The sequence below is a fragment of the Macaca nemestrina genome, chromosome 18 (assembly GCF_043159975.1).
Source record: "Macaca nemestrina isolate mMacNem1 chromosome 18, mMacNem.hap1, whole genome shotgun sequence".
In the NCBI taxonomy this organism is placed as follows: Eukaryota; Metazoa; Chordata; class Mammalia; order Primates; family Cercopithecidae; genus Macaca; species Macaca nemestrina.
The window spans coordinates 45,041,693-45,185,871 of record NC_092142.1 but is presented as its reverse complement, the minus strand read 5'-3'; the positions used below and the strand labels follow the sequence as shown (position 1 = coordinate 45,185,871).

At 42.3% G+C, this 144,179-nt stretch overlaps 1 protein-coding gene and 1 pseudogene across 1 annotated transcript; both read right to left on the bottom strand.

The window, feature by feature from the left end:
• Window positions 1–49,192: 49,192 nt before the first annotated feature.
• On the bottom strand, window positions 49,193–76,805 carry LOC105466800 (cyclin-Y-like protein 1B). The gene is made up of 10 exons (XM_011715885.3): window positions 76,131–76,805; window positions 74,762–74,821; window positions 72,376–72,407; window positions 66,676–66,776; window positions 63,653–63,688; window positions 61,682–61,733; window positions 60,966–61,085; window positions 56,753–56,919; window positions 51,911–52,073; window positions 49,193–50,369 (listed from the first exon to the last, which is right to left on the bottom strand). Exons 1-10 carry the CDS (start codon window positions 76,486–76,488, stop codon window positions 50,256–50,258), a joined length of 1,203 nt encoding a protein of 400 aa, XP_011714187.2. The 5' UTR covers window positions 76,489–76,805; the 3' UTR covers window positions 49,193–50,255.
• Window positions 76,806–79,068: 2,263 nt separating this feature from the next.
• On the bottom strand, window positions 79,069–88,838 carry LOC139359761 (putative uncharacterized protein MGC34800; annotated as a pseudogene).
• Between the last annotated feature and the right edge of the window lie 55,341 nt (window positions 88,839–144,179).

Sequence of the window (144,179 nt, the reverse complement as noted above, 5' to 3'; positions counted from 1 at the left end):
ATACTGGAGAGAAACCCTACAAATATGAAGAATGCAGCAGAGGCTTTAGAAGATTCTCAGACTTTACCAGACATAAGAGAATTCATACTGGGGAGTGACCTTACAAATGTGAAGATTGTGGCAAAGGCTTCAGTCGCTCCTCAACCCTGCCTCAGCCTCCCTAGTAGCTGGGACTAGAGGCATTCGCAACCAGGCCCAGTTAATTTTTGTATTTTTGGTAGAGATTGAGTTTCACCATTTTGGCCAGAATGGTTTTGATCTTTTGACCTCGTGATCCACCCGCCTTGGCCTCCCAAACTGCTGGGATTATAGTCACAAGCCACCGCACCCGGCCGAGTCTATGTCTCTTGAAAGCCTCTAAGAACTTGCGTTATAAATCCGGGTGCCTTTGTGTTGGGTGTGTATATATGTAGCATAGTTAGCCCTTTACCGTTCTGTAATCCCCTTTTTATATTTTCATAATCTTTGTTGATTTAAAGTCTGGTTTGTCTGAAACAAACTTTGCAACCCTTGCTTTTTCCTGTCTTTTTATATGCTTGGTAGGTTTTTCTGCATTCCTGTGTTTTCAGCCTGTGTGACATAAGTCTGGAAGGCAATACACCAGTGGGTCTTGATCCTTTATGTAGCTTGCCACTTTGTTTTCTTTGGGGCATTTAGCCCATTTACATTTAAGCTTAGTTTTGATAAGTGTAGATTTGAATCTATCATTATGATCATAGCCAGTTATTTTGCAGACTTCTTTATCGTATAAAACTAGTGATTTTGTTTTGCGGTTGCTTTATAGTGTCAGTGGTTTGTGTATTTCAATGTGTTTTTGTAGTGGCTGGTAATGGTCTTTCTTTTTTCTTATTTAGTGCTTTCGTTAGCAGTTCTTATAAGGCCAACCTGGTGGTAACAGGTTTCCTCAGCATCTGCTTATCTTAAAAGGATCTTATCTCTTTTCTACTTTTGAAGCTTAATTTGGTCGGATATGAAATTTTGGCTAGAATTTTTTTAAAGAATGTTGAATATTGGCATCTAATCTCTTGGCAAATAGGATTTCTGCTGAAAGATTCATTGTTAGTCTGATGAGCCTCCCATTTGAAGCTATGTGCGGGGTCCCTGGATCTGTGCTGTTTTACCCTGCTTCATTGTCAGCAAACAGGGTTGTCTGATTTTCGAAGAGGCTACTCACATCTACCATGTACCAGAAAGCAATGGTGAATATTTGTGGATTAAAATCTCAGGGCTTGGTTTTTAAAAAGTGCAGTGTTATGGTCATTTTGGATCTGCTGGGTCTGGTGTTATCTTGCAGGGATCACAAGAGATGTGAATACATCTCTACCTGCAGCCCAAGAGATGATGGACACTGCATATCTCTTAGAGCAGGCAGCCATTAGCTAATCACACTTCTTGATTATGACCAGAAATGAAAGTGAGACTCAGAAAGAGAAGATAAAGTGCTTCAGAACAACACTGAACTCTGATTCTCATGGAGAGCAGCTGTCATTTTTCTGTGCACTGGAACATGAATTAAAATGAAGAATTTTACAAAGCAAAAGTTAATTCAAACCACATTTTTATTAGACTCCCTAAAGTTCAATTTTATAAGTAATTCAACATTAACTACCTTTTTCTGTATGTTTTTCAAAGTTTTTTTGATCTTTTCAAAAATTAAAATTCCTATCTTATTTGAGAATAATTTATTTTTGAATATTTTTATTTGATTTATTTATTTTTTGAGACAGAGTTTTGCTTTCTTGCCGAGGCTGGAGTGCAGTGACGTGATGCTGGCTCACTGCAACCTCCGCCTTCCAGTTTCAAGCAATTCTCCTGCCTCAGCCTCCCAAGTAGTTGGAATTACAGGCACCCATGACCTCGCCTGGCTAATTTTTGTATTTTAGTAGAGATAGGGTTTCATGATGTTGGCCAGGCTGGTCTCGAACTGCTAACCTTGTGATCCGCCTGCCTCAGCCTCCCAAAGTGCTGGGATTAGAAGTGTAAGCCACTGGGCCTGACCTATTTTTAATTCTTATGGATACATAACAATTGTACATATATTCAGGGTACATGTAATATTTTGATAAGAGCATACAATCTGTTATAAAGTTAGTAATTGGGATATTCATCAGCTCAAATATTTTTTTGAAATTTTCTCTTTTAGCCATTTTGTAACATATAATGAATTATTGTTAACTGTTGACTCTATTGTGTTACCAAACCCTAGATCTTATTTCTTTTAACTGGTTTTTGCTTGTTTGTTTGTTTGTTTCTGTTCTCTTCTTTTGAGACAGTTTTACTCTCTCACCTAGGCTGGAGTGTAATAGTATGATCTTGACTCATTGCAACCTGTACCTCCTGGGTTTGAAAGATTCTCGTCTGTCAGCCTTATGAGTAGCTGGGATTACAGGCACACACTACCATGCCAGCTAATTTTTTTATTTTTAGTAAAAACAGAATTTTATGATGTTGGCAAGGCTGTTCTCAAACTCTTGGCCTCAGGTGATACACTCATCTCGGCTTCTCAGCATGAGCCACCATGCCCAGCCAACTGTATAATTCTTAATGCTTAATTCATATTTTTGCTAGTAGTTGACTTGACATTTCTTAGGAAAAAAGAGGCAGAAATATGAAGCAACATAGATATCTTCTGTTTTTTAAATCCTAAATATGTTTCCCAATACATAAGCACATGAAGAATAATCAGGGATCTCAAATACATTATGGTAAGTGAAAGAAACCAGATTGAAATATGGCAGAATGTACCACTGCATAGAGAGAAAATGTTAATTTTACTACAAGAATATAGTTTTTAAAAAAGAATATTCATAAAATGCACATGAATAGAGACAGAAAGTAGATTCATGATGGTCTATTGTCGAAAGTGGAAATAGTTTATTCTTTTGTGGCTTTTATAATGATAAACATACTAGAAATATTGAATGTGATATTATGCAAAGTTTAAAATAATGGCTTTTAAAAATAAGAATTCCATAGGATAAGATTGCTAAATTATTTTCTGAAAAACAGTTTACAAAATCTGAAAACCACATTAATTTCTTTTTGAAGAAATGTAAAATAGAGTTCTTGTATTTGACTGCTAGGTGTATTTGGTATATTTAGGTCAACAAATCTGTATAACTTGCTACTTCCGTCATTAACTGTCTTTTTTGTTTCATATGTTGGGATCTTTTTTAGGTGTATATATATTTATAATTGTTATGTCTTATTCATAGGTTTACATTTCTTCAAAATATAATGTCCTCATTTGTCACTTGTAACACTTTTGTCTTAATATTTATTTTGCTGAAGTATAGTCACCCTAGCTCTTTTAGTTACTATTTGTATAAAGTATCTTTAGGAATTCTTTTACTTACAACCTACAGAGAAGTCTAATGAGAGTCTCTTGTAGATAACAAAGTTGAATTATATTTATGTTTTTTAAACCATTCTGTCAATGTTTGCATTGTAATTGTACAGTTTATTTCTATTTAAAGTATTTACAAAAGATGGAATTCTACCATTTTGCTACTTATTTTTCTGTCATTTCCTTTTCAAATTTAGTCTATTTATTACTGACATTTTTATTCTATTGATATTTTTCAAGTCTACAGTTTTTATTCCCTTTTCAATTCCCTTTTGACTTTTTAAAGTTATTGTTTTCGTGATTAAGGATTGTAACTAATCTTATGAATGTATGACCATGTATAATAAATGAATACCACTTGAAATCTGGTTTTATTACAACAGTTCATTCCACACAGATTTGTTTCTCCAACTATATGTGCTTCCAGCTTATATAATTATGTATTGCCTGAAATTAACATAGTTTTATAACTAATTCTGTGCATTAGTCTACTGAATCATATATTTAAAAATTTTTAAAGATGAAACAAGTTATGAAATGAAAATGTTTTCATAGTGGCATTTTTATTTTTGCATATATTTACTTTTACTGGTGTTACTTGTTCTCTTAATATGGCATTAAGTTATTTTATAGTGTGTCCTTTTATTTCAGCCAAAAAGATAGCCTTTATCATGCATTGCAGAGTGGACCTATTAGTAAGAAACTCTGTATAGTTTTTTAAAAAATATAAAAATGTCTTGATATCTCATTTATCTTTGAAGAATAGTTTGTGGAAAATAGAGTTCTTTGTTGACTTTTTTTTTCTTTTATCACTTTAAATATGTCATCCTGCTGTCTCATAACTTTATGGTTTCTAGCAAGAAATTAGTTCTTAATTTTACTATGAAACTTTGTATATGATGGGTCTTTATTACTGTTTTAAAGATTATTTTTTTCTGTAGGTTTTGAAAGTTTGTAATGTGTCTTTTGTGGAAGTCTTTGAGCGTATACAATTTTGAGCTCAGTTCTATTTTTGAATGTGTAGATTCATGAGTTTTATCATGTTTAGAAATTTATCTGCCATTATTCCTTTAATTTTTTTCTTCTGATTCTTTTACACTCCCCCTCTTCTTTTTGGATTTTCTATAATCCTTGTGAAGGCAATGTAATGATTTCTCATTAGTATCTTAGGGCCTTCTAATTTTTCTTAATTCTCTTTTGCCTAGTAGGTCTAAATAATTAAAATTGAGCAGACTTAAAACCTTGCTAATCCTTTTTTTCTTTCTTTTTTCTACTCATATCTGCTGTAGAGGCTTTCTGGTAAATTTTTTTCTTTCAGTGATTTTAACTTTTGACTTCAGATGTTTTTGTTTATTTTATAATTGCTGTCTCTATTGATACTTTCTATTTGATGACACATCATTTTCCCAATTTTTTTTCTTTTTTATGGTTTACTCTCTTTTTCAGCATGTTTAAGTCCATTGATTTAAAGACTTTTAAATCTCTTTCAATGTCTAGGGTATCTCTAGGACTGTTTCTATTAATTTGTTATCATGTTAATGAGTGATTTTTTTGCCTGCCTTTTGCTGTTTTTGAAAACTGTACATTTTGATATTATAATATAATAACTTTGAAATCATATTATTTTTAATCCTTTGGATTTTTGTTTTTCATGATTATTTATATTTGTTTAATGAGTTTTCAAAGGTATTTTTGTAAATATTCTTTGTTGTGTATGGAATAAAAGTCTCTGTTTCATTATCTTATGAGCTAGTAATTTGACAGAGATTTTCTCAAATGCTTGCTCACCCAAAACATTTTAATTATTGCAGCTCAGCTTACAAACCAGGAAGATAACATCTTCACCTTTTTTTTTTTCCTGTTTGTGCTGAGTTTGAGTATTACTTTGTTCTTACACTGCCATAAAGGAGTGCCTGAGACTGGGTAATTCATAAAAGAAATAGGTTTAATTGAGTCACGGTTCTGTATGACTGCAGTGGCCTCAGGAAATTTACAATCATGGCAGAAAGTGGAGGAGAAGCAAGTACCTTCTTCACAAGGTGGCAGGAGTGAGAGAACAGAAAAAGCTACCATTTATAAAACCAGCAGATCTCGTGAGCTCACTGTCCTGAGAACAGCATGGGGGAAACTGCACCCATAATCCAATCACATCTTTCCCTCAACATGTGGGGATTGTAATTCGAGATGAGATTTGAGTTGGGTCACAGAGCCAAACCATATTAGAGGGTAAAGCAATCATGACTGATAACGTCTTCTTAGAGCTTTTCTGAACACTGACCTTACCCATGCCTAGTCCTGAGCAGGCATATGGGCTTCTAGATTCTCAGAAATATGTGGACAGTTTTCAGAGCCCTTATCCCCAGGGATTTTATTTTCCAGTCTTCCTATTCTACATGACTCTTGTATTTTCCAACTGATATTTTTCCTCCAGGTTTGATGTGTAGTTAATTTGCCTTTGCATGTTTGTGCCAAATATTAGTTGATTGGTTGTAAGTTATGGTGGTTCATTTTTAATATAGGTGTTTACTGCTATAAATATATCTGAGCAGGTTTTTGCTGTGTCTCATATGTTTTGATATGTTGCTTTATTATTTATCTGAAAATATTATCCAATTATTTTGACATGATGGCTATTTAGTGTGTTGTTCGATTTCCAGATATATGTAATTTTCCCAAATTTTCTGCATTGACTTCAATTTACTTTTTTTTTTTTTTTTTGAGACGGAGTCTGTTACCCAGGCTGGTGTGCAGTGGCGTGATCTCCACTCACTGCAACCTCTGCCTCCCGGGTTCACGCCATTCTCCTGCCTCAGCCTCCCATGTAGCTGGGACTACAGGCGCCCACCACCACGCCCGGCTAATTTTTGTATTTTTAGTAGAGACGGGGTTTCACCATGTTAGCCAGGATGGTCTCGATCTCCTGACCTCGTGATCCGCCCGTCTCGACCTCCCAAAGTGCTGGGATTTCAGGCATGAGCCACCACACCCAGCCTTTTCTTTTGATAGAGATTGGGTCTTGCTGTGTTACCCAGGCTGGATGAATTCAACTTAAAAAACAATTCTGCATATAAATGAAGTCATGTGGTATTTGCCTTTCTGTGTTTGGCTTATTTCACTTAGAATAATTTCCTCCAGATTAATCCCTGTTATCATAAATGGCAAGATTTTCTCCATTTCTGTAGCTGAATATTATTCTACTATGTAGAGAATATGTGTGTAGATACATACATATATATACACCTATATATGTACACACACACATTTACACAACACAATGTCTTTATTCATCTGTTGATGGACACTAAGGTTGTTTCCATATCTCAGCCATTGTGAATAATGCTGCAGTGAACATGGGAGTGCAGGTATCTCTTTGAGATACTGATTTCCTTTCCTTTGAATACATAACCAGATGTGGGACTGCAGGGTCACATGGTAGTTCTAGTTTCAGTTTTTTGAGGAACCTCCATACCGTTTTCCATAATGGCTATACTAATTTATATTCTCAATAATACACAGGGTTCCCATTTCTCTACATCCTTGCCAACACTTGATTTTCTGTCCTTTTGGTAACAGTTATTCTGACAGATGTGAGGTAATGTCTCACAGTGGTTTTGATTTGCATTTTCCTGATAAATGACGTTGAACCTCTGTTCATGTACCAGTTGGCCACCTGTATGTCTTCTTTGGAATAATGTCTATTCAGATCCTTTGCTCATTTTTAAACCAAGTTATTCATTTTCTTGCTATTGAGTTGCCTTCCATACATATTTTGGATACTGATCACTTTTCAGATGTACAGTTTGCAAATATTCTTCCCCATCCCTTTGGCTGTCTCTTCACTCTGCTGATTATTTCCTTTGTTGTTCAGAAGCTTTTTATTTTAATAGTGTCTCACTTGTTTATTTTTGCTTTTGTTGCCTAGGTTTTTGGTTTCATATCCAAAAAATCATTGACCAATGACACGGAGGTTTTTCCCTGTGTTTTCTTCTAGGAGCTTTATGGTTTCAGGTCTTTAATCCATTTTGAGTTCATTATTATATATGGTATAAGATGAGAGTCCAAGTCCATTCTTTTGCATGTGGATATCCAACCTTCCCAATACTATTTATTGAAGAGACCATCCTTCTCCTCATTGTGTATTCTTGGTGTCCTTATCAAAGATTAGTTTATTGCATATGTTTGGGTTTATTTCTAGACTCTATTCTGTTCCATTGGTCTATGTGTCTGTTTTTATGCCAGTACCATATTGTCGTACTGTTGGAATTCCTATGGCTCTGTAACATAGGCTGGTTGCTATTTTTATTGTTATATTCACAGATTCCTATCCATAAATGCTGGTAAAGAGTGAATGATAAGCTGGCCTAATAAAAATTGGCCAAAAGCTGCTGTTTCATGCTGGTAGGTCTACGGAATACATCTTTTTTCTCTGTTATGAGAAAATTAAGTCCCCACTGAGGCCTGGTATGGGGGCTCACACCTACAATCCTAGCACTTTGGGAGGCTGAGGCAGGAGGATCACTTGAGGCCACGAGTTCGAGACCAGCTGGTCAACGTGGCAAGACACTCTCTCTACTAAAACTACAAAAATTAGCTGAGCGTGGTGGTGCACACCTGTAAACCCAGCTACTTAGGAGGCTGACACACGAGAATTGCTTGAATGCAGGAGGTAGAGGTTGTAGTGAGCCAAGACTGAGCCACTGCACTGCAGCCTGGGTGACAGAATGAGACCCTATCTCAAAACAAACAAACAAACAAACAAACAAAAGTAAGTTACTGAGATTGTTCGTTATCATAAACCTGACTTTCAACTTTCAGGTACATAAGCTTGATGTATTTTCTTCAAAACTACACCATGAAGACTCAAGCCATGCTTCTGGTTTGAGGAAGAAGAAAGCTCATAAAAAGTTGCCCACTTTTTATTCAACTCAGGATATTATTCAATTATATGCTTTTAGAGAGAAATGACTGCAATGCTAGGCCCTCTCCTTAGATTTTAAAGCTAACCTGAATTAGAACTTAGGAAAGAGTTTCAGCATAAATTCACACTGCTTAGTCTTGCATTTCTAAGTGCTTTTGATGTGATCCCTCAGTTAGTATGTGATCCCCCAACATCACTGTTAGGAACACTTAGCACAGGATAAGTAACAAATAGAGTTACTGAAAGTGGGATTTTATTATATCATTGTCTATTTTTGTATGTTTGAAATTTTTTATAATATAAAACACACACACACTCAGAGTGATTAAAAAAGGAAAAAAGTACTTAAATACTTAAAGTAAACTCACCACTTTAGAATTCTCTTTGTATCAGAAAGCTTGCTGGTAAGCTGCAAATACCAAAGGTGGCAGTGTGAAATGAATCCGCTGATTGCCAGCAGCTCCAAAATGTTTTCGTGCTGTATTCAAAATCTGACCCAAAAGCATTAAAGAAAAAAAAATTTCCAAACTATGATTAATCATTTGTGAAATAAATGTGGGCTCCAATCATCATTGCTAACATTTTGTGAACATATACAATGTACCATACTTTATGGTAGGCAATTTACATATATCTTATCTCCTCAAGTTGTCACAACAACCCAGAGACAGATACAATCCCATTTCACAAATGGGGAAGTGTGAGTTTCAAAGAGGTTGTATAACCTGCCCAAGGTAGCAAGTTAGAAGCAAAGATATGTTTAAATATATTTTCATGTGATAGTTTGCTAAGAATGATGGTTTCCAGCTGCATCCATATCCCTACAAAGGACACAAACTCATCCTTTTTTATGGCTGCATAGTATTCCATGGTGTATATGTGCCACATTTTCTTAATCCAGTCTGTCACTGATGGACATTTGGGTTGATTCCAAGTCTTTGCTATTGTGAATAGTGCCGCAATAAACATACGTGTGCATGTGTCTTTATAGCAGCATGATTTATAATCCTTTGGGTATATCCCCAGTAATGGGATGGCTGGGTCATATTAGCAAACTATCACAAGAACAGAAAAGCAAACACTGCATGTTCTCACTCATAAGTGGGAACTGAACAATGAGATCACTTGGACTCGGGAAGGGGAACATCACACACCGGGGCCTATCATGGGGAGGGGGGAGGGATTGCATTGGGAGTTATACCTGATGTAAATGACGAGTCGATGGGTGCTGATGAGTTGATGGGTGCAGCACAGCAACATGGCACAAGTATACATATGTAACAAACCTGCATGTTATGCACATGTACCCTAGAACTTAAAGTATAATAATAATAAAAAATAATAAAAAAAATATATATATATATTTTCATACACACATGTGCAAAGTATGCTGCATTGATAAAGAATGTAGGCTCTGGCCCAGGTGTGGTGACTCACATCTGTAATCCCAGCACTTTGGGAGGCCAAAAGTGGACAGATCAGTTGAGGTCTGGAGTTTGAGACCAGCCTGGCCAACATAGGGACACCCTGTCTCTACTGAAAATACAAAACTTAGCTGTGCGTGGTGGCACACACCTGTAATCTCAGCTACTCTGGAAGCTGAGGCAGTAGAATTGCTTGAACCCAGGAGACGGAGGTTGCAGTAAACTGGGATCATGCCACTGCACTCCAGCCTGGGTGACAGAGCAAGATTCCATCTCAACAAAAAAGAAATGAAACGAAAAGAAAGCTGTGAAGATAGACTCACAGACTCACATTTAAAAGTAGATGCTAATACTACATGTGTGGCCTTGGGCAAATTATTTACCTTCTCTTAGCCACAAGTTTCTGTAAACTCCTAGTGTTGTTGGGAAGATCAAACGACGCATGTGAAGTCTCACCACTACTTAGCACAAGGCATGTGCTCAGTAATATTAAATATTACTATGATACAAAACAACTATATGCATATTACTGGTACAACACATCTCCTCATTCAAAAAATAATAAGATCGTTTAAATCAAGGAAAATGCTAATATACTTTGAAAGAGCCACTTGTGAAATATTCTATGAATTCTGTGTTTTTGTTGGATTTTTTTCTGAAATGGCACAATGTATAGCCAATTCAGAAAAATTACAAGGAAAACAGAGAGTTCATAAAATATTTTTAATATGTGTGACACAATGACATTCAGGTTTTGTGAAATTCAATGATATGGTAGATGAATAAGAGAATACATTTCCCCTAGGGGTAGTCAGAGCTAATGACCCTATCATTAAAGATCTCTATACATGGGAATAACCAATCAGCCACATGCAGAAGGCATACTTTCTTTCTTTCTTTTTTTTTTTTTTTTTTTGAGACAGTTTCACTCTTGTTGCCCAGGCTGGAGTGCAATGGTGTGATAGCCACTCACTGTAACCTCCACCTCCCAGGTTCAAGTGATTCTCCTGCCTCAGTCTTCCAAGCAGCTGGGATTACAGGCACCCACCACCATGCCCGGCAAACTTTTTGCATTTTTAGTAGAGATGGGGTTTCACCATGTTGGCCATGCTGGTCTCAAACTCCTGATCTCAGGTAATCCACCCACCTCAGCTTCCCAAAGTGTTGGGATTACAGGCGTGAGCCACCACGCCCAACCAAAAGGTATACTTTCTAACTACTACATTTGGTATGCAATAGAAAATGTAAACATACACACACACACAGTCTCACACAGAAACATAAGGGAATCAGTTAACATACTCAGACAGTCACTCTGTACAGATCACATAGCTCACAGTGCACAACACCACAGTCCTGGAATGTTTGTCACTAAGCCAAGACAAAGACCATCACACTACCAATAGCAGTCAGCCTCTTATTTCACACTGATTATGAAGAAGTACAGGAGTGTCAATTACAATGAAGGAAGTCAACAGAATGAGATGAGACAGGACGTCCTCAAGCAAATGTCTTTTTCATCATAGCAGCCTAACAGCCTTATGCATCCAAGAATGGTTAAACTACTTTGCCCAAACAATAATTAAGCAGCCAACCATGCTAACCCTTCACTAAAATAAATTACCTAGTATCGGTCACTGATACCCCTACTCAGACAACATGTTTTATCCATTTCATGAAGATTTCCTGTGGACTAATAATAAAGAGAGAATCTCATGTGATTGTTCTTTATCAGAAAAAAAAGTTAAGAAAAAGGTAAAATGAATTTTTAAATCTTTCATCAAAAAACAAAAACTCAATATGACAAATATACTTGCAAATTTGGAAAAGTAAAATTAAATATGAGAATTGTATTTCTTATAAAGTTTATTATAAGCAATACACAGTTCAGAAAAAAATGAACATGGAATAATTATGGGCACTCAGGTAAAAGAAGACAGAGTTTTTGTAATTCTCAGTCTTCAAAAGAAATTGGAGCAACTGAATTGTTATTCACATGCTCCAGAAGTTTACAAACAATTATGTGTTTATATATAAAGTAAAAGCTCATGGATGCCATGAATCTTTTCTTTTTATTTTTCATGTTATTGTTATTATGTTTTGAGATGGAGTCTCGCTCTGTTGCCCAGGCTGGAGTGCAGTGGCACAATCTCAGCTCACTGCAACCTCCGTTCTCCTGGTTCAAGTGAATCTTTAATTCAGTCGCAATTCCTTCAAAACCATTTAAGACCAGAAGGTGAATTAAACCATTTTAAGCACTTCAACATGTGATTTCACGAGGAGCTGATACAGGGTTATAGTAAGAGTAAACTCATACCAAGTCCTGCTGGTCAGGGTCGTCAGAGCGCCGCAGATGAATGAAGCGGCCCACAAGGCTCTGCTCATCAGCAAAGTCTCCTGGATCAGGGTCCTCTACAAGCTGATCTGGCTGATCTTGAATCAACGTGGATACCCAATTCATGATGGAATCCACCTGTAACATGCGAGGCACAAGAAACCCACTGATGGGAAACCATTGGCATATAAAGCCACTGTCAAAAATGTTACCACTTATAAAATTACAATACAATATCAACAAGATATTCATTTTTTGGATAGAAAGTCGATACACATGTATGTCATACACACATATACAGACAAAAGTCTGGACAGATATGTACGAAATGTTAATTTACAGTGGTTATTCTCTATCTGGTGGAATTATAAATGTTTTATAATTCTTTATACATCTCCCATTTTCTAATTTATATAATGAATAAGTTACTTGTAAATTTTCTTTAGTATTGAATTACCCTCCCCTCCCATCTCAGGTATCTAGGTCCATAGTCTAAAATTGTAACACTGTTTCCCTAAAATAGCATGTAGGTATTCTCTTACCTGGTCTTGAGAGACAATTTCTGTGTTATAATCCAGAACATTACTAAGCACATAACAACTCATGCTCTTTCTGGACTCATAGTCAAAGTACTCAAAGAGTGGATGAAAATGTTTTAATTTCAAGACTGTTAAAATATTATTGTAAGTGTCAACTGGCATTTTCAAAAGTCTGGTGAGTTCCTTTGAAACTGCACTGCTGGTAGCAACACTACAAAAAGAAAAACAGAAGTGTTAATGAATAAAATTAACTTTCTCTATGCACAAATAGCACTTGTTCCATAAGAATTTGAAATTTTTCATTACACATTAAAGGAAATGGGTCAAGTGAATCATACCACCAGCAGAGTATAACAACCTCCTTTCAAGAGGATAAAAATGCTTATCTAATCACAAATATATGTTCATCTATTATTTTTCTGTTGATACAAAACTAGATACAGTTTCCAACTCATGAACAGATGGTATAGCTGGAGTTAAGATGACTGTCTAGACTTCGATGACATTTCTAAGGGAAGTATTTTAACTGGTAGTTTGGTTCCCAGGGGGCAGCCAACAAGTATTGTATATTCACGATGAAAACAAGTAGGAAGAAAATCCATGCAAAACCAGCAATTCGACACAATAGAAAAATATATAAACTATTTCTTCTGCATCAGATGTTGGTGATTAAGGAAAAGCAGGCTGACTGACTTTTAGGTAGTGGTTAGTAAAATCATTCTGTAGATATTGAGGCATGTTGGGACATTTATTACAACCTCATTAGAGGTAGTTATTTCTAATTATTTTCTCTATTTTTATTTTAAAATTCACTTGGGTGGAAAGACATAAATACATCACTTAGTTTTTTTAATTTAAAATTTTTTAATTTTTAATTTTATGTTTTATTAGAGATGGGGTCTTGCTATGTTGCCCAAGCTGTTCACAAACTCCTGGGCTCAAGTGATTCTCCTAACCCAGTCTCCTGAATAGCTGGGATTACAGGTGCAAACCACCACACCTGGCACATCATTTAATTTTCTCTCACACTTATTCCGTATCTGGACTTGTTTTCAGTTCACACACACATAAAACCAAAAATGACTGAGAGAAAAAAGGTAATACAAAGCGGGGGAAAAAAGAAGAAATTTTCTTGATGCAGGTAAACCACTACAAAGGAGATAGAAAGGAGGGAGATTACATGATGTAAAATTCTGTAGAATATGGGCGGGGGAGGCGGGCCTGGCTTAACCCAAGTCCAGAGAAATGGGGAATGGGACAGGAAGGGAACTGCTGGGGAGGGGAACAGGATCAGAGCTGCCCACAGTGGCCACTAGAGGACGCCATAGGCCTAGGATAGAACAGCTGAGGAGGTTTCAAGTTGGAAACAGTACTGTTGATAGGTTCTTTGAAGGTATCAAAATCAAAGCTCAAAATAGAAAAGATATTTAAACAAATTTAATTCTGCACCTTTAATATACATACGCCCCTCATTTTTCACCATGTATTCATTCATAGGAAAACACCAATTATGGAAATAAATACTATCTGACAAAGTTTCCTTACCAGTTTAAGAACCAACTCATTCATAAGAACTCATTTCATCCTCAATACAGCAAGCTTGTCCAACCCGCGGTCCACAGGCCGCATGCAGCCCAGCATGGCTTTGAATGTGGCCCAACACAATTTTGTAAACTTTCTTAAAACATTATGAGTTTTTTTGTGATTTTTTTTAAAGCTCATCAGCTATTGCTAGTGTTAGTGTATTTTACGTGTGGCCCAAGAAAATGCTTCTACCAATGCACCCCAGGGAAGCCAAAAGATTGGATGCCCCTGATACACAGAAAGAGATCCAAATTGGAGTCACTGGTCCCTGAAGACTTCATATGGTCCATAGGTACCACAATTTCATTAATATACACAACCAAGTAATTGGTCACTACTTTCTGCCCCTAGTAGTGCTAAGCATGACAATCTTAATGCATGATTAAAACAAGACCAACGCCAGCAGTTCAAAAAACAATTGAGAAAGAAAAGCAAATCTAGGACAAAAATGTCTTTATGAGGATTTTTACAAAAATGTAACTTACTGTTCAAGGTTGAGCTTATTGAATATCTCCACTGTTGTTTCTAGAACTTTATCAACATAGTCCACACGATCAGGGTAATATTTCATGGCAAGATTAATGAGAGAGACACGTAAAGATACAACATCCTCTGAAGGCATGTCTTGTCTAGACCGGAATGTTTAGAAAACCATACAATTTATTTTAAACAATCGTAAAAGGAAGGCAGAGAAGTTTCAAAGTTTTGAGAACTTAGGAGAAACCTACAGAAACCTGTATCACTGTAGCCCCCTGCTGTGAAAATACATCAAAAAGTTTAATATCCCCTTGGATTCCAGGTCTATCTTCACAGTGGGCAAATAAAGCTAATCTAAAAAAACCCAAAAACCCATTATTTTAAAAGATACAGGGTTTGGATAGTGAGATCATGGATGACATCTTATTCTTTATTACTTTTCTTTATTTCGTATGAGCCCAAAAGATTTTTAAGTCGATCATTCCCTCAATGTTTTGAGACAAAGTCTCCCTCTCTCGCCCAGGCTGGAGTGCAGTCATGCACTCTCCTCTCAAGGAAACCTTCACCCGCTGGACTCAAGCTATCCTCCCACCTCAGCATCCTGAGTAGCTGGGGCTAACAGCATGTGCCACCACGCCCAGCTAATTTTTGTGTTTTCTGTAGTGATGGCATTTTGCCACGTTGCCCAGCATAGTATTGAACTGGACTCCAGCAAGCCTCCCTCCTTGGCCTCCGAAAGTGCTGGGATTACAGATGTGAGCCACTGCACCCAGCCTCCTCAATTCATTTTTAACTAAACAGTTTTGCCAATGAAACGTTTTTACATCAGCATTCGTATTTCATACCATACTAAGTAGATTTTCAACAAGATAATTCTCTCAAACTCCTTGAAGCATAATTAAGTAGATATGGACAGAAATGCATTAAAGTGACAAATATATTCAACAACCATGATTTAAATAAATAATCTTTAAAAAATAAGAGCACATAGACTATTTTAAGATACTGCATAAGTCTAAAATTCATAAAATTAACTTTTATTTCCCACATCTTAAATTACTCAAAATAATGTTTGTTTCATTATCATTATCTGTTTGTCACAGTCACAACTACATCCACATTTTGTTACGCCCAGAAGCATCACTACTGACAGAGATGGGTAAGTGACATTACAGGCAACACAGGAAAATCCAGTTACTAGCTTCCTTTAAGAGGGGGCCCAATCAGTATGGGATTTTTGCTGCCCAGGATTGAGCTGATAATTTGGAAAATTTTGTAATCTAAATTCTCAGACTTTAAACCTAATTACTTAGTTTTTTAAAAAACGTACAAAATGTGTCTGCAGAGACAAATCTTCACTTAGGTTTCTGGTTTCATGACAATGCTTACAAGTAGTGGGACAGACATTCTGTACTACTACACAACACAGCTGCAAAAAAGTCACCCATTGACCAAGCGCGGTAGCTCACGTCTGCAATCCCAGCACTTTGGGAAGCTGAGGCAGGCGGATCATTTGAGCTCAGGAGTTTGAGATCAGCCTGGCCAACCTGGCAAAACCCCGTCTCTGCTAAAAATACAAAAATTAGCCAGGCATGGTGGTGCATGTCTGTAATCCCAGTTACTCGGGAGGCTGAGACACTAGAATCACTTGAACCCTGGAGTCGGAGGTTACAGTGAGCCCAGATAGCGCCACTGCACTCTAGCTTGGGTGACAGAGTCAGGCTCTGTCTGAAAAAGAAAAATCTAAGAAAATAAAATTTAAAGTGGATGTACTAAACTTATTTGATACTTAAAATTTTTTCTTTAAGAAAATGTGATGATAGAGTGATTACTTGAACATTTTCAATCATCTGTATCTTATGGCTACTCTAAATCAAATGAGTTCCCACTGCAAGATATGGTAAAAAACAAAATTTTGTTCTTCAATATGATCTTTGGATGTGTACAATTTAAACAATAAGTCTGTACAATGTCTTTAAATGTCAATTAAATGCACAGAATAAATATGTTGATTATCTTCATGTCTCCTGCACATTTCAGTTAAGCCTCTTTTATGTCTAACCGAGGCATGTACCTAGTACTCATACTCACAAAGCTACATTATTTATAGTATAATTAAATTAAGATCATTGGTATGGTAAAGATGTAACAGAAACAAATAATTCAAAAAATGTTTCAAATTCATTATTCCCAAGTCCGAGCATGTGTCCTCCAGTGCCGGAAGGTCTTACGTATCAATTAAAGCAATGATTATGTTTTTCACGTTTACATTCTGGTGTAACTCAGCACAGGCCCAAAGTAAAGGATTCTAAGTCTGGAGGTGAAATTCATCAGGGAAAACCTGAGAATCAAGTGATCAATACAAGTAAAAGTATTTCACATAATATTCTGAACTCACATATGGTAAAGTTCACATTTGTGGGGAAAAAACACTGTAATCTTATACAACTAATAATAATAATCTTATACACATTACTTCTGAACCTCTCTACTAAACACAAGCTCAGACAGAAATACTCCAATAAACAAAGTGCACCTACAATTAAACTAAAGCTACAGAGACCGAGAAAACTCAGATGACTCATTCCTACAGTTTGGAGGAAAACAAACCACATTGATACAAAGACCAAGTTATAAGTCAGAAACAGAAAATCTTGTTTTTAAATTATTTTTAGAAGAAGCAAGATTACATAAAAAAAGAAGCATTAAAAAATGATTTCAATTTTTTATAGAAATGGCATCTTGCTATGTTGCCCAGGCTGGTTTTGAACTCCTGGCCTCAAGAGATCCTCCCACCTTCAACTCCCAAAGTGCTGGGATTACAAGTGTGAGTCACCACACCCAGCAAGGAAAGTTCTTTATTCAGGAAAGCTTATTTCCTATTCCTTCAAAATGTTTTCAAAACAATTAAATTTAATGAAAGATAAAAAAGGTCCTTTAAAAAAATGAAATAAATGTTCCCACCTACCTGAATAATACACTCCATGAGATATTCTTTAGCCAGAGCATCCCTACAGTTTACAACTTCTCCAATATGCCAGTCAAAACAATATAAAAGAGAAAAAAAACACATGTAAGAGTTAAAATCTGTTTTCAAAATCTTAAACTAGCAACACATTTGAACTACTAACTTGAACATTGTATTTGAGATTTTTCTCACCAAGACTTCACTTCTAAACTTTAAAAGCTATTTCCTTTTTGAGACAAGGTCTTGTTCTGTTGCCCAGGCTGGAGTGCAGCAGGACACTCTCCACTTAATGCAATGTCCACCTCCTGGGCTCAAGCCATCCTGCCACCTCAAGCCTCCTGAGTAGCTGGGACTACAGGTACATTCCACCATGCCCAGCTAATTTTGGTAATTTTTGTAGAGATGGGGTCTTCCTATGGTGCCCAGGCTTGTCTCAAACTCCTAGACTCAAGTGATCCATCTGCCTTGGCCTCTCAAAAGTGAGTTTTTTTCTCCATGGCTTGTGCTTTTTTGTGTATCCTCAGAAATCTTTGTCTAATCCTAGGTCATAAAGATTTCCTCTGTGTTTTCTTCTAACAGTTTTAGGTTCTATATTTAGGTCTCTGATCGATTATTGTGTTTTTTCTATACGGTATGAGGGATGGGTCAAGGTTCAGGATTTTGTGTTTGTTTGCATATAAACATCCAATTGTTCCAGAATCATTTGCTGAAAAGGTTGCCTGTGTACTTTTATAAAAAATAACTGATCATAAATATCTGGGTCTATTATGGATTGTCTAGTCAGAGATGTGTAAACTGAGCTGCTGCTTGTTTTTACAAATAAAGTTTTACTGGAACACAGCCATGCCCATTCACTTCCATATTGTCTGTGGCTGCTTTTGCACCATATCTGTAGTGTTAGTAGTTGTAGACCAGGGTTGTCCAATCGTTTGGCTTGAAGAAGAATTAGAAGAATTGTCTTGGACCACACATAAAATACACTAATAATAACTGATGAGCTTTTAAGACAAAAAAGCAAAAAATCTCATGTTTTAAAGTTTTCAAACTTGTGTTGGGCCACGTTCCAAGCTGCCCTAGGCCGCAGGTTGGACAAGCTTGTTGTACAGCGTAAGTCTTGCAAAGTAAAAAACCATTTATTATCTGGTCCCTCACAGGTAAAGTTTGCCATTCCCTGTTTTATTCCCCTCCACTGATTTGTGTGTCTATCCTTTTCACCAATACCACACAGGCTCTCACTGTAGCTTTAAATCATGAATTCGGGTTGTTTGGATCTTTTAACTTTGTTCTTCCTTTTCAAATTTTTGTAGCTGTTCCAGGTTCTTTATTTCTTCATGAGTCTGCTGGGATTTTGACTGAGATTACATTGACTGAGATCAATTTTTTTAAAAATGCTATCTTGACAATATTCCATCTTCCAATCCACAAACATTGCATATATATCTTTCTGTTTATTTAAATCTTCTTCAGTAAAAGCCATTTTAAGATTTTTTTCAATGTAGTATTATATAACAAAAATATTCTGATTTTAAAAAATCAGATTTCATTTTATCTCAGAACATAAGAAGAGGTAACAAAAAGATATAAACCTGTTTGTAACGTTGCACATTTACAGCTTCCAACTGACTGAGGCGCACCACATTTGTTCCCACTAAAATTCTCAGTTCTTGTCTTTCTCGTTCTCTTTTTTCTCTATCTCGGCTATGTCCCTGATGCTGCATTCGCACCCAGAGCTTGTTCATTTCTGCAAAGTTAAGCAGTACAAACTCCATGGAATCACTGATATCGCCAGTTGTTTCTTCGCTGGAAAGAAACAGAAAAGTCTTTACACAGTATTTACGGAACCAACTTACTACTATCCCTCTCCTTTGTGCATTTCCTACTTATCTCTGTAGTACACCAATGCTTTATGAAAAACCACTTTCAACTTCACGGGCTTAGTGTTAAATTTCAAAGTGAACAGACTCTAGGGAAAAAAGTACCTGGAGAGGACAGTATAAATTTAAAGGACGAATTACTTTCCCCAACTCCCTATCCTGGGCCAACTGGACTTGCTCTTGTAGCAGTTTCCTTAATTCAAAAAGGCTAGAAGGATGGGCATGGTGGCTCATGTCTGTAATCCCAATGCTTTGGGAGGCCAAGGCAGGAAGATCACTTTAGGCCGGGAGTTTAAAATGGCCTGGGCAACATAATGAGACCCCATCCCTACAAACCAAAAGCAAAAACAAAAGGCTAAAAAAATTAAACCTTAGGATGTACTGCTAACTGCATCATTTTACTGTTGAATAATTTGTTTTTAATTGGAATGTAAGCTTTGTGAGGGAAGAGACTATGGATTTCCCGCTTTATTTTTCCACATCTCCTAGGATGGAGACGTCAGTAGCTTCCAAACATTTTTATTGATTGCCTAATTAAATGCTCAAAATGGACAGTCAAAATGTAATACAGGAAATAACTTCATCAATTTCTCTACATAGTTAAATTTTTTATCTTTTCTGTACTGTTTAAAAAAATTAATGCAGATATATTAAAAACCATTGAATTGTACATCTTAGGAATAAATGAAAATATTAAGAAGAAAAAACCAAAATCTGTTGGGGCAAACTGAAAAAGGATTAAAAATCAAAGAAAATAAATGAATAAACTCTTTTAAAAAGGAATGAAGTTCTTTAATTTGGGGACCCGTCATGAAAACAGCTCACCCACTGAGGACCACAATTGGCTGACCACCTGCCCCTGCTGTGGGATTAAAGAACAGTAGACTTTGATGCTAGAATACTGATTACACAAGAGACAGGAGTATCTCTGAATGGCTTTTATTTTTTCTTTTCTGGAGGTAATAGCTAACTTGTAACAGATAATTCAAATCACTTATATTCCAAGGTAACTAGCAGTCTATAAATTATAAAAACTGATAGACATTAAAGGAATAATTATGAAATCCAGCTGGCTCACAATTATATCATTACAAACTCAATTTCCAAATATAACCCCCTTCCAAAAGTTGTATTTTCAAAGAATATTTAATGTAGTGGAAAAATGCTCAATTACATTACATTAAAAAGCAGATCCTAATAATCCAAAGATAAAATTGGCATGAGTACAATTTAGATCATACCACATATACTGAGGAGTTCTATATTACAAAGGAAATCTCTATGCAAATGCTACCTAAATGCTGACTGGGTGGAAGAATTATTCATACTTTATTTCTGTACATGTTTCCACACTTTTATATATTCTATAATGAAATAAATATTGCAAAAAAATCAAGAAAGAAAATCACTTATTCTGTTGGCTCTCCTTCATCAGGGAAGATATTTCTGGTACACTGAAGAAGGTAATTTCGAAGAATCAGACCCCTCAAGGGATGCTGCACACCATGGCACATTTCTACCCAATCTTTCAAAATGTCCTTCCTGGACTGAGGAAATGACTTGACATATACAACTCCACCTGTGACCAAAAGGTAACTATGAGAAGTATGAAGAAATGCTGATTAGAAATAAAATATTCAAATTAAGAATTTGATTATTTCCAAACACATTGAAGAAAACATTAAATAAGACAGGAACCATGTTGTTTTCTCCTGCATGATAAGGAAAACATGTGATTTAAAAGATAACCACTGACTGACCTCTATAAAAACTATATACATACACACATGCACACACACACACAGACATATACTGTATATATGCAAGATAGATATTACCTTTAAACATATTAGGAAGAGAATAATTGTCGTATTAATTTTTCTAACAGTCAGGACGTTAAACAAAATAGCAAGCACGTCCATTTTTCTATTTCCAAAATTCCTCAAATATCTCCAAAAACGTAAATCTAGTTACTCTAAAACAAATAAGAGAGTACCTACCAAAATGTTGGTCCTAATTTGTTAAGAAATTACCCTTAAAACATTTTTTAAACTGATAATCATAAAGGACATAACATAAAGTGGGAAGTACAGACACAAAAGTCCTCAGATTTGTAATTACTCACAGGCTTGGGATAAGGTTTCCAGCATATTGTACAAGTTAACAGAGATCTGCCACTTTCCTTCCTTTAGCAAACTCATCTGTCAGGCAGACCTCCAAGTAGCGCAGTTCATCAGAAATGGTCATATCTTTTAATTATGATTAAGGACTAAAAATAAAGATAAGTCAACTTAAGCAAAACTTTGAAACTTGTTGGAGTCATTATTAGCTATTGGGCAGATATCTTAAGTTTTAGTCCTTTAAGAGAGTATTCAAGTGAAGACAGAATTTTAGCTAGACTTTTCTTACTTTAAGTATTTTAAAGCATGTGTGGTGAAACAAAGCAGTAAATACAATGGTTACCTGTCAGACTGTGAATAGGTTTTGAAATGGCAAATGGTTAAATTCCTGTCCATTTGAGGCTGCTGCGTAACAACATCTAAGTATTAAAGAACCAACTGCGTCATAGCCTGAATATCCTCACGAAGGGTCTGAAAATTGAGATGCACCGACAACACACTTAAAGACGCTGAAGCATAGGAAAGGAGTACTCTCAAAGTGTTTTTCTCACTTAGCACATCTGCGTGGAGAAGGAGTGCCATGTGACTCAGATAAAGAATAAGATAACTCCAGACAAACTTCATACAGAACAAACAAAATTAGCCTTATCAAGAAAAAGGTATGGTCCAAATGTTTGCTCTTCAACATTCAAAAGATACAAAGTTGATAGTAGCTCTTTGGTGATAACAGAGAAGTCCAGAGTTCACCAAGCACATTAGAAGCATGTTTCAGAGCATCCATAAGCTTGTTTTTGTCCTACAGAAATACCAAGAGAATAGATGATAATGCTTAATTTAAATAAACATTTATCATGGTTGTACAAACTCTTTACATCAAGGACTTGTTACATAGTTTTAAAAGTATACAGCACTTACATGATTTTAACCACATTAAAAAAAAATCAACTTTAGATCATTTCACCTTGCCGTCTCTACTAAAAAGAAAAAGATCCATGACTCTTAGTAAGACTTACATAGCTAGGACTGCAAGCTTCTTAATACAAGGCTCATCTGTTCAGCCTATAGAGACTAGTAAACTAGCTCCTTTCATCACGTTTTACCTGCAATCAAGAGAACTGGCATACTGATTCAGGTGAGGCAAGATACTATCCTGACATGGCTTTGTCATGGGGTAAAGACTCTTCAGAGCTGTCTGAAATGACTATCCATGTAAGTTTGCTTTCCTCTTGCATTTTTCAAACCTTCACAATGCCCGTATGTTCCACTTAACTCAGAAATGCAAGCAATTCAGTGAGACAGAGGAAACACTATCCATATACAGGAAGAGAAAGAAGCAAGCAATAGCAAACCCATCTTCTCCATTCCAAGACATTTATTTTTCATTCCCAATTTGTTGGGAATGAAACCAATAAAAGACACCAGAGCATATCATTATGGTTTAGAAAACATAGGAAGACATTTTACAAAGATAAGACAGCATCATCTTCATCACAGTAATTTATAGCTTAAAGTACCAACCAATTTGGCTCAATTCCTTACATTTTAATCCAGAGAATCTACAGTATCTACACAGATTATCGCTTACTTTATCCTTTAGAATATGAAAATATATAAATAAGTTTTAAGTATAATTTTTAAGCTAGCTTCTACAATAAAAATATCTATTCAGGAAAGAAAGTTTTCAAGATATTTAGAAAAAAGCTGAATAATTCAATTGCAAAGCATTTAAATCCATTCATTCAACAAATATTTACAGAGTACCTATTATATGCTAAGTACTCCTCAGGTCTGAGCTATAGAACCAAGGAGGCTAGTAATTCTGGTCAGACACTGGTGTGGTAATATTACAGTAATGCGTAAATAAAAGGAAGGGTCTCTTGCTCTTATGAGCATGTATTCTAGTAGGGAAGACAGACAATCCCAAACCATAAATATACATGTGAGTAAACAGGGCTCTTTGTTGAAATTGCTCCACACAGTGCTTGAGGGACATGAGACTGAAGATACACACTGGTGGACAGTGAAGATTAGATTTACCAGAAATAGTGGTGCCACCTAACTCTAGAAAACACTGCACATGCTTCCTTAGGAACACACGAACTGCAACCGTGCCTCCCACATTTCCATTCTTACCAGGCATCACTTCATTTGGAATGACTGGACCTTCACAGCCTGTATGGCTTCATCCAAGAGCTTCTCCGGCTTATCCTGAGGGGACTGCTGCATTGTAGGCTGAAAAAATAAAAAATGCCACTGACGTCTCAAGCACATTCTTGTAGCAAATATGTTATTTCTATAGTTCTAGCCATAGTCCTTCTCCAAGACTGTCACAGAAGGATCAATCCAGCTCTATACCTCAGACCCATTTACCAATTATTAACAGCTGCTGCACGCAGAGCCTTGCCCCACCACTGAAGTTAACAGAGTAAGACTGACAAAGGAGAACAGTATGTGTACAAAGAATTGCCTCTCTCTCAGAAACGGACTCAACATTGTTGTAGTAGGCTGGCATCAAAGAAATTTGCAGTGGTAGTTCATGGCTGTGTTCTGCTAATACACTCTGAATCCAGCCCAGACAAAGCCATCTGACCAATCGAAATCTTGTGATAGGTATAGCTGAAACCAGTCTCTAAAGCCTCTCTTTTCCCCTAGACTACTTATCATCTGCATTTCAATCTATTCTTAGACAAACTAAGGAACTAGTTTATGAGATCACTGACCATTAATATGTACTATTTACTATGACATTTACATCCTCATTACTATAATTTATTCCCAAGTAAAGATCTTTTACTTTAGAGAGTCATTGTGTGTTTGTTGTTTAGATTTACACATATGGTGTCGTAAATTGGACCTGAAAAATTTGCTATGGGAAGGAATTGGTGATTCTCGGAGCACGTATGCAGTCCTCACTTTGCACCGCTGAGTGCTCTGCTCCTGTAAGTCACCATTTCTGCCCTGGTGAGTCTTCCCTCAGGTTAAGGGTCTGTTACTTTGATACAGGATTTTTGACATTGTTGGGATCTGGTTTGAATAAGGCTACTTTAATAAACGGCCGTCTATCCCTCCTAGCATAATAAAAGGGCTTTTGTCTATTCTGGTAAGTCCTTTCTGCTGTCAAGATAAATATCTTTCTGGATTAAGCACTCTCGTTTTGTGCCAGACTTACCTTCTGTCTGTGAAGCATTTATTTTCTGGTTTGCACGCCTAGTTTAATAGTTTGCTTGATTTACATATTTTTGTGAACATTTTAATCCTGGTTTCCTGTGAATTGGTTTGACTTTTTCCCCTTGCTTGTTTCAAAAAAATGGCACTAGTAAAGTAGTTGCCACTATTGAAAACACTAGTCTAAACTCCTGGTATTTTCTTACAAGATTTATAGGATTTTCTTTGCTCTCTAGCTATTAATAAGAAACAGAATGTGATTCTCAATCATTAAGGCATAGAAGGTTTTTCTGAACTCCTGATGATTACATATTATGATGCATTCTTTGGCACTTTTTAAAATTAATAGGCAAAATTACATCAGAAAAAAATGTAGGTCTAAATGGTCGTTATTTTTAAAACTCACAACTATAGAGTTAACATATGGAGTCCTCTAGGTTGTCTGTCTCTCTAATGTTTCCTGCCGGCTCTGTATCTGTTTACTTTTCTACTGAGATAAAACTCACTGCATATGGTATTCCAACCAAGATTTTTTTAAACTTTATTTCCATGTTTATTACATGTTTACAACTTGTGTTAAGTACATATTAGAATAGACTTAACACACAACTTGGGAGAAAAGCTGACATTCTCCACTGAATGGATTGAAAAGGAATGTAAAACTACAAAATCCTTAAGTGTGATTTTCAAATTATAGCAAACAGAACAATGAATACCTTGTCATTTTTAAAATTTTCCAACATTAATTTCATTATAAAAATTGATAATTTAAGAAGGGAAAATAAGGGATACTCACAAAAGCCATTTTACTTTAGTTATAGGGCACAAATAAGAGTCTTAACACAGAAATCCTACCTCCAATTTAAAATGTAAATACTTGATGATATAATGAATCAAGGAGGATTAATTAATGTGAATTGAAAATCTAATGACTTAAATCCATAAATGCCATTTGTTTTTGTCTGAAAGAGTTAGGCTGATTTAAGGGTGACACACAGCAGAGTTCTATTTGACATTCGTGTTAACCATTTGGTGCTCAGAATGAAGATGGCCAAATACCAAGTGCTTAGTGACAGAAAGTCAGAATTAATCCGTTCCAAGTGACTGAGAGCCAGTAGAATTAATCTCCATCTCCTGACTTATGGTGAACAAATGGATAGCTTTTTTCACTGCAAGTTTCAAAATGAAACTCTGTTCTGTAGCTGGTGAAATTCACAGAACATAGAGAATACTCTCTGTAGTATAATTTCAATGTTTAAATGGTTTAAATACAAAATTATGGGTGATTATCAAAACTATTATTGGTAATAGTTTATTTTGATTCTGTACACACCCCTTAGCACATTTTGTGAAGAAATGTGTTTTTTAAAATACTACTTATGTTTACTCAAATACATTAAAAATCATTTTAAAATTATTTTCTACCACGGATTGCAGAAGACTCTTACTAAAAGTGAATAACGCTTATTGTTCTCACTGTTTATAGAGAATCATCTGAAAAACATATTCTTTCTAATACCACTTAGAAAAAACATTTAATGAAGATAACTCACTTCTAATTACATTATTCTAGCGATAAAACATTTCTTCATGTAGCTATTTGCAACACATGATTTATGGGTTTTCAATTTTTAAATTTCTCATTTAATGTCATGTTAAAACGTTTCTAAATCAGTGTTCCAGTATCAGATGCTTAAATGAGAAAAAAAGGACAAAAGAGAAAATTCCGTATCAATTATTTAGCCTCCTCCCTTCCCTAGAAAACATTTCCCTTTAAATGCAAGGCACACTCCATTTCTTAGAACAGAGATCAGGAAAATTTTGTGTGATTGTTTGTAAAGGGCCAGATAATAAACATTTTGGTCTTTGTGAATCTCATTCGGCTTCTATTGCAGCCGTTTACCTTTGGCTGGTGTAGTGGGAAAGCAGCTGTAGACAGACTGCACTTATTAAAAAAAAAAAAAATCCAAATTTGACCTTCGGGCCAACTGCTGCCTCAGAAGAACAGATCTGCATATATAAAAGAATCTTTGAAAGAAACTGGTCTCTAGTCAGATGCGATGTCTGATTCAGATTCAGAATCTAGTAGCTAATCACTCTAGAACATTTTATTTTTTTTTATTTTTTATTTTTTAATTTATTTATTATTATTATACTTTAAGTTGTAGGGTACATGTGCATAACGTGCAGGTTTGTTACATATGTATACTTGTGCCATGTTGGTGTGCTGCACCCATCAACTTGTCATTTACATCAGGTATAACTCCCAATGCAATCCCTCCCCCTCCCCCCTCCCCATGACAGGCCCCTGTGTGTGATGTTCCCCTTCCTGAGTCCAAGTGATCTCATTGTTCAGTTCCCACCTATGAGTGAGAACATGCGGTGTTTGGTTTTCTGTTCTTGTGATAGATTGCTAAGAATGATGGTTTCCAGCTGCATCCATGTCGCTACAAAGGACACAAACTCATCCTTTTGGATGGCTGCATAGTATTCCATGGTGTATATGTGCCACATTTTCTTAATCCAATCTGTCACTGATGGACATTTGGGTTGATTCCAAGTCTTTGCTATTGTGAATAGTGCTGCAATAAACATACGAGTGCATGTGTCTTTATAGCAGCATAATTTATAATCCTTTGGGTATATACCCAGTAATGGGATGGCTGGGTCATATGGTACATCTAGTTCTAGATCCTTGAGGAATCGCCATACTGTTTTCCATAATGGTTGAACTAGTTTACAATCCCACCAACAGTGTAAAAGTGTTCCTATTTCTCCACATCCTCTCCAGCACCTGTTGTTTCCTGACTTTTTAATGATCGCCATTCTAACTGGTGTGAGATGGTATCTCATTGTGGTTTTGATTTGCATTTCTCTGATGGCCAGTGATGATGAGCATTTTTTCATGTGTCTGTTGGCTGTATGCATGTCTTCTTTTGAGAAATGTCTGTTCATATCCTTTGCCCACTTTTTGATGGGGTTGTTTGTTTTTTTCTTGTAAATTTGTTTGAGTTCTTTGTAGGTTCTGGATATTAGCCCTTTGTCAGATGAGTAGATTGCAAACATTTTCTCCCATTCTGTAGGTTGCCTATTCACTCTGATGGTAGTTTCTTTTGCTGTGCAGAAGCTCTTTAGTTTAATGAGATCCCATTTGTCAATTTTGGCTTTTGCTGCCGTTGCTTTTGGTGTTTTAGACATGAAGTCTTTTCCCATGCCTATGTCCTGAATGGTACTACCTAGGTTTTCCTCTAGGATTTTTATGGTATTAGGTCTAACATTTAAGTCTCTAATCCATCTTGAATTAATTTTCGTATAAGGAGTAAGGAAAGGATCCAGTTTTAGCTTTCTACTTATGGCTAGCCAATTTTCCCAGCACCATTTATTAAATAGGGAATCCTTTCCCCATTTCTTGTTTCTCTCAGGTTTGTCGAAGATCAGATGGCTGTAGATGTGTGGTATTATTTCTGAGGACTCTGTTCTGTTCCATTGGTCTATATGTCTGTTTTGGTACCAGTACCATGCTGTTTTGGTTACTGTAGCCTTGTAGTATAGTTTGAAGTCAGGTAGCGTGATGCCTCCAGCTTTGTTCTTTTGACTTAGGATTGTCTTGGAGATGCGGGCTCTTTTTTGGTTCCATATGAACTTTAAAGCAGTTTTTTCCAATTCTGTGAAAAAACTCATTGGTAGCTTGATGGAGATGGCATTGAATCTATAAATTACCTTGGGCAGTATGGCCATTTTCACGATATTGATTCTTCCTATCCATGAGCATGGTATGTTCTTCCATTTGTTTGTGTCCTCTTTTATTTCACTGAGCAGTGGTTTGTAGTTCTCCTTGAAGAGGTCCTTTACATCCCTTGTAAGTTGGATTCCTAGGTATTTTATTCTCTTTGAAGCAATTGTGAATGGAAGTTCATTCCTGATTTGGCTTTCTGTTTGTCTGTTACTGGTGTATAAGAATGCTTGTGATTTTTGCACATTAATTTTGTATCCTGAGACTTTGCTGAAGTTGCTTATCAGTTTAAGGAGATTTTGGGCTGAGACAATGGGGTTTTCTAAATATACAATCATGTCATCTGCAAACAGGGACAGTTTGACTTCTTCTTTTCCTAACTGAATACCCTTGATTTCTTTCTTTTGCCTAATTGCCCTAGCCAGAACTTCCAACACTATGTTGAATAGGAGTGGTGAGAGAGGGCATCCCTGTCGTGTGCCAGTTTTCAAAGGGAATTTTTCCAGTTTTTGCCCATTCAGTATGATATTGGCTGTGGGTTTGTCATAAATAGCTCTTATTATTTTGAGGTACGTTCCATCAATACCGAATTTATTGAGAGTTTTTAGCATGAAGGGCTGTTGAATTTTGTCAAAAGCCTTTTCTGCATCTATTGAGATAATCATGTGGTTCTTGTCTTTGGTTCTGTTTATATGCTGGATTATGTTTATTGATTTGCGAATGTTGAACCAGCCTTGCATCCCAGGGATGAAGCCCACTTGATCATGGTGGATAAGCTTTTTGATGTGTTGCTGAATCCGGTTTGCCAGTATTTTATTGAGGATTTTTGCATCGATGTTCATCAGGGATATTGGTCTAAAATTCTCTTTTTTTGTTGTGTCTCTGCCAGGCTTTGGTATCAGGATGATGTTGGCCTCATAAAATGAGTTAGGGAGGATTCCCTCTTTTTCTATTAATTGGAATAGTTTCAGAAGGAATGGTACCAACTCCTCCTTGTACCTCTGGTAGAATTCAGCTGTGAATCCATCTGGTCCTGGACTTTTTTTGGTTGGTAGGCTATTAATTATTGCCTCAATTTCAGAGCCTGCTATTGGTCTATTCAGGGATTCAACTTCTTCCTGGTTTAGTCTTGGAAGAGTGTAAGTGTCCAGGAAATTATCCATTTCTTCTAGATTTTCCAGTTTATTTGCGTAGAGGTGTTTATAGTATTCTCTGATGGTAGTTTGTATTTCTGTGGGGTCGGTGGTGATATCCCCTTTATCATTTTTAATTGTGTCGATTTGATTCTTCTCTCTTTTCTTCTTTATTAGTCTTGCTAGCGGTCTGTCAATTTTGTTGATCTTTTCAAAAAACCAACTCCTGGATTCATTGATTTTTTGGAGAGTTTTTTGTGTCTGTATCTCCTTCAGTTCTGCTCTGATCTTAGTTATTTCTAGCCTTCTGCTAGCTTTCGAATGTGTTTGCTCTTGCTTCTCTAGTTCTTTTAATTGCGATGTTAGAGTGTCAATTTTAGATCTTTCCTGCTTTCTCTTGTGGGCATTTAGTGCTATAAATTTCCCTCTAGACACTGCTTTAAATGTGTCCCAGAGATTCTGGTATGTTGTATCTTTGTTCTCATTGGTTTCAAAGAACATCTTTATTTCTGCCTTCATTTCGTTATGTACCCAGTAGTCATTCAGGAGCAGGTTGTTCAGTTTCCATGTAGTTGAGCGGTTTTGATTGAGTTTCTTAGTCCTGAGTTCTAGTTTGATTGCACTGTGGTCTGAGAGACAGTTTGTTATAATTTCTGTTCTTGTACATTTGCTGAGGAGTGCTTTACTTCCAATTACGTGGTCAATTTTGGAGTAAGTACGATGTGGTGCTGAGAAGAATGTATATTCTGTTGATTTGGGGTGGAGAGTTCTATAGATGTCTATTAGGTCTGCTTGCTGCAGAGATGAGTTCAATTCCTGGATATCCTTGTTAACTTTCTGTCTCGTTGATCTGTCTAATGTGGACAGTGGAGTGTTGAAGTCTCCCATTATTATTGTATGGGAGTCTAAGTCTCTTTGTAAGTCTCTAAGGACTTGCTTTATGAATCTGGGTGCTCCTGTATTGGGTGCATATATATTTAGGATAGTTAGCTCTTCCTGTTGAATTGATCCCTTTACCATTATGTAATGGCCTTCTTTGTCTCTTTTGATCTTTGATGGTTTAATGTCTGTTTTATCAGAGACTAGTATTGCAACCCCCGCTTTTTTTTGTTCTCCATTTGCTTGGTAAATCTTCCTCCATCCCTTTATTTTGAGCCTATGTATGTCTCTGCGTGTGAGATGGGTCTCCTGAATACAGCAGACTGATGGGTCTTGACTCTTGATCCAGTTTGCCAGTCTGTGTCTTTTAATTGGAGCATTTAGTCCATTTACATTTAAGGTTAAGATTGTTATGTGTGAACTTGATCCTGCCATTATGATATTAACTGGTTATTTTGCTCGTTAGTTGATGCAGTTTCTTCCTAGCCTCGATGGTCTTTACATTTTGGCATGTTTTTGCAATGGCTGGTACCGGTTGTTCCTTTCCATGTTTAGTGCTTCCTTCAGGGTCTCTTGTAAGGCAGGCCTAGTGGTGACAAAATCTCTAAGCATTTGCTTATCTGTAAAGGATTTTATTTCTCCTTCACTTATGAAACTTAGTTTGGCTGGATATGAAATTCTGGGTTTAAAATTCTTTTCTTTAAGAATGTTGAATATTGGCCCCCACTCTCTTGTGGCTTGGAGAGTTTCTGCCGAGAGATCTGCTGTGAGTCTGATGGGCTTCCCTTTGTGGGTAACCCGACCTTTCTCTCTGGCTGCCCTTAAGATTTTTTCCTTCATTTCAACTTTGGTGAATCTGGCAATTATGTGTCTTGGAGTTGCTCTTCTCGAGGAGTATCTTTGTGGCGTTCTCTGTATTTCCTGGATTTGAATGTTGGCCTGCCCTACTAGGTTGGGGAAGTTCTCCTGGATGATATCCTGAAGAGTGTTTTCCAACTTGGTTCCATTTTCCCCCTCACTTTCAGGCACCCCAATCAGACGTAGATTTGGTCTTTTTACATAATCCCATACTTCTTGCAGGCTTTGTTCATTTCTTTTTCTTCTTTGTTCTTTTGGTTTCTCTTCTCGCTTCATTTCATTCATTTGATCCTCAATCGCTGATACTCTTTCTTCCAGTTGATCGAGTCGGTTACTGAAGCTTGTGCATTTGTCACGTATTTCTCGTGTCATGGTTTTCATCTCTTTCATTTCGTTTATGACCTTCTCTGCATTAATTACTCTAGCCATCAATTCTTCCACTTTTTTTTCAAGATTTTTAGTTTCTTTGCGCTGGGTACATAATTCCTCCTTTAGCTCTGAGAAATTTGATGGACTGAAGCCTTCTTCTCTCATCTCGTCAAAGTCATTCTCCGTCCAGCTTTGATCCGTTGCTGGTGATGAGCTGCGCTCCTTTGCCGGGGGAGATGCCTCTTATTTTTTGAATTTCCAGCTTTTCTGCCCTGCTTTTTCCCCATCTTTGTGGTTTTATCTGCCTCTGGTCTTTGATGATGGTGATGTACTGATGGGGTTTTGGTGTAGGTGTCCTTCCTGTTTGATAGTTTTCCTTCTAACAGTCAGGACCCTCAGCTGTAGGTCTGTTGGAGATTGCTTGAGGTCCACTCCAGACCCTGTTTGCCTGGGTATCAGCAGCAGAGGCTGCAGAAGATAGAATATTTCTGAACAGCGAGTGTACCTGTCTGATTCTTGCTTTGGAAGCTTCCTCTCAGGGGTGTACTCCACCCTGTGAGGTGTGGGGTGTCAGACTGCCCCTAGTGGGGGATGTCTCCCAGTTAGGCTACTCAGGGGTCAGGGACCCACTTGAGCAGGGAGTCTGTCCCTTCTCAGATCTCAACCTCCGTGTTGGGAGATCCACTGCTCTCTTCAAAGCTGTCAGACAGAGTCGTTTGCGTCTGCAGAGGTTTGGGCTGTGTTTGTTATTGCCCTGTCCCCAGAGGTGGAGTCTACAGAGACAGGCAGGTTTCCTTGAGCTGCTGTGAGCTCCACCCAGTTCGAGCTTCCCAGCAGCTTTGTTTACCTACTTAAGCCTCAGCAATGGCAGGCGCCCCTCCCCCAGCCTTGCTGCTGCCTTGCCGGTAGATCACAGACTGCTGTGCTAGCAATGAGGGAGGCTCCGTGGGTGTGGGACCCTCCGGGCCAGGTGTGGGATATGATCTCCTGGTGTGCCTGTTTGCTTAAAGCGCAGTATTGGGGTGGGAGTTACCCGATTTTCCAGGTGTTGTGTGTCTCAGTTCCCCTGGCTAGGAAAAGGGATTCCCTTCCCCCTTGCGCTTCCCAGGTGAGGCAATGCCTCGCCCTGCTTCAGCTCTCGCTGGTCGGGCTGCAGCAGCTGACCAGCACCGAAGTCCGGCACTCCCCAGTGACATGAACCCAGTACCTCAGTTTAAAATGCAGAAATCACTGGTCTTGTGTGTCACTCGCGCTGGGAGTTGGAGACTGGAGCTGTTCCTATTTGGCCATCTTGCTCCGCCCCCACTCTAGAACATTTTGATGTCAAGCACTTTGAATTTAGCCAATTTTCTGTTTTAGTTAAGATTCTTCTATTGAAACACATGTCATGCTTTTCAGTGGAGATAATTTATCTTTATTTAAGAATGTGCTTAGGTATTATTTATTGAGGGGATTCTGTTTAAAATTAATAAATAGTGTCCATACAATTTAATATCCAATTTAATTTTTAAAGATAATAAAAATATAATAGAATCAAAACATTTAAAATAAGTACACTCAGTACCCACTCTGATAATTCATTTAAGTCACACCAACTATAGAATATGAAAAATAGGTCGGGCGCGGTGGCTCACGCCTGTAATCCCAGCACTTTGGGAGGCCGAGGTGGGCGGATCACGAGGTCAGGAGATTGAGACCATCCTGGCTAAGACGGTGAAACCCTGTCTCTACTAAAAATACAAAAAATTAGCTGGGCGTGGTGGCGAGTGCCTGTAATCCCAGCTTCTCAGGAGGCTGAGGCAGGAGAATGGTGTGAACCCAGGAGGCGGAGCTTGCAGTGAGCAGAGATCGCGCCACTGCACTGCAGCCTGGGTGAGAGCGAGACTCCGTCTCAAAAAATAAAAAAATAAAAAAAGGAATATGAAAAATGAATTCAGAAGTGTAATTACTTTAAAGTACACTACTTCCACTTTTGTCAGTATTTTACATTTATGTATATATTCTATAGTGGAAGCAGAAATTCTCTCTAAACACATTATCTCCTAAAAATCTTGAGGTGCTATTAGAGCCACAGGCAATCTCTGACATACAAAATTGCAGTACAGGCCTTTCAAACTTGGCATTTCACTGATACAATACAACCACCAAGATATTTAATCACTGTAAAGTGCCTAGACATTCCAGTAAGAATCATTATTTTCTTTAATGTGGCATGATTAATATGTATTCCACAAGGGCCACTGCTGTTAGTAATTCTATAGGGTATGTCCTGATATAATTTTCAAATTGTACAATAACATAAACAACTTTGTTAAGGCCATGTTTTATTTGCTGATTAATGGACAAAAGGCAATGTAATTTATTTTCAACTATTTTCTTGAAAGTCTGTGCTCATAAAAATCATGAAATGTTGGAAGGACAGTTAAATTACTAAAACTTTAAATATATCTTACACAATCTTGTTTGTACAAAAATACAAGTTAAATATAAACAAAGCAATCATGAAAATTTTATGCAAATCTGTTTTATGTGAAACAGTTAAATATAAAAGTTATATATGTCAGTTATATATAAAAGTTTCTCAGTTCTGTTATTTGTGAAAAGATCAATACCAGATTGAATGACTATCTATTGGCAAAGGGCCCTAAAAAGCTTACTTTAGCACTAATCTTTTACATAGTTAAGGGCATTTCCTAATTTGAGATCACCTAAACATTGGGGAAAAAAATGAAAGGGCAGTATGTCCATAAACCAACAGATAATTTGGCTGGAGTGTATCATAAAACACAAAGAAACCCCACACATCTGTACAATAAACATGTATTACACACACACACACGCAACACGCACCCAGTCATAAAACAAAGCCTAATGAGATGCTGCTTCCAGTTCCGTATTCACCTGTGCATTTTTTTTTTCATCAGTTGAGTAGCCTTTTGTCACCTTGCCATTCTTGAAGACAGTGTGGAGATCATGACCATATTCCTCACGGTCTCCTTTTCTTTCCTCCAGTGTAGCAAAATTCTCTGCTGGCATCCTATGTAAAGATAACTGTCCCTTTGGGACTTTTGTTGGAATTCCACTCGCAGGAGCCTCAGGCTGTATCTACCTGGCCAAGTTCACCTCGATGGTGGAGGCAACCAGGCCTGCCTTGGGAACCCAGGGACCTTAGCCTCAGTCTCTTCATATTTAGAAAAGGACTTTTCATATTTTGAAAAAACTGAACACAAGGAGACAGCAGCCCTTAGTGATGAATGAGGGCTGGAGCAGGTTTGGGGTGCAGCAGCTGTGTGCCAGGTGGGCGTGGGCAGGAACCTCTCAGACTCAGTTTCCTCATCCCTGAGTAACAACAAAAACAGTAACAATAAAAGTGTTGACATTTACAAGGTGTTCAAAAGATTATAGAATATTATGTGTAGAAATCAGCTGCACCATCCCTGATAAAGTCAGAACCCAAGAAATTCCAGCTCCTACTTCTTCCATCATCATCTCTAGGAAGTAAGGTTATGAGAGTTTTACTGAGCAACACTTTTTCCTCATTTCTCTTAGCAACATCACTAGTAACTTTTAAACACCAGCAAGCCAAATGTCCGATGCAAATGAAATCCTGCGCTTAAAGAACCATGGCTGGGTAGATGGGCCCAGGTGTGGGCTCCATGATGGTCAGCGGAGGGCAGGAGGCTGGATGGCCCTGGGCACTCTGCCCGGTGGGAAATTGAGCCCTCTCCTCCCAGAGACTCAGACAGGCCAGAAGAAGGCACTGAGGTGGCCTTCCAGGAAGCAGAAGGCTAGAAGGCCTTGCAGGGGACCCTGACTAGCCTTCAGGGCAGCTGAGAGGGCTGGGCCTGTGCCAGCTTCCCTCACTTCCCCCTCTCCACAGGAGAACCTGGCAGCAGGTGGCAGTTGGGTCTGAGGCTGCCAGTCACTCACCAGAGGCTGTGGGTACCTTCAATATGGCCTGTTTTGAAGAAGTGGCTCAAGTAGGAGCTTGCAGTGAGCCGAAATCACGCCACTGCACTGCAGCCTGGGTGAGAGCGAGACTCCGTCTCAAAAAATGAAAAAATAAAAAAAGGAATATGAAAAATGAATTCAGAAGTGTAATTACTTTAAAGTACACTACTTCCACTTTTGTCAGTATTTTACATTTATGTATATATTCTATAGTGGGGAGCAACTTTCTCATTATCTGGAACGTCTCACTCCAGGCCCAGGTGTGGAGGGGAGTGACAGAGGGAGACACGGGCTTGCCTGTGCTTGGGACCTCATCTGTGATGTGTTTTCTTCCACCTCCCCATGGACAGGCCCAGATGCCCTAACGATCAGCCCAGTATGGAGCCTACAGGAGTGTGAACAGAACCATCTGGCACCCAGGAAGGAAGCGGGTGCCTGGTGAACACAGGGCCAGGCCCCAGTCCCCTGTCCAGAAATGTGCTCCTTGCGGCCCAGTCTCGAGGTGGAGGTGTCTTGTGTGCACACGCAGTCCATGGTGTGTTCTCCCTGGGGGTCATCCAGCTGCACATCTAGGACAAGGTGGCCATTACTCTGGACACTGTGACAGGCAGGGGATGGGGAGATGGGGTAGCCCACGAAGCTCAGTGCCCTGCCTTGGGCCCCTTCTGCTCCGAGGCCTCCCTACTCTGGGTTCTCTGCACCCTGAGACACTGCCCTGAAGTCAGACAGAAGCAAATGAGCTCCTCTGCCAAGGCTGCCCTCTCCCATGCTGACTGATGACTCCCTAGAGGGAGACTCAGGCACCAGGGGCTGGGGACAGTTTCTTTGGGTGGATGCCCTGGAGTTCAGGCTGGCCGGTGCATCCCATTCCTCCATGTGCATGAGACAAGGCACGGCAGAAATGACACAGGCACCACCTTTTCTTCTGCATTCCTGTAAAGTGGTTTCTGCAGGTCCTGCTGATACGGTTAAGTAGCTCCACTAGGGAAGGGCTTTGGAAGCGGTGCTGGTAGGTTTGGGGTTGCGGTGAGAGGAACTACAAGGTGTCCAAAAGGTACAAGGTGTCCTACAAGTTTCCAGGGTACACCATGGAACTACAAGGAGAGGGTGGTCACTGAGCAGATGGCTGGGTGTCTGCCTACAGACCCAGAACCGATGACTTATCAGGGAGTCATGGCTGGCTGGCAGGGACTCACTGATTCAGGTGAAAGCCCGGTGTGTATGCGGTGATGCAGCCTTGCAGGTCCTCAGCCATGATCACAAACAAGCAGGTGAGGTTTCCGTGCCTCCTGCAATCTTCAGAAGGTGGGTTTTGGCTGCTTATGGTGAGCACTTTCAAGCACTGCAAGGGATGCAGAAATGGCCCAGGGCGAATGCACCAGGAGTCCTAGAGTGTGGCCCTCCACCCCACCAAAGAGCCTCTTTCTTGCTCCCCCTGGCAGTCCTACATTCCAGTCACAGTTCTGGGACTGCAGGGGACACCATGGCTGCTCCTGGCTCTGTGGATGGATGGATGTACTCAGGTGGTGTGCCACTGAGGGGCTCCATCTTCAAGCCCTTCTGAGGGCCCCAAGGGCACTGTTCAGCACAAGATAAGGACATTCAGGGCCAGCTGTCTTTCTCCCCAAATGTGGTCCTGGACTTGGTACCTCCCCACACCACTCCAGTGGGAAGCCCTGGTCCTCAGCCCCTTCGTCAGTCCCTGGCCTCCATGCTCCCTGCTCTTCTGTCCAATTCCCAGCCCCAGTGCCTCGTTCACCTCCCATGTCACCCCCAGTGAAAATGCTCAGGAAGGACAAAAAGCTACCCTCAGCCCTGTTGGAGGCATCAGATGGGTCCACGTTTGTGCTCTTGTGCAGGTCTCCACCCTGGTCCACTTGGAGGTGGGCCTCACACAGAGTGTTGGGCTCTGTCGGGAAGTGGGGGGTTCCCAGGGCCCTGCACTCTGGAACAACCACCTAGCACAGAGCAGAGTGTTCAGGTGTGTTATCATGTGTGCTTCAATTTTCAGCTTTAGGCTTTCATTTTCACATTCCACCATGAACACTGAAATCCTGCTTTACACACACACACACACACACACACACACACACACCCCTGCCTGTAGGTGAGCAGGGATGTTCTATCAAATGCCTTCGGAGGACACCCAGGCCTTGGGAAGCCCACAAGGCCACCTCCTCTGTGTGGGCCCGTGTCTCAGGTGGGCAGGGCCATCAGAGCTTCAGGCCTCCACACCCTCGCCCTGCTCTCCTGGGGCAGCCCCCCATGCAGCGGTGGCCTGAAGACTTCCCAGGGTCCCCAGCTTGAGCACTGCCCCTGCATGTGTTTTGTGGGAATTGGAATGGCAGTTATTTAGGGGGAGGAGAGAGGATCTATGATCAATTGTGTGTGCCGTGGAACTACAGACCTTTTCCACAATTGCTGTTAACAAGCAGAGAGAACCTGGGATCCTGAGTGGCTTCTTCCTGAAAAACCTGACTCCAGTAAGAGCAGAGTTTACAACCAATGCAGTCTCACCAAACCCGCTGACGGTGCTGGATCAGGCTGACTTCTGCGCCAGGAGCTGCGGGGCTTTTTGGTTTTCTTAGGTGACTTGTCATTTGTCTTTACAGAATTCCATCGGGCTGATTTCCAGCCTGGCTTGGTACTCCCTGATATTTTTAGCATCAGGACTGTTTTTTAACCCGTGGGCCATGAATTTGGAAGGGGCAGGTGTGATGGCCTGAGAGGCAGAGCTGTGCTCCAATCCTGCCCCCACGTGCTCATCTGTGACACAGAGACCCCAGCAGGGCGGGGACCTCCAGGAGCCCTCCCCTGAGCAGGCCACCCAACTTCCAGACCAACCGCCACCTTGCACAGCACTGAGCCCTCCTGCAGCTCCTGGACACTGTGCGGAACTGAGAAGTGCTCCAGTGTGTTGTCTTCTGGGTGCAGCAAGAAGCAGGTGTAATGACACGGGACTCCGTGGCCCATGAACGCCTGGTGGATCTCCTGCTTCATCTCCTGGGGGAAGACTTCTGCCAGTGATAAGGCCCCTAGTACCTTGAGGAAGAGGCCATGTGGCAGGGAGAAAGGACGTGCTCCCTTGTCCCCAGCCCAAAATACCCAGATCCCAAGAATCAATGCCCACCATACTCAGTTTCCCACTTTTTGGCTTACATTCCAGGTCCTGGAGGTTCACACCATGCCCACCTGCTCGTGTGTGTGTGCTGGATGGAGCCTGGCCCAGCTGGCTATTCCTGAGGCCAAGTGTAACCTCTGAGCAGAGTAGGGGGACATGGAAGAACAAAGGGAGGGAAAAGAACAGCCTTATCTCCTCCCTAGCCCAGTACTCATGGCCCCAGGCAAAATGGCTTTCACCTTCCATTAGAGGAGCTCCAAGGCCCACCCCTGGAGACACAGAGGATATGAGAGGTCTTTGTCTAGTTCCCCTTTGAGTTAAAAGCATGCAAGACCTCTGGGCTGGCTCTGCCCTTGAAGACCACCCAACACCACCTCCCCTCTGGCAGATGGTGAAGTCATGGCCCAGAGAAAGGTGACTTCCCTGAAGGCAAAGAGCAAGAGTCTGGGGAGTCCTGGGACCCCTATCCCACCAGCCAGCCACTCCCACTCCTTTCCCCAAACAGGCCTGGCAGGTCCAGATGGTAGCTGTCCTCTAGCAGTGGGGCAGTGACTTAAGTCTGGACCCCATTCCCAGGTCCAGCACACTGGCTGAATGACCCTGGGCAAGGCACAGGACTCTCAGTTTCCTGCCTTTGATATGGGGTCAGAAGGATCATGGGTAAGACTGGGTATTTTAGCCTCATCCTCCCCAGCAGACTCAGGCCTGGTCTCCAGCATCCCTTCCTCCACCTCACTTGTGAGAGAAGGGCTGTATCCTGAAGGCCAGGGTCTTCACAGAAAAACCCATGTTCTTAATGACAGTGACTTCCTGTCCTGGGGTCTTATCTCCCAACTTGACCTCATCCAGTCTACCTTTTCTGAGTGACTTGGCTGCCCCAGCCTCCTTCTTTGAGTTCTCTGGGCAGTCCCTGTTCAAAAGCATGACTGATGGTGGCTCTGGGGGTGACAGGGATAGAGCTGAGTCAGATGGGCTTAGTTGGTGAGGGAAGGCAGTCCACCTGTCTCCCCCTCGGGGGGCATGTGCTTTATGGAACAGTGTCTGCATGCCCTCCTGAGTCTCTGCCCCAGAGTCCCACCCCACCCTTCACACCCCTGCAGTCCACTGCCTCCTCCCACATCCTGAGCCCTCCCTTCCCATCTGCTTCTCCTCCGCGCACCACAGCATGGCTGCCACCTCAGCACACTGCCCAAAGCACTCTCCCCAGGGTCACCAATGCCAGTGTTAGGGCCCAGCCCAAAGCTCTTCTCCAGCCCTGATGTGTGTGACTTCTCAGCAGCACCCCACGCCACTGCACACTCCCTCCTCCTCTTTCCTGACCAATGCAACACCCCTGTCCCTCCCTCTCCGGTTCCATCTCCTTACACCAGTCCTGAGCAGGGGATGGAAGGAGACAGCTGCCTCCCAGGCATCACATGTGGCTGGCATTTACGCATCACTGAAGACTCATCTTGTGGGGATGGGATTTACCTTCCTCCACAAACTGGCCGCTGCTCTGTGTGGGTCCCCCTTCCCTGTTGAATCACTCACCCTAAATCTCCCAAATGACTGATGGGCACCAACCTCTGTGGCCACAGCCCTGGGATGGGCATTTCTCCTGTTTTAAGAGTGCCGCTTGGAACCCCTCTAATAAGCCAACTGCTCTCTAGGTCAAGCTTGTTAAGCCAGCACTCTCAGGCACCAACCTAAAGCCAGCCTCAGTTCCTACCTGCTTCCCACCTAGCTTTAGATGCACCAAAGCACAGAAACCTGAGGACCCTGCCCCTGCCCTCCCACCTCTGTACTTCTGTCCAGGCTGCCCCTTATGTCCCATTCTTTCAGGCACACACACTCATCCTTCTAGGCCTATGGGAAATACTCCCTCTTCTCAAAAGTCCACCCGTATGACCACTGATGGCAGAATTACACCTCATCCCCCAACTTATAGACTGTGAGGAGAACTGGGAGTAGGTGACAAAGCCTTCCAATCTTACCTAGGCACCAGGGGAACAATGACAGCCCCTCCATGCCCTTGGGACTGGGACCTCCTCTCAGAAACCCTCCAGCAAACACAGGCCTGCCTGAATGCCCACTGGGCAAATGGGGACCTGAGCCCCAGGCTGTGCCCGTCAGTCAGGCAGGCCTGCTTGGCTCGGCTGGGAGCTTAAAGTTCCGAGCTCTGAGCAGGGTCCGGGCTTCCTTCCAGACAGAACAGCTCACCTAGCTCCACCCATCCCAGCCAGCCCCACCTCCTCTTCCCTACCCAGCTCTCAGCAGTGGGGTTAGGGTGCTCTTCCCAGAACTGTGTGGGCCCAAACCAGACCCATTGGAAGCATGGAGCAGGAGCCTCGGACAAGGGATTCGCCAGTACAGAAAGGCACACCAGGGACTTGAAGAGAAGCCACTCTCCCTCCGCTGTATCCCATGACATAGAAGAACTAGGACCTCCAGGAGCTCAGATATGGTCCCCTCCCCTCCTCCTCACTCCATAAAAGCGTATTTGAGGCCCAGAAAGGTTCAGAGCCTGGCCCAAGGTCACCGGGCAGAAGAAACCCCAGATTCCCCCCCACAGCCACACCCCCACACTGCTGCACTGCCGGAAACCCTGGCCACTGCGGACCTTCAATAACTGCATCTGCTGTCACCCCTCCATGAAACTCCCAAGAACCAGGAGGATGCACAAGGGACTTCCTCTCCCTTCCGGCGACCGGACAGCCCCAGGCAGGGTAACCCCAAGCTCTTGGCAAGTGAGCAGCCCTGGCCAACAGTGAAAACCTGCCTGACTCTAATGACTGAGCAGACAGGAGGAGAAGGGGCAGCGACAGAACAGACGGGAGGAGGAGGGGCAGCCACAGAGCAGGCGGGAGGAGGAGGGGCAGCGACAGGTCAGACGGGAGGAGGAGGGGCAGCGACAGAGCAGACCGGCGGAGGAGGGGCAGTGACAGGGCAGACGGGAGGAGGAGGGGCAGAGACAGGGCAGACGGGAGGAGGAGGGGCAGCGACAGGGCAGACGGAGGAGGAGGGGCAGCGACAGGGCAGACGGGAGGAGGAGGGGCAGCGACAGGGCAGACGGGAGGAGGAGGGGCAGCGACAGGGCAGACGGGAGGAGGAGGGGCAGAGACAGGGCAGACGGGAGGAGGAGGGGCTGTGATAGGGCAGACGGGAGGAGGAGGGGCTGTGATAGGGCAGACGGGAGGAGGAGGGGCTGTGATAGGGCAGACGGGAGGAGGAGGGGCTGTGATAGGGCAGACACCAGGAGGAGGGGCAGAGACAGGGCAGACGGGAGGAGGAGGGGCAGTGACAGGGCAGACACCAGGAGGAGGGGCAGAGATCGGTTGGCTTTCAAGAAGCAGCAAGAAGAAGGGTAGATAGGAGGAGGAACTTCCCCTACCGGGTCCCCGAGAAAGGCTGCCTGACTGGCACACCCCTGGAACAAAGGGAGAAGCAGGAAGGGCCCCTGTCCATTGTGCAGCAGCGGTTTTGAGCTCTGAGATCCCGGAAGTAGGGAGGCAGAGACCTGGCCCTAGAGAAGCAGCCTGTGCTCCTTGGCCTGTCTAAAATGGGAGGCACAGAGGAGGGGAGGGAAGACAAGGCCAGGTGGCCACAGGCTCCATCCTCCCTCCCCAGGCCTGGGATCCTACCACCTGCAGAGGGCATCCATCCCCTGATCAGATTTCAGAGGCTTCCTTTTGCCCATGAGGGTCTGTGCCGCCTGTCCTCCTTCCTTGGAGAGCCCTGAAGGTCTCCTCATCTCTGGGTGAAGGCCTGCGGACCTCCTCAGTGAGAGAGTAGCCAACTTGTTCAGGAGGCCTCCACTGCTCACCTGGTAGGACCCTCTCCTGGGCCCTGGGGTCTCAGGATGGCCATAGTAGCAAAGTAGCCAGCTCTGTGGCCCAGGACTGGTACCACCTGTGTTCCTCACTACTGTCTCTGCTGCTACCCTTGCCCTAATGCAGCTAGTGGGCCTGGGCTGGAGCTCGATCTGGCTTTATGCTTCAGTGGGATCCCACCTGCCAGGACAGCCCCAGGAAGGGTGCACTCCCCTTGCCTTGCATCCAGCTCTAGGTTGGCTAGAAGGATGGCTGTGGGCCAGGAGGCCACAGTGGCTCCAGGATACCAGGAAGGACAGCTATCTGCATTCGGGCCCATCTCCCTATACCCCCAGAAAGGAGCCACTGCTGGCAAGGCCACTGGGGAACAGGAGAACCCAGCGTTTGTGGTACCTGGACCCCTCAAGATTGAGGCCTAGGAGACTGATTGACAGGGCAGGTCCCAGTAGTGGGGTCTTCTGCTCAGCTTCCACCCCAGAGGGTCGGGCAGAACTGCTTTGGCAACAGTTCATGCAGACTGCGGCTCAGGCCCTGAGGGGCTGCCCCAGTCTGCCAGTCACAGGCACTGAGCATCTCCTCTGCCTTATAGGCCTAGTGGCTGGCTGGGGCCTCTGGTTCCTGCTGCCTCCTGCAGGTGCCCTGACAGTCACCTCCTTCCTGAGAGTCACTGGTGCTGGTGAGAGGGAGGGGGATGGAACCCCCCATCCCTGTCTCCCAGAGGACAACTGCACTGGTCCCCCAGGCCACTGAGCTCCAACTGAGAAGCTGGTGGCTCCACCTTCCCATCTTCGCAGCCCCTTCCCCACCAGGAGGGAACCAAGTCTCTCCCAGGGGGACCACAGCTGGTAACAAGAGACCAAGGGCAGCTCAGCTGTAGAGAGGGAGCATGCCCAGCTCACCAGGGTGCCTCGCCTGTCCCTCTACTGTGCTGCCAAGCCCCCATCAGGACAGCTCTGGCATTCATCCTAACCAGGTGAAGTGGGAGCCAGGCTCTCCCTCCATCCCTGCCCCTCCAGGCCCAGGGACCCAGGGTCCTCTCTACAGCCCCCACCAAGGGTTCTGGGCCTCATACAATGACCAGATGGGAAGAAGGGCCAGGCCTAGGCAGAACCCCTCTCCTACCCCTTCCCCAGATTGAAAAAGAAATAGGTCATTTCACATGTCATAATTTTGTATAAATATGTGTAAGAAATTTATTGAAAACCCATATGAATTAATAAGTTAATCAGATACAATCAGATACAACATCAAGATACAAAGTTAAATTGTACTACTGCATAAAATCAGTTATTCTAAACATTAAATGAAGACAAAATTTCCATTGATAAAAGCATCGGAAAGGAAGAAATACTCAGAAATAAATGTAGCAAAATAAATGCAATGACTTTATGGTGAAAAATTATTCCAAAATGCTAAAAGTAATCAAAGAACTGAATATGTTGAGTGACATCAATATTCAAGAATAACAATACTTACTATTAACATCAAAATACTAAAAGCTGCTTCTATAGATTCAATGCAAATTCCCTAGTTTTGTCAATAAAAATTGTAAAGCTCTTCCTAAAATGCATGTGGATATGCAACCAAAATAAAATAAATGCAATTTTTAAAAAAAGAAAACAAAATTTAATGACTTGCCCTGCCAATATCTTTTTATTTTTGTTTTTTAGCAACAGGGTCTTGCTCTGTCACCTTGACTGGAGTTCAGTGGCACAATCACAGCTCACTGCATCCTGGAACTCCTGGGCTCAAGCGAGCTTCCCACCTCAGCCTCAGGAGTAGCTGGGACTACAAGTGCATGCCACTCATTCTGCTAACGTTGTTTTTTCTTGTAGAGATGGGGTCTTGGTGTGTTGCCCAGGCTAGTCTCAAACTCCTGGGATCAAGCAATTATCCTGCTTCGGCCTCGCAAAATGCTTGGATTACAAGTGTGAGCCACCATGCCTACACAACCAATATCAATCTTTATTGTAGTGTTATAGTCTGGTACTAACATGAGTATAGATTCATGTAGGCGAATAGGACAGAAGGGCAACTAATAAACATTAATTTATGATAAATTGATTGTGTCACAGATGCCAAGAAATTGTAATAGGAAAATAAATATAATTTCAAAAAATTTTGCTGGGAAAACTAAATATTCACTTTGCAATAAGATAAGGTGGACCCCTAACTCAAACCGCAGCTGCCCAAAAATACTCAAAAAGGATAATCTATCAAAATGTAAGAGGTAAAACACAAAATTCTTTGGAGAAATCATACAGTTAATATTTGTATTCTTGGATTACATAAATATGTCTAAGATATTATACCAAAGACACATTTTTTTTAAAAAAGATGAATTATACTTTATTGAATGGGAAACTTTTGTTCTTAGAACATCAAAAAGAAGATGAAAAGCTATGCTGCTTAATGGGAGAAAATATTTTAAATTGTATATGTGATTTGGGTATATTAGAGTTTATAAAGAATATTTTTAATACATATATATAATCTCATTTGTATATGGAATCTTTTTTTTTTTTTTTTTGAGACGGAGTCTCGCTCTGTCGCCCAGGCTGGAGTGCAGTGGCGCGATCTCGGCTCACTGCAAGCTCCGCCTCCTGGGTTTATGCCATTCTCCTGCCTCAGCCTCCTGAGTAGCTGGGACTACAGGCGCCTGCCACCGCGCCCGGCTAATTTTTTGTATTTTTAGTAGAGACGGGGTTTCACTGTGGTCTCGATCTCCTGACCTTGTGATCCGCCCGCCTCGGCCTCCCAAAGTGCTGGGATTACAGGCGTGAGCCACCGCGCCCGGCCTATATATGGAATCTTAAAAACTAAACCCAGAGAAGCTAGTGTGTCGAGTATATAAAAAACTCTTATTAGTCAACAATGAAACAACTATTGACCAACTAAAAATGGACAAAATATTTGAATAGACATTTTCCATAGAAGATACACAATTTGCCAATTTGCTCTATTTCATGAATTGCTAAAAAAAATACAAGTCATAGCACAATTAATACTAATTGGGACCCACTAGACAGGCTATAGCAAAGATACAATGACAAATGTTAGAAAAGAAGTGGAGAACATGGAACTCACATATGCTCTAAATAGGAATATAAAATATTCTGCCACCTTGAAAACAAAACAATATGAAATGAAATTGTGGCTATCCCTCAAAATGTTGCACATGAAATCACTATGGGACACAGAAATTCTAACCCAAAGTAAGTGTGCAAAGCAAATGAAATTCGTATAATCATACAAAGACTCTTATATGAATGCTCATAACATGTGGTTATGTCCATGCAATAGAACGCTACTTGCCATCCAAGAAGAATGATATGATGCAAGCTACAACAGAAGTGAAACCCAAAAATATTAGGCTAAGTGAAGGAAACCAGACCCAAAAGACCACATAATTCATGATCCTGGCTATTAGAAACTCTGATAATAGGCTCATCTATAGAGACATAAAATTGATTGTTGTCTAGATCTGACACAGCAAAGGTGAATGCAAATAGGATGCATTTTCCTCTTAAAAGATACAAATATTCTAAACTTAGGTGGTAATTAAGCTCGCATGGCTCTATAAGTATACTAAACAGCTTGGAGTTGTACTTAAAATATGTGATCATATTATATAAAATGTACCTCAGTAAAGCGTTTTAAAAAATCAACACTAAGGTTGTTTTAGACTTTCAGAAACCCCAATCACAGATTGTGAAAATGAAATCTCTTTCTTGTCCATTTCAAAGCATAATAAAAGGGAGGCAGCAAGCTAACACGCAAAGGTTTGGTCACCGATGCAGGGGTATTAATGGGCAGGAACCATGTGATTCGTTTAACCAGGTCAGAGAAGCAAAATAAATGATAGTAATTTAATGAAGACCACTCTGACTCGCAGATTGTTAGCAATGTAAAAGCTGTACTCATAGGGCTGGGCATATTTCTTATCAAACACAGCTCAAAAGAGCCTTCTCACAGAAAGGTTATCAACGACTCTCCTCTCCGCAGGTGCCTGGAGTTTTACAGTTGTCTACCGCCAGTCCTAAAACTGCATCTAGTCATTCATTCGAAACCCAATGTAACACTCAAATCCAACACCAAACCCCACATTTCATGACTATCACATTCAATAATTTGCCTCTTTTTTTCTTCAATTTTTTGCCAGCCCTCTGCATTCCCTCTGTTTGTAGCCCTACCTGGCGCCGCTGGTTCTGGAGCAAAATTGTCCACCTCGGGAGCTCTGGCTGCTGGTCCGTGTTCTGCACCGGGCGCCCTCGTTGGCCCGCGCAGGAGCTGTGGGGCTGGCTTGGCCCTCGCAGGGACCTCGCAGGGATGGTCCCTGACAGTCCCAGGAGCCCACGGTCGCGCCCCAGGGGCTCGGATCTGCGCGGAAACTGCGCTTGGCAGAGAAGGAGGAGGGGGACGCCCATCCCACCCTCCGCTCTGCACTGTCGGCCAAGAAAACCCAATTCCAATTCCGAAATAAAAGGATGCAGAGGTGTGCCACTAGCTCTGTCCCTTCCTGCTGCAGGCCCTAAAGGGGTGGCCCCGCTATCCCCAAGGCTCTAGGAGCTTCCCCACCCAGGAGTCCCGAGACTCCCCCAAACTGCATTTGCCAAGCTCCAGGTGAGGCAGGCGGGAGCCCAGGCCTCCTGGCCGAGTGGAGCATGGCGGTGGAGAGCGGGGAGCCGGTTTCATTTCCTTCCTCCGGGACCCAGGAAGGTCTGGCGCCAGGAGAATACCCGGCCCCGGGGTAGAGGCGACCTCAGGAGCTCCAAGCATCTGTCTCCCAGAAGCCCTACAGAAGGGCCCTGCAAGACCTGACCTGCTGAGGTCCCTTCCTTCCACCCTTTACCCTTCGGGGGACCCGTTATTCCCCCGCGAGCCCCACTAGGTTATTCCTGGGCACCCCGCATTGGCCTCCGGCCTTAGAGCACCCTCGAGTTTTCCCAGCCCAGAACGTGGGGACTCCACAATTATTCCCCTCCAAAGACTCCTCCCATACCTGTCTCCTGGCATCAGCGACGCTGACACACCACGGAGACCGCCCAGGCTGCCCCCTTCCCGGCCCCAGCCACCTCGGAGTCTCCACAATGACTTCCCCAGGTCAAGGACTGTGCTGAGACCCTGCACAGCGACCCCGACGCAGAGGATAACCCTCCAGCACTCCCTCAGACATCCCGCCCACCCTACAGGGGAGACCAGGCCCCACCCTCCACTCAGGCGATGGCTTCCCCCAACCACCCCTACAAAAATGCTTTTCCGGAGACCCCGCACAGGGCGGGTCACACAGGGGCGACCCTATGAATCCCTCCCCAGACATCCTCGGGCCCTCTCCACAGGGAGACCGCACAAGCGGAGAACTCCCCTGGAGAGGATCCCCAGACACCGTCCTCACAGCCACCACAACCAGAAAGACCCAAGGGAGAATCGTGGCCACCAAACCCGTGTCCACACACGCACTCCTCAAGGCCGCCATCTCCAGGACCCCCACTCATGGCCACCTCACCCCATGGTGACCTCAAAATGCTCTCCCTGCATTGCAGGGAAAAGAAAGGGAGAGTCCAGCCAAACTTCTCAAAGGAGAATCTATTTTCCTTTCATTTGTTATGCGCTGGAGCTCAAGTGCAGAGCAAGAAGGGTTTCATAGAAAATTTCAAGTTCTTATGTATAGGTTTGCATGGAAATTTAAACATTTAATGATAGGGATAATAGATAATAAACCCATCCTAAACACTTCAGTAATTCTTATTTTGCCATTTATTTTCAACTATCAACTCCAAATATCCTAGCAGTACTTTAAATCATATCATTAATTTTGGAAGAATTAAAGTAAGTATATCTAACAGGTGAAGATAAGCAAGAAAATATCATTATCACATCTAATACAATTTTTAACAGATCAATTTGTGTATTCACCAAAGAGTAGACTCTACAATCACTGAAGGCTTTGCATGAAGTGTTTTCATAGGTTTAGTCTAATATTTCATCTTCAGAGACAAAATGTCAATATATGAAAATATTCAATTACATATAAAGGGCCATAGATTATGGTTGGAAGAGGAAGTCACAAATCGATAGTGGGATATTCCAAACCACTGCACTGTGAAAGTAAACACAAGAAAGAAAATAAGGATTCCTATTGTTCCTGATAAAAGGAAAGGAAAGGTAACTCCCAGAGAGCCACTCCCTCACTTTGCCATATTCAAAAGTCTAGAACAAGCCACAGGTTTGGCCGTACCCAAGGAAAGATGAGGATTCAGGGTGTAACAAAAGACAGCAGGGATCATGGGGCATCTCAGATTTCTGCCCCCAACATCCACCCTTGCACTAAAACTTGATCTAACATCTCACATTGGTGGGGATCTGGTGTTCTTGTAAGAAAAAAAAATAGTCTCAGAAAGTGTTTCCCTTGTAGTCTCTGAGGCAGTTGATCCTCAGCACTTTCTATTTTGGAAGCCAGAAAATTCTTTCTTGATTGAAAAGGGGGGCAGTCCTTTGCACCACAGGATTCCCATGGTGGACTGCATGTCAGTGGGTGCCACCAGTTATTACAACCAATGTCTGGGCAAACTTCCTCAGGATGCAGAAGCCACTCCCATGAGAACCGCTGCTCCTCTCCATATTTGAACTGACTGACAGATGCAGGCAGCACCAGCAATCTCTTGAACCACTGCGGTGCACTGGAAAATGTGAGTTGTGGTGTTTCCCTGTGTTAAAATTATTGAGGGGCTTTTGTTTTGTTGACAAGTGCTGAGACCATACAATGCACCAGGGCAAGATTAGCTGGGAAAATGATCTTCTGATAACATTTTGAACCCAGATGCTCCTCCTCCTTTGTTGTTTTCCTGGAACTGGGTAAATTCAGTTTTCACTTCCGTAGCTCCCCTAACAATCCCAAGGTCAGGTCTTCTGCTGCTTCCCTAGGTGGTGTGACCATTATCGGCCTGGGGGAAGACGAGCTGATTTCATCTCTTCCTTCATAACCATGATATGGGGGCCTCATTTCACACACACAGATTCCCTCCAAAGACTAGATGAGCAGGCCTGAGCTACCCTGGTGCTTGGCATAATGAGAGCCTTGCCCCGATGCCACTCTCTCTTCTCACAATTGTTGACTTTTGGGCCCTCATGCATTCAGTGCCTCAGTGGACAGAGAACCAAACCCAGGTACTTTCACAAACCTGGAGCCAATTCTAAAGTTTTTTGAGCTCCAGCTCAGCTCAGACCACTGACACCTGCTTGAGACTGTGGGTGACTGTGGACACCACTGGCACCTGCTTAAGACTGTGGGTGACTGTAGACTCTGAGCTGGGATGTGCTGTGTCCATGTGACACTCTTCCTCCCCAAGAGTTGTTCAGGAAGGTGGTGCCCTAGGAATGCCATCTGGAACCAGTGGAAGAGGAAGGGCAGGAAGCACCTGGCACCCACTGTTCATACCACCATGACCCATCCACACTGTGGTAACTGAGAGATGTTTCCTCTTGATGGAAGATGTTTCCTCTTGATGAAAATCCTAAACACTAACAATAACAACAAAAAACAAAAAAGAAAAAAAATAAAATCCTAATTTTTTTTTTTTTTCTGGCAGGACAAGTATTTTCTCGTCTTTATAGTTGAGAAGTTCAGGATCTTATAAGGCTAATTTCTCTCTTTAAGATAAGATGGCATTAGGGCACCGAATACCAATGAAATTCATGCTGACAGCCCTTTTCATAGCAGCGGCATCTTGATGTAAGTCTTTGTATTCACATGGCCGTGACATAGCCTAGGAAAGTCATTCAAAGAGAAAACAGGTACAATGTTAAAAAGGGTTCCAACATGTTTTAAAAGGCATTGCTGATGAGAAGCCACACATACAGATTTCTTTAGATGCTTCCTTCACAGCTGCTTTGGCTGAGGTTTACACTGCCAGGTCCTGAGGATGCTACTCCCTGCCCATTCACTAAGGTGAGCTCCTTTAAGGGCTATGAATAGATTGCCAGAACCAAGAGGAATTTATTTTATTAAGTTATTTTAAAATTGTGCTCATCGCTTGATGACACTGTCACAAAAAAATAAAATAGGACTCCCAAAGATTTCAAGAGTATTGTGACAAGCACCTAACAACAATATCTTCTGTTACCTGTGCACTTGTTCCTTCGACATAATAAACATGCACTTGTGCCAAAACATCCATTTACTCAGCGATTCAAATTCTACCCAATCCTGATTAGTTACCAAATACTCAAAGCAAATTTTAATGAGGCAGGTGTGCTCTGGGCTGGAACATCTAAGAAGTCTCATGAGTGGAACACCAAAAGGTGCTACTTTACTTGCACATTGTGGTAGAAAAGTGTATTATTCTAAAGTACCACCAAGATACCAGAGAAAGTGGCAATTTTAAATGTGTCGATTTCAGTGGTAATTTTCCTGTATACTCACCAAGAGTCATAAGCCATAAATCATATGTTGCCCCATGAAAGTTACCATTTTCATTAAAAACCTATGTCCTTCCTACCCAGTATTTGAAACACTGGCACCTTATACAGTCTAAGTACAAGTCTCTCAGCCACTTCTGCTTTGTCTAATAAACTCATGGGACTGCACTGTGCTATATACAGTAGATGATAACATGAATTTGCAAACTGCATAAGTAAAAGACAGTCAAGAGTGGTTAAGTGTACTGTGTATGTAGATATAATTAGGAATACAATTGTATTTATTCACATATTGTTATGTGAATGGGTAGAGGTTAAAAATAAAACCCATTAAGAACAGACTAAATTTAATTAACAATGTGGTCACAGCAGAAAGGATATCAATACATTTTTAAGAATATGGATCCTTGACTGGGCATGGTGGCTCATGCCTGTATTCCCAGCACTTTGGGAGACTGATGTGGGTGAATCACCTGAGGTCAGGAGTTAGAGACCAGCCTGACCAACATGGAGAAACCCTGTCTCTACTAAAAATACAAAATTAGCCAGTGGTGGCACATGCCTGTAACCCCAGCTACTCAGGAGGCTGAGGCAGGAGAATCACTGGAACCTGGGAGGCGGAGGTTGCAGTGAGCTGAGATCTCACCATTGCACTCCAGCTTGGGCAACAAAAGTGAAACTCTGTCTCAATAAACAAACAAATAAATAAAAGAATATGGATCCTTGTATAAACCATAAAAGGAAAGAAATATGTTGCCTAAGAAATAAGTTTTTTGGTCTGTTAATTTTAAGCCTTTCATTTTCCTAAACGCTACTTAATATGATTTTGTCACAGATGTTGGCTTCTGTGGCTGATGGTAAACTCTGCTAAGTGACTTCACATCCTTACCTTCAGTCTCCCGGCTTTATCTTTGTGAAGAAAATGAAATAGAAAATACACGTCATGGTCATTTGCCAAGGCACGCAGGTCAAAGTAATATTTTACATAAACACTGGCAGACACATGAATATTAAACTCAAGTAGCTCCAAAAAACACTTCTCCATCTTGCTCCTGGGGTAGAAGAAACACAATTAAACCAACATAGGACAGTTCTAGTCAAGCGGGTTATCTTTAAAAATATCCTTCTGAGCTACTGGGATGCTCTAAATTCTGTTTTGAAACAAATAAAGGCTGCCTGGTTGGGTTCCCACACTAATGTCCAAGCAAGACACAGCTGCTTGGGGTCTCTTCTGCCTCCCAGCACCCCAAGTTTGGGATGAGGGAAAGGTGGAAGCCTCTTCTGCATTCATGCTGCTGACTCGGGGCTCATTCTTCAGAGTTCCCTCAGGGCAGCTGCACAACTCAAACTCCGTGCTCATTCACGAGCCCCGCAATAGCAATCCCATGACAGGAATGATGGGTGCCATTTATCAGCTCTGAAGGACCTCCAGGCATTTTTACCAGGATGACAACAGGAAGGGGCTTACTGAAGAAGAGAAGCACCAACAAGAGGACTGGGCGCATCTCCATGGCCACAAGTGGACCCATGGAGAAACAGCCTATTATTTCAGAGGGGGAAAAAATCTAAGGCTACAGGGAGGATTCATCCCAAATAAATACATAAGCAAGCTACATTCCATGGCAACAAGAATCCCCTTCCCTCTGCTCCAGCACACAAGGCTATGTCAAGGGGGCATAACGCAAGATTCTGCTCATCTTAGTACTATGAAGAGGTGAAACTGCCACTATGACGGGGCAAGGATAATCTTTAATCTTCAAAGTCTGAAAGGCAGAAAAATCAAGGAGAGACATTTTGGCTAGACTAAACCCATTTTATGATGTGATTTCTAGGAGGGCCCTGGCCTTGTACACGCAGTGTTGCTCCTGAGTTGGGAATGCAACCCTGAAGTGCTCAGCATCTGTCACCCCTGGACAGAATGGGTTGTGGGGAGTTGAATGCAGTGGGAGAGGAAAGGGCTGGGAGCCGTCCTCTGCCATATGGTCATCCAGCCATCCTCACCAAGGCTAAATTAATAGGCACACAGAGTAAATCTGGTTGCTTTCAGAGTAACCTGTGTCATGAGTTAATTGCTTAAAAATAATCAGTATCTGAATAATACATTTAGTTTCTTGGTTTGAAAGCTTTGATATTTTACCCACTGGCTAAGTCAACAAATGCCTGATGTTTTCCTGTAAGGGGGACAGTTAGACCATGAGCCAAGATGTGGTGATCTCATTTGCTGAACTTAAAACCCAGCTGAACCTAATTCCAAAATTAATTTCCTGTTCACATGTCCATAAGTCTATAGAAATGTAAATCAAATAATATTTGAATAGACAGCTGATCAGGATCTGACTTACTACAGGAATTAATAGCACTTCATAATCCCTTTTTATTTTCTCCACCAGTACATTGTAACTGTGTAGAAATACAGTACTTTACAGAATTAACATGTCTCTTAATAGAGGTTTACTCACTGAAGAAAAGCATTCTGTACATAGAACATGCATCTCCTGGGCTTTGTGGTTTTTTTATAATGGCTAGATGATTGAAGAGCATAACCTTTACAGACACAGCAAACTTTCTGAATAATGGCTACTCAGTTTAACTTACTCTTTAGAAAGGAAACATATTGTAGGAAGACATATAGATGTTGGAAATTTTTAAGAAAAATCCGACAGACACCAATTTTTAACTACTAAATTTACACTCAAAATGGGACCATTGCAAACAGTCAACAGCAGGGGCTGAGACAAATGTCTATTAAATGCTTTGACATATGCTTTTCTATGTCCCAAGATCATAAACAGAAGCAGCCTGCTCGAAGCATAGCTCCTGGTGTTTCTCCATTCACACAGCAACAGCACTGTTTGGAACTGGTCTTCTTGGAGCTGGGCTCTGCCCCCACTGCTCCTGGAGCTCACTTCTGTGGAAACCTGCACAGATCCCTGCATGCGCTCTGATCCTGTGACTAGAACTCAGAGCCCCAGCCAGCTGAGGTGCAGGTTTTGAGAACAATTCAGCTGTTCATGATTATAAATTTGAAACCACCTTTGCAAAAATTGTAACTGAGAAAATCATGACAGTGAAAGAGAGCTGATTTAACTGACTTTATCTTGCTTCTAAACCTCCAAGCTGTCCTTGTTCATTCCTAGGCAGAGGCCAAACTAACTTCAGGAGAAACATAGTTTATAGTTTAGCTTGGAAACAAAGACAGTAACACCCCTTTCCCAAAACAAATCTGCTTCCTGCCTGGGGACTGGAGTGCCTTTCCAGAACTAACAAATTAGCCACAAGATTAGAAAGTATGGTTGAGGAGTCATGCAGCTGAAGCCTGCAAGAGTCTGAACCTCCCCATATTGCTCCTGGGAATCACATCACTATTGTGAAACCTAAGACCAGAACTTGAGATATTTTGCAGACCCTGCACTGGGATCAGGTGGCACCACCTCAGTCAATAAACTTGGCCCATCCGGTTTTGTGGCCCCCACCCAGGAGCCGACTCAGTGCAGGAGGACAGCTTCAACTCCCTCTGATTCCATCTCTGATCTGACCAATCAGCACTCCCCTCTTTCTGACCCCCTACCCACCAAATTATTCTTTAACAAAACATCCCAGAGTTTCTAGGAGACTAATTTGAGTAATAGTAGCACGCTGGACTCCCATACAGCTGCCTCTGTGTGAATTAAACTCTTTATTGCAATTCCCCTGTCTTAATCAATCAGCTCTGGCTAGGCAGCAGGCAAGGAGAACTCAGGCAGTCACAAATCTTGCTTTCTTCAAGGGACCAGTTTACAAAAGGATGACTATGATCAAAGCCACTTTAGCGTTTGGAACTTCCAAAGTACTTCTGTTTGTTTCAAATTCATTTGCTGTCACACTCTTTGTTAAAATGGCTATCAGAAATATCACCATGATCACTTGGTTTACACTATTAGCAAAGTGGTGGCAAAAATGGTTTTTTGTTTTTCTTTTTGAGACAAGGTCTGGCTCCTTCACCCAGGGCTAGAGTGCCGTGATGTGAACACAGTTAACTACAGCCTCAACTTCCCAGGCTCAGGCAATTCTCCTGCCTCAGACTCCCAAGTAGCTGGGACTACTACAGGAGCTTGCCGCCATGCCCAGCTAATTTTTTAAAAAAACATTTGGTACAGACAGGGTTCACTGTGTCACCCAGCAGGACTTCAACTCCTGAGCTTAAGCGATCCACTCACCTCAGCCTCACGAAGTGCTGGGATTACAGGCATGAGCCACTGAGCTCAGCCGCAAAGGGGTGATTTTTAAACATAGATATACCCTGAGGTATATCTACAATAGACACCATATCTTCAATTGTAGACGTACACTGAGGTGATTGTGAATGACAGTCTTATCTGGAGTCATAAGTAAAAGTCACAACACTAACTCGTGCCAATACCTGGCATGATCTTGATCTGCTGCTGCTGCTCAATGTAAACAAAACTGCTCCCTTGTCTTGCACAGATGCAGCCCACACAGCTGACTTGACTGTTTAGTGGGCATCCACGAAGGCTCTGCTAGAAATGCCTCCCTGCTCACCCTGCCTCCCAGCTCCAGGGCCCTTCCCTTCACAGCAGTCATGAGGCCAGATTGGAAGGGAGCCCTGGTGAAGCTGTGTTTCAGTGTCATGTTGGTGCATCTGGGAGGAACCCCATGACTCTGCAAGGCTCCTCACATGGTCATGGGGAATTCCAGGCCCAAAGAGTGCTGCTGCAGATGTCTGAGTACCCATGGAGCCTTGAGAGTGTGGTGGGCATGTGGTGATGCCCCAGAATGCTTCTCAAGCTGCGTGGCGAACGCTGGAGCTTCTAACTCATCAGATCAATTTCAAAACACATGTAACACTCTCAATGGGTAGGGGCCAGGGCACAGGAATCTGTGGCTATTTAACTTCATATCTCAAAGATCCTATGAAAATAGATCTTCAGATAAAAGGGGGAAGAAAGGACCAGCAAAAGCAAATACCCAATGGGTGATTGAAGTTGAAGCCATAACTTCCCCATAGTCCAGAGGCCATATGACCTTAACAGTGGCCAATTATTTCAAAGGCCAGATGTTTTCCCCTTAAAAAGTGACTGAAACTAGCAGGCAGCTTCTCAAAAGCTATAAAGATATTTACTCTACCTTATCATTCTGATAGTACACTTGTAAGAGGTTTGCCAAAAAACAACCAGAAAAATACTTTTCAGTTTATCAAGCAGGTTATTACAACAATAACACATCAAGACCTACTCATTAATGCTGGAAAATACAAACTGTTACACTAAAGCTGGATAGAGAGAAGTCTGTGGTCTTATGCTTATTTCATCTGCACAATGAAACCAATAAAGATATTTCTTTTTCTTTTTTTTTTTTTTTTTTTTTGAGACGGAGTCTCACTCTGCCGCCCAGGCTGGAGTGCAGTGGCCAGATCTCGGCTCACTGCAAGCTCCACATCCCGGGTTCACGCCATTCTCCTGCCTCAGCCTCCCGAGTATCTGGGACTACAGGCGCCCGCCACCTCGCCCGGCTATGTTTTTGTATTTTTTAGTAGAGACGGGGTTTCACCGTGTCAGCCAGGATGGTCTCGATCTCCTGACCTCATGATCCGCCCGTCTCGGCCTCCCAAAGTGCTGGGATTACAGGCTTGAGCCACCGCGCCCGGCCAAAGATATTTCTTAGAGTGTTAATTTGGAGAACAAACGAGGCATGGAAAATGGTTACAAAGATCGCCACAATCTGACAAACTCACATGTTCTCAACTGCAACGTCCTGGGGATTCTGGCTGTCATCCTCACTCCACAGACCACGGTTTCTCCAAACCTTGGAGGCAAGACGCATGGCTCCGAGGACAATCTTTTTCCAATTAGTAGGACAAAGATCGATGTTAGCACTAGTTAAAAGTCGTTTAATGTACACCTGCAAAATAAAGCACTGGTCTTTGATTTCAGTTCAGTGTAAGTGTGGTGATAAGAACATTTAAGAATGATAGATTTCTTCTGGTTTTGACCAGAAAGTAAGTGCCTTTTATTCTTATGTTCTGCAGAGACTTTGCTCAAAGTAAGAGGCCAAATCACAGTCATAATCAGATACCTCTGCAGCCTACTCTGCCCATAGACATTTCCAGGCCAACTTTGGTCACAGGGATGACTGGACATTCCTGGGCATGAAGAGAGGCACCATCAGCACCTTCACACTCATGAAAGGCAGCACAAACTCAGGCCCAGTGCAGATTAAGGTTGTTCAGGAAATGCTCCAGCGCCGTCTGTGTGCTGGGTCACACGTGGCTGGCAGGTAGATAGGAATTTTACAGGTGTGCCATGCTTGAATGTGTAACACCCAAGTGATACTGAGGACACTGCTGTCTTCTCCTTTTCACAATAACTAACCCACTCTTGGGACACCCGCTGAGCAACGGTGGTCAAGAGCGCTTCCCAATGCCTGCTGTGCAGACAGCATGACAAGTGCAGGTCTCTGTGGCTGAGAAATAATCTCCATATTCAGTGCTTCATAAGGAACGCATGTGTATGAAAGGAGGGTCCTGCTCACAGCCCCTATTTTCCACATCTCTGCAATCACTTCTTGAAAACTCATTTCTTGTCCTACAGTATCTGCATTCAGTCAATTTGGTTGACTTGAAGGCAGAGATAGCTGTTGGCCTCTGCATCCCTGGAGTTCCTCTAAACCTAAAAAGCAGTTTGTGAGACAATCTCAGGAAGTATTTTCTATCTATCCAATCTCTATCCTATAAAGAACTGGGTGAGGGACCAGCTGAGTGAAGGTGACAGAGGTGAGCTGGGAGGCGTTCCTATCCCAGAGGGTGCTCTGCAGAACAGTATGTCTCTATGCTACTTGACGTCTTTGTATTAAGACCAAAGGAAAACAGTTCATTTTAAGAGAGTTCATTTCTTGTCTGAAGGTTATCAGATTGACGGCTCAGATCTGGCAAAGTTCTCCGAACTCAACTGTGTTTTCAAAATCAAATGGATCTTGAACATGATACGTTCTTATGAGAGATTCTGCTCTCTTTCCCCCTAACTCTGCTCTATCGAGTATCCTGGGAATGACCCTCCCTCCCAGGGTTCAACTCCACAGCACTCACTAGAGAGCACTTAAACAGCATTGGAGAGCCCTCAACTTCCTGTCACCTTTACTGGTAAGCTGGACCTGCTGATACCGATACCACTTGTCCTCCTGGGTCAGTGAGGAATTTCATTTTTTAACACCAGCTCTTCTATCAGCATGGTGGATCCCATCCCACTATTGCAGAACACTGTTCCCCAAATCACCTCTTCTTGAAGACTTTCTCCCTCTCTGCCAGAGATTTCCCCCAATACAAATGTGTTTCCTGTTCCCATCCTGCTCCCCGCAGCTCCCCAGAGGCATCCTCTCATTTGCTCACAGCATCAGGCCCTGTTGCCAGCTCCTCACCTCCCATCTCTCCTTAACCCACCTCACCCACCCCCATCACTCTCCTGAGACTCCTCTTACCAAGGTCGTCAGAGTCTTGACACCTACAAACCAGAGCCCTTCACCCCAAGGCTCCACTCCCCAAGCTCGCCCTCATCTTGTCCAGGGAATTGTCATTGGCCTAGCTCCTGGGGACTAATACTTACATGTGAGTTACCCTGCTCCAATCTGTGTGCAAACACTCTGTGCCCACCTTCACTGGTAGGCTGCCTGCTTCAGATTCTGAGCTGCCATGGGTCACGGCTCACCTGTATCACCCTAGTTGTTTCTTGGTCTTCTTCTCTGTCCCAACCTTCCTCCCAACGGTGGTCTACTCTCCCCAAAGCAGTCACCATAACCTCTTAAATTAAGAACACTGCACTCCGCTGCTCAAGATCTACCATGAGTCCCCTCATCAAACTGGAATAAAACCTAAACTTCTTCCCATGGCCTGCAAGCCAAAGGGCTCTGTGAGCTGTGGCACTGCCTGTGCGGCCTCACCTCTTCCATTCTTTCCTTCATTCGTGTCACCATGCGGGCCCCTGCTGTTTGTTCCTTGAACACACATGAAACATGTTCCTATCTCAGTCTTCGCTCTCGTTCCACTGCCTGTCATGCCAGAACTCCTTATCATCCTCACTTTATAGTCATGTCACTGTTCAAATGTGACCTCTCTAGAGAGGCTCTTCCTCATCATTCTCAATTAGTGAGCCCCTCCCATCCCTCTCTCTTTATCCTGCTTTATTGTTTTGCTATTTCCTATTACCTGAAAAAAATACTTTCCTCATTACAACATAAGCTCATAAAGATAAGGACCATTTTCAACCTGTCATCTTCTCCACTCCAGCACTTAGAAGAGTGGCACAGGGTCAGCATCCAGGGCATGTTTATGGAACAGACAACTTCTTGGCAGCATTTAGCACTGTGACCACAGCCTTTCCTATCTTGAACCCTTTGTTCTTCTTTTATTATTCTCTCCTGCTCGTCCTCCTCCCCCTCTAGCCACTTTACTGGGGGCTTGTCCCTTACATGCTGGTAGCCCTTACAGAGCTATGTTCTGTCCACCTTCTTTTCTTTTCCTTTTTAGAGATGGGGACTTGCTATGCTGCCCAGGCTAGACACAAACTCCTAATCTCAAGTGATTCTCTTGCCTCAGCCTCCCAAGTAGATGGGACTTTAGGTGTATCCCACCATGCCCGGCTTCTCCACTTTCATTCTAAACACTTTCTCTGCATTTGAGCAGCCACACTATTTTTTTTTTTTCTTTTTTTTGAGAGAGAGTTTCACTCTTGTTGTCCAGGCTGGAGTGCAGTGGTGTGATCTTGGCTCACTGCAATCTTCGCCTCCTGGGTTCAAGCAATTCTCCTGCCTCAGCCACCCAACTGGCTGGGATTATAGGTGTCCACCACCATGCCCACCTAATTTTTTAGTAGAGACAGGGTTTCACCATGTTGGTCAGGTTGGTCTTGAACTCCTGATCTCAGGTGATCCACCTGCTTTAGCCTCCCAGAGTGCTGAGATTACAGGTGTGAGCCACCATGCCTGGACTTGAGCAGCTACTCTTACTCCTCATTTCTTATTTCCAGCTCAGACTCATGCTCCAGTCCTATAGATCCAAATAATGACTGCACACGGCCACTCTCCTATCTCACAGGCACACCAAATTTAGCCTGTCTACAGGGAACTCCCCCTTCTTTCAATCCAGCTTTCCCTCCTCCATCAGCTCTCTCTCTCTCCAGCTGGAAGTTCCACTCCTGCTTCCCACCAGCATGTGCTGAGCATTCCAATGGGCCTGCAGCTCCGTGAAAAGGCCTGCCTCTGATCCACTGCCCACAGTGGGGTTTCCATGCAGGTGCCCAGCAAAAGCCTTCTCTTCAAAGTTCTAGCCAGATGCTAAAGGAGAGGGTACTGCTCTAAGTATCTTTTCTCTCCTGGCTGTATGGCTGACATTCCTCTACAGGTTAGTGTGGGGAGGGGTAAACCAATCCCAGCCATCTGAAGAGAACTTCATATTCAGAATGAGTCTCACCACAGGAATTCTGTGAGAACGATGTAGAGGTGAGGACACCGCTAAGGCCTAGCAGCTCACTAGCAAAGCCCATGTCCAAGTATTAACCGGTAGCACATTCCTGGGCAATTTCCTGAGCAGGCACAAGAGGTCAGCAGGAATAAGGAAACATTCAGAGCAGCAGCTCCCAGTCACAGCGTGCATCAGAAATGCCCGGGGAATATGGCCTGGGACTCAGCTTAGACCTACATTGGAATCTGTTGAAGGAGAAACCAGAAATCTCTCCTGCTGCCTTTAATAGTAATTATTCTGTGATAAGAAAAACAATGGCATCATTTTAAACCATACTGATGATTAAATTCAAATATGTGTATTTACTTTGCTTGCACAGGTTTCTCTTGAAAGATCTGATGATAATTTCAGGAATCTACTTTTGGTTAGAAACATGGCCATACCCTGAGTAGGAGACCAGTTGTTAAAGATGCTTTATAGATAAGAAATATCTTACCAAAGCTACGATTGCACATGGAGCTGTTAGTTTTGTGACTTGAAAAAGAGTACAGAAATATCTGAAAATACAGTTGCGTTTGGGATCATCCTCGAAGGATTTCCCTGGAGAATTTTGTTGCTGAAAGAACAAAAAAAAGGCAATATAAATATCCACACAAGAAAACTTTTTAAGTACTCTTAAGATGGCAGTGTTCCCATTTGTGCCAACGTGCTCCTTAAAATAATTTTGATGGGATAAAATGTCTTTTAGTTTTCAAAAATATAAACAGCGGGATCTTAAAATATTTTTGGTTTCCTGTAAACAGAGATGCTAAGGTGGTCCTGTGGCTATCATATGTCTAAAGAAGGAGATTTTAAATTTTTTATAGCATTTAAACTGATTTAAATTTAAACTGTTTTCTAATTCTATTCACAGACATTGTGCATATTTGTCAGGACTATTTACAAATATTTATATTGTTTGCTGCTATAGAAAATTATCTTTTAAAATGACACATTTTGTTATCTGGATGGTATATTTACTCCCCTTAGCGCACTAATTAAACAAAACTGCAAGTCAGCTCTTACTCCAGCATGCCCACTTGACAACACTCCTTATATAAGATGATTAGACACAACAGAGGCAAGACTTAAAGGTGGGTGATTTTGAGTTTAGCATGAACTAAACACAACTCTATGAGACAAAAATAGAACCTCAAAGAAAGTGTCACTTACTGAAAGTGGATGTATTGGTTCGTCAAAAATAGCCAGAGATCTATTTGCGTATCTATAAAATAAGAATGTGCATTTAAGAAATTAATTTGGGAATTGTCAACATCTTAGTAAAGTATCTGCTGGGAGTAGGGCATGGAGGGTGGAGGGAGATACATCTTGTTTGCTTTGGTGAAATTTGTTCACCAAAACAGTTTTTGCAAATTTTTCTCCCGGATCCTGGCCTTCAGAGGGTTTCTTGACCTCTTTTTCTTCAGCACATGATGTCCTGAACTGTGAAGTCTTTTCTACATTGATGATCCAGATTTGCCTTTAAATATTGATCCCCGCTAACAGGCAATGGTAATAAACTACATCTGTTTTGACCCCTCTACCCTCATGCTGGAACACAAGAACATTTTATAAAGCAGTAGTGGTTGGCCATAAAGTTTTAGAGCTTTTATTAAATGTGAATGAGATTCAGATTTCCCAACTATTTCTTTATTATACTTTTATCATATTTGTCTAAGTAGTTTGAGTTACAGAATTAATTGCCTTTTTATTTTAAAAGAGGCCAGTCTTTAATGAACTTTAAAAATGTAATATATTGTGTGCTCACTTAGGAAACCAGTGGTTCTCCAAATGTGGTTTGTGGACCCTGAGATTCCCTAGGAGGCCCATGATGTCAAAACTTTTTTTTTTTTTTTTTTTGAGACAAGGTTTTTCTCTTTCACCCAGGATGGAGCACAGTGGTACAAATATGGCTCACTGCAGGCTTGACTCCCTGGGCTCAAGCGATCCTCCTGCCTCAGCCTCCCAAGTAGCTGGAATGAAATGTGCACACCACCATGCTCAGCTAATTTTTCATTCTTTTTTGATATAGATGGGGTCTTGTCACATTACCCAGGCTAGTCTCAAACTCCTGGTCCCAAGTAATTCTCCCATCTTGGCTTCCCAAAGTGCTGGGGTTACAGGTGTCAACCACCACCTATGGCCCAAAATGTTCTTATAAGAATACTAATTAAACTTTAGAAGCTGCTTGAAAATAAAACATAAAAATAATTTATTACTTTCTAAAAGTAGTAAGACATCGCTTGCTTTCTCACTGTTCAACACTTGTAATAATTGCGTAAAAGCAAAAGTGGGTAAAACTGCTGGTTTCTCAGTATGAATAAGGGCTGTGGTACTGAATTATACTAGTATTCATTCTGCTCTTCACCGCCCCTTGCAGTTTTTATTAAAGTAGCCAGCTTCGCTTAAGAATGTCCTTGATGAAACAGTAAAAATTAATGGTGCTATTAAATCTTGACCTCTCTTTTTAGTACTCTAAGTAGAAAGTTCACATAAAGCACTTCTGCATGCTGAAGTATGATGTTATGTTAAAGAAAAGCACTTGTGATTTAACTGCGAGCTGAACAAGCCAGTTTTTCACAGAGCACCATTTCTATTGAAAGTATGACTGACTGTCATTCTCAAAAAGAAGCCAAGTGAGTCTGTCATTTCAAGAAAAATAACAAGTATTTGTTGTCCATAATAAATCTAATGCTTTCAAGCTAAAAATCAGGAGTTGGAAGACTCATACCTACTACTGTGAGCTTGGCAGCATCTCAATCTGTGAAGACGCTTTTATAATCGTGGTGATGCTAATGAAAGTGAGTTTTTACACTATACATAAACATGAATTAATATTTTCCAAATAGCCAATGCATAATATAAAAGCCAGCAAGGGGAAAGATCCATTCAGTGTACAAGAAAGATCAGTGAGTATTAGTGGAATGAATTCATTGATAGGTACAATCCCACTATAGCTATTTTAATAAATCAGCGCTTGTGGAGCTTTGGTGTGGTTAAAAATACCCACAATTACCTGAAAGCTTTAAAAATACATCTTTTTTGTACTATATATTTGCATGAGGCTAGGTCATCTTTTTATTGCTTCTTTACAATAATAAAGTGATGAGCTGGAGTAACAAGGTAGGTTTTCAAAGAGCTCACCTGTGCTTTATGTTGTAATATATTGCCAAAGTCACACTGTGGAGGGAAAAAAAAAATATTTTTAACTACTGATTTTGTCACTTGTTTGGCCTGAAGATATGTTTTAAAAGGGGGAGGAAGGAACCTTCTCAGCAGCCCTGAAATCCTCTCATTCAAAGCAGTACTATATGAGCACTTTTCTTTTGTTTTAGCTCTCTGGCTTTATAGCGAAAATAGGAGAACCAAACTGCTAGGCAATGTGCTGTTAGAAGATGTTTCTGCTGATGGTTAGTACATATACATAATTACATATTTTCCCTGTCATTTGCTCTTCTACCCATAGAACCTGTAATCTTGTGCAAGTCACTTACATCCATGTGTACATATGCTTATATTTAGACCATACAGTAATGTTTTGCTTTTTAAGTGGCTAGGCCCTGCATTTCAACTGATTTAGTTCACCACCACCTACTTACCCGTTTGTCATTATTTCCCTAAAAGCACATCATCAGTGTGCTTTATACCAATTAAGGTAATTTAAAATCACCTATGCATAATTATTAGCAGGAAATTTATTAGTAAAGATAATGCACAAAAAAATGAATGACACTAGTAACTATCCTGAAATAAGTGGCACTAAACACACAGTGTAACACTGCATCATACAATATTTATGACAGATATTTCCACGTTAGTTTAAACAAAATATTAGTGAACAAATACAACTCTTCAGATGTATGTTACTGTGGTCCTAAGTCATCCTCAATGTTGTGTGTCAGCAAACAGGAGCTTCTCCTGGATAAGTTCTGTGCTTCCATTTGCCCTCAGCATTTAAAATGAGGCTCAGAATAATTTGAGGAGGCAAACTTGAGTTGTAAAAAGTAGGCCCTACAACATTATTAGCATCTAAGATGGATATTTCTATAGTGCCTCAAACAGTTTCATCTCCAAATTGATTTTAAAATCACAGAATTGGAAGTTACATGCTGAAAAGACCACTGAACCTTACATGACACTCCATGAATTATCACCCATTTTACAAATAAGAGAACTAAGGCTTCAAACTGATTTGCCCAAGGTCCCCACATAGTGTTTTTGTGAACTGCAGGTGTTCACAAAATCCTATGGTATGGTTTCAATTGAAGCATACACACACATACATAGAAATGACTCACACAGAAGAAAGGCTCTATGGTTAGAAAGAACAGCAAATGACAGGGAAAACGTGTAATTTATACATTAGAACCATCACTCCTCCATGCAAAGGAACCAGTGGCCCCCATGTTTGCTGCACACTGGATCACCCAAGGAGCTTTAAAAACAGCCTCACCACCAGCTGGAGACATTGTGATTTAGTTGGCGTTGGACATGATTCGGGCATCAGGGTTGTTGGTAAAGTTCCCCAAGTGTGCAACAAAGTTTGGGAATGACTGAGTTAGGGTTAAGGTCAGAATCATCTGGGATGCTTTTATTCATATAATGATGCCTCACATACTTAAGCATTTTTCTAAAAGGCTTGGGAGTGCCCAGAGATGGAGGGAATGTGGAGCTGGGAAGACGCATGTGTTTGCAGACACATCTTTTGAAGAAACGGGTATACATGATTCTAATATGGCCCAATCATCCCTTTGAGAACAATGGACTAGTAACCATGAAAAACATTCTTCAAAATCTTTCGAATAAGCCAATTTGCTGTATTAATTTGCTTAGTAAACCTTTATTTCATCAAAAGTAAATATACCAAATGATCCCTTCTAAAATTTGAGAGCAAATTAAAACTAACTGTACTTCAAAAATAGACTTCTAGGTCAGGCGTGGTAGCTCATGCCTGTAATCATAGGACTTTGGGAGGCTGAGTTGGGTGGATTGCTTGAGCCCAGGAGTTTGAAACCAGCCTGGTCAACACAGCAAAACCCTGTCTCTAAAAAAGAAAAGAAAATTCTATTTTAAAAACACTTGTAGGAATTAGGCTATGCTGGAAGAAAAAGCAGAACCTCTACTTGTTTGAGCAAGGTGAAGCTTAAAACTCCTTTTGAATGGCATACTGAAACATCAGAATCTTTTGAAATCAGAAGAAACCAGGGACTCTAGCCAAAACAGAGTGAGTTTTTACTTAAGGCTGAATACAAACATTAAGTGATGTTTTGGCCATAGAGGCCAAATTTCAGGACTTTAGACATTGGTGGAGTCCAGTTCCTGCTGAAACACAATTTGATCTCAATAATTGTTATACATGAGAGAGGAAAGTGATATTATTATGAGTGTAAATTTACCATTTATAATTAAAGTAGAAGTTACTGACAAATTAGCTTAAAAAGGTAGTACAGTGGAAACAAAATTAAGCTTGTAAGCTAGTCATGGTTATAGACAGGAAATTTGCTAGGGATAAGGACATTAATATTCTAAGGGAGTACCTCTCAAACTGTTTTCCCAAAAATCAACACTCATAATCTAAGGAGATATTAATAATGTTCCTTGGACACATCCAATGGAACTGGGCTTTGTTGTGGCTTTTTAAATAAACTCGAACCCTTCGTTCGAGGGTGCTTTGAAAAGACATGTCTGATTGTGGTCTATGAAGTGCTCATGCATGATGGGAACAGTTAAATGCAGATACACTGTGCACCACTGGAGGACAAGCCGTTCCTTCTTCCAAGAGTAGTTTCCAAAGTAGCACCCATGGTCTTAGGCCTGTAGCCCATAAAGAACTAATAATTTTTCCCAGAAACATCCAATAAAAGGCACCTCTCCTTCCCATTGCGTTCAACACTGTAATAACATAAATGCATCAAATGAATAGCTATGGATTTTCTGGGGTTGATTCTTTGGTAACTGGCTTTCTCTTCTACCACACAGTGTCTAAGATTAAAAGAGAAACAGAAAATTCATATTTAGGTCCTGGAAATCCATATATCATTGAAATCAGTTTCTTAAACTGCTTGCTGAAAAGGGCAACCAAATGGCTGAAATGATAGAGGATGGCCGGGATGCTTTTAGCATATGGGGGTTTGTCACTCAGCCCTCGGCAACCTCATCGTACTCACCTTTCCAGTGTGTGTCTAAGATCAGGTTTGCTGACTGTGCTGTTATCTAGCAATATGGTGGAACATGAGCTGTATTTTCTATCAAGATGCCATGGAGGTATCTGAAGGAGAAGGAAGATAGAGGAAAATGTTTACAGCAGGCTGAACCTACAAAAGTATGGGCTTTTTACCTTAGTAAAAATGTCAAACAATAAAGCATTAAGGTATTTCTTATGTCCTGTGACCTGCCTGATTGTGGTATCTTGAGCAGCTCTATGGGACACTCATTGGAGGTGCGTAACTTCTGCAGATGATGTTTGAGGACTGGGTTATGAAATTCTGCCCTTGTTATGATACCAATCATCAAATCTGGAAAGCCTCCATTATGAATTCCCTTTATAAATTATGGGAAAAGTTTAAAATAAGATTTCCTGCTTTTTTTCCTATTATGCAGTAAAAAGCAGCTATTTTCTATTTCTTTTATTCATTAACTACAATGAAATGTCGTACATTAAATAATACTGGCACAGGAGCATTTTTAGTGCAGTAAATAAAGACCTCATACTACATTCACTAAATTACTAATCCTAAGTCACTCATTCAAGAGACAGTGTGATGGAACCAGCGTTTTAGAGTCAGAGACTGTGTCCCAGGGTGGCTAGTGACCAAACAAGTCAGTGGCCATAGATTTCTCTGGGCCTGCTTCCTTGGCGGAAGATAGAAAAAATACTGCTTTAAGATGCTCTCACATCCAAAAATCAGATGATGGAAACAACTTTGAGAATTTAACTTTCACTTCATGTTTACATAAGACTGCTGTTACATTACTCGAATGAGAACTTCAGAGAATACTTTGCATTCATTTCAAAAGTTGATTAATTTTATTCTGTAAGTTATTTGACACACATCATGGCACTGTCCTGCCTCACTCATGCTGCTCTCTGCCCAGAATACCAATTTCTTTCCCCCTTGCCCCAGCAGGCTTCACCTCCTCTGCCTTCTGGGATCCCTCTGCCAGCAGCCACACCACAAAATATTTCCAATTTTGTGTACTCGTCGGTCTAATGCACTGTGTGTTACATGATAGCAATTGTCTGCAGAGCATCCTCCTGGTGAGAAAGTAAGCCTCTCCAGAGGAGGGAGAGCCCTCTCCTACCTGCAGCTGCTGAGCACAGGATGTGGGAGAAATTAAGGCGTTCAATAAGTGCTTGGTAAATTATTTAAATCAGTTACAATTTGGAAGGTAAATCTTCCTACAGTTACAAATCAATGAAAATTTATCTGCAGTGCTATCAGAGAGATGACAGTGAATCTTTTGAGCCTTCTAGAAAATAAACTATCTCTAAAACACTTTAAAAGTATCTATTCACTTGTCAAGAGTGCAATAGTCAATATGGAAAATGCCTCATCTATGTTAAGAAAATGCATTTCTTGGCCAGGCATGGTGGCTCACTCCTGTAATCCCAGGACTTTGGGAGGCTGAGGCGTGTGGACCATGAGGTCCAGAGTTCAAAACTAGCCTGGCCAAGATGATGAAATCCCGTCTCTACTAAAAATACAAAAATGAGCCAGGCATGGTGGTGGGCGTGCCTGCAATCCCAGCTACACAGGAGGTTGAGGCAGAGAATTGCTTGAACCCGGGAGGCAGGGTAGCAGTGACCCTAGATCATACCACTGCACTCCAGCCTGGGCAACAGAGCAAGACTCCATCTAAAAAGTAAAAAAATTAAAAAATAAAACTCTCTTAATAATAACGCCAGTAACCAAATCCCAGGCACCAAATAGTTGAAAAGATCAACAGCATTATTTAAAACCACAAAATACCTATTATTTTAACTTAAAAAAAAAAACTCAGATGAGCCTTCTTGGGATATGCTTGTCTGCATCATGTTATCACCCTCTTCCGTCAGGGTCTCCCACAGGTACGTGAAAGACAGGGTAGGGAGAAGATCTAGTGGTTGTTTATAAAAGTACACAGCATTTGAAAACTGCCTGTAGCCAATAATCAGAAATATCCATACAGTCTAACACCATTTTGCTTGTTTCAGATGCTTCTTACTGTAAATTCACTTATTTCTTAACAAAAATTCCAGATGTTTTTGAGCAATATTACTATTTGAAGGACCAAATTCTCCTTCAAGGTAGAAATGTTTTAACTCTAGCTAAACTCTTATGTCTCTTAAGCTACTCTATTAATGTATATACTTTATATTAACAGTGTATTTGTGTCAATGAATATACTTCGATTGTCTCAAAAAACAAATATAGCATGAAAAATGAAAATGGACTCATTCAGATACTTCTATTCAAAGTGAAAGAAGGTATCCCTTAAGGTCACTACTATTAGGGATAACAGAGCATAATACTACATGATAACAAAACTCAATTCTGAGAAAAAATCCATTTATGAGAATAAAAAGAAGAGCAAAATAATACATCAAAACACAGACTAATTGGTATAGCTTTAGGTGATATCTGTCCTCATTTTCTTCTATTTAACATTTCTTATAATGAATGCATATTGGATTGTGGATTTTTTTGAGAGGAAGTCTTGCTCTCTTTCCCAGGCTGGAGTGCAGTGGCCTGATCTCAGCTCACTGCAACCTCTGCCTCCCACGTTCAAGCAATTCTCCTTCCTCGGCCTCCCGTGTAGCTGGAATTATAGGCATATGCCACCATGCCAGGCTAATTTTTGTATTTTTAGTAGAGACAGGGTTTCACCATATCGGCCAGGCTGCTCTCAAACTCCTGGCCTCAAGTGATCCCCCAAAGTGCTGGGATTACAGGTATGAGCCACCGACATGGTGACTCTCAGGATCACTTTTTTCTCCCCACTTTTTTACAAGACATGTTTCAGGTATTTTTTAAATAATTAATGACTTTTAGCTAACTTAAAAATTTCTAACACTTTGTGCACTAACAAAAACAGCTCCATATATGCTGCACAGCAATGGGACCACATGGCATGTATGGAGTTTGGATAGAATTCTTACACAAGGCCTGAGTGGAAAAGTGTAATATGCTTATTATAGGTATAAGCAGAAATTGTCTGAATTAATGTCATAATTGTGTCAAATTTAAACTTAGATTTACACTTATATATAGGTTCTAAATTTGGATTAAATATGATGTATTGAACAGAAATTTATTTTCTCTTCTTTCTGAAATCTCATTAGCATTCATCATAAAATAAACATTATACACAGGAACAGGAGACAGGATTGACAGCAGATGATTCTGAGTCAATGCTGCAAGGTGAAAAGCAGACAGAGGAGTGGCAACTGACATGGAAGCACAACTTTGGAGCTGACAGGGAGTGACTTGAACAGAAACAAGCAATATTGTTTGTTTTAAAGAACACAACCCAGGCTCCAAACTCAGAGGCACATGGTACCTGGGAAGGTAGGGTGAAACATACAACAGAAACCAGCAAGGTCAACTGTAAATCTGTGCTTAGAGCCATAAGTCCACCTCTCCTCTCATAAGGAATTTGGATGTGTATTATCTGGATATATTATACCTGAGGATATCTGGGCTCAGAGCTTTTATTCCCAGGACTAAAACCTGGGAAATGGGAACAAATTGCACACACAAAGTGAAACTGCACCTTCCTTCCCAAACCTGCTTCTGGAAAGCCAGCAGCCAGGCTTGCACTGCCAAGGCAGAAAATTGGGAGACCCTTCTTGGAAGAAAACTGAAACATCATACCCTCACATAATACACTGATGTCCCCCAAATGAAAAGCTGGCTCAACTTCCAAATCCCCACAGTGAGACCCCTCGGGGAACAAAGGTCCTGCTTCCAATTAGAGAAAGTCAAAGACCACCACACATTTGAGAGAAGCCTCCAATGAGAGATCAAAACAATAGGAGAAAGGAATTCCCGGGACCAGTAAAAATTCAGGAGCAAAACTATTTTAAAAAATCTTAAAATGTCCTTAAGGAGTTAAAAAAAATCAATAGAACAGTTAGTGAAGAAAGTCAAAGAATCTCTAAGAAGCAGAACAAAAGACAAATTGGAAAATAGGAGGGGAAGAAATTAAAGATCAATACAGAAATACTGGACTAGGAGGCCCAACATCTGAATCATAAGAATACTAAAATAATAATAATAATAAAACAGAGAAAATAGGAAAATTCTCTAAAAGAGATAGTCTGCACACTTAGTGGCCACAATAAAATGTCCCCTCCAGGCTTTATTATACAATTTCAGAATCCCAGAGATAGAGAAGGTCCAAAAAAGCTTGAGAAATGTAAAACTTGGTTACGTATGATGTACCACACAATGGTAACATTTTCAAGAACAGTATAATGAAAACACAATAGAAAATTTCTTCAGAGCTATGAAATTTAGTTTTCACTCTAGAATTTTATACTCTATAACAAAGGAGGGGTTTTGAGAGAGGCTAGATCTCTATACATGTGTGTTCATGAGCCTTTCCTCGGAAACTGCTCCAGCATCACTGGGGAGTAACACAAGACAGAGGGCAAGGCACAGTCTAGGACTCAGTGATCCAACAAGAGTGGTGGCAGAAGAGTTTGTAGAGGGTTCCCAGGCAAACAGGCCCAGGACAGCCTAGGGAAACATAGACTATCCTGGAGGAGGATAACCAAAGGCCAAGGAAAGTTGCTTCAAGAAAAAACATGGAACATATGTTTTAGTAGGTAAAATATTATTTTTTGATAGGCATGTAACAAATGTTACAACACTTGGGGAAGAAAAGCTGTTTTTTAAAAACGGAAAAGGAACATATTCAGAAAATGAATTCCACACACAAAATAATGAAGGATGTGAAAACAAGGAGGCCAGTTGGGGTCTAATGGTCGCATTTGGCTTTATGAGCTATCACGGGCTAGGAAAAAGGGGGTTATCTGGGGGAAGTGCAGAAGTGCTTGAATTTAAGAGAAAGAATGAAGCATGTACAAAGATGAGGCACAGTCAGAATACTCTATGACTCAGCAGTGAATAATATGTGCTTAGTCATAATCATGTAAATACCAATTAATTATTTAATAAAAAATGTGTTAGAGGTGGGAGAAAGAAACAGGGAGGTAAATAAGGTTACAGTGGAGTGAGGAAGTTATGCTTTCACCTGCTATGACAAGAAGTCAGCAGAAAGTGTTGAAGAAAATGGACTCAGCTATTTTTTATTTGATTTGATTTAAAAAGATTAATTTTTTTTTGAGACAGAGTCTCACTCTGTCACCCAGGCTGGAGTGCAGTAGCACAATCTCAGCTCATTGAAACCTCCGCATCCTGGGTTCAAGCAATCCTTTTGCCTCAGCCTCCCAAGTAGCTGGGATTACAGGCATGCACCACCACACTTGGCTAATCTTTGTATTTTTAGTAGAGGCAGGGTTTCACCATCTTGGCCAGGCTGGTCTTGAACTCCTGACCTCGTGATCCACCAGCCTCGGCCTGCCAAGGTGCTTGGATTATAGGCGTGAGACACCGTGTCCAGCCAAAAGATTAAATATTTAAGGCAGATCTTTATATCACAACCAAATTATGTAACTTAAATGTCACATACCCTTAAAAATGGGCACAGTAAACCAATGACTTTCCTGTATAAATCTGATGCTTAGGAAAATAGAAGAGATTTAGAAAATCCACCAAAAAAGGATCATGCTAACAGCACTGGCTCCCTGTTAAATTTTTAGGAATCTTGACAGAATTTTAATTCAAACAAATGATTTCTTCACTTTTCAAAAGCTTACTTACATGATATAGGCGAGAGGTCCTCTTTTCTTGCACTAAGAATGAAAAAATAACAAATCAATTCTGGTGAAAATACCATAGAATAAACATAGTTGCTAATCATCTGATTATCACTATAGAAAATGCAACAAAATTCCATTTTAAAAAATTCTTACCAACAAAATTTATAATTTAAATAATGTAGCATGATTAATCTTATAAGGTAAAATCTAAAAACATAGTTTTATTTTTGACCTAACAGATATTCTATTACATAAAACTGAAAGAATCCCCATGTACACAAGGAAAGGCAAAACAAATTAGGCAACGTGTGTGCCCTGCAAATCTCATGTTGAAATGTAGTCTCCAGTGTTGGAGGTGAGGAAGTGTTTGGATCATGGGGGCAGATCCCTCATGAATGGCTTAGCGTCATCCCCTTGGTGATGAGTGAGTTCCTGCTCTGAATTCATGCATAGTCTTCTTGGGTTTTTGTTGTTGTTGCTGTTGTTCTGAGACAGGGTCTCACTCTGATGCCTAGGCTGGAGTACAGCGGCGTGATTATGGTTCACTGCAACCTTTACCTCCTGGGCTAAAGTAATCCTCTCACCTTAGGCTCAAGAATAGGAGGGCTGCAGGCATGCACCACCACACCTGGCTAATTTTTAAATTTTCTGTAGAGACAAGGTTTCACTATGTTGGCCCAGGCTGGTCTCAGACTCCAGCCTCAAGTGATCTGCCTGCCTCAGCCTCCCAAATACTGGGGTTACAGGCATGAGCTGCTGCACCAGCCTGATCTGCTTATTTAAAAGCATGCAGCACCTCTCACTCTCTTTTGCTCCTTCTCTCACCGTGTGAAAAATGACTTCTTCACCTTCCACAGTGATTATTAGCTTCTTGAGGCCCTTGCCAGAAGCAGATGCTAGCACCACACTTTCTGTACAGCCTGTAGAACTGTGAGCCAATAAACCCTCTTTTCTTCGTAAATTATCCAGTCTCAAGTATTCCTTCACAGAAATGCCAAAATACAGGACAGATGAGAAATTCAGCTAATAAAAAATTTACCTATTGTACATCTGAACCCCTAAGTAGTAGTGTTTTCTGATTCTACATTTACACACAGTTTACTTTCATCACCAGGATCTAATAGCTGACAGCTCTAAGAACCAGTTTCTGACCAGGAGCCAATCTCCAGATGCACTAGAATCCCTGCAAGCATCCCAAATGACTTATCGCTCATCTATTAATATGTTACTGAAAAAACAAATGGGTCTTTACATAACTGGAAAGTAGCCTATCTTAAACTCAAATGTTAAAATGAGTGTGTCAACCTAATTGAACACGGCATCCTTAGCACACAAAATCATTTTGTTCTAACACAGGTCCGAAGAATAAAAGCTACAAGGGGGAATTGGGCCACGCTTTGTTCCCTACAACGCCTCCTCCTTTGAAGTTGAACTGGTCTCACGGACACACATTTCTCACTGCTGAAGAGACGGGGACATGGGGTAGGTTTTCTTCCAGTTCCATACACTCCATGTGTGAGAAGCCCATGGCTCTGGAAGAAACTGAGAAATACAACAATCCTAACCGGAAGTTACCAGCTCAAGACAAGCAAAGTCCACACAAACTATGAAAATGCAGGGGAGAAACCCATTTTTTATTGTGCGACATTCCTTCAGATGTTATTATAGAACCCCCACTTCTTGTATTCCTACTGTTGAAATTAACTGAAAAACATGGTGTATGGCTTTTTTGAAAATAAACTAAGATTTAGCAGAATGTTACAAAAATAAGCAGTAGTGCAGAAAACTCCTACAGTTCTAATTCTCTTCCTAAAACAAGCAGGATGTGGAAACTTTACACTACTTTCACACACTAAGGCTAACCTGGAAAACAGCACAGGCCATGTGTACATTTCCATTACATTCGAGTGAAAAAGTTCTGAGTAGTATGAACATGGATGTGATAGGCTCGTGCGGTTAGAGCATTGTGCAAAAAGGAGGCCAATAGCACAGATCCAATCTAGAACAACAAATTCTTTTGATTTGTTCAAGTGAAATCCAAGCTGTAGCCTAAATCCTATCACTCATCATCAAAATGTACTCTTTGGAACAAGGGAAAAACAGCAAAGACCTATGAAGAAAAAGGCATAAATCCATAACTACTACACTAAATCATGTGGCCAATTAATTGCATTGATAAAAATGTTGCCAACTGTGTAAACACAAAGTCTGCAAGTTTCCATGAACAGTGACAAGTAAATTATGTCACATATTAAAATAAGACAAGTAAATATATTAAACATTAAAAAATTGTAACTGCTATCTGAGTTCCTCTAAATACTTTCTGTAATACACAAAACAGAAAGTTTGTAGTTTTTTGCTTGGAGGAAGAAGCAATATTGTCTTACCACTCATTTGATATTTTCTCAGGAAGAGTGTGCTTTCCCTTGGATGGTCAGAAGCAAAATCTGTACAGGAAGAAGAAGGAGCAATGTAATAATTAGATGAGTAGAAAAGATTCTTTTTAAAGCTGCACATGCATTTTAATCACCTTTAACAGTCTTGAGAAAAGTTTTTAGTAATAAATGTAAAGAAAATAAATGCCACAATGTCCCAATTCTACTGGAGAATGCAAAAATCACAGAAGTTCTCCACATATGGGGAATAAAACCAGGCTGTGTCTGGGACTTCTTTTTAAAATTTGCACCTAAATAAACTGATGCAACTTATAGATGAATCATACACATGCCCTCCTCCTTCTTCTTATCAAATATGCCCACCCTCCTCTATGCTGCTATTACCAGTACATTTCAGGGAAAGTCTCAAGCAGCAAGTGAGGATGTGGTCAATTACTGTCAGACACCGGCTCAATATGTCAAATATGTTAAAACAAAGAGCTATTTTGGGCAAGAAACAGTTTTTTAAAGAGACAGGGTCTCACTCTGTTGCCCGGGCTGGCGTGGTGCAATGGTGCGATGGAGCCAGCACAGCTCACTGAAGCCTCACACTCCTGGGCTCAAGAGATCCTCTTGCAGCTGAGACTATTGGTGCAAGTTACCACATCTGGCTAATTTTTGACCATTTTTTTTTTTTTTTTGTAGAGACAGAGTGAAATGAGACGTACATGGAAATGTGCTGTAATCCTAAAGAATGATATAGTCTATTTTGGACTCTCATCCAACACTACCCATCTATCACCTAGTGTGTAAAACCACTGAGAGGCTTACCTTACACCACCAAACAAGGAACAACATTCACAAGTACTTGCATGCTTTGTGTATAAAGGTACAATTCATTCACATACTATTTTTGTTCATTCTTTCACATTTTTTGAATATTCCGAGAGTACAGTACTTTCCAGTTACAAAGGCATATCTCTCATGAAGCTTAATTATTCTAACGTTTAAATTAAGAGGCCAACCAAAGTTGGAGAAGAGCTGTGAGACACTTCCTCTACAGAAATGAAATCTGTAGCATACATTTTCTATTTTGAAAACTTAGTTTTCCGCCAGCCTGGGGGGATGAGAAAGGGGCCAGAACTGGGCACTGGGGCAGGGAGGAGGAGAGAAACCTCTAGATGCTGCAGGGAAAAAGAATGAGGGAGAGGGTGGGCAGGCACGAAGCAAGGCCAGTCCTCTTGCCTGGTCTCTGGGCCTAGGAAAGCTGGCTAGAGGCAGAAGGCAGGAGCCCAAGGTTGTGGATCCCTCTAGTGGGGACCCTGGGTCAGCAGCAGCCAGAGGCACGCCTGAGGGCAAACAGTATCAGTCGCCTCCTTACCTTTGGGCATCTCCTGGTCGCCGATGTGCTGCAGGTCATGGCCCTCTTGGGCTCCGAAATCAGACTGGACAGGCTCCACAGCGGGGGGGTGTGGTGCTAGTGCCACCTCCGCCTCCGTGATGTTACAGCTGCAGGGCGGTTCTGTCCACTGCACCCGGGGCTGGCTTTGCTTGGGGCTGGCATTGGGGAACAGCAAGTTCCATCTGCTGTGCCTCCGCTCCTCTCTGCCTTGGCCTGCACCTCTGCTTGCCACCGCCTCATAGATGTCAGAGCCGCAGTACAGCTCCGCAGACCCCCTGGACAGACCCTGCCTGGGGCTGGGGTTGGTGCCCAAGCAACAGCTCAGCGTGTTCCCCATGGGGTAGCCCCGCTCCTCTCCAGTAGCTTGGGCCTTCCCTTGCTTCCAAGTCTGCAGAGCTCAGCACTACCACCTCTTCCCAAAAACGGCACGCTGGCAGGGCCAGCCCCTGGCTATGGGGCTGCACCCCACTAGCAGCCCGCACCCCGCCTCTGCCGCCTCCCCTGAGCCGACTTGTCTGCAAGGGTCCTTTGGGAACCTGCTTGCTTTATTTAGAATGGGTCTAGATGCAACAAGCCTGAGAGCTGTGATTGCGAAGAGAGCACATAGGAAGCTCCTCCTCCTTCCACTGCTTCCCACCAACTGAACAAGGTTGCCCTGCCAACCGCCAGAGCTCCCTCCTGGTTCCCAGGAACCAATCAGGCCCAGAGTCCCCTCCACGCGCCCCCGCCCCCATTGTGATGTGGGAGCCTAGGCCCCTGGCTCACTAGGCCCCGCCCTGCTGGCAGCCCCGCCCCCACCTTTCATTCATTGCTGGCTGCTGGGAGCTTTCAGGTTGCTCCACTGTGAGGAAGTTCCTAGAGATCATCACTTTACAATGAATTACGCTAAAATTACTGTAACCAAATATGCTTCATGCATTATCTGGCATCCAAAGAACGCCCTTTCCCCTGTGGCCTGTGAGGTTTTTAGAAACTAGAGAGACCCAGGTGCTTTCAGAAAAAGCATTGCCATGAACTAAGTCTACTCTGTGATGTCAACTTATATTTTCAATACATATATGGATTCAACACATATATATTCAATTTACATTTTTGGAAAATAACACACATATTCAACCAAAGAAGAGTAATAGGGGAAATTTCCTAAAATTTATGCACTAAGTATATCACATTTTTCTAATTATCATTTTGATAGAGCAACTTAGAATCTATGGTTTCAGCAAACGAAGAGGCTTATATAAAAGAAAACCAGGCCAGACGCGGTGGCTCATGCCTGTAATCCCAGCACTTTGGGAGGCTGAGGAGGGTAGATCATGAGGTCAGGAGATCGAGACCATCCTGACTAACACGGTGAAACCCTGTCCCTACTAAAAATACAAAAAATTAGCTGGATGTGGTGGCACATGCCTGTAGTTCCAGCGACTCGGGAGCTGAGGCAGGAGAATCGCTTGAACCCAGGAGGCGGAGGTTGCAATGAGCCCGGACTGCACCACTGCACTCCAGCCTGGGCAACAGAGTGAGATGCCATCTCAAAGAAAAGAAAAGAAAAGAAACGCACTACGTAATACAATCTTTTAAATGTCATTATCATTGCTAATTTTTTTTTTTTTTTTTGGACAGAATCTCACTCTTGTTGCCCAGGCTGGAGTGCAATGGCACCATCTTGGCTCACCACAACCTCCACCTCCTGGGTTCAAATGATTCCCCTGCCTCAGCCTCCTGAGTAGCTGGGGTTACAGGCATGTGCCACCATGCCCAACTAATTTTGTATTTTTAGTACAGACAGGGTTTATCCATGTTTGTTAGGCTGCTCTCCAACTCCTGACCTCAGGTGATCCACCTGCTTCGGCCTCCCAAAGTGCTGGGATTAAAGGCGTGAGCCACCGTGCCTGGCCATTGCTCCTTTTAATTAGCAATTACTAAGTAAATGTACTGGGGACTGCTTTGTGACTATGGTAATTTATGTAATCTTTCTCATCCTTGGTTGTTCTAAAAATATGAATAACACAAATTTTATAAACTTTCTCAAAAAATTAAATGAGGGGACTAGAATACTCCTCCCTCCATATATTGAACACTTACAAAATTACAGGCATTGTGTCTAGATTTATACACATGTACCATATGTAAGCCTCATAACAACCCCATCTTTTGTAGGTGAGAAAACTGAGACTCAGAGAAGTTGAAAACACATTCACGATAGTATATTAATGAGCGATGGAACTGGCATTCAATCCAGTTCTGTGTGACTCCAAAAGTGGTAGATCATCTTAACAAAGACCAAGTTATACTGGGCACATGTAGGTACTCAAAATATGTGGATTGCCTTTTTCTATCCCCTTATGTGTGAATTTCAGTGGCTTTCACAACCTCAGAACAACCCCACACACCCTCCCAGGTTGCCTTTCAGTGGTTCCCTTCTTCTTGGGGATGATTAGGAATCTGCATATTTTGACTACTTCTTCAATCATCTCCTTATAAACATGTGTGGATGAAGTAATGAAATTTTCCAGGCCTTAGGTTACTAACTGAATTAATTGTCAAGCTTATTCATTGCAAATTTGTTTGTAATACAATTTATTACATGAAAAAAATCACAGGATCCACTGAATTTGTGCAGAAAGATCCCAAACTAAACTGCAGGAACATCTTACTGATTACATAGGAAGACCAGCCTGAACACACAAAGCAAGAGTCCCTCCAAAGGCCAGGTGTGGAGTGGTTCTTGCCTGTAATCCCAGCAACTGAAAGGCCAAAGTTGTGGATCGCTTAAGGCCAGGAGTTCGAGTCCAGGCTGGCCAACACAGTGAGACCCTCTAGGGAAAAGTGAGGATTGCCTGGGATCTTTGTGTTCCTGAGGCCACTTTCCAATCAACTTTTTTTTTTTTTTTTTTACTTAAAAGGTTGCAGAATTCTCAAGAACAGTCAGGTTCACTGTGGAAGGACCTGAGTCCCCTGTGTTCAGCCAGTTTAGACCATCTCCTTGTTCTTCTGGGTGACCTGGCCAATGGATACTGCCTGCTGTGCAGGCTGCTGCAGTGCTTTGTCCAGGCTGACAATGGGAGGACTATTTTGAGCTTTTTTGCATCCCAGGGTACCCAGAGGGGCGGTGCAGCAGCCAAAATTTCCTGGGATGTGGGAAAAGCCTGTGTTCTGAATGATGGAAATCTCATTCTTTACGGCAAGCTCCTGCGAGCAAGCAGCATGCTGGTTCCAAATATTGGGGTCGCCATTCATTATTCGGGCTGTCAGATCCTTCTGGAATGTTTCAGAGAACTTCAGGCCATCACTCCCTAGCAGAACCATGGACTGTTCCACTGAGGCAACTCGCCTTGGGGGAGGATGTAGGGGTCATTATTCCACATGTGAGTGCCAAGTGTACCTGGAAGTTGCCTTTGCTGGTGCAAGCTCTGCTGCAGATGGCACCGCTGAATCGCTTCTCCCCAGTGTGGGTGCCCTCCTGGATCTGCAGGGCACCAGATCCAGACGGGTGAGGGGGCAGCACCGGCGCGAAGCCCGGGCCCACCCCTCTCTTAAGTCCAGCGGTGTCCTGGACTCCCCCCGCAGCAGCGGGTCCTGCCCGGCCTGATGGCCTTGCGGTGACCTTGAGTTCCATCTGTGATCATGGTGGGCGCGGCGCTGGAGACCCGGCGAGGGTCTGTGGAGGGCCCTCCTCTTCGCTGAGGAACTGCAAGCTGAAAGGGGACCGTCCCTGCCAACCGGCGGAGGTGGCCGGGACGGTGGTCAGGTCCCGGGCGCCTAGTGGCCAGCGGCGGGCGGGCAGGCTGTCCAGCCTGTGGGTCCTGAGCGCTATTCCCTGGGCTCCTCCAGGTTGCCCAGGCCGGGGACTTAAAGAACAAGCGCTTGCCCGGCACCAGGGCAGGTTCTGTGCCCAGGTCTTCCGCAGCGACAGGTTGGGCGCTGGCCCTTGCAGCGCTTCGCCAAGGAGACAGCTACAGCAGGCATTGGCTGTGGCGCGATGTCGAACAGCGGGCGAGGAAGACGTTGCCAGGAGAGCTGAGGAAGAAGAGGGCTTGGCGGGCTTGGCAAGCTTGGCGGCGAGCTCAAGAGGGACCCTGGCCCCAGCGCTGAGGCGCAGACGCCAAAGAGGCTGCAAAGAGGCGCGACCCGCGAGGTTGGAGGCAGGGGAGGGGGTCGGTTCCGCGCTGGAAGCAGCCAAGGCTAGAAGTAGGGAGGAGCCGCTGGGGAGTCGGGGGCGCTGGAGCAGGCGCAGGCTGGGACAGGAACCAGGATCGCGAGCCTGCGGGATCCACAGGGCCCTACGGAGAGCCGGAGCGCCGGGCGCGGGTTCACTGGGGGCAGCTGGCTCGGCCAGGGCGGACGTGCTCAGGGCTGAGGGAGGGCGGCAGCGGCGGCGGTGCCTGAGGGCCCCGGGACTGTGGATCCGCTACACGAGCTGTCTCTGGGGACCCTGCCTGCGTGGGGCCAGGAGCCGCTCCAGGTTCCCGGCACAGCCACTCTGCCGCCTGCCTGCAGGCGCCCTGGAGGAACCGGGCCGTCATCTGGTGCTCAGCGCGGTCTCCAGCTCCTGCTGTGCTGGGCACTGGGGCCGCCGCCCCGCGCAGGTCCCCCTGAAGTCTCTGCTTCTACAGGCTCGGCATCCTTTTCCGCGGGCGTCGCCTTGCCTTCCTGCGCGGGCTCCTCAGAGACCACTCTGTTGGCCTGGTCGCTAGGCGAGCTGGTAGGAGAAGGTTCCGGATTCCTTGGCGAGTGGAGCCCTAGGCTGTGTGCAGTGAGATCATCAGGGGCGGGGTGCCCAGGCTTTTCTGCTCTAAGAAGTCCAGGGGCTGGAGCTCCGCACAGTTTCTCGCTGTAGTTCTTCTCTGGCCGGCTGCTGCTCGCCACCTGCTGTCTGGGCCCTGGGGCTTCCCCCAGTGGCCTACTGGGGAGTCCCCGCAGGGGGCAACAGCTCCTCCTCCATCTTGAGGAGTGGGGCTTGGCCTGTTTGCACCCAGACAGGCTGTCATTGGTGCCTCTCAGCCATCTACACACACACACATATGCACACACAACAGCTCACCCTGTGACATGTGCATGTGTCACACACACACACATATGTTCAGACACAAGCTGGTTGTCTGAAAGATTAAATGGCTCAGAAAACTACCAAGAAAAAAACAGTAGCCAGGGGACATCTCTGAGTTAACAGAAGGGAAGATAAGAAATCAGGTTGCTAGAATTGTTTACATAATAAATATAAACCAAAAGATACATATTGTAATACATCCAATGTTACAGCAAAATTCTACCTTATGCTCCAGCATCCCTGCCTGCAGGCCATCATTTAGAGCATAGTGACTCTCCGTTTACACTGAATTCCAATAGTACTGGAAATTTCTCATTCACGGCAAATTGGAAGCAGCGATCACAAATCTCTATCCATATTAGATAGTCACACTGTCAGGAGATTGACCTTCAGTAGAGACGGAACTATTTAATGTCAGAATATGGTATACTTCTGACATGATTTTAGTTTATAGTGTTTAAGAAGCAAAGAAAAGCCAACAGTTACAATTCTTTAAATTTGATTACTTCAAAAAATACATTCATCCTAGAAATTTCCCTTGTATGAGTTTCCTCAAAATGCTGAATATGTGAGACATTGCTTCATTTAATTCTCCTTCTCTATGTAATATATTTTAGAATTCTACCTGTTAATTTATTACTGTTTTATGTTTTTTAAATTACAAAGAGCTATCTGTAACCAGTATTAAAGAGTATTCCCCAAAAGGCTACAACGCCATCACTAATCTTTTAAAGAGCAATAATTCACTAACAGATGGTATTTTGACATTCCTGTTGTTCTATGATAAATACCTCAAAGATACATTTCTGGGCATCTCATTATCATCATGGATAAATAGTTCCAATTTTTAGTTGAATTACTCCACCTTATCAAAAAGTGAAAGATAAATGAGGAAAACTATTTCATTTTAAGAAGCGTACTGTCAATAATATTAATAAGAAAAGGAGTCAACCAAAGGTTAAAGAGGTTATTTGTATTTTTAAAGTCATTTGTGCTTTATATTCATATGTTGAAACCTAACACCCAGTGTGATGGTATTTGGAGGTGGGTATTATAAGGTGATTAAGTAATGAAGGTGGAGTTATCTAAAGTAATGAAGGTGGAGTTATCTAATGTTATATAACAAATTTCCCTAAAATTCAATAACTCAGTTGAATAATTTTATTATCTATCATGGTTGCCATGGGTCAGAAATTTGAGATCAACTTGGCTGTAGAATTATGGCTTGAGATCTCTCATGAGTTTTAAATCAGATATTAGTCAAGGGTGACATCACTGAAAGACTTGGCTGGGGTTGGAGGATCCCCTTGTAAGATGACTCAGTTACATGGCTGTTAGCAGGAGTTCCTTTCCACCTGGACCCCTCCACAGGTCCGCTTGAGTATCCTGCCTGAATTTCCCCCAGAGCTGGGAACCCAACACTCCTACTCAATTTTTTGAAATAGTTTTAGTAGGAATCTTACTAGATCTTCTTTATACACCTGGTAAAATTTGGTTGTGAATTCATGTGGTCCTGGGCTTTTTCTAGTTGGTAGGCTTTTTATTACTGATCAATATCAGAACTCATTATAAGTCTGTTAAGGAATTCAATTTCTTCCTAGTTAAATCTTGAGAGGTTGTAGGCTTCCAAGAAATTTATCAAATTCTTCTATGTTTTCTAGTTATGTTTGCATAAGGGGTGTGTGTGTGTGTGTGTGTGTGTGTGTGTATGTTTTTAAATTTCAGGATTTTTGTATTTCTGTGGGGTAGGTGGTAATGTCCCCTTTGTCATTTCCTATCGTGTTTATTTAGATCTTCTTTTGAATCTTGGATTTTTTTCATTGGTCCAACTGGCAGTCTATTAATCTTATTTATTCTTTTAAATTATTTCCCGTTATTTTCAAAGATTTTCTAGATTTATTCCTTAATTTTATTCTTTACCCTAAAGTCATTCAGGAGCAGGTTGTTTAATTTCCATGTAATGGTATGGTTGTTAGAGATTTTCTTAGTACTCATTTCTGTTTTTATTGCACTATGTTTTCAGAGTGTGCTTTTGGTTTTTAAAAATTTACTAAGGATTGTTTTATGGCTGGATGTCTGTTCAATTTTAGATTATGTGCCATGTGCAGATGAGAAGAAGGTATATTCTGTTGTTTTGGGGTGGACAGATCTCTAGAAGTCTATTAGGACCATTAGGTAGGTGTTCAGGTCCCAAATATCTTTGTTAGCTTTCTGCCTCGATGATCTAATATTGTCAATGGGGTATTGAAGTCTCCCACTATTTTTGTGTGATTATCTAAGTCTCTTTGTAAGGCTGTAAGATCTTGGTTTATGAATGTGGGTGCTCCTGTGTTGGGTTCATATATATTAAGGATAGGTTTTTTTCATTATGTAATGTCCTTTTTTGTCTTTTTTGTTCTTTGTTGGTTTGAAGTCTGTTTTGACTGAAATTTGATTAGCAACTGATTTATTAGTTTTCCATTTGCTAGGTAGATTTTTTTCTCCATCCCTTTATTTCAAGCCTATCGGTGTTATTGTATCTGAGATGGGTCTCTTGAAGATAGAGTTGGATCTTGCTTCTTTACCCAACTTGTTACTCTGCCTTTTAGTTGGGGGACATTTAGTCTGTTTATATTCAAGTCTGTTTTGTGAGGTTGAAAGTAACATCCGGCATTCTCAAGTTTAACATAGGAGGATTCACTTAGCCATGAGTTTGCTTATGTTTACAATTCAACCATTTTTCATTTACAATCACTGTGCGCACAAATACAAATATAAATGTAAGTCATTTATGTGGAAAATAGCTCCTGTTAGCTATGCAGTCTGAAGCCAGTTATTCAAGCTGCCATACTTGAATTTTGTCATTGGTAATTTAGGAGCACAGTACCTACCCCCACTGGCTGCTGAGAGATTAAATGAGATGTGTCTAAACTGCCCAGCAGATGGGGAGTCTCAAATGATAGCTCTAAGACAGTAAGAGGAAAGAGAGTGGGAGGGACCCTGGTTGTGGTCCACTCACTCAGACGTGTGGGCAGGCTGCCTCCCACGACTCCCTCTCCCTCTGTACATCCCTGGCTGCAAGTGGTCCCCAGTTGGGTCCCTCTGATTGTCCCCTGGGACCTGACTGCAGAGACTATTGTCCCTTGCCCCTTGTGAACTCTAGGAGTTTGGCAGATCTAATGAAGACCTGGTTTTCAGTTCTGCCAGCTCTAAACCTTGATTTCCTTGCAAGATGTAAACCTTGATTTACCACAAGTTAAAACTGAGTCATCAAATCTGAAGCTGTGCTGTGACTGCCAGCCAGAGTTCTTAGAAGATTTCACAGCAACGTGAAAGCTCTTCCAACCTACTCCTGCTTCTTAAAGTGTCTGCTAGACACAGTGACTTCCTTTCAAAGTCCATGCCACATTCTGCTTTTCCCTGCACAGCCATCCAGAAAAACCCAAATTAAAAGACCCTCAGGAGAACGACAGTGTGGATAGATCGCTGTTTGGGGAACATGGTCAATCTGCCCTATTCACAGAGTGGCACATTCAGCATGTCAGACACACACGTGCTGCTGCGTTCACTTGATGATGATTACATGAGGAGCAGCATTCTGAAGGAAGGGTCTGCCCAGCCACCTGCAGCTTATTTATATACAATTAAAGGTCAGGGTTCAAATGGATGCTGGCATATGGGAAAAGTCATTATTCATGTACAGATCAGACTGAATATTTGTCATTTCTCTGGTAACTTCACATACTACCTGTGCCTTGAGACTCAAATTATATTAAGCAGAAGAGATGCTTTAACTCTTTTATTTAGTTTAATTGTTGATCTTATTCCACTTTTTCAGATTATCTGAGCTCTTTTTAAATTAGCCCTTGCTTCTTCTTCATGTATTAAAATAGGAAAGGAGAGAAATTTCCTTTTAGAGCGTACTGCATGCTAAAGATGAATGCAAATGGTTTGACTATGATTCTTAATGACCCACTATTACCATAGTAGAAAACTCAGCACATTAATGCAATACCTCTTTTCACATCATTACTCCTAATGGAACTGTTACCAGGATAATAGCTTGACCTGTAGCTATAGATTTAGGTAGCAAAAATGCATTCTGTCTCCCCAATACCTCTATTCACATAGCATATTGACTGCAGATCAATGCAATGACAGTCTTTTGGCCTTGTTCTTGAGGTCTCATCTGCTGTCATAATGGAGAGAATAAGATTTCGTCTTCAGTAGGTAAATTCCAGTTAAAAGTCTCTTTTAAGTTTAGATGTAATTCATGAACTAGAATGTCAATTATGTGTCCGGTGGAAATATTTACTTGTATAGGTATGTTTTGAAAAGCCTATTGCTGCACCTTCAAAGATCTTAGACACAGACCCAGGAGACAGTGATTTTCTTGACTTCTTTCTATTGAAACTAAGTAAGTTTTCATTGAAACTAGAAAAAAATAAGCAGACATGGCTGCCCTTTTAGTGACTGAGAGAATATTTGAGCTCAAGGTTGGACTAGAAAGGTCTGATCTGAACCTCCTCACGATGTAGGAGCAGAGAGCCCACAGTCTCCTTTGGCTTATCTTGAACTTGCTTGTCCACATGGGAATCATTCAGTGTGGTGTAGTACAAATCCACTTCATTAATTTGGAGCCACGACTTTCTAATGTGTGCTAATTTGGACACATGCATTTCACAACCCAAGAAAAGCGGGATTGCTATGGAAATTAACTATAAATAATATTACAAGGGGGGGGGCAAGATGTTTACCTGCTAAGACAGTGGATTGAGCCACTTTGAAGCACACATTTTTATATACATAAATAGGATGCTAAATGGAAATATTTTGTTCTGTTTATTAAAACATGACTTCAAGAACGTTTTGGAAATTATCTGATTAGTAAATGTTCTTGTGGACATTTGAAGTCAATAAGACCTTGCTTCTTTAAGTAGATCCTATTAATTAAACACTTCCCCCAATTAGTCAAAATTTGTAAGCTAATGTATTTGCTTCCATTAGAAACAAAACTGGAAAATATGTTTGCTTATTTATCAAATGCTTGAATTCTTCTTCAGAAAAAGGCACTATAGTAGGTGTTTGAGGGAGACAAAAGAGATGAAGACCCTGAAGTTACTTAGAATCTAGTGGCAGAGATTTGAAAGCATGCACACCCCCAGGGATAGCCTCTCCTCAGCACCTCCACACCTTGCTCTCCCGGTCCTCCCATATCATACATTGGGCAGCCTCGTTGATTTTCTCCCTAGTCATTAATTCTGCTTTCTAAGCATCACTGCCCCTCTTCTGCAGGTGGGGCTTCAATGGAACTTTTCCACTAAGACTCTTATCATAGCCCTACATCTTCATCTCTCTCCCCAGTCCCACTGTCATCCTGATCACTTCTCTGTCCACATGACAGATGGCCTAGCCTATGTAGTCACTGGACCTCATCCACAGTGACATTCACCTCTGCTGCATTTCAGCCCTGCACTGTTGGCCACACCTTAGCATCCTCACACGTGGCTGCTCCTCAGCTGCTGATGCTCCGGTATCTCAGGGGACAATTCTTCCAGCTCTGTGACCCCTGCTTGCCAACCCATTGACATCTGCATTCCCTGATCTCTATAGATATCTCCAAGTCCACAAGCCTTTTTCTGTCTTCACATCCTTCCGTCCTTCCTAGATTTGGGGGGTGAAGGAGATGGGAGGGAGTGGAGAGGTGAGTTCATTCATGCTAGGTCACACCTTCAGCATCTTCAAGGGATTATATCTTTGTTCTTCTGCCAAAACTGCCCAGCAACATCCTGAGCCTAGACCAGCCCTGTCATCCATTGTCCTAAAGGAGCTGCAGGCGACCGAGGTGGAAAGCCTGTAGCCTGTCGCCACACTGCATAGCCCTACCCCATAGCTCATCTGCAGCTTGGCAGCCGTATTAGTTGTCTGTGGTCCGCTCCCTCTCCGATTCTTCTGAGAAGATCCCTCACCTCCCCCACACTCTCCATCCTCCAGAGCTCCTCACCCCTGAACCCACTGAGGCCTCAGGAGTGTTTGCTCCAGCCTAGAACCACTTCTGAATCGACCATCTTCCCTTCCCATGGGTTCAGAAAAGGACGTTTCCCTCCTTCTGTTAGAGGAAGCCCCTCCATATCGATTCCAGATCCATCAGCCCCAGCCCCCCAGGCTGGTGCCTTTGACCGTCTCCTCTTTTTCCCTTTATCCTGTTCTCTTCTGCCACACCGCTGCTCCCTCAGCCTGCACCCCACGCCCAAGTCCCCATCCCTCAGCACTCCTGTCTCCCCTCTTCTTCTGCCCTCCCCTCTGGGCCAGGTGTCCTGAGAGTGGCCACCCTTCCTGGCCCTTACTGACCTTCAGAGGGCACCAAGCCGTCTCTCCAACCCTCCTACCCCTCTTCTGCCCTGAAGCCTGCTGGTCCCTCCTTTTTATTATAACCACTCACTGGCCTTCCCACCACTCTCCCCGCCCCTCCTGCCTGGCCAGCCATGCTCGAGCCCTTCAATGGACTCTTCTGCCTCCACCTTCTCCTTGGCAGCGTAGCATGCCCCAGGGTTCCCAACCCAGCCTATGCCCTTTCCACTCTCTGTGTTCTTGCTGGTGAGCATTCTCTCTCTCACTGTTTTGTTTTGTTGTTGCTGTTGTTGTTTTTTGAGTCAGAGCCTTGCTCTGTTGCCCAGGCTGGAGTTTAGTCGTGCGATTTTGGCTCACTGCAACCTCCTTCTCTCAGGTTCAAATAATTCTTCTACCTCAACCTCCTGAGTAGCTAGGACTGCAGACGCATGCCACCACGCCTGGGTAATGTTTTGTATTTTTGGCTGAGATGGGGTTTTATCATGTTGGCCTGGCTGGTATCAAACTCCTGACCTCAAGTGATCCACCCACCTTGGCCTCCCAAAGTACTGGGATTACAGGTGTGAGCCACCATGCCCAACCTCTCTCAGTTTTAACCACCACATGTATGTCTGTGCCTCTTAAAGCAGTGTGTTCAGTTTGGCCCCTTCTCTAAACTTTAGATTTCTCTGTCTAAATACACTTGGCCTCCTTGTCTGCAGGTTCCGCATCCACAGATTCAACCAGCTGCAGATTGAAAATGTTCAGAAAAAAAAAAAATTCAATACAACAATAAAAAATAATGCAAATAGGCTGGGCACCCCTCCACTGCTGTTGTATGCTCCAGAGTCTCAGGGCACAATTGTACAAGTTGCTTAAGGTCTCGCTTGATTGTCCAGGCTGGAGTGTAATGGTGTGACCATAGCTCACTGCAGCCTTGAACTCCTAGGCTCAAGTGATCCTCCTGCCTCAGTCTCCTGAGTAGCTGGAACCACAGGCTTGTACCACCACTCCTGGATTTATCTATTTATTTATTGATTGACTGGTTGATTGATTAGCTGAGACAGGGTCTCACTGTGTTGGCCAGGCTGGTCTCAAACTCCTGGCCTCAAGCAACCCTCACATCTTAACCTCCTAAAGTGTTGAAATTACAGGTATGACCCACCATGCCTGGCCTATATCAGGGATTTGAAGATCTGCAGGTTTTGGTACCTGCTGGGGGTCCTGTAACCAAGTCTATATCTGCCATCTCCATGTGGGTGCTCCACAGACACCCCAAACTCAGCATGCTCCAAACCAAGCCTGCGATGTTCTTTCAGCTCACATACCATCCGTTTCTTCTCTCTTTACCACATCATGTGATTAACCAAACAATGCCGGTTCTCTGAGAGGCCCTAGATGCTTCAGACTTTCACAGTAGCTTCCTGAAGGGGAGCCCCCACTTCACTCTGGGATCCCTGAAATGTATCCGCCACACTACTGACATTAATCTTACTGCACAATTGGATTGTTTCCATGTGTTTGACAGTAGAGATCACATATAGCTGCTTTTCTTTTTCAAGTTATTTCCTTAAGATAAATTTCCAGGAGTAAGATTACCAGTCCAAAGGTATAACAGTTTTATGTCTTCCATTAAATATTACTTTTATTTCTCAAAAGAGTTTTGCCTGTTCGCATCAACAGTAATGTTTAAATGTACCAATTTTATCAGTATCAAGTATTAGCTTTCTAAATTGTTTTTCTAATTTTAGTAGGTATAAAATGTGTTTTGCAGTTCTTTGGAACTGCAAAATGTCCAAAGTAATTGGACATTTTTCCTAATATGTTTTATTAAATATTTTTTGCCCATTTATCTATGGGGACTTTTGAAGTTACTCTTTTATTTGAATGAGCTCTTTATCTGACAGTAGATAGTGAACCTTTCTGGTCACATTTAGTACAACTAGCTTTTCTCATTCTGACGAAATGTCTTATTTTTCATTCAATAGAAATTTTACCTTTTTCTGTAGTTGAATCTGTCAATATTTTCTTTTGCCTTTTTGTTTTCTAAGAGAAACTTTTTAAAACATTGAAATTACCAATATTTTAAATGCCAAGGAGGCAACGTGATGTGATGGCCTACCAGATCTTGACCTTACAAAAAACAAGTTGAAAAGACGAGTTGAAAAGTGCTCAGGAGTGAGTGTGAGGCAGAAATGTCAACCCCAGCGCCACATGTGCAGCCACAGACTGTGCACAGCCTTCCCATGATCATCGTCCTGCCTCCCTTGTGTGCTGCCATGGGGTTCTCCCTTAGTTCCCTTTGTGCTCAATCGGGTAGTTCTTTCCTGGGAGCTCATGTGATGTACAAGGGGTTGACATGAAGTAGAATTCGGACTTTCATCATGACACCAACTGCATTATTATTTGAGTACTGATTGAGTTAGTAGAAATCACCATGAGAAATATCATCTTTCCATGTAATTTTGCATGCAATTTTGAATTGACAACAAAAAAAGTGAACTCTCTTAATACATTTGCTAAACCTTGTCATAACATCAGTAGACCCTTAGGAAACATTTTCTCTGCTTATAAGACACATACAAATGGATGTAGAACCAGTAAAAAGAGCAGCTTCCTTACAAACTACTTAGTGATTATCACCAGTTTCATTTTGAAGCACAACGCATTGGACCTAGCCAGACCTGCCAATCTCCATCTTTACCAAAGAAATATAATAGAGACACTGAAGATATATCATGCAGAACTCACATCATTTAGAAATATACTTTTTTCTTTTTAGAATATGTTTGTTTCATATCTGCATGTTTTACTTGTTAAGGTATTTAACAATATTTTACATTTTGTTTTTCAGTCTTCACAGAAAGTACTGTAGAGCTAACCATGTGGATAAACTTCCTGGCCCAAGAGATTGGGCACAGATTCTACAGGATCAAATTGAACTGGCCAGAAGGAGGTTTAAAACAGGCTCAGGTATGACTAAGGTGCAAAAAAACATTGGAGAAGCACTTATGAATTCTTAGACTTTATAAAGTATAATACTTGGCCTAGGTTATTTCAGTGTCCTGTCTTTTGAAGGAAATACTGTGTATAATATGCTGTGATTTGATCTCTTAACGTCTTATTCATATATGAAAAGATCTCTTTTATGGTTTGCTTCTGTTTGCCTATTGATTTTTATTTGTTTGGATCTGCATGACTTTATAAAAGTACAAGTTGCTTAAGGTTAAAAAAGAAGACGACGACGAAGAAGAAAGAATCTCTTCTACCAGCGACACCACATCAAGTAAAAGGGATTTTAAGGTGCGGGGGGAGGGGGATGTGCATGCGTGCATGCACAGATTGTGTATGTGGGTTTAAAATTCTGGGCTTGGAGCTTCTGGGATTATTCTTCCAGGAAAAGTCAGCACCAGTTGAATTGTGACTGTTCAGATTTGGTCATTGAAGTCTCAGCTTCCCCAAAGTGACAGTGGGGGCCAATGTACTAGTGAAGAATCCCTGTGTAGTCAGCTTTCTCCCATCAAATAAGAATGATTATATCTAAGAGGCCACAAATCTCTAATTTCATCTAAATTAGTGCAGCCATTATGAAAAGCAGTATAGAGCTTCCTCAAAAATTAAAAATAGTTGGGAGGTTGAGGCAGGAGGATTGCTTGAGTCCAGCAGTTCAAGACCAGCCTGGGCAACACCTCCAGATGTTTTGTGGAGATGGAGACCCTATCTACACACACACACACACACACACACACCCCTTAAAAATTAGCCAGGCAAGATGGCACACACCTGTTGTTCAACCTACTTGGGAGGCTAAGGTGGGACGATCGCTTGAGCCTAGGAGTTAGAGGCTGCAGTGAGCTGTGATTGGCCACTACACTGCAGTCTGGGTGACAGCGAGACACTGTTTCTTAAAAACAAAAATAATGGGGAAATTCTGTAGAAGGCTGTTCTCAGGGACCCAGAAAGACCTTGCTGGCAGTGGATCACATGACTAAGAAACACAGTTTAAATGTTGTTCTGGTGCCTTCATTATGCTGCATATTTTAGACATAAACACACCTTATTTTCCTTCTGTCATCAGATACTGAGAGTGTTTGAGTTCTGGTCTCTATTCCCTTTCCCTGTCCCACCAGCAAAGAGGCACGCACCCAGTAGGGATATGCCGCCACATCCCTCTTCTCTTTTCCACAAGCAGACTGGCCAGGGAACACATCCCGTAACCACGTCACATTTCTATTAATAATTCATATCACAAATGCCCATTCCCCCCCCCCCCCCAGGTTTGTCCATTTCTACAGGATGAGATCCCAGCCATAGCCTGCTCCCCACCCCTCCCTGAGGAGCCTCCACTCACTTGGAAAACTGCCCACTCCTGCCCCTTAGACATCACAATATTTGATGTCGAACATTGTAACTGTTGACCGCTGGTTTAGATGATCCACCCAGATACTTGCGATCGGCACCTTGGCCCTTCTCTTCTGCGTTCCTAGCAAAAGTGTCACAAAGATATTGCACAACTTCAACCTTATTTATCATATCTAGCTCCATTCCTGGAATGAGGTAGAGACTCTGACTCCACAAGCTAATTGGCTACCGCTTAAGGAAGCCTGCACTGCCTCTAAAAAAAAAAAAGAAGTGCCCCACACAGATTTGAAAGGCCATTAGTGACTCCAAATAGAAATTCATTTGGGGCTCTCATCACATGGAATAATCTTTATTCTATAACTCCAATGATTCCTTTCCTGGTATACATTTTTATCATTTTCATTAGATTTTTCTCACAGCTGAAATAATAATATATTAATTTTGTTAGATCTCAGAGTAAAGATGTCACTGCTGTTAAATGTTTACTGGACTTGCTCAATCTTTTCCAAACTTAACCACCTGATTGTCACCAGGGAAGAAAGGTTGTGAGCTCGTTGTTGCAGATAGATGTTATAATTAACTTTGAATAATACAACAATGCTTTTCCTCCTTGACTCTCGGCCCCTATTCGTGCAGCTAGCATGTTCTAACTTATATACAATCATCTATATTTTTTGTTACATTTTTTTTCTTACTAAAGCACATAATAGCATAGGCCTGTTTTTTCAAAGGGAAGGTAGCTGAATTACAAATGGAAGATCAGTTTATACCCCAAACTGATCTTGTTATAACTAATGGAAAGCAATTATACATGTAAATAAAGTGGCTGAAATACAAAATGAACTAGAACTCGAAGATTTAAGAAATTAGCTCATATTCATGCATGTGGTATATTTGGACTATTAATAGCAAAGAGATGAATAGCCCAGACATTAACCCGATTCATGTCCTTGGCATTGTTATTTACTAGCTGTGTTACCTGGAGTGAGCTTCCTAACCTCTGTCTCATGCTCCTTATTTGTTAAGATGGGCAGAACAACAGACCCACTTTGTAGAGTTTCCTAAGGATTCAATGACACATTGCATGTCAAGTGCTCAGCAAGCATTTAATAAATGGTGGATATTTTCATGATGATGATGATTATTGAAGGATTTTTAAAATCCTAGGCAATGAGAGAACTACCATGCAGACCATCTGTCTATTCCAACCCACTCAAATCAATCAGAAGAAAATAATGTCTTCTAAATACAAACACGTTCATTATTGTCATATATAAAATAATTTCTAAAAGCCATAGAACAAAATTTAAAACTAAAGCCTTTCATCCAGAGGGAAACACAGTTCACATTTTAATATGGCCTGTATTTTTTTTTTTGTAAACTTGTTCCCAGCATTTTAATCACACTATTTATCCCATGGTTTGACTGAATATTTTTATGTTATTAAATATTCACCTACAACATCATTTTTGGTGGTTGCTAATCTTCTTCAACCTAGATTGGTCTTGCATATTTCGTCCCTTCTTAGTGATTTCTTTTTGTGGTGGATCTAGCAGGTCAGCAGACAAGGCGTCTTCACTAATGCCAGTGAGTGTTCATCTGAGGACAAGATGTTGGAGGATGAAGGAGACAGGGGAACTTTACAATGTTTCTAGCTATAGCTAAGCCCTGATTGTGTTTAAAGCAACAACAATAAAAACAAATATGTAGTACTGGTTGAGCCTTCTACCGACTCAGTGTTACAACATGGTGCCAAGACTGACGTCATTCAACAACCTCACAAGGGCTGCCCACACACATTATGCAGTCAGCATGGGCCTTCCTGTGGGGACCACAGACAATGGGTCTTGGAGGGCACCACCAAAACTATCCCAGCGACCATAGTGTTTTCTCCTCTCCCCACATGTTAGGGGAAACTAACAAGACCATCCATTATCAGGAGACACATGAGGAACTTATTATTATTATTTTTTTTAACAGAAGGTTTTGCGTGACTGAAGTTTCTAATTTTGCATAACTACCAAGGAGATGGATACATCAGAGATGAGGGAAGGGTTGCATTTTAAGATGTAGAAATGGAGAATGTTCTGAAGCAACGCCTGTTCCTTTTTCATGACCACATTGATGCCAGAGTTAGATTGGCAGCTCTAGGATCTGAATCAGTCATCTCCAAAGAAAGGTTAATTTCAAGATTTCCTAAGCTGCCCCCCAGGAGTGGTTCCGGCGATGCCAAGTGCAAGTCTACAGCAGGAATTCACCGACACATCCCCTTGGCCACCCTATTTAGACAATTCACCCTACATGCTGGTTCGATATTTAAGCCTATGTAAATAAGTAAAAATAAACAGAAATCATCAGTGATTACTAGAATAAGGTTCATAAGATTAAAAAAATTGTAATACAGGAAAGTTTATTTTATATCACTATTATCAAAAAATATTGTATTCAAATAATGATATTAACATCTATAAAATAAACCAACGATAGCTGAAAAGGGAGAAGAATGGTGAAAACTTTCTAGCTGCGCTTCCCAAGTGCCCCACCGCCCCGGGCATCTGCACTGCCTGTCCTCCCCATGTCATGTGACACAGTGAGCTCTTCTTATTTGAAAACCACTCCCTTTGAAGTTTATATTCACCTCCAAGTGGTGAGTACAGAATGCCTTTGTATTTTCCTCTCTGAAGATGTAGATATGTTTCCAATGAGAAAACTGAGCACAGAGGGTGTTAGAAGAGCCTCATGGAACTGAAAAAAGAAGTCAAAGAATCTGAGAATGAGAAGGAACTTGAGAGATCATCTAGTCCCATCCCTTCCTTTTATCCAGTACTTTTATTTTACAGGAAAAAAGCCTGAGGCCCAGAAACATTAAGTGACTTTCCCAAGGTCTCACAGCTGGTTGATGGCCTGGCCAGAACCCAGGTCCCTTGACTCCCAGCCATGATACCGTAGAGATTTCTCACACCTAAGCCAAAGCCAGCTTTTCTCTGCATATTTCTTAAGAGATCACAAGAGATGATGGATGTGCTAATGCCTTTAGGAGCCCACTTCACTGTCTCAGTCTTCACAGTTAAAATGTTCGTCGTCAGTTGGCCTGGTTCACTGCAGCTCAAACTCAGTTCTTCCAGTCTTTTCTCAAACTTTACCCAAGGCTGTGAGGTCATAATGAAGACAATAGTAAAACACAGTTGCAGGTCTTTTTACTAAACTATTGATAGATATTTGATACAAATCACTGAGCAGCATGATAGATAAAAACGTTTATCCCTTTAAGAATTCCACCTTTCTTGCACATGTGGTTTCATCCTTGAACTTGAGCCTCATTGGTCAGAACCACAGGAGTGACCAAGGGCTCTGATACAGACTCTCATTACCCAGTTTATCTGAGCTAGCAACAGTTAGTTCTTTCTAAAGATTCAACAATGCTTTCATTGCTTTTTTAAGGTTTTTTTTCCTCCTTCCAAATTTGTGTGTTTGGGGGAAGGGCAGGGAAAGGTGTTTAAGTCCTTAAGTGTTTCTATGAACCAGAAGTGACTAGGGCAGTGTTACAGGCACAAAGTCAGATGACATTTGTTTGGATGCATTATATATATATATGTAAGCAACCTTCTATTCATCATGTTTTAACAAAAATGGATCCACTTCTATAGTGCATCCATTTTATTTTCCCTTAACCCTCTTCACTAAGCCTTTTGGAGCAACTACCAGGAATCAGCCTTGTGTTGGGTGCTGGTGTACAAATGCCCTCAGACTAGTGTGAGAGGCAGAAGGAATTACATAAATGCTATAGCACAGACGTGTGGAAAGGACCTGGGGCTCAAGAAAAGCCACCCAGGAGCTAGGGACAATTCACATAAAAAAACTATAGAGAAAGTGAAATCAAAACAATGCTTTCTAAAATTTAAAATGGGGCTTCCAAATTTGAAATGGGGGATGTTCATCTGGACTTAGCAATTGTCATAAATTGGCATTTTACATACTTTTCTTTTAAAAAGTTAATAAAAGTGTAAGGAAGAACATTTCAATTGCTGTTACCACCCACCGACAACCATTATTGGGTGATTTTTGGCAAATGTTTCTCCATTTTATTTATTTATATAGTGGAGATCAAACGTAAAATTTTGTTTCCTAAGTTTTTGTTTTTACTTAACAAGCATTTTCCACTTCAGGGCAAATCTTCATATGCATTATTATTACTATTATTACTACTACTATTTTGAGATGGAGTCTCGCTCTCACCCAGCCTGGACTGCAGTGGTGCCCTGTGCATTATTTTAATAGCTGCATGATACTCTGCTTTGTGGGTAAATTATATTTTATTAGGCAATTTTCTATTACTGGATAGCATGTGGATATACTCTAATAGTAACACACATTCATGGGCTTTCTCATAAAACATCATCATTACAAATTTCAAATTTCTACAATTTTTCATGGGAGGACAACTAAAGCCTTGGGTAGAAACTTAGCAACTTAACTGGGAAACACAGACACCTCCCCAGTAAGTTCTTTACTTGTCCAGAACACCCACCTCCAGCCATGTCACAGACACATGGACAACTCTTGCTTAGAGAAGCAGCTCTCCCCCTTCATTTTCTTGACTCTATTGTGCTAATATATTTGACACCAGGGGAGAAAACACGGAAGACACAGAACCAGGTTTCATTGCCTAGACTTTGATTTTAGTGACATTGTTCAGTGGCATATGTAACTTCCGTTTGAAATTCCACAAAGATCCACGTAGCACTTCAGGCTCCTGCAAAGTGTGGGTGTTCTGTCAAGCTTACCTGTCATGTTTGAATCATTTCACATACTTTCTTTGTAATGTGTGATAATCAAGCCTCCAATTTGATATAAGATTTTAAAAATCATTTTTAGGTTTGATTCCTTACCCTTTAAAAGTTCAGCATACGATTCAGTTAGTTCATTGTCCATTAAAAAGAAGTAGTTCTCTCTTCCCCATTTTCATTCAGTACCTCAGTGTGAATAGAGTTTTGAAACGTATTTATTTTAATGTAAATTGTTTAGATGTAGTATAAGGGAACATAGCTCTTTCCAGTGCTGAGAGAGCAGTTGTGAAGGCCAAGATTAATTAGACCTTCATCATTTTAGAAGATGAAGAAGATGAAAAAGTGATTTTGGGAGAAGGATAGCTCTGACCCATTAGATGAAATCATTCATGACATCAGTGCCCCCCAGATAGACATTTGTAACTAAGTGCAAATGACCTATGAGTTCTTAGGAAAGAAAAACCTTTCACATAAGTTGCATCAATACAATGACAAAATAACTAATTAAAAGGTGAGAAAATTAATCAGTTATCTATATGATACCTAATAGCCATTTTAACAGATCGTTTCAACTGAGTGGTACAGGGTTTTGGCACCATGTGGCAACTAGCTAAAAATGTACTTAATATTATATCATTTATTTGGTTCCTAGTATACTTGTCCTTCACTTTATATAAAACTAATATATGAAAATCTGTATTTTAAAAAGATATCTTGTCACGAAAGTATTTGTTTTATAGATATATTTACCTCGATTTCTTTCTCTAATAAGATGGTGAATTTAAAATACTGTGTTATTTAGAAACATTGTATTTACACTTCATTTATTGTATAAAGAAAATTGCATTGAATCTTGCCACTTGACCCAAAGGCCAAAAATTGGCAGGAAAAGAGTTTGGACTGCAGATCACCAAACCCGGGGATCACACCTGCCTACTGGCAATTCCAATGTCTTCCCCTAGCCCTGGATTTAGGAAAGTGCAGAATGTTGAGAGCTAAAAGTTATTGTAGAGGCTACTCAGTCCCACTCCTCGTTCTGCAGGTGGGGCAACTGAGCATGAATGAGGGTAAGCGGTTGCCCAGTCTGTTAACCCCTCTGTAGTCAGGGCCCTGCCTAGAACCCAGATTTCCTGACTGCCCTGTCCAAAGTACTCATATCACATCACACTGAAATGCTAAACCTAGAGATAGGAGGGGCGCTCTGGGATAAATTCCTATTCCACCAAAGGCCTGCCAGTCATCAAAGATAAGATAAGGCATCCCTGTACTGTGACAAAAAGCTGGCTTTAGGCATGGCTCATGGAATCAACGTAACTACTACACAAGTTACATCTCGTATATGTCTGGCTAATTTTTCTTCTTTTTGGGGCTACAACGAAGGTTTGGAGAAATTATTTCCATCATACCTTTTTGTTAGCCTTTTTCCATTTCTGCCCAGTAAGTAATCCCTTACTGGGCAGAATGAATCCCTTACTGGGCAGTCCCTTACTGGGCAGGGACTGAAAACGGTCCCTTTGTTTTATCAAGTGGTCTCATGAAGTACTGCGAACCGTGGCTCTTGTGTTTTTTGCACCATGGGTTTTAGAATCTGTCCTCTGCCTCCAAGAAGGAAATATTACCCAAGGGAAGGGAAAAGATTAATTAGTGACCTTTCACTCTGTTAAAATAGGATGAGTATGTTGCTGGTAAAGGCAGAAACACTAACTTCCAACTGTGGTCTGTTAGAGATTCGCCGGGAGCCTTGAGAAGAACTGCCTTCCAAGGCGGGGCCACGGCTTGGAGTGTTTAGCACTTGGGGACAGGTGGGGCTTGTTCAACCCAAATATATGTGCGATGAATGGATCCACACATTGAAAATACGTTATCAAAACTGCAACGGTAAAATCATAGTGCAGGGCGTGATGACTCACGCCTGTAATCCCAGCACTTTGGAAGGCCAAGGCAGGCTGATCACGAGATCAGGAGTTTGAGACCAGCCTGGCCAATATGGTGAAACCCCGTCTCTACTAAAAATACAAAAATTAGCCAGGCGTGCTGGCATGCGCCTGTAGTCCCAGCTACTCAGGAGGCTGAGGCAGAAGAATTGCTTGAACCCTGGAGGCGGAGGTTGCAGTGAGCTGAGACTGGGCCACTGCACTCCAGCCTGGGCAACAGAGTGAGACTCCACCTTAAAAAAAAAAAAAACCTTATTTTATAAATTAAAATTTTGTTTACTTACTGTGACTACTGTTCAGACTTTATTTGGAAATCCTTTTCATACACTTCCTCAGCAAAAACAAAACAAAACAACTAGGGATAACATCTCAATCTTCCGTACATGTGTGTTATTAATATGTAAATATTTAATTTTTAAAAATTACTATGTTCTTTTAAAAAGAATTCAATACAAGCCTGATTTTGAAAATGATGTAAACACTGTGTTGTGATCTCAATTCCCAAGATGCTTTTTATGTCCGATCTGGAAGAACATAATAAATTGAAAGTGTGCAGATCTTGCCTGTGTGCCGGTCTTCCTGTGTTTATGAAGAGAAGTCAGTGCTCTTCACTAATTAAAAGGTATTATTAATACTCTGATGATCTCCCACAGAAGTTGTATTTCTTGATGAATTTCAAAAAATAAATAACCTAGATTGCTGCCGGAGTGAGAGCCTTCAGATGCTGGAAAGGCTGTGCCTGGCTGTTAGATGAATGGCTACAGCAAGTCCCACAGAAACACTTCAGCGTTGAGTACTGAGATGCTTGAAGCCTAATCCGAAATGAATTAGATAGCTTTTTAATCTTCACTTAAAAGGTTAAGCCCTGCTTCTATGGAAACAACACGTCAGATGGACAAATCAATCTTCTCTGATGCAGAGCGGCTCCTGCCACAGAATCGCTCGCTGCCCCTCTTGGGACACCGGATGGCGCCACTCCTCGTTGGGCATCTGCTCCCACAGCCTCCCTGCTCTGAGCTGGCTGCATCCACGGGTTGGACTCTGGCTCCACTGGAGGTTCAATTTAGGGTTTGATTCTGCGCCCCTGGTTTTAGAGGGGCCTGGAACAGCTGTGAGGAGAGGCAGGCGGGTAGGGGCAGAGCTGCTGCCTAGGAAGGCACCCACACTTGGGCTGGGAGCCCCAGGGCGAGCTGTTGCAAAAACAGATGTAGTCTCCAGCTCGCGAGTCTTGCCAATGTCCACGCTGCTCTGAAGCTGGAGCCTGGCTCCTGTCCTCGCCTCTGCCCTGACACCCCCAGCTTCCTGGGGTCCCTTGTGTCAGGAGCCTATGTCATATCTCTTGGCCTAAGGCCTCTGGGATGCCCCTGATCCCACAGGGCTGGCAGGGTGGGTGCTTGGTAGGTATCCTGGCAGAACAGCCCAAAGACCCCTCTAACCCAATAGCCAGGGGACCCCATTTCACCACAGTAGGCTCCCCTGGAATATGCTTGCACACCTGTCTCAGCTGTCACCTCTCCTGTCCTCTCTCCCCACAACTCCCCCCGACTCCCTCCAGAGATCTGGGGACACAGTTGGCTCATTTCCCAGCAGCACCTGAGATCAGCTGCACCATTTACTGAACACCAACTGGGCAGACACTGTGGGTGTTTAGGGCGACCGGTTTCAGGATAAAAGAGAAAAGGAGGTGAGAGGGGAGGCGGGGGCATGTCCTGGCACTGAACTGTTCCAGGCTTACACCATCCCGAGGGTCTGGGACAGCATGGGCAGCCGCGGAGCACCTGAAGAGAAAGGTCTTGATCGGAGTCCTATCTTATGTTGATCTGCCCGGCTGAAGCCGGAAGCATTCGCAAGAGAGAGCGAGCTGAAGACGGGATCCCATGAAGAGGCTGTTGGAAGAGGCCCAAAACCCACAAAGCCAGGCCTGAGAAAGAATCAGCTCAGGCTGGAGGAGGGAGAACGTGTCAGAGCTGACACCAGGTTTCTGGCTTGGGAACTGGAGGGTGTCACTTGCACTCACTAAGGTAAGGAACACAGGGGCCTGACGATTTGGAGGAGACGGGGGAACTACTCCATTTCTTCATTTGTTCGTTCATTCATTCATTCCACAGGTGCTTATGGTGGGCCCTGCACTGTTCTGCCCAGTGGAGTGCAGCGGTGAACCAAAGTCCCTACTCTTGCAGAGCTCACCTCAGACAATGTCACAAGAAAAGAGACAGATGGTAGAACCCTGGGAAGAGCAGCAGCTCGTGTTCCTGAACAACCTTACCAGGGAGAGAGCTGAAATGGGAGCTTTGTCCCAAACCAGCCAAGACTTCAAGCACCATCATTCCTCATAACTCAGGTCTCAGCTACACTTCATCATCAGAGAGGGATTCACAACTGTCCCACGCCAAGCTCAATTAAGTCACAGCCTCTGACTCTTCAGTCGCTTGGCTCTCTCTGAAATTATCTTGCTTATTTATGTGTGTGTTTCTCACCCATCTTTCCACTGGAATCTAAGCCTTGTGATGTCAGGTGTTAAGATTTCAGGCCCTGGTGAAAACATGTTCAGGATGCCCTTTCTCCCCTTTGCCCAGCAAGAGTGGACTGATTAAAGTTGGACCTGAGGTTTCTACGAATATGAAACTGAGTTGTTCTGAATAGAGTGAGCCGTGGCCTCCCAGTGCTGCCAGTTACAGGAAGTGACTTCCCTTCTCCCATCAGCCCAAACCAGGAGCCTTCATCACAGAACCCAAGAGTGAGGGGAGGGTCAGGCCTGTTGGACAGTGGCTGTATCACAGGATGGATCAGGAGCCTTTTGCTGCACTCTCCTTTCCCCTGTATCCCATTGTCTTAGATCACCTGGACTTGCCTTTTCCCCTAATGCCGCCCCCTCACCGCTCTTCATAATTGAAGAAATTGTGTCAATAAATCGACCAAAGAGATGCAGGTTGTGCTCCATGATAATTTAATAAATGCTAGTGATTCAGACCAAATTGAATTTACACGGATCAACTCCTACTGTGTTTTGTAACCTCAAATGCATGAAATTGATTATCTCCCCTAAAATTATATATACAGATATGTGTATATGCATATTTATTTCTATTTTGTTATTTGTGAAATTTAAAAAAGTTTAAATGAATCACAGTTTAAAAAATATGTTCTAGAAATGGAGCTTGGAGTGGGCAGTGCCCTACATGCTTTACACACATTGATATTCCAAATAGACCTAATAATTAAAGGCCTTTTTGTTTTATTTTTGGTCATTTTGGACTTTTGACTGAAAAATGGAAAGACATTTTAAACCTAAACTCTGAAACAAAGCTACTTTATCATTCCTTTAAAATGCTTTCCGAAAGTGAAGCTGATGTAAGCACAATCAAGGGAGGAGTGGTCAGGAACCAGCTGTCTAGACTTCCATTTGAGCCTATCCTCTAACACGGTGCGGAAACATTCAAAACATGGAGAGCCCTCCCTGCGAACATGGAGTGAAAATCAATTTTACAAGGGAAATTAAGCATCCTGAGTTGTTTCAATGAAGTGGTGGCCCAGTTGCATATTCAGTTAGAAAAGCTATATTCTGTTATACTCTAGCAATGGAGGGAGAAAGAGAATACATTAAAATAGAGAATACTTACTCTGTATATTATTAAATTAAGTATCCTACACACACACACACACACACACACATATATATATATTCATTAAGTATAAACTCACATGATCACAAGGTCCCACAATAGGCCATCTGCAAGCTGAGCAGCAAGGAAAGCCAGTTTGAGTCCCAAAACTGAAGAACCCGGAGTCTGATGTTCAAGGGCAAGCAGCATCCAGCACAGAAGAAAGAGGCTGGGAGGCCAGGCCAGTGTAGCCTTTTCACATTTTTCTGCCTGCTTTACATCCTGGCCATGCTGGCAGATGATTAGGTGGTGCCCACGCAGATTAAGGGCGGGTCTGCCTTTCCCAGCCCACAGACTCAAATGTTCATCTCCTTTGGCAACACCCTCACAGACACACCCAGGATCAATACTTTGCATCCCTCAGTCCAATCAAGTTGGCACTCAGTGTTAACCATCACACCATCCTATGATGCAGATACCACTGCTGTCCCCACTTAACAGATGAAAGAGGTGAGGCACCTTGTTCTAGCTCACATAAGGAGGTTTTTCACCAGGATTGAACCGAGGGAGTATGACTCCCACTCACATTCTTAGCATCTGTTTTGCCTGTCAAGTAGCCTTATTAGTGGAGAGAAGCATCCAGAATAACCCCAGTGGGGGCCCAGCCCACGGGATTTGCCTTTACAGTGATCTTTATACTTCAGTTTGCACAAAAGCATTGAACCAGGAATGATAGCCCATGTTGATTAAATGCTTATGAGCCAGGCATTGTCATAAGTATATTTTACAGATAATTCCATTATCCATTATAAGCCTGGCAGTACTGTTATCCCTATCCCCACTTCACAGGTGAGAAGACTGAGTTACAGAGAGCTTAAGTAACTTGCCCAAAGTCACATAGTTAACAAGTAGCAGAGCCAGGATCCAATCCCAGGCCTTCTGATCTGGAGCCTATACTGCTGATCTCTATGCTGTGGGATGTACTTCTACGGAATTGTATTGTAAACTGGTTCTATGTCAGGACTTGTTTAAAGTGTGTTATTTGAATCATCTCATTGGAAATGTCCCTAATACACTGCCAGAAAGTGGCTGGGAAGTAATTTCTTCAACCTAACAGCTGGTTCTCTATTAAAATGTTATGGGGCTGAGTGCAGTGGCTCACCCCTGTAATCCCAGCACTTTGGAAGGCCAAGGCAGGTAGATCATGAAGTCAAGAGATCAAGACCATCTTGGCCAACATGGTAAAGCCCCGTCTCTACTAAAAATACAAAAAATTAGCTGGGCATGGTGGCGTACACCTGTAGTCCCAGCTACTCGGGAGGCTGAGGCAGGAGAATCACATGACCCTAGGAGGCAGAGACTGCAGTGAGCCAAGATTGAGCCACTGCACTCCAGCATGGCAACAGAGCAAGACTGTCTCAAAAAAAAAAAAAAAAAGTTTCCAAGGGAACCTAGTAGAATGATTCCAAGAGGGAGCTTTGTGATCAGAATGACTAGCATGCAAATAAATACCGGCTATACCTTTTTTTTTTTTTTTTTTTTTTTTAAAACAGGGTATTTATTGCTCTGTGGCCCAGGCTGGATTGCGGTGGTGCAATTTTGGCTCACTGCAACCTCCGTCTCCCCGGTTCAAGAGATTCTGCTGGCTCAGCCTCCCCAGTAGCTGGAATTACAGGCACACGCCACCATATCTGGCTAATTTTTGTATTTTTAGTAGAGACAGGGCTTAACTATGTTGGCCAGGCTGTTCTCAAACTCCTGACCTCGAGTGATCTGCCCACCTTGGCCTCTCAATCTACCATTTATTAATAAAGTTCTGGTGCCTTTTTTCCCTTCATTCTCACCCCTCACTTCCTACCCTCTCCATCATCCATCCATCCACCAAAAGAATTAGAGGAGATTGAAATGGCAAACTATTCCCAGAATGGTGAAAGCCACCAAAATCACTGGGAGCCCCCACTTTAGTGGGGAGACATTTGCTGCAGATGGCTGGGGTAGCAGGAAAGAGGTGAGGCTGCTGAATGGTGCGCCTTGAAATGGGATTCCCTAGACCAGCAACATCAGCGTCACCTGGAAACGTACTAGAAATGCAGTGTCTCCAGCCCCAGCCCAGACCATGAGCTCACAGGCTCTGGGAGTGGTGCTGGTGTGTTTCATGACGCCCTCCAGGTGATCCTGGTGCACATTCAAGTTTGGGAACCACAGCCTGAGGAGATGTGGAAGAAAAGACAAGGCCCCAACCTCAGAGCCCTGAGTGGGATACCAGTAACTTGGAAGTAGTAATAATCAGGTGGGAACGCTCTCCCTTAGTGAATTGAAGCAAGTTCAGTTTTCCCTGAAATAGCATCATTGTCCCTTTCCTTCTGATGGATGCATTTAGATGGCATGACAGAAGCATCTGGAAGAGCTAGTCCCCAGGGTGAACCTCTGGAGGTGGGTCAAGCCTGGGAGCACGGACGGTTGGTGTTACTGTTGGGAAAAGTTTAACACTCGGTCCCCTCTTTTAGAGCTGTTGGAATTGAGGCCCACTAAGGGCAAGGAAGAGGGAGAGCTGGGACCTGACACCGGAACCTCTGGCCACATAATTTGCCTGTCAGCGCCCTTCCCCAACTCCTTCTTGGGCCCAGTTGTGTGTTCCTTGGACCTCGATCTCTCCCTTCCCCTGGCATGCATGCTCTGGAGTGTACGTGCCCACCTAACTCTGCTGGTCTTGACCTTCACTCTGCCCTCCAGAAGCACCCTGAGTCCCACAAACCTCATGCTCCAGAAGGCTTCAGTTCCCCTCGGTTCCTCTAGCAGCTCTGGAAGGGGCTCAGGGGAGACAGAGGCACTGAGGGGAGGTAGAAGTGCCAAAGGGAGGTGGAGCAGATGAACTTGGAAAGTTCTCCTGGAGAAGAGAGTAGGGAAGAGGATCATGGCTTGGCAGAGAAATGTGGGAAGGCAAGACATTTGAGACGACATAGAGGTGAAACCCACTGATACTTAGAAAGACTATTTCTTAATGCAGAGGAAAAGTACTAGCAATATAAAAACAAAACTTTCACTAAAGCATATGGGCTATATGATCCCACTTTATTTTTCCAAAGATGTTTAGATTTACATAAGAGTCTGGAAATCTGCATCAAAACATTTGCAGTGATTATCTCCGGATGCTGCAATTGCAATTTCTGTTTCCTTCTTTTTTTATTTTCTGCATTAAGCATTCGCTGACTTTTTTTTCAATATAATTCTCATACCATAAAATTCACTACTTTATTTTAAAGCATGCAATTCACTGGTTTTTAGTTTAATCACAAAGTTGCACAACCGTCATCACCATCTAATTCCAGAACATTTTCATAACCCCAAGAAGAAACCCTGCACCCATGAGCAGTCACTCCCCAACATTGTTCCGTTCCCAGCCCGAGGCAACCACTAATTACTTTCTCTCCCTTTGGATTGGTCTCTTCTGGACATTTCATATAAATGGACTCATACAATGTGTGGTCTGTTGTGACTGGTCTCTCTCACTGAGCATGTTTTCAGGGTTCACCCAGGTTATACCAGGTATCAGCACTTCGTCACTTCTTATTGTCAAATCATATTCCATTACATGGGTAGACCACATTTTATTTATCCATTTATCAGGCGATAGAGCTTTGAGTTGTTTCCAGTTGGGGGCTATTATAAATAATGCTGCTCTAAACATTTGTGTACTAGTTTTTGTGAGACATATGTTCAGTTCTCGGGTATATGCCTGGGTGTGGGATTGCCTACATGTGGGGTAACTCTATGTTGATTTTTTTTTTGAGACGGTCTTGCTCTGTCACCCAGGCTGGAATGTAGTGGCACAATCATACCTCACTGCAGCCTTGACCTCCTGGGTTCATGCAATCCTCCCACCTTAACCCCCAGAGTAGTTGGGACTACAGACACATGCCACTCCCTTTTTCTTTTTTAGAGACTGAGTCTATGTTGCCCAGGCTAGTCTGACCCTTGGGGTCAGCCCATCCTCCTGCCCCAGCTCCCCAAACTGCTGGGATCACAGATGTGGGCCACCATGCCTGTCCTGTGTTGAACTTTTTGAGGAAACACCTGTTTTCCAAAGAATTTGAACCATTTTACATTCTTCCCAACAATGTGTGAAGGATCTGATGTTTCCACACACTTGCTAATACTTGTGATTGTGTGTTTTATTATAGCCGTCCTAGTGAGTGTGAAGTGGTATCTCATTGTGGTTGTAATGTGCATCTCTCTGATGATTAATAATGCTGAGCATCTTTTTAAAAATATATTTTTACATATTTTTTATTTCTGACAAATAACAATTGTATATAACTATGGAGTATGATGTGGCATTTTGATATATGTGTACATTAGGGAATGATCAAATCTAGCTAATTTACCTATTTATCACCTCACACACATCATTTTCTGTGATGAGAATATTTGAAATACATTCTCTTAACAGTTTTGAAATATACTATATGTTATTTTTAACTACAGTCACCATGCTGTGCAATAGATCTCAAAAGATTATTCTTTCTATCTAACTGAAACTTTGTTTGTATCCTTTGACTAACATCTGATTCCCTCCCCACTCCACCACTCCCCATTCCCAGCCCCTGGCAACCACTATTCTACTTTCTAGGTCTAAGCGTTCAACGCTTTTAGGTTCCACATAGAAGTGAGATCACCCAGGGCTGGGCGAGGTGGCTCGTGCCTCTAATCTCAGCACTTTGGGAGGCCGAGGCGGGTGGATCTCCTGAGGTCAGGAGTTCGAGACTAGCCTGGCCAACATGGTGAAACCCTGTCTCTACTAAAAATACAAAAATTAGCCGGGCACAATGGAAAGGCTGAGCACAGTTCCAGGCTGAGCCTTAACATACTGAAGACAGGAGGAATCTGGGAGATCCTAGCCTCATCTCTTACTTTACTGCTGATCTCAGTCAATAGAGGCCCGGCACAGTGGCTGACACCTGTAATCCCAACACTTTGGGAGGCTGAGGCAGGTGGGTCACTTGAGGCCAGGAGTTTGAGACCAACCTGGTCATCTCTACTAAAAACACACAAATTAGCTGGGCATGGTGGCAGGTGCCTGTAATCCCAGCTACTCAGGAGGCTGAGACACAAGAATCACTTGATCCCAGGAGGCAGAGGTTGCAGTGAGCCAAGATCACATGACTGCACTCCAGCCTGGGTGACAGAACAAAATTCCATCTCAACAACAAAAAAAAAAAAAAAAAAAAAAAAAAGAGAGAGAGAGAGAGAGGGAGAGAATTAACAGATTCTAATGTAGTTTTCCTTGCATTGCATAAATAAAGCAATGTTGTTATGAAGACACTGCAATCTTGTCTTCTCTTATTGGTCTGAAAGCTTGTTTGTTGTTGTTGTTGATCAGTCTTTGGTCAGTCTGCCCTGAGGACTAATTTGCTTCGTTCTGCAGAAGTCAGTAGGGTTAGGGGCTGTTACAGACTGGATTATGTGCCCCCCTCAATCTCCTAGAATTCATATGTTGAAATTCCAAGTCCTAGTGCCTCAGAATGCAAGCAGGTTTAGACGTAGGGTCTTTGCAGAAATCATTAAGTTAAAATGAAGACCTTAGAGTGGGCCCTAATCCTAATTCTAAAACCTGGTGTTCCAATTACAAGAGGAAGATTTTGACACAGATACTCACGGAGGGAAGAGAATTGAGAAGTCACGGAGAAAAGATGGCCATCTGCAAGCCCAGGAGAGAGGCCTAGAGCAGACCCTTCCCCGACATCCTCAGAGGGATCAGCCCTGCAGACACCTTGACCTGGACTTCCAGCCTCCAGAACTGTGAGAAAATACATTCTGTTGCTTTAAGTGACTGCAGCCTGAACATACTAATACCTGGGCCATTGCAGCTCCCTTACCCATGATGATTCAGAGGCCTGAGGTGTCCTGATGCTGAGCTCTGCACCCCAAGATGGTGTGTCTGAAGCTAACAGTGCCAAATCCAGAAACCATAGGCTGACAAGTTGTTTGGTGGTCACACACCCCACATCTGTCCTAGATACCCTGAAGACACAGCACCAGGCTTCCTCTCCAGCAAATCTCAGTGGAAGGTGTGAAATTGGAGCCTTCTTGGCCAACTGGTCTGAGGTTGAGTTGACCTCCTGCCTTTCTCTCAACAATTCTCTGGCCGGGGGAAGGTTTTCCTAGGAAATCCTCACTCACGTATAGACTTGTGGAGGCTGTGCCCACCCAGACCCTCTGTTCTGACATTTTGTTCAAGAGGGCCATGTTGTTCTTATAAGACTCACAGCCATGCTGCCCTCTCCCCCAGAGTCCCACCTGTTCCCAGTGGCCCTAACTCAAGTCTTTTTGTGGACAAAGAGAAACAAAGAGTAACAAGGCGCTATGCTAAGCACTTTACAGGCATGATCGCATCTCACCTACACTGTCTCCCTGAGCGGAAGGCATCGTCCTCTCCATCTGCCAGATGGAGAAACTGAAGCACAGATGGGTTAGGAACTTGCCCCGAGTTCACCCAGCTCACGAGTGAGGGGAATGGATTTGCTTTTGAGTTTCTAAGGCCTGTGCTTTGCTGCTACACAATGCAGGAGAAGCGACCAGATGGCCTTGAGCTCCTTTCCCTGCAAGGTAACCATGGGGAAAGGCCCAGCCAGGACCTAGCCAGGTTAGTGCTCCTGACATTTTGTCTCTGGGAGTATCAGAATCTGTCACTGCAGAGGCTGGCAGGGATGTGCCTTTCACAGGGCACAGTGGCTCATGCCCATAATTCCAGTGCTTTGGAAGGCCAAGGTGGGAGGATAGCTAGAGGCCACGAGTATGAGACCAGCCTGGACAACATAGCAAGACCCCATCTCTACAAAAAAATTAATTAAAAAAAAAACTGTGCCACTCAAAGAGATCCAAAAGATTGCTTCTGTCTCCATAATGAGGCAAACACAGAAAGTGAGAGTAAGCATTCAGGAGCATCCACACACATTTAACAGAGCAATGCTATGTTGCAAGAATCTAGTAATTAAAAAGAAACGAACTTGTATTGTGTATGTTTTTTAACATAAAAATTGCCATTTCCCATCATGTATTAGACCCCACTGCAAATAAAAACCTGGGTCCTTACCACTGATAGTTTGAGAAGCCCTGCTGAGACAGAGGCCTCAGTCACTGAGGATAAAAAGACATGGAAAAATCTGAAGCCCAGGAAATGCAGGAATTCTCTCCAGCTGCCACAGACACACGGGGGATGCCCAGCCACCAGGAAGTCCAATGTGAGCCCCTCAGCTACCAACTGTGCCCTCAGTAAGGGGCTTCCTGGAATAGTCAAACAGTGGCCCGGAAGTTAGAATTTGGCTTTCAGTCCTGGGTTTGGGTTTTTTGTTTTTGAGACAGGATCTGGCTCTGTCACTCAGGCTGGAGTGCAGAGGCATGGTCTTGGCTCACTGCAGCCTCAATCTGCCATAGCCCTGGTTTAGTGGTGTGACCTTGGGCCAATCATTTATTCCTCTGTCCACTGATTTTCTGATCTGTAAGCTAGAGATCATAATACTACTGCCTGCCGCTTAGGGTTATTCTGTGGAATATATGTGTTAATTTGTGAGCATTCAGAGCAGTGCCTGGCATACAGTAAGTGCTATGTATGTGTTCACCATTATTACAGTTAGGTAGAAGTCATTTTACCTTCTCTAGCCTGTGTTCTACTGAAACAGTTTTAAGCTACGTTTTTGGGAATATTCCTTTGCGGAGGAGGTATTTTAAGACTTTCATAAGCTTCTGATTTACATTTATTACTTTTTTTTTTTCTGAGAAAGAGTCTCGCTCTGGTGCCCAGGCTGGAGTGGAGTGGTGTGATCTCAGCTCACTGCAACCTCTGCCTCCTGGGTTCGAGCAATTCTCCTGCTTCAGCCTCCCAAGCAGGGAAGGTGCACACCAGCATGCCTGGCTAATTTTTGTATTTTTAGGAAAGACAGGGTTTTGCTATGTTGGCCAGTGTGGTCTCAAACTCCTGACTTCAAGTGACCCACCCACCTCCACCTCCCAAAGCGCTGGGATTACAGGCGTGAGCCGCTGTGACCAGGCTGTTCCGACTGTTTACCACAAAACTAAGCTTGCAGCTCCGGCCATTCATTTCTCAATTATCTGGGGAGACATAGGGATGAGGCTGGGGGTATAGGAGAAGGACCTCCTGACTGGACAGCAGGAAACCAGCCCTGCCATTAACCACCCACTGACCTCAGGCAAGTGCATGAACCTCCCTACTCTGAGGGTTTGGGGCTCTGCCACCCTCTGGATCTTGAGGCAGGTGCTTTTGAAAGCGGCTCCTACTGTCCTTTAGATGAGTGGTTCCCAACTTTTTGGCACCAGGGACCAGTTTCAAGGAAGACAATTGTTCCATTGACCTGGTGTGGGGGAAGGTTTCAAGATGATTCAAGCATCTTACATTTATTGTTCACCTTATTTCTATTATCATTACGTTGTAATATATAATGAAATAATTATACAACTCACCATAATGTAGAATCTGTGGGAACCCTGAGCTTGCTTTCCTGCAACTAGACGGTCCCATCCAGGGGTGATGGGAGATAGTGACAGATCATCAGGCATTAGATTCTCATAAGGAGTGTGCAACCTACATCCCTGGCATACGCAGTTCACAATAGGGTTTGTGCTCCTATGAGAATCTAACGCTGCTGCAGAACTGAGAGGAGGCAGAGCTTAGGCAGTAATGTGAACAATGGGGAGCAGCTGTAAATACAGATGAAGCTTTGCTTGCTCACCCGCCACTCACCTCTGGCTGTGCGGCCCGGTTCCTAACAGGCCACAGACCAGTACCAGTCCATGGCCCAGGTGTTGGGGAACCCCACTTTAGATAACCAAAACAAGCAGCCAGGGCCTGAAATAGACTCACGTAGAGCCTCACCCTCTTCCCACTCCATTTTTAAGGCCATCCTAACCCAAAGACAGCAGAGAGAAGGAAGAGGCCCTGTGTGAACAGTCAGTCCCTAAAGAGGATGTCATCTTGGGGCCAGGCAAACTGTGGTTTTGGGCTCCTGTCATTTGCCTGGGAAGACTGAGTGTGTCTTTGTGGTTGTTCCCATCCACAGGCCTCTGTCCGACTGGCTTTCATCCCAGCCCACTTAACTTTCCTGCCCAACAAACACCTGTGGTTTCCACCAGCCGCATGCTACTCCCCTTCCTGAAATGCTCTTACTCCTTCCTGCCCTCAGGGACCAACCAGACCCAGCCTGAAGGCTCAGCTCAGTCCCTCATGCCTCCCTGCACAACCCTTCTCCCTGTCCCTGTTTCACTCCTGCCCCTGTGCTCTCCCACAGACCTGATATTTGCACAACATTCATGGTTGCCAGTGCTTCACTGAACCCTCAAAATACATTAATTTGTCAGCTTCTGAAACAAATCACCAGCTCTGGCATCTTAGGGCTACTATAACAAAATGTCATATGCTAGGTGGTTTCTCAATATAGAAATCGAGTAGTTCTGGAGGCTGGGAAGTCCAAGATCAAGGTGGATTTGGTGTCTGGTGAGGGTGTGCTCTCTGGTTCATACACAGTGCCTTTATGCTGTGTCCTCGCAATGTGGAAGGGGTGACAGGGTTCCCTTGGGCCCGTTTTATAAGGACACTAATTCCATTCACGAAGCCTCCACCCTTGTGACCTAATCACTTCCCAAAGACCCCACCTCCTAATACCATCACCTCAGGGGTTAAGATTTTAACACAGAAATTTGGAAGGGACACAAACATTCCAACCACACATCCGGGAGTGGAGTGGGATTTTTGCCCCCAGCTGCCTGTGCAGTGTCACTGGATAGCTGCCTGCAGTAGAAAGCTGGCTAGGGACTATTGTGCACTTTATGTACACACACCACCTCCTGTGAGCTTGGCATAACCCCTGTGAGGTGGGTGGCTGCTGCTTTTTTAGAAACTTCAAACGTGAAGCTCACTTTCAGTCTGGGCTCTGACTGGATATCTGGTATATCAAACTCTTACAAAGAAATAAGCACAAACTGATCACATGCTGAAGCTCAGAGCCAATGCAGAACTTGTAAGAGTCAAAGCTAGGTCCAGCCCTGGGTCTATATGATGCCAAAGCCCCTCTCCTCCACCTCAGTCTCAGCCAGGCCTTGCCAGTCTGCCCCTCTCCCTCCTCTACCACCCCAGACCTTGACCCTCAGTGGCTGAGGCTCTACAAAGCCCCTGGCAGTGAGGGAACATGGAACCCTAGAATCCTGCAAGGACAGTCTGGACAAGGCAAGTTAGCTGTCCACCTGGGAGGCATACAAGTCCTCCTCTCCACCTAGAGAGCAAATCAGAGGGGAGGCTATTGGGTATCAAGAGTGCATGTGTCCACTAGGAAATGTGCAGAGACACTGCTTTTGTTTAGGGTTGGGTTTGATTAGTCAGCACAGTGGCCTGGATCCAGAGCCACTCATATTTGATGGGGTTGAGAACAGCACTGCCTGCCGAAAATCTTACACTGAGCAAATCAGTCCTGCAGAAGGAAGGTCTGCCCAAGCTACTAGTACAGTCCCATGAGGAATCACTGAGTCCCATCAGCTAGCTTTTCCGTTTGTATCCTCTCCTTATTGTTATCATCTTGACATTGACCCAAGGGGCTCAGTCCAGCACTCTGGACTCCATTGCCTGCTCTCAGGCTGCTGGAGGAGGCAGGCATCCAGAAACACGTGTCTGAGCCTCTGTGCACTCCAGATTTTTAATCTCCTTATTTGAAATTGATTGGCCTCTTGGCAGACAGCTCTGCATTGGCCCTCAGCTTCAGCAAGTGATCAACTTTTGCTTATTTCTTTTAAAGACCAATTGACACACCATGGTATCCAATCTTCTCCCTCAACACCAGGTCTATTTGCCAACTAGAAGCAAAACCAGGAACACACACACTTACGAAAATAGCTCAGGAAACAAAAGCAAACAAAACCCGATAAAAATAAGGAGAGAAATATTCTGTCTCATGGCGACTTAGCATTATACAAAAGGTCAATCAAAACTTCATTACCAAGGAAAGATGAAATCACAAGAGAAAGGAGAAATTGGAGGGGTTGGGGGAAGAGTAAGCTGCCTGAAGCTTAGAAGATAAATAAGCTGGGCTGGAGTATATCTAAGAACTAGTTGCAAAAAAGACAAAAAGGGAAGAAAAGTGAAACACCTTTTTTTCTTTTCTTGGAGACAAAGTTTTTCTCTGTCACCCAGACTGGAGTGCAGTGGTGCAATCTTGGCTCACTGCAACCTCCACCTCCTGGGCTCAAGCTATTTTCCCGCCTCAGCCTCACGAGTAGCTGGGATTACAGGCAGGCACCCCCACGTCCAGCTAATTTTTGTATTTCTAGTAGAGACGGAGTTTCACCATGTTGTCCAGGTTGGTCTTGAACTCCTGACCTCAAGTGATCTGCCCACCTTGGCCTCCCAAAGTGCTGTGATTAAATTGAAAGAAAATCGAACATCAAGAGATTTGAGCACCCAGATTTGTGTTCATCTAGATACACCACGATCACTCTGAAGCAGCTAGAGCTGGTTTACAAACCAGCATGGCGGGTCATATCTGAGTAAAGCCTCTGATAGGGCCCCTTACCTACCAGACTGATCATATATCCTGGACATGTCTCCCTGTGGGCTCTCCTGTGCAATGCTGGTGGGTCACTTCACCAACTGGACAGTGGGCTTCAAAAAAACAGTCCTAATTGGAGGGTGGGGCTGCCTTGTGACTTCCAAGTTCTTGGTTCTGTTTCTGCACCAGCTGCATGGGGGTAACACCAGGGTAAAAGAAGCAAGCAGCAGGACTGGCCAGGTGCAGTGGTTCATACCTGTAATCCCAGCACTTTGGGAGGCTAAGGTGGGCGGATCATGCGGTCAAGAGATCAAGACCATCCTGGCCAAGATGGTGAAACCCCATCTGTACTAAAAAGTACAAAAACTAGCTGGGCATCATGGTGCACATGTGTAGTTCCAGCCACTCAAGAGGCTGAGGCAGGAGAATCGCTTGAACCCAGGAGGCGGGCGTTGCAGTAGGCTGAGGTTGCACCACTGCACTCTAGCCTAGTGACAGACCAAGACTCTGCCTCAAAAAAAAAAAAAAAAAAAAAAAAAAAAAAAAAAAAAAAAAGAGAGGGGGCAGGACCTTAGAGGAAAGGAAGAACAGCACAGACAAGTCAATTGATCACCATTGTGCATGACAAACTCATTGCAAACACCTTGCTTCCTGACTTTCTAAAGATCAAGTCCAGAGTCCAGATTTTATAAGTGCAAAGATCCAGCTTTTTTGCTGTTGGAAAGCTCTACTTTCAAAGTAATTCAAGGAGAAAGTACTTCTTAATCTCCATGTTCCCTACACAGAGGAACAAAAACATTTTGTCTACTCTCTTATGTTCAGTTACTGAAACCTGCAAATTAAATGGACAAAAGCCAGATTAACAAGAGAAATACATAAAAATTGTATTTGATGCTAATATTTTTTCTTGCACAGGAGGCCTCACAGAAAAGACCTCAGGCTGGGCTCATTAGATTTCACCTGTAATCCCAGCACTTTGGAAGGCCAAGGCAGTGGATCACTTGAGGTCAGTTGTTCAAGACTAACCTGGCCAACATGGCAAAATCCTGTCTCTACTAAAAATGCAAAAATTAGCTGGGTGTGGTGACATGCACCTGTAAGTCCCAGCTACTTGACTTGGGAGGCTAAGGCAGGAGAATTGCTTGAACCTGGGAAGCAGAGGTTGCGGTGAGCCAAGATTGTGCCACTGCACTCCAACCTCGGCAACAGAGTGAGACTCTATCTCAAAATTAACAGAAAAAAGAAAAAAAAGACCCGTAAAAAGTGGTCAGACTCAGGGGCTTATATATCATTTTAACAAAGGGTGATAAATTGTGAAGTGACTAGACAAAGGAAAGCAGATCATTTGGGCTTCTAGGAGTGGTAAATTGTGGGACTATAACTAGGAAATATACAGTACATAAGGGATGAATAGCAGGATTTATCATGCAGACTCACCTTGGCACTGTCTCTAGTGATAAGTCATTTCTGTGATTAAGCATTATTCCCCTCTTCTGGTACTGGACAGAGACATCCCTTCACAAATCCTTTACAAATGGAAATTCATGTTACCTTTACCAAGGGAAACATGGCCTGCTTTTAGGCAGAAAGGAGAAGGACAGAGAGCTTTTCCTGTGTCTGTATTTTCCCAATTGTCTTCAACTCAAAATAATTCTTAAACCAAAGTGGCATATTCTGGGCCCCTTAACCTAGCAGCAGGAAAGTGACATAATGATGGAGAGGGTGAATGCTATAAAGACAAGGGCTGTAACATTACCCATCATTACTGAACCAGGGTCTAAGGGTGCTGAACGCATAGTAGGCACTCAATAAATATATGTTGAATGAATAAATCAATCAGTGGATTGATGGATGGATTGGATATTGGATAAAATAGGATTGAAGCAACCACATAGTGTGGAAAAGAAAACTGCAGCTTATTGAATTCTGGCTCCCATAAAATACCACCAAGACAATATGTTGATAAAGGAAAGATCACGGCAGTAAGAGACAGCACTACCCTGGCAGTCATAATGTCTGAGTGGGACAGGTAAATTCAGGGTGTTTATGATGTTTAAGAGTCTGGTTTAAGGCAGCTCTTTAAGTGTGGGGCAGACTAAGATTGAATAGGATAATGATATCATCCAGGATCATGGAGACAGCAAGGTGAGTTAAGTTATTGGATACAATCTACCACAGTTAAGCAGTTTTAAGTAAGTTTGAAGGAAATTCCTAAAACAAACACGAAAGTTATTTGCAATGTTTGTATTTCTGGGAAAGTGTTTCCTGCCATTGTGAAATCATGTTGGTTGATACAGTTTGGATCTGTGTCCCCACCCAAATCTCATGTCGAATTGTAATCCCCAGTGTTGGAAGTGGGACCCAATGGGAGGTGATTGAATCATGGCGTTGATCCTTCATGAATGGCTTAGCACCTTCCCCTCCATGCTGTTCTCATGATGGTGAGTTCTTACGAGATCTGGTTGTTTAAAAGTGTTTGGCAGCTCCTCCATCAGTTCCTCCTGCTCCAGTCATGTAAGAAGTGCCTGCTTCTCCTTCACCCTGCATCATGATTGTAAGTTTTCTGAGGCCTCCCCAGAAGCAGAAGCCACTAGGCTTCCTGTACAGCCTGTGGAACCATGAACCAATTAAATATCTTTTCTTCATAAGTTGCCCCATCTCAGGCATTTTTTTATAGCAATGTGAGAACAGACAAATACATTGGTAAAGACAGTGGAATAGTAAAGTCATGTTGTGAGGACTGCAGCATAGTAGTCATGTAATGCAGACATGAGGAAGCATATATAGGTTTCAGTGGCTTCAGTCCTCAAGCTAATGGCCTTAAGTAAACTTTTCTCCTTCCACAGTGTGGCACATACAGAAGAGTAAACCACATTTGTCCACAGAAAGCCAAGCAAACAAGCAGAGGTTACAGTGAGCTGAGATTGCGCCACTGCACTCTGGCCTAGGTGACAAGAGCGAGACTCCGTCTCAAAAAAAAAACAAAAACAAACAAACAAACAAAAACAAAAAACATATATTAGTAACAATGAGAGGTGGGGAAGGGAATGAAAAGGTAGGCAAGGCATAGCCCTGTCCCAAGAAACCTAATGAGATTGCTTGCCACCTTGGCCACTTGCACCTTTGGTGATCAACCCTTGATCTGGGCTTTACTGAGCAAAAAGAGTTGCAAGCCAAACCAAACCAGTGACCTCAAGATGAGCTTCCAGAGCCTGGAGTTACCTCTTGTTTGCAGCAAAAATATACACATTCACTTGTGGCGTTCAGCTCTTTCACCTCTGGGTTGTCACTCAACAGGAGGGTGGAGACTCTGCCTGCTGGCAGAGACCAGATCCCAAACAAAACATCCCCCATTAAAGTTGTAAGAAACAGTTCTCTAGCTCCATCCCTCTCTACCACTGTTGGTTTCCCCAGCCACCCAAAAGCTTCTCCCATCATTTCTGGGACATTTCATGGATATTTGTGATTCTCTCAACAACCCCATGGTATACACTACTTCCTCCAATTCTAACACCGGTTTTCTGAAAGGACAGGCACTGCCCCTACCTCTGAAAGCCTGGAAGCCCCAGGAAGGTGCTTCACCCCAGTCCTGCCTCCTACGCACATGTCTGTGGCCAAGCAGGACAGCAATCCAGTCCCCTTGCTATACACTTCTTCCCTAAAGAAGAGAGAAGCCTGAAGCACCCCCAGCACCCTAATGTGGGGGCATGGCCTAGGTTCTCAGGCACTGCTAAGATCCCAGAGGAAGGTCCGGGAGGATGACGTGTGGCCTTGCTACGCTAAAAGTTGCCTTTCAGGGTTGGTGCCAGGCCTGGAATCTGCCCCAACAGCCCTCCACGCAAACCCAGATGGGGCCTGAATCCTGGAGATTTCAGTTTGATCTGCAGTTCCTGACATACCTGAAGTGCAGGGCCTGGGGTGCTGCAGCCAAGAAATCACCATATACTTCCAGTCCTGATCCCTTCTCCTCTAACATGCTAGGACTACTGATATCAGAGGCCTGAGCACCACCCCCAAGACTCAATTCCCCAGGCGATTCTCTGCCTCCCCAGCCCCCAAACTGCCCAATATAAGATATTCTACCCACTTCCACCTAAGCTGGGGCCAAAAAGGAAAAGGATTCGTCAGGCAGGAGCTCCTTGCCCACAGTTAATTACTCATTTCCTCAACCTCTGATTGTGGGCAAATAGCCCCAGATGCATTAACAAAACAGTTGACAAAACACTCATGATGACTAATGACTGAACAGATCCTGTCCTCGCCTGCGGGTTACAAGTGTGCAAAGGGACAGGAGATCAACAGTAGGACCTGTTTGGACTCAGGGTGAAGACGGGAGGGGGACAGAAGGGTGGCAAGAAAACCCAGAGATGAATCAAGTCAGACCAGGGTTGTCACAGCCACCAACCACCAGAGAGAAGAAATTTGAATACAGCACCATCATTCCCCTCCGCATCCTGGAGGCTGTGCTTTCAGTTTTGTAGCCCAGGGAGCCTCTTTCTTGTTTCAAAGGGGCTTTATGTGAGGGAAAGACCTGCAGGGAGAGTCCCCACAATGAGATACACACATGGGTGAAACAGGGTCCTTCTGGCACCCTATTCTGCAGCCCCAGACACAGATGGGGGAAGAAAATACACCTGGAGTGACACAGCCTTCCTCCATCCCTTACCCCCAGTGAGCTGCAGACCCAAGGGTGGCCCCCACCTAGGCTACACCAGCCCCTTACCTTCTGCTCTGCACATTGCAAAGGCACATGGCTGGGCTTTCCCCACTCAGAGACTGGGGAAGGAGGAATTCATTTCAAAGACAAGGGAAGGAACTTCTCTTCCCCCAGAGCCCTCTCCTCTCACTGTGGGTTTTGAGGAAATTATCAGGGGAAGAGGGCTCTGCACAGGCCCATATACACTCTGTACACAGGCCCCAAAACACCTGAGGACATGCTGCCTGCCCCATCTCACACGCTCACACTCACGCTCGCGTGTCAGACACTCATGCTCCTGCCTCTGCACGCCAGGTCTTGAAGACATAGTGGTCCCTGCCGACTTTGTGCCTCTGCAAGTCCACTTGGCATTGCGCTGGGGAGAGGCGGCCATGGAAGGCCCATGGCATCTTCCCAGCAGGAGCAGGGAGGGGCGGCCACCTAACGCAGATCCCAGAAACTGGGGGAGCTGGGGGTGCTACACACCCATAGACCCCAGGCGTCTTTGCTCTCCCCTCAGACCATGGCTTTTGGCTTCCTCTGAGGCTCAATGGGTCCCTAGAGACTGGGGGTGGGCTGGGGAAAAGGGGCTGCAAGGAAAACGCCCTGTTCTCCTCCCCTTCCTGCAACTGTCCTACAATGAAGAAAGACGAACTTGACCCAAACTCTGCTTCCTGGTGCGCCCTTTGTTCACTGCAGGCCTGCGTGGGCAGGAGGCAGAATCAGGGAATGCGGGGAACTCACGGGGAGGGGAGGGAGCGTTCACCCCGCAGCAGGAGCCCCACGCTCCTGTCCTCGCCCTGGAAGAGGGAGGTGGTGGAGAGGGAGACCCCGGTGGGCCAGCAGCCCCCGCTTTGAGAACAGCAGAGCCCCTGGCACCGGTTCCTACACAACGTGGAGCCCCGTCCCCATCCCAGTGACAGGGAGTAGCTCCCACTGTGGGGACTATGTGGAGCCCCTGCCTGGGGGTCCTGGAGTCTCTGCCTCCCCCAGCCACAGCATGTGCGGATGTGTGAAGATCTGGGAGAGAGGATGTGAGGAGAGAAGGGAAGCATGGAGGCCGGGACAGGTCTCACATTCCAGCCCCCGAGAGGCCCAGGCCCCTCCATCAGGAGAGACACCCAAGGGGTCCGCCCAAGACCAAGGGTTAGCCTCCGGGGAAGGAACTCCAAGGTGGCAGAAGACGGCTTCCGTCAGCAAAAGCAGCTGGAGCAGGGAACGGATCTCAAGATGTGGCAGAATTTAAAGAACAGAGGCACCGAGGACCGGCGGGGGCGCCCGGGCTCCGAGGCCTCCATGCTCTCGGCAGCCGTCCCCCCCGGGTTTCCAGTGCGCACCCTGCCCGCACTTGTGGCCACGGGGATCGGCTGCAGGGCAGCCCCCTCCTGAGGGAGCGCGGTCCTTGCAGGCGGCGCTGCAGTCGCGAGGGGTCGCGCTGCCTGGAGAACAGGGCTGCGGCTCCAGCCAGCCAGTCAGGCCTAGGCCCCCTGCTGCTGCGGGCTGTGGCGAGGCTGCCTTTCTGGGAACCTCGGTGCTCTGGATGGCGCCCTGCGCCGCTGGACCACCCAGTCCTCCCCTGCTCTTCCCGGCGTCCTGGCTCCGGACCCCCTGCTGTTTAGTCACTCTCGGAACTCCGGGCGTGTCCCTGCCGCGCCCGAGCCTCTGCCTGGCTGTCAGAAGCCCGAGGCCGCCGACCAGTGAGCGCACTGGGCTGCTGGAGGCTCCGCCAGGCCCGTTCACAGCTCCCAGGAGGCCAGCTGGAGTTCCCTTCCCGTCCGCCTGCGCCTGTCCGCGCTTGCCCGACTTTATTCCACACTTTAGTTTTAAACTTAGAGCTTTTCCAAAAAATATTCTCTCCCATTCTGTGGAGTTTTTTTGTTTTGAGACAGGGTCTCACCCTGTCGCCCAAGTTGCAGTGCAGTGGCGCGATCTCGGCTCACTCACTGCAACCTCCACCTCCCAGGTTCACGCGATTCTCCTGCCTCAGCCTCCCGAGTAGCTGGGATTACAGGCACCCACCACCACGCCCGGCAAATTATTTTTTATTTTTTGTAGGGATGGGGTCTCCCTGTGTTACCCAGGCTGGTCTCAAGTTATCCTGGGCTCAAGCAATCCTCCCGCCTTGACCTTTCAAAGTGCTGAGGTTACAGGTGACAGCCACTGCGCCCAGCCTCATTTCTGAAATAAAAGATCCTCTTCTCACTGAAGTATATCCAGTCCCTTGTCCATCATTAATGACCCATTTTAATCCTGTGATTTGTTTATTTCAGTTCATCTCTTCCACGGATGTGTCCCATATGCGTTTTACATAAGTATTTTAAAATACTCACTCTTACGTTTTCCTTCCTGTCATATATACATATATGAAAAAAAGAATGCAGCAGTATCTGGCGTTCCATAAGAAAGAAAATTAAGCCATAAATTTTACTTCTTAGTATGTTATATAGGTTAAATAAAATATTTTAGAAAGGAAATGCTTTTGCAAAAAATTACTTTATGATCCTAAACCTTTGAAAACAGGTGTAGCACAATTACATTAATCTTGGAGAAGTGCTCAGTTAGATGCATCTCTATAGACATGCGTAGATATATAGGCACAGAGAAATACCAACTTTTCTTACAGCATGAAAAGGGAAGACATTTCAACAATGGTGAAACCAAGGAAAACATATCTCATTTAAACTGCTTAGACTAATAAAAATTTAAATGAATATTTAATATGATGATGAATACAGACAGAATTCTCATACATTCCATATTAGGATTATAAAGTGTTCCACATTTAGGAGTTGGCAACCAGACAGTATCTATTAACATTTAAAACACAGAAAAGGGGCCGTGCGCGGTGGCTCACACCTGTAATCCCAGCACTTTGGGAGGCTGAGGCAGGCAGATCACGACGGCAGGAGTTTGAGAGCAGCCTGGCAAGCATGGTGGAACCCTGTCTCTACTAAAAATACATTTAAAAAGAAGTCAGGCATGGTGGCACGTGCCTGTAATTTCAGATACCCAGGAGGCCAAGGCAAGAGAATTGCTTGAACCCGGCAGGCGGAGGTTGCAGTAAACCAAGATTGTGCCACTGCACTCCAGCCTGGGCGACAGAGCGAGACTCCATCTCAAATAAATAAATAAATAAAATACAGAAAAGCAGCAAGTAGTAATGCTAGTCCTGAGAATCTCCCCTCAGGGCCAAAAATGCAGGCGATAAGACAAGAGCACAGTGCTGGACCCCAGTGCTTCCACAGGGTGACCTGTATCTGCCAGGATTTACAGAGGTTCCCCCCCTTTCATGTATGCACTTTTTGTACATTTTCTGAGATTCCAACTTTATAATAAAATCAACAGTAAAACAAATTTAATTTTGATATATCATTTTTCAAAATAAGATGTTCCAAAAGAGACCCTTTTTTGTTTTTTGTTTTTGTTTTTTTTTTGAGACAAAGTCTCACTCTGTCACCCGTGCTGGAGTGCAGTGGCACAATCACAGCTCACTGCAACCTATGACTCCTGGGTTCAAGCAATTCTCCTGACTCAGCCTCCCGAGTAACTGGGATTACAGGCACCTGCCACCATGCCTGGCTAATTTTTTGTATTTTTAGTAGTGACGGGGTTTCTCCATGTTGGCCAGGCAGGTCTTGAACTCCTGACCTCATAAACCGCCCACCTTGACCTCCCAAGGTGCTGGGATTACAGGCATGAGCCACGCGCCCAGCTGAGGCCCTTTCAAGTCTCTGTGCAGCTGAAGGGTGTGCCTGAGGCCGCCCAGGAGAAAAGTCATTAATAAAGGCATGGCAAAGCACTACTCTGTTTTTTTGGTCTCTCTGTTTACACCACAGTGGAGAAATAGCCTGAGCTGAGCCCTGCTGACTTCTTCCCCAGCAGTGAGCCGGACCTTAAAGCAGCATTGTTCCCTCCTCTCCACCAACGCCTCCCAATCTGCCAGGCTGTGTTCACTGACCCCAACTGCATCTGAGGGTCACTGAGGCCAGTGGATCTAGGGGAGCTTTCTGCTGGGCCAGAATTCCTCCACTGTCACATGCTGGACACAGCAGTGGACACAGCAGTCGGCTCCTACACAGTTGATTCTTACACATTAAAAGAATATTAAGAGATTTGGAAACACACCAAGAAACATGGGACTTAATGTAACAGTGAAACAGCAAAATAATTCACATAACTAATTTCATTTCCATTTAAGGTGCCTTCTTCTATTCCTGCATGTAGGCGAGGATAATTTTACAGCACTGAGATAAAATGATAAGTAGCAATCATATAGTTTTTGAAACTAACTCTTAGCTAAGTTAAAGGAGAAGTATATAAACAACTATGCTTTGGTGGAGATTTATAGGAACACTGTGACCTGGCCAAGGACAAGGAAGTTCCCAACCTCCTCAGACCCTCGCTGGCTCCCAGGTGTCTGCCAGCCTCAGCCCCCTCTGCATCTCAACCCCTTCCCCTTTGCCAGCCCTTTACATAAAAAGAGCCTGACATTTGTACTGACTTAAGCTGCTTCTTTAGAACATTAGTCCACCATCTTCTTCGTTTTCTGGCTCTTCAAACTAAAGTCACCTTCCTTGCCCTAACTCCTTGTCTCCTGACGTATTGAATGGTGTGTGGGAGCAGAATGAGGTTGGACTTGGTTACATTATTTTCTCTTCACAGAAAGTTTGGATTTTCTTTTGCAATGAAAGAACTGCTGTACTTGAGCGCTTCATTTTTTCTTCTAATTGAAACACTATCAAACTACATTTCTCAAAACAATTCACTGTAAATATCATTTATATGTTAATGTAAGTGAATAAACTGATATTTTATTCTCTACGTGCTAATTATATTTTGAAAATATATGCACTTTACAGTAAAGACTTTCAGTACTCTGTAGCAATAGTTTTTGTAGAGTTATATTCCAATAGTCATAAATTAAACCCACCATTTTTTGCTTGAATATGTATACATTAAAAAACAAAAGGCGACTGTGTGTGATGGCTCACGCCTATAATTCTGAGGCTGAGGCCAGCGATCACTTCAGGTCAGGAAGTCGAGACCAGCCTGGCCTACATGGTGAAACCCCATCTGTACTAAATACACAAATGTAAGCTGGGTGTGGTGGCACATGCCTGTAACCCCAGCTACTCGGCAGGCTGAGGCAGGAGAATCAGTAAACGTAATCCATCATATAAACAGAACCAAAGACAAAAACCATGATTATCTCATAGATGCAGAAAAGGCCTTTGACAAAATTCAACGCTCTTCACATGAAAAATTCTCAATAAACTAGGTATTGATGGGATGTATCTCAAAATAATAAGAGCTATTTATGACAAACCCACAGCCAATATCATACTGAATGGGCAAAAACTGGAAACACTCCCTTTGAAAACTGGCACAAGACAGGGATGCCCTCTCTCACCACTCCTATTCAACATAGTGTTTGAAGTTCTGGCCAGGGCAATCACGCAGGAGAAAGAAATAGAGGGTATTCGATTAGGAAAAGAGGAAGTCAAATTGTCCCTGTTTGCAGATGACATGATTGGATATTTAGGAAAACCCATTGTCACAGCCCAAAATCTCCTTAAGCTGATAAGCAACTTCAGCAAAGTCTTAGGATACAAAATCAATTAAAGACTTAAATGTTAGACCTAAAACCATAAAAATCCTAGAAAAAAACCTAGGCAATACCATTCAGGACATAGGCATGGGCAAGGACTTCATGACTAAAACACCAAAAGCAATGGCAACAAAAGCCAAAAGTGACAAATGAGATTTAATTAAACTAAAGGGCTTCCGCACGGCAAAAGAAACTACCATCAAAGTGAACAGGCAACCTACAGAATGGGAGAAAATTTTTACAATCTATCCATCTGACAATGGACTAATATCCAGAATCTACAAAGAACTTAAATTTAGAAGAAAAAATGAAACCACCCCATCAAAAAGTGGGCAAAGGATATGAACAGGCACTTCTCAAAAGAAGACATTCATGCAGCCAATGGACACATGAAAAAATGCTCATCACCACCGGCCGTCAGAGAAATGCACAGAGACCACAATAAGATACCATCTCACACCAGTTAGAATGGCAATCACTAAAAAGTCAGGAAACAAGGGCTGGAGAGGATGTGGAGAAATAGGACAACTTTTACACTGTTGGTGGGACTGTAAACTAGTTCAACCATTGTGGAAGAAAGTGTGGCAATTCCTCAAGGATCTAGAACTAGAGATAGCATTTGACCCAGCCATCCCTTTACTGGGTATATACCCAAAGGATTATAAATCATGCTGCTATAAAGACACATGCACACGTATGTTTATTGTGGCACTATTCACAATAGCAAAGACTTTGAACCAACCAAAATGTCCATCAATAATAGACTGGATTAAGAAAATGTGGCACATATGCACCATGGAATACTATGCAGCCATAAAAAAGGATGAGTTAATATCCTTTTTAGGGACATGGAAGAAGCTGGAAACCATCATTCTGAGCAAACTATCGCAAGGAAAGAAAACCAACACTGCATGTTCTCACTCATAGGTGGGAATTGAACAATGAGAACACTTGGACACAGGGTGAGGAACATCACACACCGGGGCTTGTTGTGGGGTTGGGGGAGGGGGGAGGAATAGCATTAGGAGATATACCTAATGTAAATGATGAGTTAATGTGTGCAACACACCAACATGGCACATGTATATGTATGTAACAAACATGCACGCTGTGCACATGTACCCTAGAATTTAAAGTATAATTAAACAAATAGAAAAAGGCGTATTATGTGAACAATAATCAAAGGAAAAGCAAGTGTGGCTATATTAATATCAGATAAAGTAGACTTTGGAGCAAAAAAATTACCAGAGACAGACATAAAGTAATCATAAACATGGTGACTCACCAAAAAGACACAGCAATCCTAAATGAGCATACACCAAATAACAGAATTGCAAAATATGTGAAGCAAAAACTAATAGTACTGAAAAGCAAACAAACAAATTCAGTTATAGAGACTTCAACACCCCTCTCTCAACAACTGACAGAAGAAAAAATTAGAAAGAATACAAAAAAACTCAACACCACCAACCAATTTGATCTAGTTGACATTTTATAGAATATACCACCCAGTGACAGCAGAATACAGATTCTTTTCATTTGCTCACAGAATATGTATCCAGATAGACCATATCCTGAGCCATAAAAGAAACCTCTAGAAATTTAAAAGAATTAAAATCATATAGTGTGTTTTCTATTCAATGGAATGAAACTGGAAATCAACAGAAAGATAATAGTAAAACTCCAAATATTTAGAAACTAAACAACACACTTCTAAATTCTACATGAACTGAAGGATGAAAATAAAATACATCACAACTTACAAAACAGCTACAGCAATGCTGAGAGACAAGTTTATACCATTAAATGCTTACATTACAAAAGAGAAAAAGTCTCAAATCAATAATCTAATCTCTCAGGTGGAAAACCCAAAACAAGTAAAATAAACCCAATATAAGCAGAAGGAATGAAATCATAAAAAGAACATAAAAAAGTAAAACTAAAAATTAAAATTAAATTTAAAAAAAAGATCTAAAATAAATGAAATTCAAAACAGAACAATTATCAAAAAGAAAAAAAAACACAGAACAATGAAACAAAGAGTTAGTTGTTAAAAGAGAGAAGACACAAACTGCCATCATCAAGTATGAAACAGGGATCATTACCATATACCCTACAGATATCAGAAGAATAAGGAAATACTACAAACAATTCTATACATATAAATCTGACAACTTAGAAGTAGTAGTTCAGTATCACAAAAAGCACAAACTACCAAAATATACTCAATATGAAATAGGTCATTTGAATACCCTTTTAAAACTATTAATGAAATTGAATTCATAATTTTAAAAATTCCAAAAGAGCAATCTCCAGGCCCAGGTGATTGCATTGGAGAAATCCATCAAACATCTGAATAATAAACAGCAATTCTCCACAATCTCCTCTACAAAATGGAAGAAAAGGGAACACCTCAGTATTCATTTTATGACGCTATTATCATCAATAATAAAACCACACAAAGACAGTGGTACAGAAAACCAAAACTAGAGTCCAATATTCATGAATATAGATGCAAAATTTCCCAACAAAAGATTAGCAAATATAATCTTTATGCCACAGAGGGAGGCTGGCTCAAAATCTGAAAATCAACCAATGTAACCCACCATTTTCTGTTTTCCAATAAGAAAAATCATCTGATCATATCAATCTATCCAGAAAAACATTAGAAGTCAGCCTATTCCTGAGACAGGAACTCAGAAAAAAAGAAGTCAAAATCCACTTATGATAAAAATTCTCAAAAAAGAGCAGAAATTCTTCAACTTCATAAAGATGATCTAAAAACCTGATCAACCTTGTTCTTTTTGATGGAACACTAAATATATTCTCTCTAATATCAAAACCAAGGTAAGGATGTCTACTTTCATAGTGCTGGAAATTCTAGCCAGCACAATAAGGCAAGGGGGGAAAAGTCATAAAGATTAGAAAAGAAAAAAAAGAACCTGCCTTTATTTGCAGATAACGTTACTCTGTATGTAGAAAATCCCAAGGAATCTACAAAAACGTTCCTGTAAGTACAGTTCAACAAAGTCATAGGATATAGCGTAAACATATAAAAATAAATTATATTTCTATATACTAGCAATGAACATACGGATATTGAAATAAAAAATACCACTTACAATCACTCAAAAAAGTGAAATAATTAGGTACAAATCTAACAAAACACATACATTTGTATACTGAAGAGTACACAATGCTGATGAAAGAAAACAAAGATTTGGCTGGGTGTGGTGGCTCATGTTTATAATTCCAGCACTTCGGGAGACTGAAGCAGGGGCACTGTTTGAGCCCAGGAGTTGGAGAACAGCCTGGGCAACATGGCAAGACCCCATCTCTACAAAAAATAAAGTAAAAAATATTAGCTCGGTGTAGTGGCATGCACCCGTGGTCCCAGCTACTTGAGAGGCAGAGTGGGAAGATGACTTGAGCCCAGGAGACTGAAGCTATGCCATGAACCATGTTCATGCCACTGTACTCCAGCCTGGGCGCCAGAACAAGACCTTATCTCAAAAAAAAAAAAAAAAAAAAAAAAAAAAGTAAAAAAAAAGAAAAAAGAAATCAGGAGTTTTAAATAAATGGAGAAATACATTGTGTTCAAAGATTGGAAGGCGTTAGTCCTTCCCAAATTGACATAGGGGTTTAATTCCTACCAAAATCTCAGCATGATCTTTTGTGGATATAGACAAAATTATTTTAACATTTGTATTGAAAAGTGAAGGAACAAGAGTAGCTGAAACAATTTTGAAAAAAGCAAACTAGGCGAAATCACTCTACCTGATTTTAAGACTTAAAGTATAGCTACAGGTATTGGTGGAAGGATGGCTACACAGATTAGTGAAACAGAATAGGAAAATAAATGAACCTAAACCTCACACCTTATGCCAAAATTAACTAGAAAATGGATGACAACCTTATGTAATATATAAAGCTGTAAAAGTTTTAGAAAAAAAAATAGAAGAAAAGCAGGATCTGTGGCTAGGCAAAGAGTTCTTATCACCAAAACCTCGACTCATAAAAGGAAAAATTGATCCACTGGGCTTCATCAAAATTAAATACTTTGCTCCATAAAAGCCCATATGAAGAAGGCGAAAAGACAAGCTACGGAGTGGCAAAAAATGTCTCCAAACCACATACCTGACAACGGACTAGTATCTAAAATATACAGAGAACTCTCAAACCTCTACAGTAAAGGATAAACAATCCAATTAGAAAATGGGGCAAAAGTCACAGATATTTCAATAAAGAAGATATAAGGATGGTAAATAAGCATATGAGAAAATGCTCGACAGCAGTAACAATTGGGGAAATGGCAATTAAAACCACAATGAGATATCACCACACACTTACCAGAATGGCTAAAACAAAAATAGTCAAAACACCAAATGCTCTTGAGGACATGGAGAAACTGGACCACTCAAACATTGCTAGTGGGAATGTAAAACGGTACAACTATTCTGAAAAACATTTTAGCAGTTTCTTAAAAAAAAAAAAAAAAAAAAAACTAAACGTGCAACTACTATATGACCTACAATTGCATCCATTGGCATTTATTGCTTAAAAAATGAAAACTGTGTTCACACAAAAACCTGTACCCGAACGTTTACAGCAACTTTACCGACAATAGGCAAAAACCAGAGACAATCTAGACATCCTCCCACAAGTTCTACACGAACTGTGGAACAATCACACATTGGACTATTCCTCCACAGTAAAAAGGAGCAAGCTATCGGTACATAAAACGACCTAGGTGAAGCTCCACAGAACCGCACTAAGTGAGAAAAGCCAATCCCAAAAGAGCCACGTACTGTGTGATTCCATTTCTACATTTTTGAAATGATGAAATAAATAGAAATGAACAACAGCTTAATAGGTGTGCCTGCAGTTAAGGAAGAGGTTGGTGGGAGAGGCAGGTGAGTTTGGCTCTAGGAGGGCAGCATGAGGGGTCCCTGTGGTGATGGGAATATTCTTCCACTTGACTGGATCGATGCCAGTATTCTGGTTGTGATGTACACGACAGTTTCACAAGATGTTACCATTAGGGGACACTGGTGAAGGGCATAATGCAGGACCTCTCCCTGTTATTTCTTACAACACTGTAAGAGATGGAGCTTTGCTCTGTTGCCTGGGCTGGAGTGCAGTGGTGTGATCTTGGCTCACGGCAACCTCTGCTTCCCGGGTTCAAGGAATTCTCCTGCCTCCGCTTCCAGAGTAGATGGGATCACAGGCATGTACCACCACACCTGGCTAATTTTTGTATTTTTAGTAGATTCGGGGTTCCACCATGTTCCACCATGTTCGCAAGGCTGGTCTCAACTCCTGACCTCAGGTGATCCACCCTTCTCCTTGGCCTCCCAAAGTACTCGGATTGCAGGCGGCAGCCACCATGCCCAGCTTCATAAATAATCAGCCTTCCATACACACTCATACCCCAGAGACATTGCAGTTTGAGTTCCAAACCACCACAATAAAGGAAATATCACAATTAAAGTGAGTCACACAATTTTTTTTGTTTCCCAGTGCATACAAAAGTTATGTTTATGGGAGTCTGAAGCAGGTGGGTCGCTTGAGGCAAGGCGTCTGAGACCAGCCTGGGCAACATGACGAAACCCCATCTCTACAAAATACAAAAATTAGCCAGATGTGGTGGCACACACCTGTAGTCCCAGCTACTTGCGGGGCAGAGACAGAATTGCTTGAGCCCAGGAGTTTGAGGCTACAGTGAGCTATGATCATGCTATTGCACTCTAGCCTACATGACAGTGAGACTGTCTCTAAAAACAAAAACAAAAAAATATAAGTTGTGTTTATACTAATGAGCATTTGAGTTTATACTAATAAATGCTATGTTTATAATACATCTATTAAATATACAAAAGCATTATGTTTTTAAAAAAATGTATACATCTTAAAACACTTTATTTTGCTAAAACATGCTAACAATCCTCTGAGCCTTCAGCAAGATATAATCTTTTTGCTGGTGGAGGGTCTTACACCTCAACGTTGATGGCTGCTTACTGATCAGAATGGTGTTTGCTGAAGGTTAAGGTGGCTGTGACAATTTTTAAAAATAAGACAACAATGACGTTTGCCACATTGACTGACTCTTCCTTTCATGAAAGGATTTCTCTGTAGCATGTGATTTTGTTTGATAGCACTTTACCCACAGTAGAAAGTTATTCAAAATTGGAGTCAATCCCTTCAAAGTCTGCCTCTGCTTTACCAAGTTTACATAATACTCTAAATCATTTGTTGTCATTCAACCATGTTCACAGCATCCTCCCCAGGAGATTCCATCTCAGGAACTCACCTTCTTCGCTCATCCATAAGAAGCAACTCCTTGTCTGTTCCAATTTTGTTATAAGATTGTAGCAATTCAGTCACACTTGAGGTTCTACTTGTTATTATCAGGCTCTAGTTCTCTTGCTATTTCCACATCTTCAGTTACTTCCTCCATTCAAGTCTTGAACCCCTCAATCATCCATGAGGGCTGGAATCAACCTCTCCAGAACCCAGGTTAATGTTGAAATTTTAACCTCCTCCCATGAATCATAAATGTTCTTAATGACATCTAGAATGATGATCTCTTCCCAGAAAGTTTTCAGTTGACTTTGCCCAGACCCATCAGAGGAATCACTATCAATAGCTGGTAGAGCCTTATGAAGTGTATTACTCAAATAGTAAGATTTGAAAGTCGAAATTACTCCTTGATCCATGGGCTGCAGAATGGATGTTATTAGCAGACATGAAAACAACATTAATCTCATGGTACACCTCCATCATTAGTTCTCTGATGAACAGGTACATTGTCAATAAGTAATCATATTTTTAAATGAATCTTTTTTCTTTTTCAGTAGTAAATCTCAATAATGGGCCTAAAATATTCAGTAAACCACACTATAAACAGATGTGCTACCATTCAGGCTTTGTTGTTCCATTTCTAGGGCACAGGCAGAGTAGATGTGGCATAATTCTTAAGGGCTCTAGGATTTTCAGAATGTTAAATGAGCGCTAGCTTCAACTTAAAGTCGCTCCGAACAAGAGAGTCAGCCTGTCCTTTGAAGCTGTGAAGCCAAGCATTGACTTCTCCTCTCTAGCTATGAAAAGTACTAGATGGCATCTTCTTCCAATAGGAGGTTATTTCATCTACATTGAAAATGTGTTGTTTAGTGTATCCACCTTCATCAGTTACCTTAGCTAGATCTTCTGGTTAACTTGCTGTAGCTTGCATCAGCACCTGCTGCTTCATCTTGCACTTTCATGCTACAGAGATGGCTTCTTTCCTTAAACCTCATGAACCAACCTCTGCTAGCTTCAAACTCTTCTTCTACAGCTTTCTCACCTCCCTCTGCCTTCATAGAATTGAACGAAGTTAGGGCTCTGCTCTGCAATAGGCTCTGATTTAAGGAATGTGGTGGCTGATTTGATCTTCTATCCAAACTACAGAAACTTTCTCCATATGAACAATAAAGCTGTTTCATTTTCTTATCATTCATGTGTTCACTAGAGTAGTGCTTTTAATTTCCTTTATGAACTTTTCCTTTACATGCAAAACTTGGCCAAATGACCCAAGAGACCTAGGTGTCAGTCTGTCTCAGCTTTCTACATGCCTTCCTCACTAAGTTAAACATTTCTAGTTTTTAAATTTAACGTGAGAGACATGCCACTCTTCCTCTCACTTGAACACATAGATGCCATTGTAGGGTTATTAACTGGCCTAATCTCAATATTGCTGTGTCTCAAGGAATAGGGTAGCCCAAAGAGAAGAAGAGAGATAGGAGAATGGCTGATTGGTGGAATAGTCAGAACCCATACAATTATCAGTTAAGTTCACCATATGGATGTGGTTCATGGCACCCCAAAACAATTACAGTAGTAACATCAAGATCAGTGCTCACAAATCAGCATATTATCTATAGTTTTTTTAAAAAAGGCTTGCAATATTGTGAGAGTTACGAAAATGTGACACAGGCACACAAGGTGAGCACACGCTCTTGGGAAAATGGTGCCAACAGACTGGCTTGAAACAGGGTTGCCACAACCTTCAATCTGTAAAAAAGAAAACTCAGTATCTGTGAAGTGCAATAAAACAAGGTATGCCTGTACTCAAGAGTGACATTTCATTAAATTCTATCTTCCATAGAAAGTACAGTTTTCCTTCAAATCTTAGAACAAACGATAAACCAAACATTCAGATATTTACTTAAGATTCCCTCTACAGCATCGTGCTGAGCAAATTTTATGCCTGAGATTTTAATATCAGCACCGGTGCAGTCCACAAAAGTGTCCCCTTTGCCCCTCTTTTCTATCACAATGTCATCTGGTAGGCCCTATCATAAGGAAGAGAGAGCAAGAACACTCAAGATGGGTGAGGAAAAACATCTAAACATGAACACTCTAGAACACGTTTCTCTAGTTCAAATGACTGCAGGTGATAATAAGACCAGTCAACCATGTTGCATTTAAATAAAATATATCTCCCCACATATCCTGTTTAATTTAAACCAGGGTATCCAACTTTTAATAACTCCTCTCTGACTAGTCCCTGTATCAGGAAGACTACCCTATCAACTATCCCACATCAGCTCAGCACTAAATTCACTTACAAAAGTGCCACAAAAAATAAATAATGTTCGAGACTAGTCCAGGCAACATAGTCAGACTCCATCTCTACAAAAAAACAAAAAAAATTCATCAGGCATGGTGGCATGCACCAATCACTCACCTCACAAGGAGGCTAAGGTGGGAGGGTCACTTGACCCCAGAATTTTAAGGCTGCAGTAAGCTATGATCATGCCATTGCACGGCAGCCTTCATTCTTGGAGACAGAATGAGACCCCATCTCAAATAATAATAATAATGACTTATGGTTGAGTCAAAGAACTTTAAAGCACTCACCCTTAGAAGTTTGTTTCTAACTCTAACATTCTATGATTCTAATATAAATTACATTTGAATAAACCTAAGCAGTTCTCAAGATGATCTAATTTTAATATTCTCTTAAACAGCTGGCTTAAAATCTGACAAACTGACTAGTTACTAGAAAAAAAAAAAAAAACAGTCCACCTCATTAGCAAATAAAAAGCATTAGATCAAGGCTGGGTGCAGTGGCTCATGCCTGTAATCCCAGCACTTTGGGAGGCTAAGGTCGGGGGATCACTTGAGGTCAGGAGGTCGAGGGCAACCTGGCCAATATGGTGAAACTCTACCTTTACTAAAAATACAAAAATTAGCTGTGTATGGCATGTGCCTGTAATCCCAGCTTCTCAGGAGGCTGAGGTGGGAGAATTGCTTGAACCTGGGAGGCGTAGATTGCAGTGAGCCAAGATCATGCCACTGCACTCCAGCCTGGGTGACGGAGTGAAACTCCATCTCAAAAATAAAGCATCAGATCTCAGGTGTAGTGGCTCACGCCTATAATCCCAGCACTTTCGGAGACCAAGGCAGGCAGATCACTTGAGGTCAGGAGTTTCAGACCAGCCTGGCCAACATGGAGAAAACCTGTCTCTACTAAAACTACAAAATTAGCCAGGCATGATGGCTGACACCAGTAATCCCAGCAACTCAGGAGGCTGAGCCAGGAGAATCGCTTGAACCCAGGAGGCAGAGGTTGCAATGAGCTGAGATCACACCACTCCACTCCATCCGGCGTGACAGAGCAGACTCTGTCTCAAAAAAAGCAAAAACAAAAAACCCATCACATTGGTATAAATCTTGCTCAAACCATTAATGCAAGTCAAACACCTGAGTGGGCTTACAAAAAACTGGAGTATCAGAAAACTAAAGAATTCACTTGACTTCCATTATAAAACAGAAGCACATAGACAAAGCTGTAAGAAGTAACTCTCATTGTCTAAAGACGAGTCTGAGTAAATGAAAGCAGCAGCTGTTTTTAACAAGCAAAGCCACTCACTGTATCTACACTGGAAGAGGACAAAGGCTTTGGGGGCCCTAGAGAATGCAAGGGGACTCCACACACTGGAATGCTACCAGGGGTGGACTCTGGATGCCTGAATTCTGAATAATTTTGTTTCTGACTATTGTATGTATCTGCCTGTGCTTTGCAAATTTTCTACAATAACCATTGCTTTCTATCATCAGAAAAATTAAAAGTACAAAAAGAATTGCATATTGAGAAAAAAGATTTTGACACAAATTTTTATATAATGATGCATTTCTTTCCACTTAAAACATAAAACCATCACCTAAAGGAATGGATTTTCAAAACAAGAAAGAAAAACCCTATTGTAAGTACTACTGACACCCTGCACACAGTAGGTACTCAATATGTATCTCTTGTTATACGGGCTAACTATAGATCACTATCAGATGAGCTTGAATCTAACTCATGAACACTCCATACATGCACACTAGAGATACCATCTGATTCCCCAATTCTCCGACCTATACTGTTAGTCAATATACAGCCATTTTTATATCTAATCTATCAGCATTCTATATGTCTGTTTACAACACTCTAGCAATTACATTAAAATTTCCTCACCCATCTAGGAGGAATTCTTATCTACCTTACAAACTATAGTATCAGTGTATTTGGCATACAAACTATGCCAAAAAAGTGTTTTTATCACAGTGATTTATCTTGCAGATGTGTTATTTATATACACATATATATTATACATCAAAAATTGGAGAGTAGAAAGAACAAAAATTACACACATAAAACAAAAAAGGGGGTAAGACGATGTACTAGGAACAAGAGAAAACTAAACTTCCAGCCTCGCTTCCGTTTAGAAGTTTTGACAAGATAAAGAGCATAGCTTAAGCAGTTTCTGAACAGCTGCACAAGTCCCAAAATGATATATGATTTTTTGCATTACAAGCTTCACTGCTAACTTGAAGCTATTTTGGTAAATAGTTGAACAGGTGTAACTAAATTTGACACATTATGAAAATATATAGGACCAAGATGAACAATTGTAAAGTAACCTAAATTTAGAAATCACTCTAAATGAACAATAAGATTATAACTGTCAAAAAGTTATTATTATTTTTTTTAGACAGAGTCTTGCTCTGTCGCCCAGGCTGGAGCATAGTGGTATCATCTTGACTCATTACAACCTTCTCCTCCCAGGTTCAAACGATTCCTCTGCCTCAGCCTCCCGAGTAGCTGGGATTACAGGGTGCAATAACACGCCCGGCTAATTTTTGTATTTTTAGTACAGACGGGGTTTCACCATGTTAGCCAGACTGGTCTCTAACTCCTGGCCTCAAGTGATCTGCCCACCTTGGCCTCCACAGGCATGAGCCACTGCACCTAGCCCAAAGAGTTATTTTTAATGGAATCTTTCAACATTAATCTTTTCTAAAGTATACTTTGGACAAGACACAAAGTGTAGCATTTGTGACATTCAGCAAGCATTTAGAGAATTAAGATAATTGGTACCAATTTCAAGTTAAGTGCCCTTCATTATACCTCTCACAAAAACAAGCTAAGTGTAAAGCAAAAAACAAAAAGCTATGTAGTAATATATCTGTAACATCTATGAGATAAGAGCAAGGAACAAATTTTTAAAATATTAAAAATTTTTTAAATGTTGCTAGAATTTTTTTTTAATTCTATAAATTAGATTTCCTTTCCATAAACCACCTACAATCTGGAAAGTATGTTTCTTCCTAATGGTCTTTTTTCTATATGAGCCTGTGAATATCCCCCCAACATATACACTGCTACAAAGAACTACAACTCAAGTTGCTGAAACACTGGGTCAACCTCTTTCAAGCTTTCCCTGTCCTTAATGTTTCAAGGTAGCTAACTAGAAATCAAATGGGTTCAAATCATATTCTTGCAGTTTCAACAAGATCGGTGATTTATTGTTTACTTAAACATTTCAGGTGTGAGAGTTTGGCTGTGTGTCTTCCACACTCACCTTCCAACTCAATGGAGTGAGCAATGGAGAACGTGCCATGTACCACATAATGGCCAGGACAAACAGTAACAGTGTCACCTTCGAAGCAGACATTTATAGCAGACAGTGGATCACTACGGAACTAGAAAACAATAAGAATACATTTGTAAATATACACTCCCAAAAAACTAACCTGAGTATTAGTCTAGGTGCCTTCATGTCTAACTTTGAAAATGGAAGCCAAAAACCGCATATTGAAGCATCTCCTTTGATAGTGCACTGACCTAACACATGCCTGGTAAGTGACTACTGAGGACTAAAGGCAGGACTGTCACTACTTCCCACTGCACAGAAAACCATCTTGGGAAAGCTCCTGTAAATACTTTGTGGGATTTGTGAAAATCTGTGGTGAATGAGAAGAAAAAAAAAGCCACCTGGAGCGAGAAACTCTGTTTACCTGAATTTCTCTTCCTTCCTCACCGGGTTCCTGGCAAAGCCCGTCCATGAGCAGGGACTGCAGGAGACCAGCCATCATAGTGGAGGAGACCACATGAGTGATCTTCTGACCGCTGGAATGGACACCCTTTGCTGGGATATTAGAATTCTTCTGATAACCAAACACATACCTTAAAAAAACAAAACAGTCCTATCAATAAGACAACAAGTAAGAAAAGATGCTAAGAATTACAAAGACACACATACCTCAACATAGGATTCTCAATGAGTTTCAGCTTTTGTTTCAACTGTTTCATTTCTGAATAAAAGTTTAATCCTTCCACCACAGAGATATTTTCCTGCTGGGAATCAGAGTTACAATTTGACAAACTGCTTCTCAGATTTAAAAATTTCCTGTAACTCTCCTCACATTGAGACAACAGATAGCGGTAGTCAACAGTAAGTCCTGATGAAACTTGGTCTTCAAGAATGTTATAATGCCTGAAAGTTTAAAAGCAAATTGAAATCCGCTGCCTTTCAGGCACATTTTCCTGTCATTAAAACAGCCCACTTAGCACTCCAAGAGCCAGTAAGAAAAGTGTTTTATAGTAAATAACTCAGGTGCATGTTAAGTCTTTCTGAAGAGCACTCTAATAATACTAAGTGGAAGCTGTTGGAAGTTTAGAGCACCATTTCTGTAAGGTCACTAATTTTTCTTCTTTTGAGGAGTTGTTTGCTTTTTTTCTTGGATCCAAGCATTTGTGATTTAGAAAAAGTGAAAGTTCATGTTGCACAATTTGCAATTACTATTTGATAAATTATTTTCTTCTCATATATTAGATTCAAAAGCTTAGTAAGAAGGCTGCAGGGCGCAATTTTGGAGAGGGAGTAGGGAGAGCAGTACCTCAAATAGTTTCACAACAATGTTTAAGATTACTATATTTTTCATGGATCTGAATATGACTTTGAACATTTTTTAAAGGTTACTATATTTATAGGATCAAAAAGTAGAAATGACTCAATCTAGTCCTTCCTTCTGTTTAAAGCACTATGGCACAAAATTATGCTGAATATTCCCTAAGGAAGACTATTAAAGAATTTCAAAAAATAAGCCCTTGAGATTCTGAGGGGGAGAAAAAGGTGCCATTACTAAACTAGAGAGTTACTGAAACAAAATAACCTTGTACTGGACAACCATACTGACATTTCAAACGTATTAATTTATAAACTTTCTCAAATATAAAAACAGAACACAGAGTATTTCTAGATGCAATAAAATAATTAAATGTGCAATCAAGTTAACATATAAAATAATGGGTTTAAAAATAAAGTAAAATAGGCCAGGCACAGTGGCTCACACCTGTAATCCCAGCACTTTGGGTGGCCAAGGCAGGCAGCTGACTTGAGCCCAGGAGTCTGAGGCCAGCCTGGGCCAACATGGTAAAACCCTGTCACAAAAATACAAAAATGAGCCTGGCGTGGTGGCATGCACTTGTAGTCTCAGTTACTTGGGAGGCTGAGCAGGGAGGATGGCTTGAGCCCCAGGGGGAGATCTAATTATGCTACTGTACTCCATACTCCAGCCTGGGCGACAGGGCAAGACCCTGTCTCAAAAAACAAACAAACAAACAAACAAACAGATGTTCAGGGCCCCATCCAGACCAATTAAATGAGTATCTGGACATAGAGGGGTATTTTTTAAGTTCCCTGGGGATGGTAATGTGTAGCCAAGAGTGAGAACTATTGCCTTAAATGATGGTTTTTTTTGTTTTTGTTTTTTTTTGGTCATGCTTTGAATAAGATAGGGAAAAACAAAAACAAGATAGAACCATATCTTAAACAAACTTTTACAACAGATATGAACACTTAAACATAACTTTTCCCACTTTTCAAGTAAGTGAATTAGGCAAAGCTTGAAAAGCAAGGATTTTGTCTGGTTAATCCAAAAGAATGAGTGAACAGCTGTGAAAGAAAAGGAAAAACAAAGTTTTAAAATTTTAAAAATAAAAAAAAGAAATTGAGGATGAAACCGTGGTCTGCTAAGTTGTGAAGTTCTGCTGTGGAAAGAAAGCACTGAAAATGAAACCAGCCATCTCCTAATCATTGCAGACTGGGCTGTTAGTCCCTTTACCCTCTAGTGGAGTCTTTTGTCGTCGTTGTAATGAACTTAAGCATGCCTCTACTCAATTATAAAAACCTCTGCTGGCTCACTTTTAGCCCTCAAAAAGAAGTCCTGAACGTGGTACTATAAATAGATTCATAATCTTGCCATATTGCACTTCTCCTGCCTCAGTCATTGTTCATAAACTCTCAATTTCACAAGCTCTTTCAAACCTCCATGTAACTTGTTAGTCAAGCTGCCAGAAGTGCCTTCCACCTTTTCCACGTGGTAAACTTATAGTTCTATTCCATGACTCAGCTCCAATGTCATCCTCACCAGTACCATGCCAAGCATTTACACATCATTCCTATCTGCACCTCCCCCAGTGTTGATTCTTTCAAGCTAGAAACATGTAAGTCAGCCTTGACTTCTCTCACATTCACATCTTCTCATCTCCGATATTCACTTGACCACCAAGTCCCAGTCATTCTACTTTCTCAGTAAGCCTCCATCTGTCCTCTCCATATCCCCACTCTAGTCCTCTCTCTTGCCTCTTAACTGGTCTCTCTATTCCAACTCCCTCCATTTGAATGTTTTTTATACAGAAGCCACAATGAACCCTTGAAAACACAAAGCAGCATTTTAGGGGACTGAGGTGGGAGGACTGCTTGAGTCCAGGAGTTTGAGACCAGCTTGGGCAACACAAGGAAACCCCCATTTCTACGGAAAAATTTTATTACAAAATTAGCAGGGTGGCCGGGCGCGAAGGTTCATGCCTGAAATCTCAGCACTTTGGGAGGCTGAGACGGGAGGATCACGAGGTCAGGAGATTGAGACCATCCTGGCTAACATGGTGAAATCCTGTCTCTACTAAGAATACAAACAATTAGTCAGGCGTGGTGGCGGGCACCTGTAGTCCCAGCTGCTCAGGAGGCTGAGGCAGGAGAATGGCATGAACCCAGGAGGCGCAGCTTGCAGTGAGCCAAGATCGTGCCACTGCACTCCAGCCTGGGCGACAGAACAAAACTCCGTCTCAGAAAAAAAAAAAAATTAGCTGGGCAGTGGTGGCACATGCCTATAATCCCAGCTGATCCAGAGGCTGAGGCAAGAGGATGACTTGAGCCCCGCAGTTCGAGCCTGCATTGAACCATAACTGCACCACTGCACTCCAGCCTGGGCAACAGAATAAGACCCTGTTTCCAAAAACATTAAAAACACAAAACACAAAACTAGTCATATTTACCCAAGAATAAAAACCCTTCAGTGGCTTCCCACTGCTCTTAAAGACAAAAATCACTAACCAGCTAACAAAGCCCCACACTGTCTGGCCCCTGCCAACCTCTCTAATCTCGTTTCCTAGGTCTCGCCCAGCACTGTCTGTGTTCCAGCCATGCTGGCCTTTCAGCTCCTTCAACACACTGAGCGCCTAAATCTTTTCCCTTCCCTGCCCCTGCCTCCCCTTTCACCCAGCTAACCCAAGTTCAAATGTCATTATTCCAGGAAATAACCCTAGAACTGCAACTTGACCTAACCTTAGGACACTCTATAATTCTTCACAGCACTGACTGCTATTTCCAACCATGCAGACATCTGTACGTGATTATTTCATCAAGGCTCATCTCCCCCCTTTAGACTGACAGCTCCCTGATGGCGTGTCTCATGCACCAGACATACCCCACCCTTGACTAAGGACCTGGTACTCAAATACTTATTGAATCAATGAACAAATGAAATCCCTTACAATTTGACCTTCTCTGGGCACTGACCCAAATCTCAGCCCTCAAAATGCAGTGCACATTTAACCAGGTTCCTCTTCAAATAATACTACCAAATAACATTCCAGATACTTACTTTTCTATGAACTTCTATGCCAATAGAGATGAGTTCCCTGATTCCTAATTTCCTAAACTTATCAAGCATCCCTTTATCTTCAAATGCTTCAAATGACAGATTTTTTTAAAATGAGAAAAACAGAAGGGAGTTATTTGGGTTCTGGACAGAAACCGGTTCTTTAGATTCATTCTGCTTGGCCCAATACTCAACATCTAGGATTAAGTGTTCTTGCATACAATCGGAAACTGTCCTTAAGATGTTGGCAGCAGGGCCTGAAACATTCTGCTTCTTTGCAGAGCATTTGAGTTAAGCTCAGCAAAACCAAGTTAATTCACCAACGGTATAGAAAATGGAAGTACTTTTTATACTACAAAACACCAAGCAATATTATTTACATTATGGTCATTATATATTACTCAGTATTTTAGTTCCTAAAGGAATATAAGTCTATTTTTAAATAGCTAAAAGCAAGCCTTCTTTGGTGAATATACTTACCTACCGAAGATCCAAAATAACATCTGTATAGGGAACTATACAATAAAAGATTGATCTGAAAAATTGTTTAAATCATACCCACTGATCCAGGTATGGGTTTTCTTTCCCATGGAAGGGACAAGGGGTGCGCTTGTGCAGTGGAAATAACTATGGCAAAAAATGCTGACAGGTATGAATACATCCCCTAAGGATCCTAGAGGCAGCCTAAGAAAACACTTGCTTTGAGCAGACATACGCTTAAAAAAAAAAGTGTATTCGTCTTTTAGCAGTACACACAGCATGGTATATAACTTACTTCACTGTCTTTCTCTTCTTCTACTTTCTGTACTCTTGTATTGAAATACACCAACCATCAGCCTTAACATCTACAACTTTTTTTTTTTTAATTTATTTATTATTATTATACTTTAAGTTGTAGGGTACATGTGCATAACGTGCAGGTTTGTTACATATGTATACTTGTGCCATGTTGCTGTGCTGCACCCATCAACTCGTCATTTACATCAGGTATAACTCCCAATGCAATCCCTCCCCCCACCCCCTCCCCATGATAGGCCCCTGTGTGTGATGTTCCCCTTCCTGAGTCCAAGTGATCTCATTGTTCAGTTCCCACCTATGAGTGAGAACATGCGGTGTTTGGTTTTCTGTTCTTGTGATAGTTTGCTAAGAATGATGGTTTCCAGCTGCATCCATGTCCCTACAAAGGACACAAACTCATCCTTTTTGATGGCTGCATAGTATTCCATGGTGTATATGTGCCACATTTTCTTAATCCAATCTGTCACTGATGGACATTTGGGTTGATTCCAAGTCTTTGCTATTGTGAATAGTGCTGCAATAAACGTACGTGTGCATGTGTCTTTATAGCAGCATAATTTATAATCCTTTGGGTATATACCCAGTAATGGGATGGCTGGGTCATATGGTACATCTAGTTCTAGATCCTTGAGGAATCGCCATACTGTTTTCCATAATGGTTGAACTAGTTTACAATCCCACCAACAGTGTAAAAGTGTTCCTATTTCTCCACATCCTCTCCAGCACCTGTTGTTTCCTGACTTTTTAATGATCGCCATTCTAACTGGTGTGAGATGGTATCTCATTGTGGTTTTGATTTGCATTTCTCTGATGGCCAGTGATGATGAGCATTTTTTCATGTGTCTGTTGGCTGTATGAATGTCTTCTTTTGAGAAATGTCTGTTCATATCCTTTGCCCACTTTTTGATGGGGTTGTTTGTTTTTTTCTTGTAAATTTGTTGGAGTTCTTTGTAGGTTCTGGATATTAGCCCTTTGTCAGATGAGTAGATTGCAAAAATTTTCTCCCATTCTGTAGGTTGCCTGTTCACTCTGATGGTAGTTTCTTTTGCTGTGCAGAAGCTCTTTAGTTTAATGAGATCCCATTTGTCAATTTTGGCTTTTGCTGCCGTTGCTTTTGGTGTTTTAGACATGAAGTCTTTTCCCATGCCTATGTCCTGAATGGTACTACCTAGGTTTTCCTCTAGGATTTTTATGGTATTAGGTCTAACATTTAAGTCTCTAATCTATCTTGAATTAATTTTCGTATAAGGAGTAAGGAAAGGATCCAGTTTCAGCTTTCTACTTATGGCTAGCCAATTTTCCCAGCACCATTTATTAAATAGGGAATCCTTTCCCCATTTCTTGTTTCTCTCAGGTTTGTCAAAGATCAGATGGCTGTAGATGTGTGGTATTATTTCTGAGGACTCTGTTCTGTTCCATTGGTCTATATCTCTGTTTTGGTACCAGTACCATGCTGTTTTGGTTACTGTAGCCTTGTAGTATAGTTTGAAGTCAGGTAGCGTGATGCCTCCAGCTTTGTTCTTTTGACTTAGGATTGTCTTGGAGATGTGGGCTCTTTTTTGGTTCCATATGAACTTTAAAGCAGTTTTTTCCAATTCTGTGAAGAAACTCATTGGTAGCTTGATGGGGATGGCACTGAATCTATAAATTACCTTGGGCAGTATGGCCATTTTCACGATATTGATTCTTCCTATCCATGAGCATGGTATGTTCTTCCATTTGTTTGTGTCCTCTTTTATATCACTGAGCAGTGGTTTGTAGTTCTCCTTGAAGAGGTCCTTTACATCCCTTGTAAGTTGGATTCCTAGGTATTTTATTCTCTTTGAAGCAATTGTGAATGGAAGTTCATTCCTGATTTGGCTCTCTGTTTGTCTGTTACTGGTGTATACGAATGCCTGTGATTTTTGCACATTAATTTTGTATCCTGAGACTTTGCTGAAGTTGCTTATCAGCTTGAGGAGATTTTGGGCTGAGACAATGGGGTTTTCAAAATATACAATCATGTCATCTGCAAACAGGGACAGTTTGACTTCTTCTTTTCCTAACTGAATACCCTTGATTTCTTTCTCTTGCTTAATTGCCCTAGCCAGAACTTCCAACACTATGTTGAATAGGAGTGGTGAGAGAGGGCATCCCTGTCTTGTGCCAGTTTTCAAAGGGAAGTTTTCCAGTTTTTGCCCATTCAGTATGATATTGGCTGTGGGTTTGTCATAAATAGCTCTTATGATTTTGAGGTACGTTCCATCAATACCGAATTTATTGAGCGTTTTTAGCATGAAGGGTTGTTGAATTTTGTCAAAAGCCTTTTCTGCATCAATTGAGATAATCATGTGGTTCTTGTCTTTGGTTCTGTTTATATGCTGGATTATGTTTATTGATTTGCGAATGTTGAACCAGCCTTGCATCCCAGGGATGAAGCCCACTTGATCATGGTGGATAAGCTTTTTGATGTGTTGCTGAATCCGGTTTGCCAGTATTTTATTGAGGATTTTTGCATCGATGTTCATCAGGGATATTGGTCTAAAATTCTCTTTTTTTGTTGTGTCTCTGCCAGGCTTTGGTATCAGGATGATGTTGGCCTCATAAAATGAGTTAGGGAGGATTCCCTCTTTTTCTGTTGATTGGAATAGTTTCAGAAGGAATGGTACCAACTCCTCCTTGTACCTCTGGTAGAATTCAGCTGTGAATCCATCTGGTCCTGGACTTTTTTTGGTTGGTAGGCTATTAATTATTGCCTCAATTTCAGAGCCTGCTATTGGTCTATTCAGGGATTCAACTTCTTCCTGGTTTAGTCTTGGAAGAGTGTAAGTGTCCAGGAAATTATCCATTTCTTCTAGATTTTCCAGTTTATTTGCGTAGAGGTGTTTATAGTATTCTCTGATGGTAGTTTGTATTTCTGTGGGGTCGGTGGTGATATCCCCTTTATCATTTTTAATTGCGTCGATTTGATTCTTCTCTCTTTTCTTCTTTATTAGTCTTGCTAGTGGTCTGTCAATTTTGTTGATCTTTTCAAAAAACCAACTCCTGGATTCATTGATTTTTTGGAGAGTTTTTTGTGTCTCTATCTCCTTCAGTTCTGCTC

Excerpts from the sequence above, each read along its gene's own strand:
- LOC105466800 (XM_011715885.3), bottom strand. The coding sequence starts at position 76,488 with ATGGGGAACACGCTGAGCTGTTGCTTGGGCACCAACCCCAGCCCCAGG. Across the intron at positions 63,689-66,675 it reads CTTAGACACACACTGGAAAG|TGTGACTTTGGCAATATATT; the intron begins GTGAGTACGATG and ends TTCCCTCCACAG. Across the intron at positions 50,370-51,910 it reads ATAAAGCCGGGAGACTGAAG|GCTATGTCACGGCCATGTGA; the intron begins GTAAGGATGTGA and ends TGACTTTCCTAG.